The 102,044-nt window shown below is 52.5% G+C and overlaps 5 protein-coding genes across 14 annotated transcripts; 3 read left to right on the forward strand and 2 right to left on the reverse strand.

The window, feature by feature from the left end:
• Positions 1–18,134: 18,134 nt before the first annotated feature.
• Positions 18,135–31,255, forward strand: KCNG2 (potassium voltage-gated channel modifier subfamily G member 2; the record flags this gene model as incomplete). The annotated part of the gene is made up of 2 exons (XM_081148348.1): positions 18,135–18,773; positions 30,503–31,255. The coding sequence occupies 2 exons, from the start codon at positions 18,135–18,137 to the stop codon at positions 31,253–31,255; spliced, it is 1,392 nt and encodes a 463-aa protein (XP_081004474.1).
• Positions 31,256–33,297: 2,042 nt separating this feature from the next.
• SLC66A2 (solute carrier family 66 member 2) lies at positions 33,298–55,415 on the reverse strand. 3 transcript variants are annotated; one of them, XM_081148994.1, is made up of 6 exons: positions 55,343–55,415; positions 54,740–55,053; positions 50,351–50,484; positions 46,487–46,534; positions 40,168–40,384; positions 33,298–35,047 (listed from the first exon to the last, which is right to left on the reverse strand). In XM_081148994.1, exons 2-6 carry the CDS (start codon positions 54,940–54,942, stop codon positions 34,840–34,842), a joined length of 810 nt encoding a protein of 269 aa, XP_081005120.1. In that variant the 5' UTR covers positions 54,943–55,053; positions 55,343–55,415; the 3' UTR covers positions 33,298–34,839. The 3 variants fall into 3 exon arrangements, with proteins under 3 accessions (XP_081005120.1, XP_081005121.1, XP_081005119.1); XM_081148995.1 differs by lacking the exon at positions 46,487–46,534; XM_081148993.1 differs by having other exon boundaries at positions 54,740–55,398.
• Positions 55,416–64,721: 9,306 nt separating this feature from the next.
• TXNL4A (thioredoxin like 4A) lies at positions 64,722–75,299 on the reverse strand. 5 transcript variants are annotated; one of them, XR_013999770.1, is made up of 5 exons: positions 73,838–73,910; positions 73,530–73,702; positions 71,467–71,536; positions 66,406–66,509; positions 64,722–65,150 (listed from the first exon to the last, which is right to left on the reverse strand). XR_013999770.1 is itself a non-coding variant. In XM_081150189.1 (5 exons), exons 3-5 carry the CDS (start codon positions 73,680–73,682, stop codon positions 64,979–64,981), a joined length of 429 nt encoding a protein of 142 aa, XP_081006315.1. In that variant the 5' UTR covers positions 73,683–73,702; positions 73,838–74,121; positions 74,965–75,299; the 3' UTR covers positions 64,722–64,978. The 5 variants fall into 5 exon arrangements, 4 of the variants coding, with proteins under 4 accessions (XP_081006315.1, XP_081006318.1, XP_081006317.1 ...); XM_081150189.1 differs by lacking the exon at positions 71,467–71,536 and adding an exon at positions 74,965–75,299 and having other exon boundaries at positions 73,838–74,121; XM_081150192.1 differs by lacking the exons at positions 71,467–71,536; positions 73,530–73,702 and having other exon boundaries at positions 64,780–65,150; positions 73,838–73,872.
• Positions 75,300–75,759: 460 nt separating this feature from the next.
• On the forward strand, positions 75,760–89,768 carry LOC308562549 (putative 2-ketogluconate reductase). 4 transcript variants are annotated; one of them, XM_081148761.1, is made up of 6 exons: positions 75,760–75,910; positions 80,527–80,911; positions 82,135–82,306; positions 83,907–84,085; positions 84,889–84,985; positions 88,573–89,768. In XM_081148761.1, exons 2-6 carry the CDS (start codon positions 80,530–80,532, stop codon positions 88,727–88,729), a joined length of 987 nt encoding a protein of 328 aa, XP_081004887.1. In that variant the 5' UTR covers positions 75,760–75,910; positions 80,527–80,529; the 3' UTR covers positions 88,730–89,768. The 4 variants fall into 4 exon arrangements, with proteins under 4 accessions (XP_081004887.1, XP_081004888.1, XP_081004885.1 ...); XM_081148762.1 differs by having other exon boundaries at positions 75,769–75,910; positions 80,501–80,911; positions 88,573–89,762; XM_081148759.1 differs by having other exon boundaries at positions 75,781–75,910; positions 80,504–80,911; positions 88,573–89,762.
• Positions 89,769–90,548: 780 nt separating this feature from the next.
• Positions 90,549–101,819, forward strand: RBFA (ribosome binding factor A). The gene is made up of 7 exons (XM_081148763.1): positions 90,549–90,761; positions 93,295–93,337; positions 93,969–94,145; positions 94,751–94,863; positions 98,451–98,535; positions 99,903–99,976; positions 101,143–101,819. The coding sequence occupies exons 1-7, from the start codon at positions 90,601–90,603 to the stop codon at positions 101,534–101,536; spliced, it is 1,047 nt and encodes a 348-aa protein (XP_081004889.1). The 5' UTR covers positions 90,549–90,600; the 3' UTR covers positions 101,537–101,819.
• The last annotated feature ends 225 nt before the right edge of the window (positions 101,820–102,044 follow it).

Here is a 102,044-nt window from a genome sequence, read left to right on the forward strand (position 1 = left end):
AGCGGTGGCCTAGGATTTGCACCTGCCATGGCCAACAGGGGTACAGCTCGCTGTTTCAGAAAGAAAGGGGTATTAGTCCAGTGCTACAGAAAAGTGGCGTGAAAGACCGTGTTTGTTGTCCTTTTGTGGGGTAAAGGGGTATTGGGGCACTTACCAGTCCAGACGTCTGATTAGTTTATTCAGTTTCAGAAAGGCCTTTGTCTCCATGGACACCTCCCAAACAAACCGGAAAACGGGCAGAGACAGACCATCAAGTCCAAGGCAAGTTGATGGTTACTCAACACCAGACTGAGGAGAGCGCCGCTGGCCCAGGCGCTCCTTACCTCGGAGAATGTTGACTTTATGGACGACTTGGATTTACGGGTGTTCCAAAGGCTCAAGGTGAGAAGGCACTAAGAGGTTGCAGATTAAGATTCTGATACTCCTGACAGGCTCACCAAAAATGAGATGAAATTGAACAGGAATGAACTGTAATACACTGTACCTAGGGTTTAAAGAACCAAATAACTGAAAATAGTGGATCATGAAAAATCTAAAAACAGCTGCACAAGTAGAGATGGAGCGATTCATAGATTTTTGTTGACTAAAAAACCAGCGTTGGTGGAAAACGTGACGTGGTGCCAGAAAAGGCTGAATTAACAAAGGCATGGTCTTGGGAAAAGGGGGCGATGGACCCGTCCACTCTGCATGGCCACAGCAACCCAGGGACTCCATACAAGGTGCAGGGCCTGCAACAGGCAGCTGGGGTGGCCGTGGTCAGTGGGCTCACTGGCTAGAGCATCGGCCCACAGATCGAAGGGTAGAGAATTCGATTCCCGGTCAAGGGCACAGACCTGGGTTGCAGGTTCGATCCCCAGCCCCCAGTCTGGGCGCATGCGGGAGGCAACCAATCAATGTCTCTCCCCCTCCACCCTCCCTTCCACTCTCTAAAAATATATGGAAAAATATCCTCAGGTGAGGATTTAAAAAACACACACAAAAACCCCCAAGAGGCAGCTGGGGTGAAGCTGGGCCTGGAACAGTAAGGGACTGGGGAATATTTACCAAAAAACTCCTATATACTCAACCAATATAGATAAAACTACCAGCAGCTGGGCACCCACTGTGCCAGGCACAGCTGAGAGCTTTCCATGAAGCCTCTTGTTTGCTTCTCTGTGTCAGTGAGTTTCTCCCGGACGGTCGGCTTCTGTGCGAAGGGAATCTCTCCTGGCTCCCAGGCAGCACAGATGCCCACTGGGCAGTGCCTGCTACAGACACGGCCCAGAAACACTCCCGAAGGAGGTGGCCTTTCAAGGATGGGTGGCCAGGCCTCCCTGGCTCCAAATTCAATTAGTGTTTCTATGGAGAAAAAGCCTCTTTCCGGGCCTGGGTGTTGGGGCTCAGGCTGCAGACACTTCCTTCTGGTAACTGAAATCCTTTCCCAGACCGAGCCTGGTCCCTGGGGTCCGCTGGCCCCTCTGCCCCACAGCAGGCTCTGCTGGGGGCCTGCGAGCGTCTCCAGACCCCCAAGCGGCCCCCAGGGCCCTCGGCAGCGCCACGTGGAGAGCCCGCCGGTGCCCTGTACGGAGGGTGGCCTGCGGGGCGGGAGGGGCCCTGCCCCAGCCCCCGTGGGTGCGCACGAGCGTCTGCACGGTGGGGGCGCGGGGCGCAGGGCGGGTCCGGGGCTCGCGCGCGCGGGGGTTCGCTCCCAGTGGACGCCTGGCAGCCGCGCGGGGTCCGCTCGCCCTCGAGACCCACGGCCGGGCGCGAGGGGGCGCCGCGCACCGCAGCCAGGGGGCAGCCTGGGCCGGGCCGGGCCGGGCCGGGGGCGGTGCGCGGGGCGGTGCCGGGCTCCGCGGGCTGCGGGCTCGGGAGACGCCACGCTCCGCCCCCGGAGGCCGCCGGCCGGGCTAGTGGAGCCGCAGCGCGCGGAGTCCGGTCCGAGGTAAAGTTGCGCGCGAGATGGGGCCGGGGGTCTACACCGGAGGGTCCCGGGGCGGAGCAGGGACGGCGGGAGGGGCTACACCGGAGGGTCCCGGGGCGGAGCAGAGGAGGGGGCGTGGGGGCCTCAGGCACCTGTCCCGCCGCGGCTGGTCCAGCTCAGCGGCTCCGCCGGCCGCGCGGCGCGGTGCGGGAGGGACTGGGGAGAGACGTGGGAAGCGCCTTCCTTCCTCCTACCGCCCCTCCACCGGCCCCTGGAGCTGGGGTCCGGCCGTGCTGGGCGCCGCCCCCAAGCCCCCGCCCCGCCCGCCGGCGAGGCGCGGGCTCCGGCCACCCCGCCGCTTTCGCGGAGGTCCCGGCGGCTGCGGCTCGAGCCTGGTACCTGCCGCCGCCCCGTCGGTCCGCGTCGGATCGGCCAAGCCCAGGTAAGAGCAACGACAGGGGGGCAGAGCGGCGTCTGCGACACGGGGTAGAGGCTCTGGGTGGGAAGTCGGTGGGGGCACCGGAGCGGGCTCTCGGGGCTCGCGCCCTGGCTGGGTGGGTGGGCTCCCCAGCTCCGGGAACAGGGGGTGGAATGCGGGGGAGTCCTCCAGGCCCGGCCCCTTTCTCACCCCTTCCTGCCTCTCTCGTGGTAGTGAACGCTGCCCCCATGCGCGCGCTCACACACGCGGGCGCACAGATGCACACACGCGCACACACATGCACACGCGCGCGCACACGCGCACACACATGCACACACGCGCGCGCACATGCATACACATGCACACACGCGCGCACACATGCACACAAGCACACGCGCAGTGCCCTCTCCGCCTTCTCTGGCCAGGGCGCGGACCCTGCGCGGACCTGAACCTGGCAGAGGGGGCAGCAAATTCTGCAAACGCGGAGCCTGAGCTGCCCGAGCCCACGGAGGAGGAGCCGGGGGCTTGCACACTCGTCCGCAGAGCTCGGTGCTGGTGCTGGGGGCGCAGAGAGCAGATCAGGGTTGGGCAGTTGGCCCTGGGGCAAGGAAGGAGCAGGCGAGTTGGGCTCTCACTGCACCCCTGGAACTCCTCCAAGCCCGCAGGGGACCCTGTGGCTTCCCTACACCCCCTAAGTGTTTGTGCTCCAGTGGTTTGGGGGTAACTCATCCAGCCCCCTCCCAGCCCGCCTCAGTTCAGCAGGTTGGGTTTCTGGTTTCTGGCTCTTGGAGCAGGGCCACAGTTGTCGACTGTGACTTCCTCTGTCACCTCTCCCAAAGCCACAGCCGAGCCCTGTGTGGGCTGGGTGGGTCCCACTTGGCCTTTACAATCTCAGAAAACACTCTTCCCCCACCTGGAGCCTCCCTTTTCCTCCCTCTTTCCCAGGGCTTGGGCAGCATGTGCTCAAGGCCAGTGTTTGGAGTCGGTGGTTGTGAGATGGATTTTGACCCTGTTGGTGCATTGGGGTGAGGAGTCCCAAGTGCCCAGGCTGGCTGACTCCGCAGCCCTGCTCAGGGGCAGTCACTGAAAGACGGGGTATCGATTAGGTGAGCCCCCCAAAGTCATCCTATCCACCAGGCCATGGAAGCGCGGCAGACTAAGTTGAGAAGTTTTCATTTCTGCTGAGAAATGCAGGGCCAGTCCCATGGACCCCAGGAAGGTATAAGCAAAAGGAAGCCCCCTGCCCATCTCCAGGGTGTAAGGCTCCACTTCACTCATAACTCCCTTAGTCAATGGGATGGGATTGCTCTGGTTTCCCTTAAGCCGTGCATTTTGGAGGCATCATGACACACCACGGGGTGCAGTCCACTTGGCTGTGGGTGCTGGGTGCAGAGCAGCCACACACAGGCAGGATTAACAGTGTTGCCAAGGAAAGACTGTCATATCTGCACCTTAACTGGGGATACATTGTGACAACTTTCAGACTCTTTCCGAGGCTAGTGCCAAATAGTGTTCTGATTCCTCTTCAATTTATATATTCCACTTGGCGGTAGTTTTTTTTATACCTTGAGATTTCCATAATTTAAGAAAAAAATGGGTGTTTTTGTAGGCACAGAGGAAAAGAGGGAAGCAAGTGCTTAGCTGGGGGGGGTGCGGGAGGCTGTGCAGTTTTCTTCTCAACGCCTGGCACCGAGTCCCGGGCAAGCCAGATGCTCCGCAGAATATGTGCTGTGGATTAATTGAGTTATAACAAAGAGAGAGCCCTACCCAGTGTACGGTTGGTGCCGCATCACCCTAATTACAGGTATGTGTGCCATAATTAGTAGGTTGGGCAGGGCACACAGGCTGGTAGGAAATAAAATATTGGTTTTGCCAAGGCAGGTGCATCTCAGCCTCTCGGGTGGTTTGGCAGCCAGGGCCACGCAGCCCAGTCCTCCTGTCTCGGGTCTGGCTGCTCCTACGAGGAAGCTTCTCTTACTCAGGCACCAGGAGGGCAGGACGCGGAGCGCAGTGTGGTGGGAGGAGGGTGGGAGGGCGTTCTCGCTCGGATGCTGGGGGCGGCATGAACGGGAGCAGATGGGGCAGCGCCCGGGTGCGTGGGTGCTGGGGGTTGGGGTGAACCGAAGGGGCGCCTAGGGACTGCGATGAGGACGGTGGGGGTCCCCGGGGTCTGAGAAGAACGCACGTGTGTCTGGACAGCTGAACGTGTGTACTGATGGGCAGTTTCATGGGGGACGGGGGACAGTTTAGGGCTGGAGTCATGGAGGCCCACTGCCTGGAGGTCTCTCCTCGTCACAGAAGCGTTACCCGGTAGCCCCAGCCCAGGGCAGTGAGGGGAGCAGAGGGCAGCCAGCCCGGGGCACCGAGGCACAGCCTTCGGAGCCGGTCAGGGATGCGGGTGCTTGGCTGGCTGGCTGGCGGAACCTGCCTTTCAGCTGTGACCTGCTCATCACAGTGAGGGCCACTCAGGGTCCACTTGGGCCATGTCACCGTCGCCATCCGGCACTTTCCTGAGAAATTCGGTGGTTCTCTCAAGGTTAGCTGAAGGGAAGCAGAGGTTGACTCTGAGGCCCCCTCCTCTGGGGTCTCACCTGTGGACACCTGCAGCCTTTCCTGGGCTCCATTTACCCAGTTGGTTTGTTTGTAAGAACAAACCTAAATCGGAAAACTTTGAGGAGCAACCAAACCAAATATCAGGTGGAAATAGATGGCTGCAAGGAAGCCACAGGTCCATTCAGAGCCACAGGACTTCTGGGAGGAATTTTTAAACGGTCCAGCTCAGCTTCTCCATGTGACAGGTGGGGTCAGACTGACCAGTGATGCACAAACGGGTTCCTCAGGCTGTTGTTAATGGATCCTTGGAACCAGTGGACACATTCCTGCAAGGCAGGTGGTCCCCGTGAGACCTGGGCCCCCGTTAACTCCCATCCCGGAGCCCCCTGAGTCAGAGGAGGGCCGACCGCCTCGGCCCTCTGACTCAGAGAAGCCTTTGTCAAAGAAAGGAAGTCAGGGTACATTAGCTCTAAATGCAAACACCAAAGACTTACACTTGATTGTGTGTTTAGTGCAAATGGTACTGAAGACCTTCACGTCACTTTATTAAATCAATGAAGCAGGACCCTAACGGAATTCACAGAGCAAAGCTGCCCAGGGCAAGGGCCCTGGGCCCCGTCCAGTGCTCTGCGGGCCCAGGGTGGGCTGGGTGCCCTGTGCTCCGTGTCCTCGCCTCTCCCCCTGGAAACCAGGGCATCTCTTGCTTTAGGGACCCCTCGGCCAGCCTCACTTGCTTACCCTCCAGGCCACTCCTGCTCTGTTCCCACCTGGGCTCAGGCCCCAGGACCAGCCGGCTAAGTGAGGAAGGCAGGCTAGTGCAGGTGTGGCCCGAGCCCCAGGCTGTGATTCAAAGGGTGACCTTCCTGGATATTCTTAACCTTCTCAGATATTTAAACAGTGGCACTTAAGTCTTATCATAGTCTCGGGAGTGTTTGGGCGCAGGGAAATCAAAGGCTGGGACTGTGGGGCCCAGCAGAGCCTCAAAGCCCTCAGGCTAATCTGAACGTGGTGGCCGTTTCTACTGAGTTCTAGCTGGAGGAGCATTTATTTCTGTAAAGGAGTCATTCCTGGCTCCGTTCTTTCTGGCCTGGGAAGGGTGTGGGCGACAGAGGGTCTGCCTCCAGCTGGCCAGGCTCCCAGGGCCCGACTGTGTGTGCAGCAGCACCCGGATCTGCTTCCCTCTGACTTAACTTAGTGAGCTCCCACAGTTTCCAAGAGGACTTAGTGTTGCCCCCCAGCCCTGGCCTGTCCCCGGTGTGCTCTGCTGAGCCCCAGCCCTCCTGCCCAGCGGATTCTGGTCTCCCTGAATTTACAGGGGTCAAACACGGCTGGTAACAGCCAGGAAGAGGATTTCCCTCCTGTTTCCTTTCTTTCTTTCTTGGGGTTGGGGGAGGTGTCTCTGTAGATTAACAGGAAAAAAAGTGAATGACAAGTTTTATACCTGGATATTTTACTTAACGTGATAACAATAATGCAGTGGGCTGACATGCTTCAGTGAAATGAAATGCATGAAAATTGCTGCCTGTTGTGCAGACTGGCCGCTTAGTCACAGGACCAAACAGTCCTGCATGGGCCTCAGTGACGTGGGGATTGATGTCATGAGGAGGCAGAGCTCATCTTCCCATCTCCATTCTGGAGCATTTAGCTGGTTCACAGTTTCTTCAAGAAAATTACAGTTTCTGACTGTGAACAAATTTTCTTGAATATTTTTTCCACCAAAAGAAAAAATAGACATCTTTTACATGAGCAAAGATAGGAAGTATGTATCATTGACTTCTTTAATACCCTCCAAATTAGAAATAGAAAATTCTAGAGGGTCAGGAAGTGTAGGCATGTGGGAGCCAGCGGCCACACCCAGGATAGACACCTTGAGTTTCATCTCGGGAATCGTGACAGGTCGTTCTTCTGAGAAACCCATGATGATGGGGCTTCCTCAGGGCCGTCCCTGTGAGGAAACGAGGGCCCCTGTGGGGTCAGCAGGTGATGCCCGGCTGTGTGAGCTGCGAGGAGACTCACGCGGAGGGAAGGTGACATCAGAAAACAGCGCCTGGCCCAAGGTACAAGTGGAAAGACAATTTGTCATATTTTCCAGATGCAACAAATGTGACTTTAACCACCTGTTATAGCTTTTCCTCTGTATCAGAGAAGTACATTTGGTTATAGGAGACTTGGAAATATCAATTAAGGAAAAGCACACATTTAAAGAAAAATTGTATGTGTTGCCCTCTGCTGAGGTAATGGATCCTAATTTATTGCCGTATTTTCTTCTGTCTCCTTCAGTATTTGTTGTTGTTAATACTCACCCAAGGATGTTTTTCCCATTGACTTTTTTATAGAGAGTGGAAAGAAGGAGGGAGGTGGGGAGGAAACATCGATGTGAGAGAGACACACTGATGGGTTGCCTCCCGCACATGCCCTGCCTGGGGCCAGGGATTGACCCTGCAACCCAAGCTTGTGCCCTTGACCAGGAATCGAACCCGTGACCCTTCAGTGCTCCGGCTGATGCTCTAACCACTGAGCAGCGCCGACCAAGGTTCTTTCAGTGTTTAAATACGAATTACACACGGGTTCACACACATACACTCTAACGCCTCCATGCCCACTGTCCCCATCTGACCAGACAGCGCACACCCCAAGCTCTTCTCCTTGTAGGTCTTGCTAAGCCTGTTTTACTGTTGAGTTCATGGGAGGGAGAGGAGGGCAGGACTTTGGAAATGGAGACTGCGGGCGCTGAGCGTGACCCTGCCTGGGGCTGCTTCCCGCCTCTGTGATGTGGGTGTCCTCCCCCACCTGCCCTGTCCACTTCCCCTGCCCCGTGCCCCTTGCCCACCAATTCAAACTACACACGAGGCCAGCATCGGCGGTGGTGCCTATGGTGCCGGGATTAGAGGTATTTCTCCTTATGTTTTATTATACTCTGCAGCTTTCCGGTCTTCCCATGGGTTAGTTGTATCATTGGAACATTATTTTGTATGGCGATGAGTGTCTAAGACTCATTTAGGCAAATCAATGTAGAGAAGAAAAAGAAACATCCGAATATGCCCTTCTGAGGCCTCGCAGGGTCACCCCCTCCTGAGAGGCCCCTCCCCCGGCGCCCGGCGCACGGCGGTTTTTGCCGAATGGACAGGCGCAGACGTCCTCCATGGGTGGAGGCTGAATCTCAGGGGTTCATACGGTGATGTGTTTTGGCCGAATTAACCCACTAGTCTTGGCCCCGAAGACTCCTTTATTCGTTCAGCGTTTTGAGCCTGTGAAGGGCCTGGTTCCAGGGAGGTGGCAATGGGGGCAGGACGTCCGGTCCTCCCAGGAAAGAAGGTTGTGGGACAGAAGCAGGTCCCCACCTCACCTCCTTCCTGCGGCGCCTGCCCAGTGACCCTGCTGGCCACCCCCCCACAGGACAGACTAACCACGAGCCTGCCGGCGGGGAGGGCCGCCGGGCCAGGGACAGAGGCTCCGGGCCCGTCCCAGCAGGAAGCGAGTGGCTGCAAACAGTTTGCTCTCCCACCCGGGAGCCACGTGATGTCCACCCTGAAAGAGGACTTGACAACTGCTCCGTCATCCCCACGGAGGTGCAGGCGGAAACCGCACCCACGGGTGAGGACGCCACAGGGGTGGGGGTGCAGTGCGGCAGGAAGAGTGTCCTCCCCCACGAGATGCGGTCCTGGCGAGCGGCGAGGCTGCTGCTCCTGCCTCCCTCCTGCCTCCTCCCTCCTCAACATCCTGAGCCAGGTCTCCGCACTTTTCACGACAAATATGCATCTTAAGTGAGAAACTATTTGAAATGAAGAGAACATGTTCCTGAAACAAGAGATACAGCTATTTATTTTTGGAGCTCTGGCTGCTGAAGTCAAATTATATAAAAATTAAATGATTACCAGTTCGATCCAAGTGGATTGTCTCCCCGATGAACCGAAGTTCCTGCTGAGCTTCCAACAAACTTCACCTTATCTGAAGCTGCTCATTCCAGGCTGCGTTTCTTTCTGGCCCCAGGGATGTGATTGGTGAGAAGGGTCACATGGTCCCGGACCCTCTGCGTTCCCGAGGCCTGTGCTCCCACGCCAGCTGGCGTCTCCTGACAGGGCAGACTTGCGGACCTGCCTTCACCGGGACGTAACCGTAATGTTTTGTTGCCAGAGTGGAAGTGGTTTACGTTTGGTTCCTACGACTGTATGAAATGAATGATGGTTCTTCACAGGCTTGGTCTCACCTGTCCTCACACAGGGACACTGTTGTCTCACTACCTGATGTCACAGATTTTTAAAATTCCTTGTTTCAAAAGTTACATTTCTTTAATATAACCAAGTGGTTACAAAAAGGAAAAGGAAAACCTTTCAGTGACTGGAAGTCTCATCCTAGAATTCTGAGCCTTATTGTTTGCAAAGCAACATGTTACAGAGTATCGTCCACCCTGGTTTTCAAAGCTTGGCTGCTGTGCGGATACAAAAGTATCTCTCTGTCCGTCTGGGCTGCTGCGGAGAGAGGAAAGGGGTTAGTCCCCGGGAATCAGAGGCCCAGGCGGCCTCAGCCAACTCCCTGACTGCCGGCTGACATCAATTTGAGTCTTAGAGCTTAATCCTCAGGCTATTAAATGCCGATAAGGATTTAACACAGAGGCATACTGATCATACTGTTGTTTCACGGGACTTCAGTCTCACCATATAAAAATCTATACGATGTGATTTCCCCTCTAAAATTAGAATACTTTGATTTTTTTTCTAGATACTAAAATTACTTGTATCTTTTGTTTTTAAAAAAAAGCAGGAGAGAAAACATAACGAAAAAAAATGGAAATCACCTAAAATTTCATGGCCCACACCTACTCCATCGGGAAGTTTTTTACACACCTGCCCACGGAGAGCGACGGTGTGAACACACACACAGTCACACGCCTGTGCTGTGCTATAAACCAGCTTTTTCTGTGAAGCACCACATCACAGGCATCGTGCCCCAGACCTGAAGAGGACATGGGCAGAGAGAGAGATGCAGGCCCTGGAGGGAAGAGGTAGGTGTGTGAGGAAATCATCGGGAAGGTGGGTCTGCGCCAAGCCTGGCACGGAGTCGGGAGGGAGAGGCCCGCATGTCAGGTCAGGAACGTCAGGGGTTCTGTTCCGTGGTCAAGTCAAGCACCCTGAAGTCAAACCAAAGGACAGTTTCTGGAGCGGGTGGTCTTCAGTGCAGGTGGGTGCTTCAGACGTCGATGGAAGACTGACTTCTGCAGAAAGTCGGCGGCCCGGGTCTGCGGGATGTGCAGGGCTGGTCCCCGAGGAAGCCATGGCTGCTGTCGGGCTTCTCTGCTGCTCGTCCCACATCGGTGCTGGAGAGAGTGGAGAGATAACCTCCACTGTGTGTGCCCTTCACCTTGGAAGTCAGAGTGTGTGCCGTCCATGCTGGCCCTGAGGGACACTTGCGTCATAAAACTGATTTGAAAAGAAGTGACCAATTAGGAATTGTCGTGATTTCAAAGTAAAAACTCAGTATGGGGAACATCTGCTTTGGCTGACACGCACTCTGTTCGGGTGACTGAGAAGGCACTAACAGTGCCCTTGAGGAAGCCGGCCCTTCTCCCTGGGGTGGGAGGACATCTGTTGGTCTTTTAGGGGACACGATGGGAGTCTCCAACCCCTTCTGAGGACCATCCTGGGGACCCTCACATAAGGCTCAGGGAACCCTGGGTGGGGCTACTCCAGACTTCCCGCTCCTCAGTGCAGCCCCCCCTCAGGTGCCGGGACACGGGTCATATGGGGGCGCACCCCCTCCACCCCTTGCGTGATAGGCAGAGGACAGGAGGGTGACCCCTGGATCCACAAGAGTTTCAAACCAAGTCTCCTTCACGCTCCCCTATGATTCCAGTAGCCCAGTCCCTGTAAAAATGTATTCCCAGTGGTTGGCATCAGGGTTGGGTTGGACCAGAGCCACGACCTCTTGGGCAGGGCAGTCATCCAGGCCCAGCAAGGGCTCAGAGCCCCACACTGGGACAGGGCTGGGGAATCCAGGACAACGGCTCTCGAAGTTCTCAGTCTTAAGACCATTGAGGACATAAAGGAGCTGTTGTTGAGTATGTTGTATGTACAATCATGTTAGAAATGATGGGAGTAGGACAAACTGTTGAGGGCCCATGCCCTGGGGTCCCTCGACATGCCAAGGGTCCATCTACTGTCCCCAAGACAGCCTGAGAGGAGACATGCTCAGTATGGATTTGGGGGTTGCTAGAAGGAAAGCAGAACTCCCAGGAGTGTTAACCTTCCTTCTGGATCACGTCTCCTCCACGCTGCTGGTGGGCACACCAGTAAGGAGACAGGTGACTCCATCACCCACCAGCCGGGCCCACAGCTCGGAGCACGTGGTGGTGGGGGATGGAATCTCTGTTCTGGGCTCCAGAGGCAAAACTGCTCATGTAAGTAGCTACTTCAGACACAAACGGGTTTAACGGCACACCTGCAAACACGTACTAAGCATGTTTCTCTTACTTATACATTAAATCTGATTTAGCTGCTAGTGTCGTACTGGAACATAGCATTTTCCTTGCATGTCTCAGGGATTCAGGCACAAGAGGCACAGTGAACACCCGAGGGTTTGCATGTCGAGATTCTACGGACTCTCCCCACGGTGTGGAGACCCAGCGACTGTACCAGGGTCGTGTGTGAGGAGGCCAGTGAGATTGTTTTTGTAAATATAGACTAAACATTCTAAAGTTTATCTGTAGAGAAAGGAAAGGAACCGAGGAGTAAAACTGTTCTGAAAAGAGTAACGTCAGAGGATTCAGTCCACCCAGCTTTGGAACTTGCTGCATTTATCAAGACTGTGTCGCTGGTGGCGAGATGTCGACATAGGTCACTAGAAAAGAACAGAAAACCTAGACATGTATGCACAAACGTGCCCGGCTTATTTTTGACAAAGGTTGAAAGGTGACTCGGTGGAGGGAAGATAGTCTTTTCAAGATACGGTGCTGCAGCGATGAGACATTCATAGACCAAAAACCCTTGACCTCAGTCCCACGACTTATACAAAAACTAACTCAAAATGTAAAACTGTACATTTTAGAAGTAGAATTGTAGGGAACCTATGCACTGTCAGATTTGGCAAATTATTCTTGACACCAAGCGTAAGTGAGTAAAAGAGGAAATGATATATTGGACTTTATCAAAAATAAAAACCTTACACTTCACTGGGCACTTATCCCGGAGGAGAGAAAACCCTTTATGGAAGTGTTTGTAGCCGCTTTGTTCGTAATACCCCAGTCCTGGAAGTAGCCCAGCTGCCCTTCAGCTTTCGACGGCTCAGCAAGCCGGGCACATCCACACCCTGAGAGGTCACCCCTGGAGCGAGCGGTCGATACAGCAGCCGCCCGGGTGAACCTCCGAGATGTATGCTGAGAAAAGCCAGTCCCCAAAGGGTACATAACACGAGAGTCCATTTCTATACCGTTCTTGGAACGACAGAGGTTCCGAGATGGATTCGTGGTTTCAGGCTGGACAGCAGTGTCTGGACTGTGTCAGGGTGGCCTCCTGGCTGCAGCCTGCAGGCTCTCCTGTCGGGCCAGCTGGGTGAAGGGTCCAAGGATCTCTACAGTCTCAAAACAAAAAGTTTAATTTGAAAAATCTTTAGGGCTGCTATACGCAGCTGGGCTGTGTGCACCTTTCTTTGTGATTAAGAGTTATTAGTCACCAAATTTCTATGTCTTACAGACTTGGGGATTATACATGGTTCTTGTAAATTGTAATGGAAAAGAAATCATGGATTTCTGTCAACAACGTGGCTAAAAATAGATCTAATTAGCAAGTTTTCCATTCTGCTCATATATACACCCTGGAAGCCTTTTGTGATCTGTATAACTTTGACCTATAGAAAATAAATCCATTTCAAAACAAAATAATTGACCACAAATGAGTTTAACATCAGAAGGAAATTATAGAAATGACCCGAGTTCTCATCTTTATTTTAAGGCTCTGAAAACCTCCTAAAGAGTCACATTTTATTTAAAATTAGTTATTTACCTTGGGCTCTTTGTCTTTACCCCCTAGGCGACTTTATCTGTGATCCATGTGACGTTTGTCTTGGGAGGGCAGTAAGGAGGGAAGGCAGCAAGCAGAGCTGGGTGTGTCTGTCTTTCAGCCTCTCGCGTGGTCAGTGCCGGTGGCTTGTGGAAGAAAAGTGTCTCTTACCTAGATCGCGGTTTCCTTGTCGCCACCTGGCCTGCTGTCTGCGCTTGGTCTCGTGAGCCTGTGTCAGGTCAGGGGGTAAGCGTTTCGACTGCGACGCACAGTGAGCACCTGGAGGGAGACCATACCGGCGAGCAGGTTGGGGTGGGGCGTCGTCTCTGTCCCCCGGCCCCTTTCCCACCAACCAGGGTGGCTGATGGCGAGAGGCCGTGAGGGAAAAGGTAAATGAGTGCGACCAAGTCTACGAAGACTCGCAAAGCAAACAGAGGCAAGAACAGCTTGTCAAAGCTGTAAGTCCTGGCTTAGTGCTCTCGCCCATCTAGAGTGTGAGACATTTTACATCCGAGACAGGTGGCTTCTAAGCTGAGGGCAAACCACTCTGAGCTTCCTCCTCACGGCGACGTCCTCCCTGTGGCAGCCCGGTCGCCTCCTTCAGCTTGGGGCGACTGGCTCCCCAACAGCCTCGGGGTGACGACCGGACTCTAAGTTGATATCTAGCTTCTTGTCACTTCTTCCTTCAATGGCTTCTTTGATGAGTTGTTTACTCAGGAGACGGATGCCCTTGAACAGGTCACCTCGGCACACTGACCTGTGGCTGGATGACTCTATGGTGCGCGTCCTGTGCCCTCTGGGGTGCTGAGCAGCACCCCTGACCCGCCCACTCAGTGCCAGTAGCCCCCAGTCAGGACAAGCAGTGTCTGCAGATGGCTGGGTGCCCCAGTTGGCCAGAGCATTGTCTCCATGAGCCAAGGCTGTGGGTTCAGCCCCTGGTCGGGGCACATGCAAGAATCAACCAAAGATGTATCGATAGGTGGAACAACAAACTGATGGTTTTCTCTCTCTCTAAAATCAGTCAATAAATAAAGAACTTTAAATACATTCAGGAATATACATTTTTAAAAAGAAGACTCACCCAGTTTGGGGACAGTCATTCTTAAGAACAATTATTTATTATTATTATTATTATTATTATTATTATTATTATTATTATTATTAAGAACAATGGGCTGAGCCAAACCCCCTCACATAGTAACCGATCAGGCAAAAGTAGGTGAGGGCAGGTGCCTCGGCCGTATTCCGTCCTGGATTAATCTCCGTGAAGCGGCGGGGAAGGTAAACGGGGATGGGATCCCGGCTGTCACTGAGCAGTGTGCGGCTGGGGGGTTACCTAACCTCTCTGAGCCTCAGTTTACCAACCTGTAAGATGCAGCCAGCAGAAGCTGTCTCTCAGGGTCCTGTGTGTGTTACATGCTGTTGAGTTCACTCCTGGGGACCCTGTGATGAGTGACGTCCACAGTGTCCTGTCCTCACAGCCCTGCCCAGCCCCGTAGACTCAGCCTGAGACTTCTTTCGGGGAGTCCGTCCCTCTCATGTTTGGTCTCGTTTCCTGCCGCCTCCTGTTTTCCCAGCATTATTGTCTTTTCCAGATAATACTGCCTTCTCCTGATGTGTCCGAAGTAAGACAGCTTCAGTTTTGTCATTTTTGCCTCCAGAGATGTTTCAGCCTTGATTCTCTCTAGGACTCACCTGCGCATCTTTGTTGGTCCGGGTCTCTGTAGACTCTCCCCCAGCACCGCATTTCCAACGAGTCCATTCCTGCCTGTCAGCCTTCCCGCTGTCCACCTGTGGGCTCTGTACATAGTAACTGGAATACGGGGTGTGGATGGTCTTAGTCTCGGTCTTAATGACACATCTTTGCTCTTGGTGATCTCTCCTAAAAAATTCTTACATTTCTGCCTTGGGTTCATGTGCACATTAAGTGACAATGGATTCACGGAAGTCCTACCACTTGGCAGGCCCTAAAAGGTAACCGAAGCTACTGCTACTGTCCTTGGGCTCAGCTGCTTCATCTCAAAAGCAAGTCTGAGTGTGTGACCGGAGCTCCTCCGAGCCATCGCCACACCTCCCTCCTGCTCTGGCTGCCGGGCCTGCCCCGAAGGTTAGAAAGTCCAAGGCCCTGTGGGCAGGCTGCCTCTCCCCCCACCCCCTCCTCCACCCTACACTGCTCATCGGTAAGCTGGGTGGGGCCTCCAGGAACCCTCACTCCTCTCAGCCTCCTCTCTGGTCCTGAGGTCTGTGTGGTCTCTCCATAAGCTGCCTGGGCCAGCTGTCTGGAGATCAGGGGAGAAAGACACTTGAGCCCGAGGTGATGCCCCTAACCCTTTCCCGACGGCCCTCTGGGCTCTGCTCTGGTCTCCTGGGAGAGCACTTCACTGCTGCTGAAATCTGAAACCTCGTGGTCCACTACAGAGGTTTCAGTCCGTTCCCGTTCATGTTTTTCTTTTTGTAAAATATGTTTTTATTGATTTCAGAAAGAGGAAAGGAGAGGGAGAGAGAGAAACATCAATGATGAGAGAGTCATTGATCGGCTGCTTCCAGCACGTCCCCTACTGAGGATCAAGCCCGCAACCCGGGCATGTGCCCTGACCCGGAATCAGACCTCGAAACCCCAGCATGTGTGCTGACTGGGAATCAAACTGTGATCTCCTGATCCATGGGCCGATGCTCAGCCGCTGAGCCATGCCAGCTGGGCTCCAGGTCATGTTTTAAAGCCTAAATACAGAACAGGAAAGTTACGGAATAAGCACTTCCTCATGGCGGGCCAGGCTCTGGCATTTCAGACCCGGTTCCAGGTCCGGGTCCCCCTTTTCCCTTTCTCTCCTCTCACGTAGAGGAGGAAGCCCTGCGCACAGCTCAGCGCAGCTCACGCTCACAGGCGCAGCCAGCTCTGCCTCCGCAGCCCCCGGAGAGGCCGTCCCTCATGGGCGCCCCATCCTCCGTTTGTTTTCTCTGTTCTCTAGGAGCCTGCTGGTGCCGCAGGTGCTGGTTTCCTGCCAGGTGCTGGCTCCTTTAGGCTTGCGTGGGCAGTGGGCACAGCCGCTCCAGGGACTGGGTGGTGAGCCTGCCCAGGCAGGACTCCAGGATGGAAACAGCAGGGTGAGGGGAAGATGCCTCCCCTGGCCTCTGAGGGTGTTTGCCTCGGGAAGACGTGGCCCAGGCCTTCCTCGGTGAGCAGCTGAGCGTGTCCCAGGCCCAACTACCAAACGTTTTGGGGATTCGAGCTGGAAATAGCACAGCGGAGACAGCCAGGGGGTCCTGCCATTGCCGGCACTCAAGCAAGTCTTTCCTCAGAGTGAAAAAACAAAAGCTGTCTGATTTCCCAAGTTTAAAACCATCAGGTTCCACTGCATGTATTGATTATAGGGATTAAGGCTCTCTGGCTCCCCCGTAATGCACCAGGCGTGGAATTTTCCCCATCCTGTCTAGCATCATCCCTAACACCGGAAATTCTCAATCCCGATGGATCTCTTCCCTTGGTTGGCTATTGCCTGTTTTTCCAGGATTCCTGGTAAAGCAGATACGTTGCTTTATCCCCCGCATGTGTGGCCTCTCCGTGATGTTTGTCTCCTGTCGACTCCTTGTGGAGACCTGGGAGAGAGCGCCACCCAAGCCCAGCCTCGCCTCTGGACTGTGCCTCGTCTCTGGGCTGTATTTGTTCATTTCTAGAAACTTCGCCTGTTATTTAGATCTTCATTGTCTCTTTCATGATGTCTGCTTTCCTCTGTGCTTTTAATTCCTTCTGTCATGTCTTATTTTTGATAGTTCTATTACCTAAAGTTCCTAGGAGCCTAATCCCACTAGTCACATGTCTGCCAATATTTGCCCATGTGGGTCGTTGCCTTGAGTGTTTTATAATTTTGCTTTGTAAACTCATCTTAGTTGGGGCTTCGTCTGTGGGAATCCTGTGAGGCTTGAACTGAAAGCATGTCCCTCTAGACAGGAGCACTGTTGACATTTGGGCTTGGTCCCAGCCCTTTGTCCTGTACACTGTAGGTTTTAGCAGCACCCTGGTCTCTACCCAGGGTAGAAATAAGTATGTGCCCAGGCCTCACCAAATGCCTCTGGGGGAGTCACCCCGTTGAGCAGCACTGCTCCGGACTGAGTATGTGTTTGGTGCTGACAGGCCATAGAGATGCCACCCACCTAAGACTACTTTTTATGGGGATAATTTCTTAGCTCTGAGTTTCACAGACCAACATTCCAACCTTAGACCCATTGTGCAGGTAGGAATGAAACACATACTCTCATACACACTCTGGTCCTCTCTGACCTGGAACCAGGCAGAGACATCCTACCACCTTTCTGTACCAGAAGGTAACTTTCCCCTCGACACCCTTTCACTGAAGGTGCAGCCCGACAAGGCCCTGCTTCCCGTGGGGTTCGTTCAGACCCTCCTCCTCTTGCACGATTTGCTCTCTGTCGAAACCAATGCGTCTGAGAGACCCCACACCCTTGGTGCTTTCACCTGTAATACCTTTCGGGAATTCAAGATGTTTATTTTTGCTCTTATGAATGAAGTTGGGCATCTTTTCATATGTTTAAATGCTTTTTTTTCCCTTTACTGTTAACTTTGTGACAACTTGTCCATTTTCTCTATGGAGCTGTCAGTCTTTTTCTTCAAATCTTAAGAAGTAGCATATAATTTATGTTTATATTTGTAAATATATATTCTGGGGGAAGAAACTCTTTACAGCAGAGTTCCAGGTTTTGTTGGTTATTGAGTTCTCTTAATGATTATTTTAGTGATATTCCTACCTGTAGAGAATTCGGAGCACACGTTTGATTTGACTATGAAGGGAGTCCAGCAGCTTGTTCCACAATTCAGAGTGAGGCTCCGCCAGGACGTGAAAACTGGAGCCACAATCCCGGGCGCGGGGCAGGGGTGATGAAGCCTTTTACATTTAAAGCAGCCCTTTCCCCCTTGACCTTCGGTGGATGGCATCAGGTGCCCGGCTGGGTCGGGCCCTGGCCCAGGTCTCCTGAGGCAGCCTCTGCGGGGCGGACTTTCCTTGGCCGCCCCGTCAGCGAGTCTCTAGGAGGTAAACTGAGGCAGCCGGGCCTGCGGAGAGGCTGTGGTCCTGCGGGGCCGCCTGGAGATGGCAGGAGTGCGGGCAGGAAGAACCAAGCGGGCGGGCTGGAGCGAGCCCGCGGTTGCGCCTGGTCACCGGCCCAGGGCCACGCGGCGGGCGGCCGGTGCCCGAGTCTAACGCGACCCGTTCCTCCCGCAGGCCCGCCCGCCGCCGGCGCCGCGCCTGGGGCCATGGCCCTGCTCCCGCGGCCCGCGGAGCGCCCCGAGCCCGCCGAGCCCCCGCGCCGCCGGGGCCGCGCCCGGCACGTCATCATCAACGTGGGCGGCTGCCGGCTGCGCCTGGCCTGGGCCGCGCTGGCGCGCTGTCCGCTCGCGCGCCTGGAGCGCCTGCGCGCCTGCCGCGGCCGCGAGGAGCTGCTGCGCGTCTGCGACGACTACGACGCGAGCCGCGACGAGTTCTTCTTCGACCGCAGCCCGTGCGCCTTCCGCGCCATCGCCGCGCTGCTGCGCGCCGGGAAGCTGCGGCTGCTGCGCGGGCCGTGCGCGCTGGCCTTCCGCGAGGAGCTGGCCTACTGGGGCATCGACGAGGCGCGCCTGGAGCGCTGCTGTCTGCGCCGCCTGCGCCGCCGCGAGGAGGAGGCGGCCGAGGCGCGCGCGCCGCGCCCGGGCCCGCCGGGGAGCCCCGTGGGCGCGCGGCCGCCCCGCGGCCGGCTGGCTCGCGGCCGCCGGCGCCTGCGCGACGTGGTGGACAACCCGCACTCGGGGCTGGCGGGCAAGCTCTTCGCCTGCGTGTCCGTGGCCTTCGTGGCCGTCACGGCGGTCGGCCTCTGCCTGAGCACCATGCCGGACATCCGCGCCGAGGAGGAGCGGGTGAGCGGGGCGCGGGGCGGGCGCGGGGCGGGCGCGGGGCGGGCGCGGGGCGGGCGCGGGGCGGGCGCGGGGCGGGCGCGGGGCGGGCGGGGCCTGGCAGAGGGAGGGGCGGCGAGGCTGCGCCCGGTCTCCCGCAGGCCTGGGCGCTTCGTCCGCGCGGCGGGAACAGGCGGGAACATAAGGTCCAGAGGGTCCTGCGCTCAAGCGCGTGCATCCTGGACCCAAAGGATGTGGCTTCCACGTTCTTTGAGGGCGGGAGAGCCAGGGCTGGCTTTGTCCGGAAGGGGGAGTCGTTTCTGAGCATTGGGGGGACTCCGGGTCCCCCTCTGTCCTGTGAGACCCGCGGTGTCCGCGTCTGCGCACCCAGGGCCGCGGTGTTCAGGAGCCGGCCAGGGAGGCCTGCGGTGGTGTCTCCCAGCGGGTGGGTTAGGAGAAGAGGGTGCCCCAGGGCCGGAAGGACGTCGCTGGGTGTCACCCTGAAGGGCCTCCCTGCCTTCCCGATGGGGCGGGAGGCGTGGGCGCTGCTGCCCCTCTCCCGGGGCAGTTCCCGGCTCCCACCCGCCAGGAGCCACGACTCAGAACTGAGCCCCCCTCGGGCAGGGCGGCTGGTCGCCTGCGCGGCTGGGAGGCTGGGCCCGGGCTGCTCCGTGAGCCAGCTCCTTACAGGACCGTGGGGAGCTGGGGGAGACGCCCCACATCCTCCCGGAACATTAGCTGTTACCTGGCCTCGCCACAAGTGTGGCCACCCGCCTGCAGATTAAAGTTGAGTGTGAATTTCGGGAAATTGGTTTGGTGTCCTTCACTGTCTGCGTGTCTGGTTCCTGGGCTGTTCCCAGCTGTACTTACCAGGCCCAAGCTCTGGAATGTGCCGCTAAGCAGACACTTGACGCATTTTGGTTTTCGCAGCAGCAATTAGGCCGCACAGCGTGCAGGACAGAAGTTGCTCAGATAAGGGTCAGAGGACAGGAAGCGTTGGGGCCGCTTCAACCAGCGACGGCACCCGAGGCCACGCCGGCCTTGCAGGACCCTCTGGGCGGGCACCTGTGTCCAGACCGCCCACGGTTCTTGCCCGCCCCTCTCCTCCCACCCCCGAAGCACCGCGTCACGCGGTCCAGGGGCCCCCGCAGCCCGGCGTTGGTGAGCAAGGGCGCCCTCCGCCGCCCGCCGGGCCCTTGGAAGCACCTGGCCCGCTGCCCACGGGTGGCGCTGAGTCAGAGGCCGGCACTGTCACTGCTGCGGAAGGAAAGGCTGCATGTCTCATCGCGCGTGTAAAATGCACACAGCATTCACCATCGCAGCCCTTTGAGCGTGCTGTTGGGTGGCACTGAGCACGTTCAGTGTTGGACAGCTGTCCCCACCATCTGTCCCCGGAAACAACTCCGCAGTGTCCCTCCCCGGCCCCTGGCACCCACCGTCCACTTTCCGTCTCTGTGTGTTGACCGTCCAGGCGCCTCGCGTAACTGGCCCCTGTGGTACTGGCCCCGCCGTGACTGGTTGTGTCACCCAGCGGGACGTCCCCCAGGTGCAGCCAGGTAGCAGGTGTCAGCTTTTCCTCCCCTTGAAGGCTGGGTGACCTCCCGCGCACGGACCACGCTGGGCTCACCACGCGTCCGTGGTGGACACCGGCCGCTTCCTCCTCGTGGCTGCTGCGCATGTGCCGTTGTGAACGTGGGCACAGCCTGGGTAGGCCCTTGGGAGGGCCGCACGTCCATCATTCTGGCACCAGTGACTGTCACGTGATGTGCTGCTGCCTCCGTGACTTTCTGGGAAACTGGCAGCATGGAGGACATGGAGTGCTCTGGCCGCGTCCAGGAGGGCAGCCCCTGCAGCCAATTACGGGCACCCCTTCACCCGGCACCAAGCGCCCCAACCAGAAGAGGCTGGGGGGGACTGAGGGGCTGGAAGAGCCCCGCCCGCCCTGAGGGGGCCCTGCCCTCCACAGACAGCCCCCTACCTGGGTGCTGAGGACGTCCCTCCTAACGCTTGGCTCTCCCACAGCCGGACAGGATGAGCTCCTGGGGTCGGGGGAACTGAGATGCAGGAGTCGGCGGACTGGTTCCTGTGGAGGCTCCAGGGACAGTGCTCCATGCCCTTCCAGCTTGTCCCCAAGCCCCTCCTCCCTCCTCAGAGCCGTCACTCTGGTCCTTCCATGTCACTGCCTCCTACCCTCTAGCCTCCCCTCGTATAACCGCACTGGGACCCCCGCAGCCCAGGACTCCCCGCAACTCAGGGTCCTTTCCTTCATCCCACCTGCATTGCCCTCCTGCCACAGGAGGTGACAGCCATGGTCAGGGGACCAGGACATGAATGTCTTCTGGACTTACTGAGACGACCACGGCTGTGACGACAGGCAAGGGTGCAGTTTCTGTGCTTGTCCTCCAGCCCCATCTGGGACAGCAGCCCTGCCAACAGGACACCCTTGGTCACGGTGAACACCTGCTGCCCTGACAGCCCCGGGGTCGCTGCCCTCCCGCCCTGAGCTGCGCTCATGATCTCACACTAAGCAGATGTGAGATGTTCCTTCTTCCACCCGAGCCCCACCTCCTATTTGAGGGGCTCCAAGGGCGTGGAGACTTGGAGCAGAGACGCGGTGCTGGGACCTCAGAGTGGCTGCTGCGGGGTCTCTGGAAGGAACTGTGGCTTCACTGGGAGAGGAGGTACAGTGTCTGAGGAGCAAAGACCTGTTATCCACCCAACTATAACAGGAAGGCCCGGGAACCGTGCCCAGAAAACTCGCGGAACGCTCAATCCTAAATTATCTTTGAGCAAAACATTCGCCATGTGTCACCAACAGCTCTCGGAACCTAAGAACAAAGCCCCTTCAACAAAATTAATTGTACTTCCTCGCTGTGGGCACCTCAGGGCACCCCCAGCCCGGAGAGAGGAGAGCAAGGCCACCAACCCTGTCCCCACCACACCTGTGTGTCCCCAGCTGCATGTGACCCCAGGGCCGTGGCCTCCACCTGGGAGACCTGGAGTGTGTGAACCCAGGACCCACCCTGCCCTGTCCGAGAACGACCTGACCTCACAGTGTCGTGAGCAGGGTTCCCTCCTCAGGGCCAGTCCACGGTGGGACCATCCACACAGTGGCCACGGCATCTGAGGGTAGAAATACCAAAACCCTAAACATCCACAGGAAGTTCTGAATTTTCTGACCCAAAAATGTACATTCTAAACAACAAAAACCATGCCACGGGAGCCTTGCTTTCCTGTGGTTCTCGGGAGAAACCGTCACAGCAATGGTAACCCAGAGATGTCCCTGCCACCTTACTCCCAGGCTAGATTCCACAGACAGGTAGATGCCTTAATGCCACGTATTGGAGGCTGTGGAGTAAGGGTTGGAGCTGGAGGTGGTGTCGTCTGTCACCCTGTCACTGAGCAGAGACCACGCTCAGTGGGAAGGGGGTCCTCCAGGCTCTTGGACAGTGAAGCAGGGCTGACCCAAACCTCCCTGCTCCTGTCACTATGGAAACCCCAAACCAGAGGGGACGGTGAGACCCCCTCTTCCTGCTGCTTCTGCAGTGTCTCCAGTGGGTCTGTGGCCTTCATTTCTCTGCCTGCCTCAGGGCCTAGGCCAACACACCATGCTTGGGGCCTGGGCACCTTGATGGAGGCACCAGGTGAGCATGCATGTGTGACCAGAGCACCCCAACTGCTGCTGAATAATCTAGAAGCAGGTATTGATTCTCTGAGAATGTGTGTCTGGAGTGAAATTTATTGACAGGGGTGCAGTCACTGGGGCCGAGGAGAGGTGGAGGCCATGCCCAGGTGTGGGCAGTTGTGGATGATGCAGCTGACCCAGAGGAGGGGCCTTCAGACAGTGGAGGGGGATGGTGGAGGGATGGGCCGAAGCTGGTGGTGACCCAGCAGATAGCTCCAGGTTTCTGCTGTGTGGTGGTGGCCGGGGTGCTGCTTGGAGACAGAGCTGCGCTCCCACCGGGGTCTGGTGGGTGGCAGGGCAAGTGTGTACACCAGCCTACGGGAGACCCCGTCCCACAGCAGGGTCTGCGGGGGGCATGCTGCTTGGAAGCCATCTAGCCCTTTTCACTGGGCCGACGTCTGGCTCTGAGTCGATTTTCTTCCCTTAAACTCACGTGATTAAATCAAGACCTGCATAATTAGTGACAGATTTCAGGACTGGGACTTCAGCGATCAAATTCACAAGGAACATTTGGCAACAGTGTGGGGAGCTGGTGACAAAGTTTTTGCTGCCTGTGGGCACAGACCGCACTTTGCCAGCCTCTCCCTGGAATAAGGGCCTTGCTGCGCTGGGCCGTTAGTCCCAGAGAGTAGGGGTTCCCAGGGAACAGAGCCAGCGGGAGAGAAGTAGGCAGGGCGAGCAGAAGCAGGTTCACAGTTGCGAGTATGCGAAACAGTTTATTATTGTATTATTATTTATTGTATTATTTTCCATACGAACAACTGTAAGCCTACCTTTGCCCCACCCTGTATATTTACATTTTATAAAGAGCTGGCTGTGAACACCTGAGACCCGGGGTCGGTGGGCTGGAGACCCAGGAAGAGCCGAAGGAGGAGGCGTTCCAGCCCAGCCCGCAAGCTGGAGGCCCCACTTAAGGGAGGTCAGCCTTTCTGTTCTGCTCAGGCCTTCCACTGATTGGACGAGGCCCACCACACCAGCAGGACAATTGGTTTACTTGGAGTCCAGCAACTCAAAGGCTAATCTCACCCAGAGGCACCCTCACCAACAGACCCAGAATCATGTCTGACCAACATCCAGGCACCCGGGGCCCAGTCAAGTTAACATGTGAAATTAACCATCGCCCTCGCTGTCTCGTGGTCCATGTGTCTGCGGTTTGAGTGGGGAGTCCTGTTTACTGACACATCCTGCAAGGCCCAGCCCTGAGAAATGACAGATCCCGCTTCGGGATCTGTGGGGAACCCCTGAAGGGGCCTCCAGGGAGCCAAGCACGAAGACTCGTCACCCATCCCAAACTCTGGCCCAGGAAGAAGGGATGTGGGCCTGAGCCCTGGGTGGGCAGGGCCCCTACATTAGGGACTGATTTCTCAGGAAAGAGCAGGTACAGTGGACTGAATGTTATGTTCCCCCCAGTTCATACACTGAAACCTAACCCCGAATGCGATAGTGTTAGGAGGTGGGGCCTTTGGAAGGTGATTTGGTGATGAGGTGGGAGCCCCTGTGAGTGGGATTTTAAGTCCCATAAAAGAGCCCCCAGAGAGCTTGCTCCCCTCCCACCACGGCAGGACACAGAGAAGACAGTGTCTATGAGCCAGGAAGCAGCCTCATCGGCCCCTGAGTCTGAGGGCCCCAGGAGCTTGGATTTTCAGGACCGAGAGAACTAAATATTTGCTGGTTAAGCTGCCTTCTCGGTGGTGTCCTGTTATAGCTGCCCTGTTGGCAAAGCTCTGAGGCAGGAGTCAGCAAAATCCAGTGGCAACGTCGAGCCGTGGCCGGGCCTCGTCCGGAGCCAGACCTGTCTGAGCTCAGGTCCCGAAACCTCGCCTCTCTCGTCTTCTGCTGAGAGACGGGAGGCGAGCACGTAGCAGGGGCACCCACGTCCTCTGAGGCATCAGCCCCTCCCCTGATGCCCATGCCCCTGCCACGCTGCCTAGAATCATAGTCCAGGGCCCCAGACGGCCATCAGCGCCCACGTTTGAGCAAGCTCTGCCTGTTTTTATGGAGACCCCACTGTGGACTCTTGGAGGCCCTGGAAACAGCCGGATTGGCCAACAGATAAACATAAAGCTCAGGGCATTATGTTCCCTCTATTTTCTGCACAAATTTGGCATAAAAAAAATAGGGGATTTGAGTTTTGGATCTGTGCTTATCTGAAAAAAGACCTGTGCTCCAGTGCTTAGAGTAGAAACTACAAGATTCTTTTCTGTTTGTTTTTTTAAATATATTTTTTATTTTATCATTATTATTAAATATGTTTTTATTGATTTCATTGAGGAAGGGAGAGGGGGAGAGAGAGAAACATTAATGATGAGAGAGTCATTGATCGGCTGCCTCCTGCACACCCCCCATGGGGGATCGAGGAGCCCGCACCCCAGGCATGTGTCCTGACCAGGAATCAAACCTCAATCTCCTGGATCCTAGGTCGATGCTCAACCACTGAGCCACACCCGGCCGGGGTCTTTTCTGTTTTTTATCACTTTATTTTTTAGAGCAGTTTAGGTTCACAGCAGAATTGAGAGAAAGGCATTAAGATTTCCCATGCCCTCCTGCCCCCACCTGCACAGCCTCCCCATTACCCACGTCCCCCACCAGAGGGGACGTTTGTCACAGTGCGTGGACCTGAGCCAGGGTGGTGGACCTGGGACGGGGTGGCAGGTCCTCAGGCGGCTGCTGCGGCAGCTGCCACTGAGCAGGCGATTCCTGAGCAGACACTGAAAACGAGCAGAAATTTGGGACAGGCCATGGAGTTGCAGGCGGCTTCTGGTCGAGGGAGGGTCTTTGGTGACAGCGTGTTGCCCCAGACGCAGAGTCAGGGTGTGGAGCCCAGGATGGATGCTGATGGATGAAGAAAGATGTCAGGCCTGAGAATCACTCATGTGGAAGAGCTCTCCAGTAGGGAACACAAGAGCAGGTGGGACCCGAGCGCCCAGCGGTGATCTCGTGAGCCTCCCACGTGTGGCCGGTGGGATTGCAGGTGTCAGTCAGCATGGGTTCCACTTAGTCACTGCAGGCCACTTACCCGCTGCACATCCATTGTCCTCCCTGTGGTGACGTCCATGATACCGGATGACAGATGTAAGCACACAGCCTGGACCCGAGGCAGAGCTCATGGAGGGGGCACTGGCACAGAATTCTCCCCAGGGGAACGTGCAGTGGGGCAGTAGCAAGCCCGCTGTGTACTCGCTAACTGCCTGACTTTACAGGACTGGATTTGCTCAGGAACTTGACCTAAGGACATCCATTCAGAACTGGCCACGCTGTGGGTCCTTCAGAAAACCTGGCTCATCCTGTGGGTCTGCGGGCACTGGCTGGTGGGGTGCCGTTGGCCTCTGGCTGCCCAGTGCTCAATACAGTTGGAGAAAAGGTGCCGTTTGCCTGGAAAAAATAACTTCCTACTGAACCCAGTTGGAAAGTGGGACCCCAGCACAGAAGCTTGGGTGACAGGGCCCCTCCTGGCCAGCACCCTGGTGGTTTCATGCTGTGGTCGTGGAGGCTGGGGAAGCACCCAGCCTGGCTGAGCAGAGGGAGCCTGAGCACTGCAGTTACTGAATTCCTGGCTGGGCACCAAGCAGGGGACCCCACTGCCCTGGGTGTCTGTGCCCCATGGAGAAGCCACTACGGAAACCTCCAAAAGGCAAACGCTCAGCCCTGCGGGCAGGTAGGACTCAGGCCGTGGGGGAGAGGTGCGCATGCACTCATGGACTGATGGACAGTCTCGAGAACGGAAACGTGGCCAAAGTGAATGGACTAAATGAAGAGCAGTGGCTGCCAGTGTGCCACCATCTGCAACACAGAATTCAAATTCGTGGTTTGGAGCCGTCTCTCCTGAAATGGGCGCCCTCTTTGTGCATTCACCGGGTGCTGCCCTCTGTAATCGTCTTGTTCATCTGCGTCCGTAGTGGCTGGAGCTGGTCACTCCTGCGGGACAGACAGCCCAGTAGGGCCCGGGGTTTGCAGCCATGAGCACAAGGAAGATCGCAGGGCCTGAATTCCATGGTGCTGGTGGTCCCGGTTCCCTCCTGTCCTCAGGCCCAGATGTCGCCTGCAGGGCGAGCTCACTGGGCGATGGGAGACCAGGCTCGGTCAGCCGCGGGAGGCAGAGGTGCGATGCTTCCTAAGGCACCGGTATTTATTTCTTTATGGAGACAGCACAGAACCTCGGGGTGGTGACAGGAAAGCGATGACAGCCTCTTCAGTGCAGGTGACGGGAAATGAGCACATTCCTTACTTCTGTGGAAGTGGCTGGTTCTATTTTTAAACAACCAGTTCTCTAGGGTCGATTGAATAGTCTTGCTTTTCTGTTTGCACTACAAGAGCCTTTCCCATAGATAATTGGGAAAAATAAACCTCGATTCAGCTCAAAGTCAAGTTATTATAAATTCGTAGTTAGTGAAGTGAGTTAATAAATGTTTTCTTATGGGAGGTTAAACCCAGATGAGCCCAGTAACGATGGTAGGCGCAGGTGCTGCCGGTAGGATCTCCCTGCACAGCTAGCAGAGCGCGGCTACCCTGCTGGTCCATTTGCTGGCTACACAGCGTTTCTGATGGATTGATGGAGACGTGGGCGTCAGTGTCCAGAAAATACAGAGGCAGCAAAGGCATGTGAGCAGTTTGGGGATTAATTGTGCATGAGGTGAACAGGAGAGCCTGCAAGCCTCGGGGTCCTTGAGGAAACTCTCAGCCAGAACCTCGGGCCAGGCTGCAGCCCCGGGGAGCTCAGCTGGTGCCCTCACCAATTGGCTAACATAGTGGACCCCCCCCCACATGGGCCTCCCTCCACCTCCTGGTTTAACAGAACCGGCAGCATCCTTGGCAGGGCTCCCGCCACTGAATTTTTGATTCTCTGAAAGAGTAACAAAGCCGAGGATGGACGTGTGCTGGGGGCCAGGCCTCTCCCCAGAGTCAGACACTGACCGCCTATGGCCTCTGTTCCTGAAAAGACTTGGCCCTGAGCTTCCGTTTATTTTCCCTAGAAAATAAAAGCGGGGTCAGTGCCAAGTGAGCACCATGAGGAGTCCATACTTCCAGCAATGGTTTCCAAACACTTTTCCAAAGTTGGCTTGGATCGGCTGTTACTGTCCCTTGTGTTGGAGCCTGGCCTGCCCCCGGGACTCCTCTGCCTGGCGTGGACAGCCCCCTCCAGAGGTCTCCTGGGGCTCAGCCAGCCTACTTGCCCAGTTTGGATCCCCGAGCGTGGGCATGGAGGACAGTCTGAGATGTTTCGCTGTTTGGTGGGGTTTTGTAATTGTGGATGACACCATCCACATAAGGGTTAGGGATGCCCTCACATCTGCTGTTGGGCAGCAGCCTCCCACAGCCTCATAAGTGTGTCTGTAATTAGCTCAGACTTCTTACCTTCACTGTGCGGCTTCCTTAGGGGCAGCTGACTTTTGGTTCTTGTGCCACAAGTAGTTGGAGGAGGCCCAGTTCCGATCCTGGAAAGAAAACAAATGATAAGGAGAGGACCTGGGACCCAGAGCCTCGGGCTGAGGCACTAGGGTTATGTGTGCAGACTTTGCAGGTGGGCTCCCAGGTGCTTGGGGGTCACTTGTGAGGGCACAGTGTCTGTGGCCTTTCACCAAGCAAAGGAGTTTGCCCATGGGACCAAAGGTTCACAACAGGCCAGGGCCCAATGCCCCTGGGGACACGGCATTGGTTGGGAGTCTGGTGAGGGCCCTAGATCAGGTCTGGGAGCCAGGGGTCAGGTGGGATGAGAGTGGTGGCCATGCCCACAGCGTGGGAGCTGGCACCTGTAGGTGTCCAGTGCTTGGCGACCTCAGGCCCTGCCAGAAAAGCTGGTGAGGGTGGGAAGGTGATATGTCCCCCATGTTCCTGCAGACAGGAGGAGGCACCTCTGTTCTCACGTGGTGTGGGGGTGACAGACCCCACTCACTGAAAGAATGGAAATGAGGTCCTGCTACGGCCTTTGAGGCCCCAGGTTCCTTTACTCCAGAAGCATCTGCCGGAGTCTGTTTTCTCCAAACACCCAGGACCTGGGACCAGAGCCCTCCTAGCCCCTGAGGGCGGCTGGCCAGTCAGTAGTCAGCAGGACACCCCGTCCACCCAAGTGGTCAGTCGGATGGGAGCAGAGTGATCTGGGAGCAGAAACAGTGCTGAGCTGGCTGGGCAGGCGGCATTTCAAAGACAGCCAGCTGGGCAGGGCAGGGCCACCAGGGCTGGGAGGCTGCTGCACCTGGTGCACAAACCCATGATAAACTCATGAGGGCACCTGGCCTGAGACCTGATTCACAAAAGCCCTGAATGTCTATGAAACACAAGCAAAAGCCAGAAGAGTAAACGGGGGAGACTGGGGGGGGGGGGGGGGGAAGGGGCTTCAAAACAAGGTGAGCCAGCTGAAGGCAGACTTATTTTTGACCTGGTTTTGGGCAAATAGGCCAGATGTGTCAAAGTATAATAAATTGGGGTCTGTTTTCTGGGTTAAAAGTTCCAGAAATAGCTCCCTCCAATTAACCTGCACAGCTGGTCTTAAAGGAAAGGGCCAGGGGGAGGGGGCGTTGGGGGCTCCCACAGGCCCATCTCCTCCTGGATCCACCAGGCTGGATCTGGCTGCAGGTTGGCACAAGAGGTCACTCCTGCATGGACTCAGGGTCTGCACCCTCCTCTCCCCAAACACAGTGGCTGAAGCTCCCCCCATGGAGGCTCACACTGCACCTGGCTGGGCACCTGTGCAGAGACATGGGGCAGGACCTGCAGTCAGCCCAGCACGGGGGTGTTGTCTGGGTTGTGTCTGGGGCTCTGTGTCATGGGACCACCACAGGTTCCTTGGGCTGAGGTCATGAGGCTCCTGATCAGGTGGAGCCGGACAGAGATGCCTCACTGCCCTGACCTGGTGTGGAGCTGACTATACTCACTCTCCCCCGGTCACCCACCGTCACTGAGGATGGTGGCTTCCCTCCTGAGCCCTTCCTCAGGGCAGAGGTGGGTATCTACCAGATCTGTCCCAGTACCCATGGGCCCCAGCTGTCTCTTGACTGCAAATTTGTGGCTCTGGGTTTCCCTCGAATCCAGTTACTGGCCCAGGTCCAGCAGAAAGCCCCTCCTGCTCTCTCTGGAACAACCTTTAACCTCTCAGAGCTTACACCCAACTGGACACAGTGGCTTGACAAAGTCAGGCCCCCGCCCCAGGGAAAGGTGTCCCCCAGGTTCAAGGTTGGGATTCAGAGCCCCCCACCCCCTGCCCTGCTGCCCCATGAGGCTCAGGGCTGGACTCAGAGCCTTGCCACTGGCCCAGGCAGTGTGGGGTGACCAGCGCTAAGTCTCACATAAGACTTTACCGCCCTCAGGGGATGAACAAGCAGAAATTGCTGGAACAAAACCCTCCCCAAACCTAGAAGCAACAAGCTGCAATGCGTCTCAGGTGGCTGTGAGCTCCAGTGGGTGTGTTGCAGGTGTGGGGAGATACCCCTCCCTGTGGGCATGGGAACCGAGTCTCCTCTCTGGGGGTGGGGGAGGGGGTCTTGGTTCAAATAGCAGATTCCTTCCTTCCTTCATAAATTTTCATAGATTTTCTTGAATACGTGTTGTTGCATTTGCTGCTTGCCCTTAGGACCATTTTCGGGGGCTTTAAACGGCTGTTTTTTAAAGGACTTTCACCAGTTTTGCTGGGGAGCAGGTCAGCTGAGCTCATGCCGGAAGCCAATCTCCAATTAAACCATTTCTGTTTTGTTTTGTTTTTGCTAACCCTCACCCAAGGCTATGTTTTCCATTGATTTTTAGAGAGAATGGAAGGGAGGGAGGGCGAGAGAAACATCGATGTGAGAGAGAATTGGAGAGGCTTGGTTGCTGGGCACACGAGCCCCAAGGAAGGGGGGCGTGGAACCTGCAACCCAGGTAGTGCCCTTGGCCAGGAATGCAACCCGCGACCCTTGGCGAGGGTCCGCCCCAGTTCAATCTTTTTTGCACAGGTATTGGGCGTTTCCGTGGCTAGCCCTGGCCCCGCGGCGGCATGTTTGCATGGGCTGGGTCAGGGGTCAGGGGTCAGGGCGGCCGGGGGCCATCCGCCGCCCGGACCGAGGCCTGGGCCCCCCAACACGCGTCCTCTCCTCCCCAGGGCGAGTGCTCCCACAAGTGCCGCAGCCTCTTCGTGATGGAGACCGTGTGCGTGGCCTGGTTCTCCTTCGAGCTGCTGCTGCGCTCGCTGCAGGCCGAGAGCAAGTGCGCCTTCCTGCGGACGCCGCTCAACGTGGTCGACCTGCTGGCGCTGCTGCCCTTCTACGTGTCGCTGCTCGCGGGGCTGGCGGCGGGCGCGCGCGCGGGCGGCAACAAGCTGCTGGAGCGCGCGGGGCTGGGGCTGCGGCTGCTGCGCGCGCTGCGCGTGCTCTACGTGATGCGCCTGGCGCGCCACTCGCTCGGCCTGCGCTCGCTCGGCCTGACCGTGCGCCGCTGCGCGCGCGAGTTCGGGCTGCTGCTGCTCTTCCTCTGCGTGGCCATGGCCCTGTTCGCGCCGCTCGTGCACCTGGCCGAGCGCGAGCTGGGCGCGCGCCGCGACTTCACCAGCGTGCCGGCCAGCTACTGGTGGGCCGTCATCTCCATGACCACCGTGGGCTACGGCGACATGGTGCCGCGCAGCGTGCCCGGGCAGGTGGTGGCGCTCAGCAGCATCCTCAGCGGCATCCTGCTCATGGCCTTCCCGGTCACGTCCATCTTCCACACCTTCTCGCGCTCCTACTCGGAGCTCAAGGAGCAGCAGCAGCGCGCCGCCGGCCCGGAGCCGGCCCCGCCCGAGGACAGCTCGCGCTCCGACGGCTCCGGCCCGGCCGCGGACCCGGGGGGCCTCGCGTGGGTGCGCGCGGGGCCGGCCTGACCGGGCGGGACCCTGCGCCCGGAGGCTGCCCCCGCGAGCTTAGGAGCAGGACCCCGGGAGGGACGGGAGCGGCCTGAGGGGCAGCGGCTCCCCGAGCCCTCAGGGGTCTCGCTCCTGTTGGCGGTACCCGGTCCACGTGCATGTTGCTGCGGCCGGTGAGGCCCCAGAACCGGCCCAGGCTGACCCGCCCCACTCGGAGGTAGAAAACCAACCTGCGCTTTGAGCTGATTTCCTCGAGGGCACCCCAGCCTGTCTCCTTCCTTGTGTTTGCCTTTGAAGCTCTGACTCCAAAAATAAACTCAAGGAGTCCCAGCCTGTAGCAATACCAGAAGGTCACACTGTCCCCAGGCCTCAGCCTAACCCTTCCTGGCTCTTCAGCCCGAAGGCCCTGCCTGGGAGCAGTGGGGGACGCGGGAGCACAGTGGGCCACAGTCCTGGAGGAGCAGTCTGGGAAAGGAGTTCCCAGGGGTGGGGGGACAGCCCCTTCCTGCTCCTGCCATGTCACCCAGGTGGTCTGTGCCCTATGAGAGGAAGGCCTTTCCTATGCTTCCAGCTCTGCAAAGCCCACACCCCTGCGAAGTGGCAGGCAGGTCTCACATGGTTGCTCATAGCCCCCCAGTTCCTTTGGGGGTCCAGCCCTAACCTCTCACCTCCTGTCCCCCTATCCCGCAGGGATCTTCCTGGGTCACCTCGTCCCAGTTCTCCCCTAAACGCCTCCACCCTCTCAGCTGCCTGGGGTCCAGGTACACGTTCTGGTGGTCCAGCCCTGAGGTGGTTCAGGGAGGAGCTGGGGGATGGGCCTGGGCGAGCAGTTGCTGGAAGTGTGTTGTCGCATCACCGAGGTATGAGCCTCTCCTCTAGAGACAGTGGAACTTGCCGGCTGTGGTGCTGTGCACTTCTCATGTTAATGAGCTGAGCCATGACACCTGGGACGTTGCTGCCACAGACTGTCTGGAGGGGCACCTGCATCGCTCGGCCCCACTGATGCAGGGCACTCACCCACCACCATACCTCCCAGCTTTTGGCAAGGCCCCTGGTGGGGGGACCAGAGCTGGGGGAGGCGGAGAGCAGGAGCAGGGCCAGGGTGGGGCCTCTTGCAGAATTTTCCTGCAATCGCTACTACAGCTAATGAAAGTGCCACCTCTCCTGCACAGCTTCCTCTCAGGCACCACTAGCATCCTCCCCAGAGCACAGGGGCTAGTGGCTAAGGGTGTCCAGAGGTCACAGGGAGTCAGGACCTACAGAGTGTGGGGCCCTTTACCTGGACAGTGGCCCTGCACGCACAGCCCGGCGTGTCACTCCAGTCCCAAGTACCCCTAGCCTCTCACTGGCCCTGCTCCGCTCAGGATGGGGCTGAGTGTTCCAGGGGACTGGCCAGAGACAGACACCAGGGTAGGAACAGGTGGCAAGTCCATGCTAAGTATGGGCTCTGCAGGGGCAGGCAGGCTGGGCCACTACAAGGAGCCTCAAGTTCCCTGTTGTCTTCACTCCCAGCCACACGTTAGCAGGCACAAGAACACCTGGGTTCTACCTGTTGTCTGTCAGTGTCAGGTGGACAGGGGGCCAGGGAAACAACTTGGTCTTCCCGGCGACCAAGAAACGTTCCAGGGTTCAGACAAGGATCCATAAGCACAGGAAGGTGAAGCCCGTCTCCCACTGTTTGCTTTCTCAAGGGTGCTCACGTCAGCTCATATCAGGTGGGGAAATGGATTCGTCCAGGGTTGACCAGGTGTACCCAACACCTGCCCTGACACCTGTTGCCCTGCCTGTGTGCACAGCTGGGCTAGTCAGGCATCTATCCTGGTTCCTGCAGTCACTGTCCTGGGGCTGGTCTGTTCCAGGGGAGCCTGGCTCACAGGATAGGGGCCAGAGTTGTGCCCCAGGAGGGGGTGTCAGTCCAGCCCAAGGGACATGGACACTCAGCCCAGGGGCAGAGGCCGGTGCCTGAGGCTGCACCTCCCCTGGAGACCCCTGAGGTGAAATAAGCACACAGGAACAATTGTTCGCTGTGCCCTGAGCCCCACACGACTCCATCCACGAGGTCACAGTCCTTGAGCAGTTTATTGATTTAAAATCTCTGTATGGACAGAACCCTGAGCATCCCCACACACGGGCACATTCGGTCACCACTACAGTCACTAATATTTTAATTTAGAGGCAATTACTGCTACAGACATCTCCCTTTATTTTTAAAAATAAATGTTTTCAAAGCATCTTACAGGCCAAAGAACTAAGCAGGATCCTCGCTCAGACATTCAGGAGGAGGAAACAGCTTCCAACACTTCTCACTGGCCACCACAGACACTCGAGAGCTTCAGCGCCGGCCACAGACAGTACGGACAATGCACAGGGAGCCACTCCTCCACCCAGCAGAAGGGAAACGCTGCCTGCGGGAGCCACTCGTAAGCATCTGGAGCACTTGGCCTCTGGGGTCTGGGAGCTGGTGCAGGGCTGGCCCAGCTGAGATGCTCGTGTAATACTGACAGGGAAACAAATGTGGGTGACTAGTGTCAGACCAGTGGCCCCACCACAGCCACACGCAGTGAATGAGAACCATGTGGATGGGAGATGATGGGCAGGGATGCCCATGCCAGGCCACCCCCCACCCTGGAAGGTCACTTCAGGCCCACGAGCTCAGAGCGTGGGGTGTGGGGCTGCTCAGGGGTCCCCATCCTGGAAGATGGACATCACAGGCTGTGTGCTGCAACTGCGCGCACTTCCCAGGAGAAAGGGAAAAAGCCGCATGCGGCCCGCTCGGCACTGGGCCTTCAGGGAGCCCACATGGGCCACTCACACCCTGCCATGCCCTCCAGGATCATGGAGAACTCCAGGCTCTGGTCCAGACACCCGTGAGGTTTCTCTGGCTAGTGCCCAGCTGGCACGGATATGGGCTTGTCCCCTTGCCCCCAGTGGGAGGAGGCTCATTAGCAACAGGGCCTCTGGGCCCCCTACCCAGCCGAGGGCAAAGGCTGAGTCCCAGTCCCATGAGGCGGCCACACTGAAGGTGGCCCAGGCAAGGCCACTCCAGGAACATGACCAGGACATATGTCATATGCGTTGGTGTGCCTTCCCTTCCACGTGGACACAGGACCCAGGTCACGTGCTCTGTGCCCAGCCCACCCTTCCCTGCGTGTCCTCGCCGCATGTCGCCCAGCAGTGCATCCATTCTCGGCCGTTCTGACCATGGGCCTGCGTGCTGGGGCCCAAGCTCTCCGAATGCTGCTTCTCATTCTGAGCCCTGCCTGGGTTTACAGGATGCATCCAGGCTGAGGCCACTGGCTGGGCTGAGACATGGAGAAGCCTCCAGGCCTAGCCTGCTCCGCCTGTTCCCAGGTTTGTGAGCATCTCCCAGCTTCTGCAGGTGCTCTGAAAGCAAGTGGGAGCAAGACCTGCTTTTCCATCACCCTGAAAACAACCACAGTCCCACCCATGAGGTGACGCCTGCCTCACCATTCTCCACTGAGTGAGCACAGACACGGCGTCTGGGCCCCCACCTGTCCACCACCCCAGGGGCCCACGTGGAGGACAGGTGGCCAGCCGGTGCCAGCAGCCAGCAGTCACATGTCCTTGTCCTCCAGGCCACCTCAGAGGGCCTTGGCACTGGCAGGGTGCACCGTGTGGGGGGTGGGCTTCAGGGGATGGCGGGAGAATGCGTAGGCCTGTGCCAGGATGGCCAGGTCCACCAGCACCTGCAGCAGGCCGCACACGGAGAACTGCAGGGGGGCACCGTTCAGCAGGAAGTAGGCCGTCTTGAAGGTGTCGCCACTTGTCCACATGAGTACCATCTTGATGCTGTGGAGACCAAAGCCAGGGTCAGGGGGCATGCCAAGGTCAGGGGAAACCTGGACCCCAGCCTGTCCCTCCCCAACCCTCCTGTCCTTGCTGTGAGGTCACCGCATGTGCAGGCACAGGACAGGAAGTCCCTTCAGCTGGGACCCTCAGCCTTTGGGCAGGGACTGGGCCACACAGGGCAGGCCCACAACCTCAGTTTGTCCCTCCTGGCTGCAGATGCACCTGGAGTGGGCCCCTTGGGAGAGGGGGGAGGGAAGACCACCACCTGCTCTAGGGGCCAGCCTGGCAGGGGCAGCAGCCACCCGAGAACTTTGGGAGAGCAGCCCTCGGCCACAGGGACCCACAGGACTGGCACTGGACATTGTGGCTCCAGCGTGGCTGTGCCTTGTGAACTGCAGGAGGAGCCTGGCCAGGAGGGAGTGGCCCTCTCACCCTGAGCTCTTCTACCCTGGCAGATGGAGCTCACAGCCTGCACTTGGTCCACAGCTGCGGCAGGAAGTGCATGGAATTATCCAAGTTACAGCATCAGACACCCCAGGAGGAACCTGCCCAGCAGCTGCCCACCCGCCTCACATCTGCTTTGTCCACACTGAAGTGAGGACTCAGCACTGCACCCAGTCTGTACCTCAAGCTATTATCGCAGGACTTTCCTCCATGCAAACAACCCCCATTTAGCAACTCAGACACTCTGTTAAGCCCACTCCACAATCTGCAGGTGTGCGGACCTCTGTACTCACAGGTACCATACTCAGTATTATGGGAGGTGCGCTCGGAAAACATCAACCCAAAGACACGTCTGCATTTATCTCTCCTCAGGTCCCCAGCTGAATCCGGCTCATAACTCCTTTCCCAAAGTTGGGGTCACACTGGGGCCACTCAGATGCTGGGGCACTGCGGGGGAGGGGCAGGAGAGCTCATCCCACCAATGTACACAGAAGCAAGTGCTGGGCTTTCAGCTCCCTCTTGCAGCCCTGGTCAGGCAGTCAGGGGCCATAAAGGGGATCTGACAGGTGCAGCTTGGGGCCTGGTTTGCTGACAACTAGATCGAGGCTCCCATGGAAAAGGCAGCCACCCCACCACCAGCACTCTCACAGGTGTGCTGAGTGCTGCCCTGAAACAAGATGGGGTGGGCTGCCTTTTCGCAGAGGAAGAAACTGAGGCACAGACAGGTTTAGTGACACACCCAAGGGGCAGGAGGGGCAGAGATGGTAGAGCACAAAGCTGGAGGGGTCCCGGGACCACCTGTCACTATCCAGGGGCCGCCTGCCTGGTGCCTGCCTTCCTGGTGCCCAGCTGCCCCTGGGCCCTCAACGCACAGGTGCACTCCTCACTTGGGCAAGTGCAGACATGAGGTCATCACTGGAGCTGGATTCCGCCTGACGTGCAGGGACGTTTTTAGCTGCGCAGATGCCTCACCTGGCCTCGGCCCTCAGTCAGCTACAGCATGAGGTCAGGAAGCCAAAAGCCTTGCTGAGGCCCCACAGTCAGCTGCCTGCGTGCGGGCTCAGGGAGGACAGGAGCACAGCAGCCAGTCAGATATTAACAAAGTTCCTCCTGCTGCGGTCCCTAAGGATCTGTTCAATAGAGGGACTATGAATAAGCCATGGATTCCGCTCTGAATCGGGCACTATGTAACCCTTACCCTCAGCGATGGTGTGGATGGATGGGTGGATGGGTAGGTGGGTGGGTAGAATGGGTAAATGGATGGGTGGGTGGATGGGTGTGTGGGTGGGTGGATGGATGGACGGATGAGCGAGCACTCCTCAGAGGCCCTATCACTGCTTCGAATGCCAGGGATGTCCTAACAAACACTAAGTCCAGAACTTGGCCATTGCGAGTGGCTGGGCCTAGCCTCATCCTGGGAGTAAGAGTCCTACCCAAGGAAGTGCCCCGAGGGAGGAAGCTCAGCCAGCACAGGGTTCTGATGGTGTGGGATGCCTACGCAGGACACAGAGGATCCTGAAGATGCGCCAGTTTGAGTGATGGGGAAACTGCCACCTCCCAGACCCCAGGCTGTGTTCTCCCAGCTCAGGCTGGTGACCTGGGAGCTGCACGCCCTCCTCTGGTTCCCCTCATGCTGTCCCCAACTCCAGCTGCTGAGTCCTGCACCTGACTCTCCCCTCCTCCACCCACCCAACCATTTTAATCCCGGCGCCCATGACCTCACCCTTGGCTCCAGCATTTTGCCTCCCAACTGGGCTGCCGGATCACTATTCCTAAAATACCTCTTGCCTCATCCATGGCCTGTTGAGCAGCCAGGAAAGCCCCTCCCAGACCAGTGCCCAGGAGACGAAGTCCAGACGCCTGCACCTGCCCCAGCTTCACTGCAGGAGTCCACAGCTCACCCATTTCACAGGGCCTAGGCCTTCCCCTCCTTCCAACCCATCCAGATGAAAATCCACCCAACACCCCCCCCCAAAGGAGGTCTTTATGACCCTGGGTTAGACAATGGGCGCTCGGGTTAAAACCTTTTGTGTCGCAAAGGAAAACATCAAGAAAGTGCAAAGACGATCTTCAGAATGGGAGAAAATACTAAAACCCATTAAATTGTACACTTTAAGTGGGAGATTGTATGGTGAGTTATAGCTCAATAAAGTTATTTTTTAAAGAGGTCCAGGGCTTTTGTTGAACTCTAAACACATGGAAATTATACAACATACTTCTAAATGACCTACAGGTCAAAGGGAGTCTTGAAATAAACATATGCAGTGTTATGAATGAAAATAAAACATCACACACAGCTAAAGCAGCACTGAGATGGTATTTACAGCATTAAATTCTTATATTAGGAAAAAGAAAAAGTTTTATATTAATAATTTAAATAAAGAGCAAATATTCATGAAATGTGAAACAGAAAATCAACAGAACAAGGAGCTGATTCTTTGAAAAGATCAACAAAATTGACAAATTTCTAGAAAGAAAGAATATATGCAGGGGTGGGCAGAAGTAGGTCTACAAATAATAAATAGTAATACGAGAATAAACTCTGTGTTTTGCGTACTCACAACTGTAAGCCTACTTTTGCCCACCCCTGTAAACGACCAGTAGCGGGAAAGGAGGGTCCCTGCAAACATCACGCCGACAGGAAGAGAACAGGACGAACAGCTTGACCACAGATTAAATGTGCCAGTTCCTCAACTAGCCCAAACTACCACAGCTCAGCCAATATGAAATAGATAATTTGAATAACCCTATAACTATTTAAAAAATTGAATCTGCCCGGCCGGTGTGGCTCAGCAGATGAGCATCGACCTAGGATCCAGGAGATCCCAGTTTGATTCCTGGTCAGGGCACAGGCCCGGGCTGCGGGCTCCTCGATCCCCAGCAGGGGGCGTGCAGGCGGCAGCCGATCCGTGACCCTCTCATCCTCGATGTTTCTCTCTCTCCTGCTCCCTTCCTCTCTCTGAAATCAATAAAAACATATTTAAAAAAAATTAAAATCCATAATTTAAACCCTCCCAAAAAAGAAATATCCAGGTCATGATGGTTTCATTGGAGAATTCTAGTAAATGCTTAAAAAGAATTAACACCAGTTCTGCACTATTTCTTCCAGAAAATAGAAGACTTGCCAATTCATTTTATGAAGACAGTGTTACCTAAATACCAAAGCCAAAAGAAGAAAACAAAAACTGAATATACAGAAATTCCTGAAGTACTAGCAAGTAGAATTCAGCAACGTATTTATTTCTGTTTGTTTGTACATCATGACTAAGTGAGCTTTATTCCAGGGATACAAGACTAGTTCGATATTTGAAAATCATCAGTGTAACTACCGTCAGCTAAAGAAGAAAAATCACATGATCACATAAATCATTGCAGAAAAAGCATTTAACGAAATTCAACACTCATTTAATATAAAAGCTTTCAGAAAAACAGGAACAGAGAATTTTCTATACCTAACATTATACCTAGTGGTGAAACACTGAATGCTTTCTCCTCATGACCAGAAAACCACCTCACCCACTATCCCTGCTTATTAAACACGGGCTGGATGTTCCAGTTAGTGCAATAAAGCAAGAAAAGGAAATAAAAGGCACACAGACCGGAAAGGAAGATATAAAAATGTCCTTATTTATACATAATTGTTTACATAGAAAATCCAGCCCGGCCAGGCGTGGTGCAGCGGTTGAGGGTGGACCTAGGATCCAGGCGATCCGGGTTCGATTCCTGGTCAGGGCACATGCCCGGGTTGTGGGCTTGATCAATGACTCTCTCATCATTGATGTTTCTGTCTCTCTCTCTCTTCCTCTCCCTTCCTCTCTCTGAAGTCAATAAAGATATATTAAAAAAAAAAAAAAAAAAGAAAATCCAGGATCCACAAGAAAATTCCTAAAATGAATGACCTCGGCCCTGGCTGGGTGGCTCAGTTGGTTGGAGCATCATCTCATACAGCAAAAGGTTGCAGGTTCAATCCCCGGTGAGGGAGTGTACTGGAGACAACTGATTGATGTTTCTCTCTCATATCAATGTGTTTCTCTGTGTCTCTCCCTGTTCCTCTCTCTCTAAAATCAACAAGCATGTCCTTAAGTCAGGAATTAAATAAAAATAAATAAATAAATAAATAAATAAATAAAATTAGTTCAGCAGGGTGACTGGATACAAGAGAAACATACAAATTAATTGTATTCCTATATACTAGCAAACGGAAATTGAAATTTAAAATGCAATACCAATTACAATTGCACAAAAGCAAATGAAATGCTTTGGTATAAATTTAATGCAACATGTTCTGGACTTGTATCCTGAGAGTGCATCTCGTGACACCCCACCCAGAGCTGTACACCTGTGCCACTGTGAGCAGAGCCTGCTCCCCTCGGTCCCCCACCCACACTCAGCACCTCCCTCCCATGCCGAAGCGTCACGCTTAACAGCGCAGGGGTAGCTCTCGGTCCCGGGCCTGTTACCTGCTCACAGGCTTCTCCCCACCTGTCACACACAAGCACGATGCTCACGCATCAAGAGATCGATGGACAGCTGTGTTCAAACATAACTGCTCTCTAACTGGCTGCCCACAAATGTAATCGAAAGTAAAGCAGCCAGATTTGTACCCATTTGACTCTTACTGAACATGTGTGCACCTGGTGCCAAGGAGACAGCAACAGGGCCACGTGCCTACCCACCTCATGCCCTCCGTGGACTGGCAGAGGTGGTTGCGGTACAGCTGCGGCACGCCCAGCATGGCCTCGGTCAGCACGGCCAGGAAGCCCAGGGTCTCCACGTACACGGCCGAGTCGATGGACAGGTATGTGACGTAGCCGGCAACGCCCGTGAAGGCCAGGACACACTGTAGGTAGTCTGCGAAGCTGCTCCAGTGCCAGAAGTGGTGAGGGTCGAAGTCTAGGGCGAGAGGGAGAGAGACCTGAACTAGGCATCGGGTCAAGGTCAATGTGAGGTGAGGCATGTGAACTGGGTACAAAGTCAAGGTAGTGGGAGGAGAGAGACATGAACTGGGTGAGGTCAAGGTCAGCGCGAGGAAGGGGATGTAAGCTGTGAGACTCCAAGTGTTCTTGGTGGGAGACTTCATACAGATATTAGCTCAGCATAAAGGATGCCGAACCTTTCAACTCATCCTAAAACAGCCCTGACAACCAGCCCAGTGCAGGATCACTCCAGAACCTCTGGAATCTCTTTCCTGAGTTAGAACATCCGCTCCCCCCCCCCCCCCCCCCGAGCTTTAGATTAACCACGAGTCTCCATTTCTCTACACAGGTGGTCTGGGGATGAGACACCTGGTTCCTGGGGGCCACGGTGAATCCCTCACGGGCCCTAACCCCATGCCAGCATTGGGTAGGCTGCTCCCATGCCCATAGGGTAGGGATGCCCCTTTAACAGAGGGATAGTGGGGGACTCGAGGTCAGGCAATAGGCCTCCACACCCCAGGGTGCCATCTGGGGTCATCACTGACCACCTTTTCTCTAAATGGAAGGAGAGGCCGCACCGTGGGGCTGGTCCGACCAGACGTCCCTTGGGGGCTGAGACCCAGGATGGGATGGGAAAGGGGCACATCTGGGGATCATTCCTTCCTGAGCGCGGGGCCCCGCCTCCCTAGCTGAGCCATCGGGTGTCTCCACCCGAGCTGACAGAGCAACAGAGCCCCGGCTGCTCCAATGGGAGCACAAGAAAGCCCCGTCCAGCAGGAGCCCCTGGCTTCACAGGTGGTTTCCAGGGGCTCATCATTAGGACTCCAGGCGCCCCCCACTGATAGACAGGTTATGCAACCCTGGGCTCCATACCAGGCAGCCCGCCAGCACCCCCGTGTGGCCTGTGCCTGTCAGTTCAGGTGAAGTCCTTCCAGTTCCCAAAGCAGCAAGAGGACACCCCTCCACTGGTCCAGCCCCTTGTCACTGACTAGGAGGGTGGTTCCCCAACAGTGGCAGCTCTCGGTGGCCATGGCAACGGTAAAAACCCGCTGGAGACAGTGGCGTGAACCCCGTGGCAACCACACGAACAGCCATGAGGCCTCCACATACCCCACCCTCAGGTGTCCTTGTTCTCACAAGACCCCACGTACCCCTAGAGACACCGAGAGTGCGGAGGGCTCACTCTCCTCTCACAGAAGCTGCCTATGGACCCCAAGGTCCTGTGCCCTCCCAGCCCAGTTGGCCCCCAGACGCCCGGAACCAGGGGGAAGTTGTGAATGCCGAGACTGTCCTGAAAGGCCACCCAGGGAGGGGCTTGCACACCATGGTCCATGGCACAAAGCTGCCTCTCAGGATTGGGACCAATAATTAGGGCAGGACAGCCGGTAGCCACATGGCCAGCAGCTCCTCCTTAACCAGGGTCACACCCCAGGGAGGAGGAGAGGGCCGGGTTCCAGGAGGGCCGCCCATAACTGCCACAGCGACCTCATGCCTCGGGTGGTGGCTGTGACGCTCACAGCTGGGATGTGAGATAAGAGGAAAGAGGAAACCCTGTGCCAGAGCAGGAGCTGGCCGCCTCCTGGAGCCCACACCTTGTCTGTGAGTCTGGGGGTGGGGGGGAGCTCGCTACAAAAACTTGTCAGCCCTGAGAGCCTGGACCCACCCATCCAGAGGCGAGCTCAGCTCCCGGGCCCCGGGGGCTCCCACACCCACCCAAACCTACACACCCGCCCACCATGCAAGCCACCCATGGGAGCTACCTCCAGACCCCAATAAAAACCATGGGGAATTCCAGGTGGTGAGGTGCGAGCAGCAAAATTAACCCATGTCCACTTCTCTGGGGAATCCCAATGGAACACACAGGAGGGAAGTGGGGACTGGAAAGGTCAGAGTGTCAGGGACAGGGAGGAGGGAGCCACATCACACTGCAGGGGTCAGGGCCCTCATGACGCCCGGGACCGCAGACCCCAAGTAACTCACCCCTTCTAGGCAGCTGGCAACTGCAAAGGATTCCCACATTCCCTTCTTCTGTGTGTTCAAACCAACAGGGAGAGACGGGTGAACCTCCTAATGAGGCAGCTCAGCGACCGCAGCAAGAGGACACTGGCGGTCTTGGCAAAGGGTCACCACAGCTGCAGAAATTAACTACACTGAGAAAAAGGTGGGGCCAGCAGGGGAAGGGACCCTGGAGACCTGAAAAATCACCATCCAAAGCAACAGCCAGGCAAAGTGTCCCTGTCAGAAACTAAGGGGAAAACCACATGAGTCCAAACCCCGAGGCCTGGTTCAGACGTGCCTCTGACAGCCGCCTGCCGCCCCCTCGCTCGGGGACTCAGCTTGCAGGGCTGCAGGGGGGCTGACCCATGACGGGCACTGAGAGCTGAACAAGGCACTTGGCACACGTGCTCTGAGTGCAGAACACACCCCTGACCTCAAAGACCTGATGCAGAAATAGAACAGAAAATACCCTGTTAATAATTGTTAGAGTGGTTACAGGATCACGTTAACATGTTTTGGTGAAAAGCAGATTAACAATAATTTCACCGTTTCTTTCCAGTTTTCTAACATGCTGTCAGGAAACTACGCACATGGCCAGCTTCCTGGCTGGCACTGCACTTCCACAGGGTGGTGCTGTCCAGAATTAATAAGGTGCCGGCTGGCCCAGCCAGGGTTCTGCCCAGGTCATCCAGAATTTCAGGGCCTGTAAATACATCCCCACCCACCCTGTTGCCCTGAGGGAAATCCCTGGTGTTTCCCAGGCTGTGGCAGATGCACAAACAACGCTGCAGCTTCAGGAAAAGCCACTGTGGCAGCAGAGGTGGGAGCCTCCCTCCCTCGTGGGAAGCCACGTGCCCCACCTGCAGGCTGGTGGCCCCGCCTGCCTCCTCGCTCCATGTGCAGGCCACAAGCTTCATGCTGCCAGGTTCTGTGTGCAGCAGGGGAGGAGACAATGCTCCCTGGTCAGGCCAGGCCCTGGCGCCAGTGAGGGGTCGACCAGGACAACAGGAGGCACAGCCACCCCCTTGGGTCCCTGATGGAGCCGGGAAGGGGCACAATTGGCAGAACAGCCAGGCAGTATTGCCGTCCAGGCAGAGTAGGGGGCACGGTCTGTGCCCATGGTGAGAGCCCATCCCAAGGAAGTGGCAGGGCTCTCGAGGGTGGACAGTGAGTCACAGGCTGGCATTAACCAGGCTCTGGGGCCCCAGCTGACCATTTACTGCTGTGTGGCTGCCTGCCTATGACCCAACCTCTCTGTGCCTCAGTTTCCTCAACCACAAAGCAGGGAAAATCACAGTCCTCTCATGCAAGAAATGAATTGGCAATTTCAAATAGAAGACAAAACAGTGCCTAAAATGTACATACTGAGTGGTCGACGTCAGCTATATTTAAAAACAAAGTCCACGAGACTGGGGCCACCTCAGTCTCTTTCCCACCCCAGGGCTGGACTCCCCCAGCTGCAGCTCCATTGGTAACAGTGATGTTTCACTGGGGTGAGATGGTCACCAACTCTCTCGGTCCCACAGCGAGGCACCTGCATCAGCACCAGTTTACGGAGAATGTAACCAAACCCAGTGAGACCTGGGGACCTACTGGCACTGGCCCTGCCCTCCACGTGGCCTTAGCCACACAAGTCACCTCCCACCTGGCAGGCCCCAGGCTCCATCCTGGTCACTATCCTGGCCTCCCAAGCTGCCATCATGCCTCCTCCCAGGGGAAGGGGCAGTGTCCTGGGCCAGGCAGTGGCTGCTCCAGATGTCTGTACATTTTCGAGGTGGCAGGACACGGAGACCCACCTGCAAGCCAACCAGACGTCCTTGCTGCTAACACTGAACAGGGGAATGTCGCAAAAACCTGAGGAGAACAGGGCTGTACATCCTTTCAAAGTGCTGCCCAGGAACAGTGCTTCCCAGGAGGAGTAACCTCCCAGAGGTGGGAGCTGGAGGCCGCACCCAGGACGCCCTGGCAGAGGCGCTAGGAACAGAAAGCGGCCCAGGAACCCAGGACCACTGGCCTGGAATTGACCCTTGGAAGCCTGGGTCAGGGCCCTACTGCTGAAAACAAGGAAGTGCAAGGGCAGGTCTGGCCAGACCCTTCCCTACACAGGAGGAGACACAACACCTGCTGGGGTCACGGCGGCCACGGGTCAGCTGCTCTGGTTGGCATTCAGTGTGGTTACGGAGTGCAAGCCCCTGATTTTAGGAAACAGACACTAAGCATTTGCTGTCATCAGCGTCGAGTCAGAACAGAAAACCAACAGAGAAGATCAACAACAATAAAGCTGGTTCTTTGGAAAAAACTCAGTAAAATTGACAAATATGTATCTAGAATGACCGAAAGAAAAAGGAGAGCGAGAGGAGACTCCAATTACTAAAGTAACAGCGAGAGGGACCATCACGGCCAACCTCACAGAAATAAAAAGAATTACAAGGGAACACTAAGAACAACTGTAACCCAACAAGTTAGGTAACTTAGGTTAAACGGACAAATTCCAAGAAAAAACTATAAACATTAACTTGGGAAGAAATTGAAATACTGAATAGACAGATAATAAGGAAAGAGGCTGCATTAGTAATTTAAATGCTTCCCACGAAGAAAAGCCCAGGCCCAGGAGGCTTCATTGGGCACATCCACCAAACATTTAAAGAACTGATAAACTTGCAAAGAGCAGTAAACAAGCCCGGGAGATACAATGTACAGTGCAGGAAACACAGCCAGCAACACTGCATTATAACCATCAAGCTCGCTTAGACACTAAAAGTGTTCCAACCACAAAAAGAAATTATGCAACTCGATAGAGGTGCTGATTCACTACGATGACAATCACAATGCGACGCATAAATGAACAAAATTAACATGTAACCTTAAATTTACACAATGCTGTACGTATGTCAATTAAAAATTTTTAAATTAATAAAGAATTGATACAAATCTTTCACAAATTCTTCAAAAAAAATAGGAGTGGAGGGAATGCGAACCACTCGTAAAACCTGTCATCCCACGGGAACAGAGACCAGTGTCTCTTATGAACATGGCACAAAAGTCCTCAGCACGTTACTAGCAAACAGAGTCTAGCAATTTATAAAAAGGATTATGCATCTTGATCTGGTGGGATTTATCCCAAAACTGCAAGGTTGGTAAAACATACAAAAATTAATCAATGTTACACAGAATAATAATGAAATAAAGGGGAAAACCACGTGGTCATCTCAACAGACACAGGAAGCACTTGACAAACGTCAACACCCTTTTATGACAAAAACACTCAACAAACTCAGTGCAGAGGGTGTTTGCTTAGCCTAAAAAAAGGCATCTGTGTAAAATCTGTCCTGCTCAACGGAGAAAGAGCAACCGCCTTCTCACGACGGCCAGGAGCGAGACAAGCCTGCCCCGCCCCCCCATCACCGCTGGCCAGGGCCACTCGGCAAGGAAAGGAAATGAAAAGCAGCCAGACTGGAATGGAAAATGAAAAGCACAGGGTGTCCCAAAAAACATAAACACACTTTGATAGCTGGTAACTCACTCAATTTTGAAAATGAACTGTATGTTAATAAACACTGACTCTGCAGTCATTCGAAGTATGTACACGTTTTTTGGGGCCACCCTATACTAGCAGATGATACGACCTCGTATATAGAAAATCCTCAAGTGTCCACTGAAAAGCTACGACACCTAACAAGCGATTTCATCAAAGTGGCAGGATACAAGGTCACTGTGCAAAGGTAAATTTTATTTCCACGCAGTAGCAATCAATCCCAAATGAGGTCAAGAAAACAAACCCGTAGCATCAGAGAATTAAATATTGAGAATAAATTTAACGTAAGAATTCCAGAACTTGTACCCAGATCATCTCCTTGCTTCCTTCTCTAAGACCCACTCGCAGAAACGGGCAGGCGCCTGGGGACTCCTTCATGCTTGGGAACAGCAGCGACGGCGGGTTAGTCGGCGGGAGCTGTGGCCACACTGGGCGGAATGAGCCGCATGCATGGTCAGGGTGCAACGCGGGTGATGGGGTGACAGGGGGACAAAGCAGCCGCGAGATGAAGCACGAGCGGGCGGCCTCATGCGGGGTGGTACCTACCCAGACACGGGCGCCGGGGAGGGGCTCTGACTTCCCCATCCTCATTACCTGCAGCCACATTTAGAGAGACAGAAAGGAAGACAAAACAGACGATTTAACACAGATGAGCAGCGTGACTCAGCCCTTCTGCATTTCTTTTTAAAAAACGGTCGGGACAGGAAGACCACAGACTCTGGTGTCTGCATCAGGAAACCCACCTTTAAACTCTGTTTCTCCAAACCTGCCCCCTTTCCAAATAAGTGCTTAGAATACAGGGAGGAAATTGGGGGCCAAAAATGAGAAGCCACCACATCTTCATCTGACTGCTAAGGTCAGAGGTGGCATCTGCTGTCACCAGAGTCTGCTTCTGCTCCCCCGGACGCTGGTCTGTGTGCAGGGCTGGCTGCCACTCAGCCCCAGGGCTGCTTGGTCAAGCTGTTTCCAGAGGACACTCCCCCCCAGCTGGTTCAATACATGAGGGTGAGAAACGGGCAGACAGTGCTGTATCCCACCAAGGTGGCCCAGCCCAGCAGCGCCTGTCAGGGGTGATGATTGAATTCCAAGGCGCCCTGCTCCCGTCCCTCGCCCACCAGCAGCCCACCCCAGCTGAGACCTCCTGACTGCACTGCCCAGGACAGCAGACCAAGACCCTGGCAGACACGGCTGGCGCAGAGCCTGCAGGTGGGGTCCCTGCAGGTGGGAGGTGGTGAAACAGAAGAGTGAGACTCCAGTGAGCCGCTCTGATCACAAAGCAGAGGTGGGATCAAAGGTTGTGTCATCTGCCCCAGGCAGTGGACTCACCTAAAAATGGAAATTGGCAAGTGAACAGCTAAAAGCAAACACCAGACCAGCTTTTTTTTATTTAGACCAATTTCACCTTTCATTGGCACCCTGTCTAAAGATAAAGGTCCCAGATGGGGGGGGGGGGGGGAGAAGGGAGCTGCAGGCGAGAATTCAACTTAGCTCCTGTGAAGTTCAGACGCAAACAGCCTTTTTCTTTCTCATGTCCAGGCCGGATCAGCCGAAGCTGACAAGCTCCGCATGCTGAACAGCAGGGTGCAGCAGCGGAGGCCTGCGAGGGGCACATGGCAGGTACCCGGGCCCGAGGAGCGCGAGGTTCAGGGTGGGAAGAGGCCCAGCCGCCTCGGACCCCTCCCTGCTACCTAAGGTTTCCCGGCTGGAAAGCAACACCATCTGACCTGTGTTTTAGAAAAACCTTTTTGTGTGGGACTGGAGGAGACAGACGTTAGACATGTTCTCAACAACACTGTCCTTCCACAGATCTGCCCCAAACACGCTCCAGGCCAGGCCCACATTCTCCACCGACCTCACCGCTCCCCCTAGGATTGTGGGGGGCGTGTGGCCACACCCTTGCAGAAGGGAAGCTGCATGATTTCCAAGACTAAATCTTTAAAAAGATGCAGTATCCACCCAGTTCTCTCAAACAAGCCCCTTGAAACCTGGGCCATGTTGTGTGGATGCCCAGGCCACATGAAGAGGCCATGTGTGGATGTTCCAGGAGAGAACCCACTGATGTCCCAGTGAAGGCCAGCACCAACCTCAGGCATGTGAGCAAGGGGTGAATGAGGGAGAGGGAGAGAGAGGGAGAGGGGGGAGGGGAGGGGAGGGGAGGGGGAGAGGGAGAGGGAGAGGGAGAGGGAGAGGGAGAGGGAGAGGGAGAGGGAGAGGGAGAGGGAGAGGGAGAGGGAGAGGGAGAATACCAAGGCCATCCCTGCCAGGCTCTGCCCAGATGGCAGATTCCTGAGAACCCGGTGCCACTCATTCAACTTGCTGGCAAAATGTGGTTCCTCGTGGCTGGAGGACTGGGCTCCTGTCCCTACTGGCTGCAAGATGAAGGCCAGTCCCATGGAGAACACGCCCCTCCCCTACCTTTAAAGCCAGCAAGAGTCAAGTCCTCTGTCCATCTGTCCATCTCCACCAGGCCTTCCCCTTTCCTCTCTCACTCTCAGGGCCCTGTGACACCATCCAGCCCACTCGATAACCCAGAGAATCCCACTCGAGGCCCCACCTTGATGACATCTGCAAAGCCCCTTGGCCACAGAGGTGACACATCGCAGGTTCCCATCTGCTTACCAGAGGAGGTCACTTGTTACTGTTCAGACTCCAGCCCTGCCCCTGAAAACTGAGATTCACTATTTTAACTCAAATCCAGATAACAGAATAGAAATACTGCTTTTGGAAGAATTTACCTAGAACACTGGAAACGGAGAGAAATGATCAGATGTCCACCATCCCACTCACCTCATCAAGAACCCTCTCCTAAGGGAGGTCCCCTGAGGAGGGACATCGTCCTGCTCACGGTGCCCACTGCCCTCACCTGTGCCAACCTGAAGACCTGCTGGCAAAGCCCGAGGGATGGGGAGCGTGGATGGCTGAGGAGGCACTCCTGCATCTCAGCAAGGTCACTCAAAGGCAAATCTCAAATGCCACGTGGCCTGGAGGCACCCACAAGTGCTCTATCTGGCAGCCTAGATTTCACGCTCCTTCAGACAAGGTCACAAACCTGCTCTTGGGTTTCACAGCCAGAGGCAGAGGCGCACAGAGCCCTCCCAGTGGCCTCTCCTCTCTCCTGGTGAGGATGGGAGGCACTGAGACGCCCCCCACTCTGCCCCGGTGCAGTCGGCCAAGCGGTCGGTGCCAAAGTAAAGACGAGGTTCCAAAGGGCACAGATCACAGTGAGAAGGGGCAGGAGCCGTGGGAGCAAAACGCCTTTGTCCCAGAGAGATTCAGAGCCCGGTGCGTGTCCTCGTGAGGGTCCTGCTCACAGCAACACAGTCAGCACCAGCTAGGGGTGATTCCCAAGTTATGACAAGGGCTTGGGGACAGATCCGCTGAGGAGAGAATGGCGTCCACGGGGAGAAAGAACACGGCAGCCAGGAACAGGGTGGTCGCCTCAGACTTTAAGTGACATTGATTGGTCCAGGCCACGCTTCAGAGCGGGAGGCTGACCTACTTTCCACCAAGATGGAAATGAGCAGACGTTTCTCTCACTCCAAAGACAGGAGACACACAGGGGAGGGAGGGGTCGCAGGGGAGATGAGCCTCAGGGACAAAGCACAGACACGACCTCACGTCCGCAGGCGTCCCAAACAACACTCTGAGAAAATGCTTCTCTAAGCAACATCTGGGACTAAACACAAACACAGCTGCACACAAAGTCAAAGTGACAGCTGTCGTCATCTAATAATTAGAAAAACCAGAAGCAAGGCATTGACCCTCCTGCGCACGAGAAGCCCACCGCCTGCTGTTCACGCGGAGGCCAGCTCAGAAGGTGCGTCTCCAGGGGAAAAGGCAGAGACAGAAGAAGCCTCTCTAGTCCGCGAGCCAAAAAGAGCCCAGTGGCAGCGTGGGCTGGGCCTGTAGTTCCTACCGCCCAAGTCCACACACCCAGGTGGCAGGGGCCCCACCTGCACCCACAAAGTCCCGGTTTTGGGAGCATTTTTCACGAAGCATGTGAGAAAGGACCAGTGAACTCGGCTGCAAGGAACCAGTTTTATGTACAAGCCTCACAGAAAGCCAAAGATAAAACTGCCTTTTCACCAATGTCCTGACCTGGTCCAGTCAGAGAGAAGCTCAGCTGACGGTGACTCCTGTCAGACTCAGACTCTGACTGCAGGCAAGATCCCAATGAGAAATAAAACATTAGGATCAGGTATAGCTCACCCAGATCCAGGGAAGAAGCTGTTATCTTGGATTGTTTCACACTATAAAATGTTTAAGTCATGTCTTAGACTGAAAACACGAACATCAGTCACAGGTAACAGTGCCTGGCAGTGATGCTGGGCTGAGGGGCTCTCATTCCACCCCAGACAAGACAAGCTTTGTTGTTTTAGTGGCTTTATCCCAGAGTTGCCAGTCACCCACCTGTGAAGAACCGGCGCTTGACATTGAGCTCATTGGCCACACGGACTTCGGTGCACAGCTTCAGCATCAGCAGCATGGTCACGATCATGACGACACTCTGCCAGAGCAGCGGGGACTCGAAGTGCCTCCCGAACCTGGAGGCAAGACCACAGCATCAGGGGGGGCGCCAAGCCAGGGGTCACCCACGCCAGCGGCCATCCATGCCAGCGGCCATCCATGCCAGAGGACACCCATCCATACCAGGGGGTGCCCACACTAGGAGGACACCACACCAGGGGCATCCACACCAGGGGCTGCCCTCACCAGGGGCCTCATCTGCACTCTGGGCCCAGGGCTGACCAGGCGGGACAGCCACATCCACCGTGGCTGTGGCTGTGGCTGTGACTGCCAGGCTCTAGACTCCACAGTGGAATGGAGCTCGATGCAGAGCACCTGAGGCATCTGGCATAGCAGGATACCACCCCCTCACCCCCACTGACAGGGTGGGACAAGCAAGGCTGCTGAGCCAGGCCTGAGTGAGGAGAAGATGCTGCGGAAAGAGGGGTAGTGCCCGGGGCTTTCTCAGCCAGAAGCACAGACATGGGTGGGGGGTCTGCCAGGGGCTGGCTCCTGCTTACCACAGCTCCCAGTTCCTCTGGCCCCCTGGACCCATGGCCTCAAGCTGTCTTTTCTATAAATTGCTGGTATAACCCCTAAGGCTGTTTGAGAACATTTCTAGTCATTTCTAAGAACTGGACCCTACTGGCTACCTAGTTGATCCAGGGGGTCAACTGACCCATAGGTGAAGGTAATAGGAGGGACAGTGAAGGTTCCATGTCAGGCAAGCAGCCGGCATCAAAATAAAATAAGTCAGATTAGGGAACCCTCCCACCAAGGTCATTCCCAGCTATAAGGCTGACAGTGAGCAATTTGGGCCATGATGTGGAAAAGGCCAGTTTCGTTTTCTAGATGTTCAACAGAAACAATAAGTAACTAGAGCAACGGTGGGGAAAATATCAAGTTCACGCTTTTCCTTACACAATACACCAAGAATCAAATCTAGACAAACTTGATGTTCACAGTAAAAATAATACCATTTAACATGAGTGACAGGGAGCACAGGTGAGTGCTTAATTGATTTTAGGATGAAGGCTGGCTGAGAAAGACACAAAACTTCAAAAAGCACAACTTTCCACGAACAATACACAAGGAACAAAATAAATATGAAACAAAGTTCAACATCATTAATAATTTTTTAAAGCTAAATAAAATAGAAAGATACCATTTTTTACTTATGAAATTAAACTTTTTTTCTTCCTTAAATAGTCTGTGCTGGCAGGTATGTCATGACAGCACTTCCTCTCCTGTCCGAGAATGTGGTTGGCACAGCCTCTTCTATTACAGAGAAGCCAGTCGAAGCAAGTTCTCCCCTGGTTGCAGCATACCTTTGTCTCACCCCTAGGAAAATACACATTGCAGAGGACGTGCAATGTTCTACCAAGCTGAAGCAAAAGTTTCTATAGGGGACACCTCCTCTACCTTTCAAAGTAACAGAAAAAAATCTCAAGTGGAAAAGAAGTTTTGTTTCCACTTCTCTCTGCGGCCTGAGTGTCATGATCATTAGTAGCAGAATGTTACCACATCTCTGATACAATGTTACTAAATCTTCAGTACAGTGTTACCAGACCTCCCATACAGTGTTGCTGCATTTTCAAAACAATGTTACTGCATCTCTGATACAGTGTTTTCATCCAATAGGGATGGGGCTTGGAATTACCTCCATGAATGCATGAGGCTCTGCAGCACCATCTATGCACCCTGGCCCCCTCCCTCCCCTTCATTTCTACAAAATCACAAGCCTGAAAATATTAGGTATGAGGTATCACTTAGCTCTTGTCCCAGCTTCTAATACCACAAAGGCCAAATCCTGTACATTAGCATTTTATGGAGTATGATCTGCTGAATGCTAGTTTTACAAAAGGTTGGTAAGAAATCAGAGCATAGGCAAGCGTTCCCCAAGTTTCAGAAACCTGGGTTTGCATAGTGTGGTCAGCCCCTCCTGCAGAGCCACTCATAACCTGGCACCACAAATCTCTCACAGGGCTTCCCAGTAGGACTGGAGCTCTGAGGACTGTGGTCCCAATCAGCTTTGGGAAATGTGCTCTCCAGTGATCCTAATTGTAGCACTGTTCTGGTGTGGACCCAGTTTCCGCCTCTCCTGGAGCCTGTCACAGCCCCTGACCTGTGTTCTCCCTTCCCATCACCCACAATCTATGTGTATACAGTAAACTCTACACAGTGCTTTCACTAAAGTGTAAACCGAAGCATCTAGCCCAGTGTCTGGCACATGGGAAACCCTAAAAAAAATCTAGATCAAATGGACTGCTCACCCATGAATCCTGGAGAGACACGGGGTGAGAGGATATGAGAGAGCATCTGTTTTGCCCTCAGAGCAGAGGGGTCTCAGCACCAGGTGGGGAGAGATGTGCACATCAGGACAAGTTGTAAATGGAGGTCTGCCCTTCTGCTGCTGTGAAATGAAGGAAAGTGCACCCCCAGGCCAGTGTACCCTGTCCTAAAGGAGGGACCAGCACCTCTGCCAGCCCTCCCTTCACCCCACACATTTCCGAAGCTGTCTGGAATGCTGGCTAAAGGCAGCTCTGTGTGCTCACATGGTAGCCAGTGACCCAGGTTCCCTGAAGTGACCCAGAACAGTTCAGAATGCTGACTCTATGGCAAAAGGACCAATCAATGTGCAGAAATAGACTTGCCAGTGGACCCAGGTTAGAATCCCACAAAGGCTGCCCTGTGCTGCATTAGGAGAGAGCTCAAGACTTTCTCAAAGGCTCAGGCCCTGCAGTGGAGAGAGAGCATGGAGTCCAAAAGCATCAAATGCCAGTTAAATCCAGAGGCACTGATGAGAAGATGGTTTAACTTCTGACTTCTCTAAACCAGGTACTAAGATATAGATTAGAAATTCTATTTTCCTTTTGCAGTTTAGAATGACAAGCATAACAAGGGGAAAGCACTCTAAATGGAACTGTTTTCCCATAAGGTAATCCAACCCCAGGAGTTCCCGCCACTGTTGGAGAGAACTAATCCCACAATAAAGGGCACGCAGCCCCCACCCGACACAGGGCCTGGGCGCGGCTCCCAAAACCCCGTCCAATGTCTTCAGTCAACAACAGTGTCAGACAATACATTTCACCTGCTCCTGTTCAAGCTTAGACTTCAGGCCATTTTAGCAAGGGAAGCAAGGTGTTTCGCCTCGCAGGACCCTCAGCCAAAGGGAAAGGAGGAATCTTCAAAACTCTGTTTCAACTTGTGCTAAACAAAATAATCCCTGCTTACCCCTCCCCGGAAAGTGGGCTCCTCGTGTGACTGATTCACCAGTTCACCTTTAAAAAACCCCCAACAGCAGCAAAACTAACACCCAGGGGAAGGGAATCAGGGTGGACTGAGGCCTGGGATGGACAGATGCACAGAGCAGACAGAACTTCTGGGCTTGGGAAATTCATATCTTGACTATGATGGTGATTACGGGGTGGGGGGAGGAGTGTTCCTCAGAACTCATCAAACTATCCATGTGAAACAGGTGATTTTATTTAATGAAAATCATACCTCAATAAGATTGACTTAAAACCAATCAGCAAAAATGCATCACCAAAAGTCACAAGAGGGAGCCTGAAGGCCTTCTCCCGCCTGGGCACCAGGACTCCCCTCAGCAAGCTTCCTGACGGGTCTGGGACCACCCCATGGAAGGGAAGTTCCAGGTCTGGAGGCCTCAGGATGAGCTGAGACCTTGTCTCATTTCCTCTGAACATTCACCCTCCCAACCACGTCTGGCTTCAGCAACTGTTAAAATTCATTTCAAGTTCCTCACTGGAATGCAAACGATAAAAGGAGGAAGCTGGGCGGGGAGGAAGGAAGCAGCAGTCTTTTAAGTACCCAGAAAGTGGGCTTCCTATCAAAAATAAACAAACCGGGCGCGGGGAAGCTGAAGGGGCCCCTCCCGCCACCCCCAGTGCCGCCCGACGGGCTAGCTGCCCTCCTGAGGGGCTCCACTGGCCAGCGGAATGTCCTGCCTACTGGCCACTGCGCTTTGTTCCTCACATTCATCTACTCAGTTGTTTTCTCTCCCCTGGTCGTCCTGCAAATGCCCTGCGTCAGGGACCCCATCCTGGGGGGCAGCGTCTGACAGACACCTGAGTGCCACGAGTGGGGACTGAGACCTGCGACCACCAGAGAGGTTCTCCACTGGATCCCACCATTTTCTCTGGGAAATAATCTCACCCGTGTCATCAGCTCCTTCTCAGAAGTACAGACATCTCCACCCCCGGGGCTCGCTCGAAAACCCCAAAATGGGGAAGCCATTCTCTGGGAGCCCACAGCAACAGGGCCCTGACGTACCAGAAGAGTATCCGCAAAATGTTGGCCATCAGGAGCACCAGGCACACGTAGGTGGAGAAGCCCTCGGCGTTCTGCGTCCTCCGGATGTCCCGGTACTGCGGGATGTAGGGCACCACCCCGCCGAAGACAATGGCCCCCGCCGCCCCCCAGGAAACCAGCTGCTGCAGCGGGACCAGAAGCCAATCCAAGCCCTGCGCGTCCATCGCGGACACCTGTGCCCCGGCCAGCGGGCTGGCGACCACCCGGCCGAGCCCCTCCGCTTCCACGGGCTCCTGGAACGCGCGCTGTCAGCCCCACATGGCCGCCACCCGAGCCTGGCGAGAGAGACGTGGAGAGCTGGGGCCGGGGCCTCCAGCAGGGAGGCGGCGCTCCGCTGGACACCGCGAGGCGCGCGGGGCTCCCGGCTGGGGCGCGACCCCCCCGGACACGCGCGGTCGGTGCGCCCTGGGCGCGCGCAGCGGCGTCGCTGGGGGTCAGGGCGCGGACGCGCGGCCCTGGGGATGGCGGAGTCGGTCCGGGGAACTCGGTCCTGGCGACCGGTCCAGTGACGCGCGCCCCGCGCCCCGCGCCCACGCGCCCCGCGGATTCCGCGCGGGCCCTCACCAGCCGCGCCGGCTCCGCGCGTCCGGCAGCGTCCGTCTGTCCGCCGTCCGAGCCCCAAGCCCCGCCTCGGCGTGACGTCACAATGCCCGGCCCCGCCCGCGGGAGGGCCGGGCGCCGGCGGGTCCTAGAGCGCGAGGCCGGCCGGGCAGGTGGGGACCCGGCGCCGAGCCGCCTGCCCGCGGGGCCGCCTTTTCGGGGCCAGGTGCCGCGTGCACGGTCCTCGCATGTCCCCGGGGGCCGTGTAGACCCGGCGCTCGGCCACCGGGGGCGGAGGGCGGGGCCCTGTCGTCGCCGGCGGTCGGCGCGCGGCCTGGGGCCCCTCCGGCGGGGGCGGGGAGGGCGTGGGCAGGGGCGCCACCCCGCGTGGGGTCCGGGGAGCGGGCCCAGGTGACTCCAGGGGTCCCCCCGCGCGGTCATTCTCTGGCGGAGCCGGGGCCCCATCCTGAGCTAGGGGACACCCCGGAGCAGGATTCAGAAGTTCGGGAGTTTGCCGGGGTGGGGCGGCGGCTCTTCTGGGGACGGAGCCGGCCCGCAGCCCGCAGCCGCCGCGGGTCCTCCGGCCTGAGCACGCGTGTCAGAGGCGCCGTGACCGCTCCCGCCGGGCCGCGGCTCTGAGGTGGCCAGCGGCGCCCCTGCACAGCGACAGGAAATGGGAATTTCTGAGCCCCGCTGACCCGGCGACCCCGGCCCGGGACGCAGATGCGGGGGCTGGGAGCGGGGCCCCGGTGGGCTGCGGGGCCGGGAGGGGGCCCCGGTGACGCCGGCCAGCCCTGGGCCTGACCCCGTGCAGCTGGCGCTCAGAACCCCCGGAATTCTGTCTGCAGAGGAGCCCCGCTCAGGGCACCCCGAACTAGGGCAGGGCGGAAGCACCCCAAGAGGGAAGGCCTGTGGCCGCGGGCACACACCTGGCCCCGGCTCGCCCCCACTCAGGCTGCCAGCTTCCCACCCGGTGGGCTTTGTGGGCAATCACGACAGTCACAGCCTGGCCGAGAGCAGCGCCCCAAGGAGCGCGGGGCGACGGGCGTCGGCGCTGGAAGAACACGGGGTGTCACTCCGCCGAGGCAGCTTCAAGTTTTTCTGGGTTCTCGCGATTTTTTATTTAAATCCTTGCCGGAGGCTGTTTTTTCCACCGCTTTTCAGAGAGCAGAGGGAGAGGGAGAAGCGTGGGTGTGAGAGAACCACGTGGATGGGCCGCCTCCCCCGGGAGCCCCCGCGGGGATCACGCCTGCAGCTGAGCGCGCCCCGGGCCGAAGCGACACGGGGCCCTTGGGTCGGGGGCCCACGCTCTAACCACTGAGTGAACTGGCCAGGGCCGGGCTGTCACAGCCAGAGTGTCGACCAGACATGACGGAGAACAGCCGGGGCTTGAACAGGAAAAACCCAGCGCAGAAGGAAGCAGGACAGGGCTGGGGAGGCGGAGGCGGCCGCTGAGCGCCTCCTGCCCCTTCTGGAGGTCGGAGCAAGGGCACCGGCTGCCCTTCTGGCGCTGCATCTGGGGCAGCTGCTGGCCCTGTTTTCCTGGCACATGTGGGCAAATTGGTGGCCAGCCCACAGCCACCTGCTACTCTGGGCCCGTGGGGCGGGGGGGCACCCACACCAGGGCGCACCTCCAGGGCCCACTGAAGTCTGGGCAGCCTTGGAAGCCTCTGGGGTAGCCAGGTTGCAGTCACTGTTTTAAGATCCACACCCAATACAGGAAGTCCTCAGGACTCAGAATAATTTGCTTCCAGGAAAATGGCCACTTACTTTCAGTGCAGCCAGAATTGCATTGTAAATAATAAGTTTAAAAATAGTCGATAAGCCCTGGTCAGTGTGACTCGGTTGGAGACTCCTCCCCTGCACCAAAAGGTGGTGGCTTCTATTCCCGTCAGGGCACATACCCAGCCTGTGGGTTCAATCCCCAGTCAGGGCAACTGATCCCAATGTCTGTCTGTCTCTTTTTTTCTCTCTCTCCCTTCCTTCCTCTCACTAAAAAAACTAAAAATAAATAAAAATTTAAAATATAGTTGATATTACGTTAAAAAAGGAAAGCTAAAATTATGAAAATATTGCAACTATTTAAAAATAAAAAGCAAAAAACCTATACTAGTCTGTTACCCACATCTGCACCCCCAAAGAGCCCCTTTTACAGAATGTTTGAGAATTTGCAAACATGCAGAAGTAGAGGTAGCAAAGAACCCCGTGTCCATCACCAGCATCAGTAACTAGAAAAGACCTCTTTTAATGAATATAGAATAAAAATTGAACGCGTTAGTCTAATTGAAAGAATTTCTCCCTTTCTCAGTCGTAACAGTGCCTCTTAGAGTCAACAGCATCTTAGATCAAAGGCCTTAGAAACGAGACCATCACATCCACTCCGGTGTCGGGTGGTCCCCTGACATTTACTCTTCACAGGACAGGATTTCCTCTTACCTTTCGTCACTCTATGATGGTCTCATCTATCAAAATTAAAATGTTAGTTTTCTAATTTAAACTTTAGTCTCCTGTTTTGCCTCTGCTATTATGTGTCTTTTTCAGACTCTTTTCTTCCCCATGAGCATCCTGCACCAGTGAATCCGTTTGCTTTCTGGGGCTTCATAGCACGCCTTAACATTCCCACCCTGTAATTCCCAAGGTCGGTGGCATTAGAGGATTTCGCCCCGAACCCGTTCCTGAAATGTAATGTTCTTAACAAAATGGGTTTCTGTTGAGTGATTCTTGCTTCCATATTAATGAGTTTGCTGCCCACAGATGCAGGACTAAGAATTTGATCCCTAACTAGGCAGCGTAGGTGAAAACCCATACAGATGCTCGGTGTAAAATGACAGATCCTATTTCTCCAGTAGAGATTGGTTCTCAGGGTCATCAGAATTTCTGAGGAGGTTCCCATTTGGCCAGAGATTACAGTTGAGAAATATATTTAAAAACACAAAGGGAGAGGGAGAGAGAATCAAGGATCCTGGAGTTCTTAGCCTACAGTTTGGAGAGTTAGCTGGGAAGATGTACTTTTAGAAAGATACATTGTAGTAAAATATACATTACCTCATATTTACCATCCTAACCATTTTTAAATGCACCCATCAGTAGCATTAAGTATATCCATATGGTTGTGCAGCCATCACCACCATCACCTCCAGGATGTTTTCATCTCTCCATACAAGCTCTGCACCCATTAAACACGAACTCCCCATTTCTCCCCCAGCCCCGGCACCCACCGTCTACTTTCATTATGCATTTGATGATTCTAGGTACCTCATATAGTGGAATCATACAGTACTGACCCCACTTGTGACTGGTATATTTCACTCAGCATCACGTCTTCAAGGTTCATCTGTGTTGTAGCAAGTGTCAGAACTTCCTTTTCTAACTGAGTGATACCCCCTTGTATGGACAGACCACATTGTTTCTTCATCTGTTGGACACCCGGTTGTTTCCTTCTGCCTTTTGACCACTGTTAATACTGCTATAAGCATTTGTGTACATGTTTTTGTGTGGACACAACACATTTTGTCATTCCTCTTGGGTCGATACCTAAAGGTGGAATTGAGGTTTTATGGACCAGCAGGCTATGTGCTCACTGGCTGTGCCATTTCCCATTCCCACAGCAATTTCGAGGCTCCAGATTTACCCCCTCCCGCCAACACCTGGTATTGTCTGCATTTGACTGTAGCCACCGTGGGTGTGAACTGGGATCTCAGTATGCTTTTGATTTGTATTCTCCTGATTACTAACATGTGACCGTGTTTCACAAACACATTCAGCATCCAGGTGTCCATGTGCTGTGACTCAGCTAGACACCTGGGACACTGGGGTGACTCAGACAGACACAGCCCTGCCCCACAGAGCTTCAAGTTTAAAGGGGTACAAAACAGGTCACCACCCACAAACTGATCCAACAGCTCCCACCCAGACAGGCCTTAAGCACACCAGGAGGGAGTGGGGGAGGGGTTCCTTCCAGATATTTGTAAAACCCAAATCCAGATGCAAGTGTTGGTGGTGTGTTGGGAATCGGTCACAGAGCATGAGATTTTTAGCCTTGAAGTCACCCACAGATGTGGCAGAGATTCAGAGTTGACAGTCTCCAGGATGGGTGATTACAGGGCCCAGTCCCCAGGGCCTCCGTGACCCCCCCATTCAGAGAAGTGACATGGATGGAAAATGAAGGCAGTAGACAGTGGGTGCCAGGGCCTGGGGGAGGGTGAGTGAGTGTTTAATGGGACAGTGGTTCGGTTTGGGCAGATGAAAGCATTGTGTGGGTAGACCGTGGTGAATGTGCCTAATGCCACTGGGCTGTGCACTTAAAAGTGGCTAAGATGGTACATTTTATGTTGTGTATATTTTATAATAATACGAAGAGGACAAGCAGGAGGAGGGGGCTTGCCAGCTCTGTGGCTACCTTTTTCTTCTCCAAAGTGATGAAAAAAGCAAAGCAGAGCTGTGACCCTAAGACCAGAGGCCTTGTCCCTGCACAGGGTCCCAGATCCCGCCCCAGGGATGGTGACAATGACCTTCAGGATGGAGCCGCCACCCTCACCTGGCCCTCACCTCCCAGGCCTTTTCCCAAGACCTGCGGGGCAGCTTCTGCGTCTCCCCACTTGGGCAGCCCCGCCCCGCCCAGGAATTCACCCTGGCACCTAAGTTGCTGGGCGGCTGCAGCACCTCCAGACTCTCAGGTGTTCCCTCTGCAGCCGAAGCGCTGCCCGCGACCAACGCTGCCGGGACCAGAGAGGGTCACTGCCGCACTGACACGCCAGGGCCACCCGGACCCACCCGGACTGGGGCCCACCCCACGCGCCCTGGGTCCACACGGACGCGCAGGGACGCGAAGACCCCGGGGGCGCGCTGCGGCCGCGGCGAGTGGGGGCCCCGCCCCCTCCTTGCCTCCACCTGGCCCTCTGGGGGCTCGACCCCCTCCCGCTGGGGAAGGGGGCTGGGGCGGGGCAGAGACCGCCCGCGGCGCCCCCACCCACCTCCTGCAGGCAGAGCGGACGGCTAGTGACCGCGAAGCACCATTTAGGGCCGATTCTCAGTCTGTTGAAAAGAACTTGTCAGATGTTGTAGGTACTTAAACCTACATTTTCCTGACGAAGGTAAAGCCGCCGACAGGAGGAAACAGTGCTGACCGCGGGCCGCTCTTCACGCGGAAACGCAGGTTCCAGACCCGCCCCCGCGCCCCCGCTTCTGGAGATGGGCTTGTGTGAGGAGAGAATTACACCCCAACAGCGCGCGGCTGCACTTCTAAGCTACGAGGCAACAAGCAAAGGTGTCAGCGAGGCGCCCAGCTAATGAGCCCAGGGGCCGAGGGCCGAGTCCTGCGCAGCGCCCCGAGAAGGCCCGGAGCCAGCGTGGCTCAGGCGGTTCCTGCCGTCGCCTGGACGCCGCGGCCCCCCCCCCCGCGGGTGCAGGGGCGCGTGGGGGTCGCCTGGACGCCGCGGCCCGAACCCCCCCCGCGGGTGCAGGGGCGCGTGGGGGTCGCCTGGACGCCGCGGCCCGAACCCCCCCCCCCGCGGGTGCAGGGGCGCGTGGGGGTCACCTGGACGCCGCGGCCCCCCCCCCGCGGGTGCAGGGGCGCGTCGGGGTCGCCTGGACGCCGCGGCCGGAACCCCCTCCCCCCCGCGGGTGCAGGGGCGCGTCGGGGTCGCCTGGACGCTGCGGCCCGGCCCCCCCCCCGCGGGTGCAGGGGCGCGTGGGGGTCGCCTGGACGCCGCGGCCCGAACCCCCTCCCCCCCGCGGGTGCAGGGGCGCGTGGGGGTCGCCTGGACGCCGCGGGCCCCCCCCCCCGCGGGTGCAGGGGCGCGTCGGGGTCGCTCTGCGCGCGGCGCGAGGCTGGCGCTGGCCTCCGGCAACTCTGCCCCTGGCTCTGTCCCCGCGCTCCGGGTTGAAGACTTTCCTCGTCAAAAACAACTACACATGTGGATGGTTCGTATCGAGTAAGTTATATTCAGTTGCCTTATGATTCATTTTTGTCAGGCAGAAAATCTATTTCATGAACTTCAAGAACATTTTTCAAGTTCTGACGGCAACATTACACCTCAGAAATACCCTTTCCCACCTTATAGCAAATACTGATACTTTGACCTGTTAAATTATCGTGGAATATTTTTAAGGGGATAATTGTTGACCTAGGATTTCCTGGTGTTTTTTTAAATTGATGTTGAGGGAGAGAGAAACATTATCAGTTACCTTCCAAACATGCCCTGCCCAGAGACTGAACCCATAGCCTGCGTATGTGCCCTGCCCTGGCATCAACCCACCGCCTTTCAGCGTGTGGCATGATGTCCAACTGGGCCACACCAGCCAGGGCAAGACTGCACTTCTTGATGCACACGAGAGAAGGTCAGGTATCTAAGCTTGTTCAAAGCTGCTGATGTCTTTTACATTGAAAGAGAGGCCTAAATAAATTCAAAACTGCCTGGTTAAATGTGTTGTGTGGGTGGCATTAGGTCAGGGCTTGTGCCCACGTTTCAGGGTAACCTGCAAACCCCTAAACTTGTGTTCCCGTTGGGAGGAGTGACTGGAGGAGAGTCCGTGACCCCCAGTGTTAAAACTACTGTTCTACCTTCTGAAAGATCTCTTTGTCCGTTCCCGCTTTGAATGTAACCCTTTCCCGTGTTCACTTCGACACAGACAGGAGGGAGCTCCCTGGACACCTGTGGCCCCGGTGATGGAATCTCAGCCCCGAGCGATGGGAAACACCTTGTTTACTCACCTTGATGGTGAGTCCACGTTGGCTCCATTCAACTGAAACAAGGTACTTAACATTCCATTTTTCTATGTAATGAATTTTTCCTATACAAATGTTCTAGTAATTACGGGAATTAAGGTACACTCGCTGAAAGCTTGGGTTCGGCTTATTTAACTGCGCATTAATTCATATGTAAGTAAATCTTTACCTCTTTCTTTTTTCTTACATCTGCACTTACACTTGAAACTGTGATAAAAATGAAAACTGTACTTTGAGTTATAATCTATGTAACTCAAGTTCTGATTTTTAGTCCTTAAGAAACCATTTGAGTAAAATTAAAGATTAAAAAAACAAAGGCAAGGTGGTAAGAACGTAATTCCGAAGGTAACTGACCACTTCCCAAAAGATATTTGCCGAATGGCAGAGCACGTCTTCACAGACACATTTACTTGTAAACCACACAAGAGAAGCGTAAACTGTATGTCGTCAATTTTTTTCTCAATTAAATTCTACACAGATCTTTTTTAAAAGTATCGTAAGCAGTGTTCTGGTAGAAGGTGCTTTTTGAACAGCTGCACCACTCAACACTTCCAGTCACAGCATCTTGGGAAGACGCATTTTAATCTGTCCAGTCCAGACAGGTTCTGATAGCGACACTCTCCAAACCAAACCAGGTGAAAACCGAGAAGGCAGGTGAGCCGGGAGTGCTGCTAATTCCCAAGGTCACCCTTACCCTCACTGCCCCCCCCCCCCCCCCCCCGGAGGCAGTGAGCAGTTAGATCTTTTCAGGGTATGTAGAAACACTTTCAAATAATTATCCAATTCCCCTCTCTCCAGGCCAGAGTGAAATAACCCTGATCACCCCAAAAAGGCTAGATGTAGTTTCCCATTGTAAAATATAAATTATCCCTGCAAATGAAATGTCATGTTCATTCAAAAGTCAGAATCAACCACAATTTAGCCGCCAATGTTTTTTCACCCATTTTATATAGTTGATCGTATTGTTTGTTATCTAATATCCTGACCTCTTTTCATATAAACACTTTTTTCTAATGAAAATGTCATACACTCTTTTTTTGGTTACTCATCCCCCCAGGATACTTTTTCCATTGATTTTTAGAGAGTGGGAGGGAGGTAAGGGAGGGAAAGAGAGAGAGAAAAACATCGATGTGAGAGACACACGACTGGCTGCCTCCCACACAGGCCCAACCAGGGCTGGATCGAACCTGCAATCCAAGTATTGCCCTTAACTGGGAATCAAACCTGCCACCCTTAGGTGCGAGGGCTGACACTCTATCCACTGAGCCACACCAGCCAGGGCTATGGCTGATTGATAGTCTATGGTCTTGGATACTGAGGTTATATCCCACTTTCTTGCTATTATAAATGATCTACAATGAGACTCTTACCCAGGAATCCCCTGCCAGAAACAGACCCGGTCCTTCCTGGGCATGAAGTCAAAACCACCAGCATCAGGGTGAGACAGAAGACAAACAGGACCATATCCTGGATGAGTTGGTGGGCAGTTACACATTGGGGGGAAGACGTAAATTGTTCTGAGAGAATTCTCATTAGCCACAGATAAGGGGGGAAGGAAAAGGTGAGCCCAGGGCAGTTCTATGACAGGTGCCACCACCTTTGATTGGTTAGTCCTGAAATCACGCATGTGCAGGATGCAGTGGTCCAGTGTTGCTAACAGAAGCCTAGGGTTGAATTCAAAGCTCCAGTACACTCAGGACTGTGAGCAGCCTTTTGTCAGCTGGCCCACAGCTATTAACTGGTTAATTGCTCGTCTCCCTCTCTGGCCTGTAATTTAATTTAGAACATCTCATACCTTTTCTCCAGTCACTAGCATCCCCTTCACTCCAGAGCAGGACTTCCAGGACTTGAGCCACTTGCTCAAGGTTCTCAGTAAGTGGCAGAACCAGGCTGTGAAACCACGGGGGCTCCAGGTGTGTCCCCCCACCAATGCTCCCCTTGCTACACACACACACACACACACACACACACACACACACACACACACACGACACACGTTCAGAATGATCCCAATCAATCACTACCATGCTCCTGGGAGGGAATTATAAGAGAAACTTGAGACTGATAAGGAAGCTATGGGATTGAAGGGCCATGGCTCAGGGACTCCACAGAGAATGCAGCATGTTCAAGTACATTAGATATACTCTCAGGGGAAATAAGCAGCAGCTTCCTTTTTATATTCAAAAGGAAGGCCCCCTCCTCCCCCCAAGTTAGGTTATTGCACTGTTATTATAACCCGAAGCATAAGGTACATTTTTACTAAGTGTGTATCCTTTCTGAACTCAGGCTGTTAGATTCTGTTGTGGGTTGACTTGTGCCCCCCCATCTCCCCAGGATCTCAGAATGACCTTATGTGAAGATGGAACTGTTGCAGATGTAATTAGTAAGATGAGATCATGCTGGAGCCCAGCAGCCCTGAGCCAATGACCGGTGTCCTATCAAAACGGGACATGTGGACACAGATGCCACTCAGGAAAGGACGAAGGCTGAGACCAGGGTGGGCCGGGGCGGGTGGGGAAGAGGCACTTGGCCCTCAGACGTCCTGTCTCCAGGTGAGACACATTCTGCTACGTGCCCCGGGATGTGGTCTGTTCCAGCAGCCACGGGACACTCAGAGCTTCCACTGCCAAGGGTGCAAAACAGTGGCCCACAGACCCCTGAACTTCACTTCAAAGGTAAAGAACTAAGTTTTTACTCCCCAAACCAGTGATCTATACAAGAACTAAACCACAGGGATGTCCCCATCCTCGTGTATTTGTTCACTTCAGCTAGATATTTACAGGTACTTGAAAATATAAAAGTCCAGCAGCAGGGCCAACTCCGAGTGAGTCTGAGCAGCCTTCCGTCCTTCCCCAGACTCAAGGCCTCAGAGTCCACAGCATCTCCAGGTGAAAGTGATGCCCGCAAACCCACCCCCTGCACCAGTGACGGGCTCAGTATCGGTACTTGGTGGAGTAGTCCTTCGGGGACACGACCAGGCCCCGGCCTTTGCGGGCGCCCCGGTACACGGTCTCAATGATGTCGATCATCTCCTGCTTGTCCTCCATGGCCCAGTTGATCTTGTTGTTGTTGCCGGTGCCCAGATCGATCATGATGTGCTTGTTCCTAGGGGGGGACATGGGATGCTCATTAGAGCCTCCAGAAGGGCCCTGGCCAGGGAGCTCGGCAGGGTAGAGCACTGTCCACGGACACCAAGGCTGGGGGTTTCGATCCCTGGTCAGTGCACATGCATGAGTAAGTGGAAGAAATCAACGATTCTCTCTCTCTCTCACACACCCTCTCTCTCTAAAAATCAATAAACAAAAAAAAGCCTCTAGAAGGGATCCCATGAAAAGTGCCTGTTTCCCTGTTACAGTTCTGGTTACTTGGCTCAGACTTGACTCCGATGTGTGGCAGCCATCAGGGTGAGTCACGTGGATTCTCCCCTGAATGCCCTCGTGAGACCCCAAGGGACACATGGAGCCTGCCTGGACTTGGACCTGCAGAAACCAAGCTCACAAGTGGTGTTTTCAGCCACAAAGTTTGTGCTAACTTGTTACACAGAACATGAAGCTAATACACACCCTGGACAGTCCACTGGACCTGTGGATACCAACTTACCTGAGGCAATTAGGGAAATTCTATTCTTCATGCCAGTAACCCACTGACTAGAGTCCACAACAGAATGTTTTAGCTGATAAAATGATCTTGTGCTTATAAGCAAAGAAATTAAGTAGACGTTTTCCTCTTAGGCACCATAAGGGACATTAAACAGTCACTGGCATATTTTAAAAGTGAGTTATTTTAAGATGGACATTTTCCATCCTGGCTGGTGTGGCTCAGTGGTTAGAATGTTGGCCCATGGTCTGAAAGGTCTTGGGTTCAATTCCAGCCAAGGGCACATAACGTACCTCGGGTGCAGGCTTGACCCCAGCCCCAGTCTGGGCGCATGCAGGAGGCAACCAATTGATGTCTCCCTCTCACGTCGACTGGAATAAATACCCTCGGGCAAGGATTAAAAAAATAATAAAAAAATAAAATGGGCATTTTTAATCAACAGTTTACTTAAACATATCTTAAATGTTAATGAGAATGTCTTTCATTCAATTACACTTCACCTAGGTTTCTGGGCAAGGTTATTTCAGAAGGGCGATTTGTCACTGAGTAAATGCCAGAACGGGAACTGTCGCTTCAAAAATTACTCAGAAGACCATGCTGATTGCCTGGTGGTACAGTCTGTACCTGACATGGCCACACAGCCGACTTCCCTCTGAATAAAAGACTCTGAAGGCATCTTGATCACATTAAACCCCAGACCAACAACTTTAGTTTAAACACTTTAGGAAGACAACTTAAACAACAGATTTGAGAGAGGACGCACCTGAAGAAAAACATGACCGTGCACGGATCATACAGCTCATACATCTTGTTGAAGTCAGGTACTTCTGTAATATCCACAAGATAAATAACTGCAAAATTTTTTACCTAAAAGTAAAGAAGATTGAAACAAAACCTAAAATAAGAAATCAAATTTTTATTCTGTAAAAGCACATTAAAAACAAAAACAACTATCTGTGTATAATAGAACATTTTCAAGCGACCTCTCCAACATCTTCCCAGGAGAGTTAACACAGAAAAACAATTCCACAAGCTCGGACACTGAGCAATTCACTGACCATTTACACCTCCCTTAACGTTTTTCAGGTCAGCGAGTTACAAGAACCTGCAGGAAACGTCCACAGGTATATTATTCACGCTGATCTAGCAATAATCTATGCAAAGTTCTCCAAACTTGGACTTTCACGAACACTTAATCACGTGCACTGAATGACTGCTTTACATATCTGTAGAATTAAGCCACACACTCCCCACGTACTTGGGTCTGAACTCTTGTAAATACTAATAAACTAGTACACCAAATAATAGCATATATAACAAATTTTCTTTAGTTGCATCATCAGAGAAGATTTAGAAAACCCAGAAAACTAAAAATAAAATCACCTTCAATGCCAACAAAAAGTTAACTGCTGCGAAGGGATTTTCAGTATATTCATTCCCATCTTTCCTCCAACTGAGCCACCAAGCCAAGGCTCCTTGTGTAAGTACGTAAATAAAAATCTGTTCATACTGTTTTAACAAAATGTGATCATACAGTGATCATGCTATATTTAGTGCCTGCTTTAATTACAAGCATTCTCTTATATACTTTACAAAAACACAACTTTTATGGCTCCGTTAAATAATTAGTTCATCAAATGTCTACGCCATTACTTTACCATTTTTCTGTAACCTTCTAATTTTTCATGAAATAATTCACTTTCATTAATATCATTCTAACCCTTAATTTTGTACACACGCTTCATTATTTCTAAAGATAAATTCCTAAAATACAATCTCTAGAAGAACATGACATTTTAAAGGCTTCTTATAAATAGTTCTGTCTCAATGCCTTCTAGAAAGCTTATATGAATTACTATGTTGTGGGGGTTGAATTGTGCCCTTTCCCCAACCCTCCTGCAAAATATGTACAGTATATGAAATCCTAATCCCCAGTACTCAGAATGTGGCCTCATATGGAACTAGGGTCCCTGCAGGTGTAATCAGGTAAGACGAGGTCATGCTGGCGCTGGGTGGGCCCTTACCTAACCCAACCTGACTGGTGTCCTTTAGGGGAACTTGAACATGTTTATTTCACCAGATGGGTTTCATGAACAACTGAGAACCCACTCTGGGCAAGACACTCCTCATTAATTCTAACTCGTTCAACACACCTAAATAGAGACATATTAAGCCAAGGCCCAACCTCTACATGAGAATCCTACCCAAGGCCTGAAGGGACCCGCCTGCCCAGAGGGGTGGGCCCGTGGGGTGGGGACTCGTCAGGCTAAGAGCGCGGCACCGTAATGTAACATAACATAATGGCAGAAGAGAGAACTGGCAGATGCGGAGGCAGCACCTGGACAGGGGGTCAGAGGTGGGAGGGTGAGCTTGGAAATGCAGGCAGGGGCCTTCCCAGCTTCAGAAGTCTGGGTATTTATTTACAAGTAAGGTGGGGAAGAGCTGAGTTCTGTACCGGCAGGTCATCGGTGCCAGCTCAAAAGCGCAAGATAGCACGGGGCTGCAATAGTGGCCAAGAGGGGCTCGGCTATGAAAAGAGAGGCAAGAGGCTGACGAACTCAGAGGCTGAGGCAGGAAGAACTGGGTCCCCTAGCCATCCCCCTCCCTCTCCTGGTGACAGAGAAGGTGTCTGTGGAATGAAGAGAACTGAGTTAAAGAATGTGAGCTGAGCACCAAACATTCAAACAGCCTCTGCTGAGTGTGACTCTGGGTCACTGTGGCCACTCAGACAGGGCTGGGTGAAGGCAGCCACAGGCTCCTCTCCACACTGTCTCCTGGAGAAAGTTACCAGCTAGTCTTTGAGGTGCTGCCTCCATGTAAAGCTCACTAAGCACAGGTACTGTCTTAAGAAAAGCATTTTCTTGCTTTATTACTTCCCACATAATAAAAGTTGTTATTTAAAATGACAGATGTTAATATTACAATATAAAAACACACACCTATCTCCTGAATGGAGCACAAGCTGCTGATCCAATGAAAGCCCAAGAGGCCTTTCAGACAGCTAGGCTTTTAGAAACAGGCTTATTTCCCTTTGCCTTCAATGGTAAGAAAACTGTAGCTCACTCAAAAGTAAAATAAACCCCAATTAAGTGACCCCACAGAACTTGGTTTGACCCTCAAAATAAATCACATTCGGATTCTTCAGATCAATCTGAAGCCCCACAAGGCTGGGAACCACGTCTGTGGTCTTTACTGATGTGTCCTCAGAGCCAAACACCTGCCACGTTCAAGGCACTAGTAAATATTTGCTAAATAAAAGAACTTTAACAATAAACTTCTATTTAAAACTCAAGAAACCTATTTTTGTCACTAAGAACTGTGGTTCTGGACAGTATGGACTTCACTCTATCATCCTGAGATCAGATCTGCCTTACGAGGTGTCAAGTCCACCCCCTTCCTCAGAGGCGAGACCCCACAGAAGACTCTCCACAGCCACAGTTCTGGCAGGAAGGAAGGGGCCACGCCATGTGGCTCACCCAGGTGGGCAGCTATGTGAGCATACTGCCCCCCACTCTGAACCCCCCATTTCTCCTCTGGAAAAGCTCCCTTCTGTCAAAGCTTCTCCTCACGTGGGTTTGGGTGGCCTGTATTTTTGCGACGCCTTCCACATGGTCCGAACCACAACATCAAACAGTTCACATCCATTCATGAGTCTGCAGGTAACTAAAATCCTGTGTGTATTTTTTTAATATAAAACTGAAATTAAGCTAAGTGTCTATCTTTTCTCCATTTAAAAAAAATGTTCATTTGGGCCCGGCCGGGCATGGCTTAGCAGTTGAGCGTCGACCTAGGATCCAGGCGTTCGGGGTTCGATTCCCACTCAGGGCACATGCCCAGGTTGCGGGCTCGATCAATGACTCTCTCATCATTGATGTTTCTGCCTCTCTCTCTCCCTCTCCTTTCCTCTCTCTGAAATCAATAAAGATATATTTAAAAAAAAAAAAGTTCATTTGGAAAATAGAGAAATGAAATGGAAAATTTGCTCTTTTGTATCCAGCCCAGTATTTTTCAAACAAGTTATATAATTTAAAGAACATAAGACAGTCATAATAAACCAACAGCACATGAATGTTTTAAAGTGAAAAGTAAGTGTGCCCTTCCCGACCCAATTCTTGCTGATGAGGGCGCCTTCTACAATCTGCTTCTCTCCAGCTGACATCACTGCTTCCCCACCGTATTAAATAGAGCCTGTAGAAAATCGTTTTTTATGGCCAAATAATATTCCACCCAGTAGGGTGGACGTTCCCAGTTTAAATCCCAATTTCCAAGCCTGGACAGGTGACTGCTAGCACCTGCTCAGGAGCTGTCAGTTTCCTGCCTGCACTGTGCCTGGCCTAAGTGGTCTGCCATCTCTGGACACTGTGCTTGTTTCCACTTTTGCTACAAATGACAGCACTGGTCTCACAGAGCACAAAGCCTTGTCTCCTGGAGGGTCAGTTACTGAAAACGGTGGGACCGTCCGCTCGTCAGGCTTCTTGTACAAAGCCAGCCGCACTCCTCAGGGTGACTGCAGTGCTACCACCTGAACACCACGGCTTCCAGCACACCCCACACACCAACTCCTTTTTACCATTTTGTCTCTGACATACCCAAAAAATGACAGTGCACTGTTTTAATGTGTGTTTCTTTGAAGTTTACTTAACCACGGGAATTTCTTTTTTTTTCAAGTTCTTTTCCCATTTACCCATGAGACCATCTTTTTAAATGGTGCTGTAAACGTATTTGCATCCTATTAAAATACATTTTGCCTACTATATCTGTAGTAATCTTAACTGGTTGTTGATTAGTATTTTTTAAAACCAAAAACCATATGTACAAGTTTCATTTCTATTATCAACTTATTTTTTTATACACATATTCTTTTGATCATGTTCTGGGCTGTCAATTGACTAATTATTACATTGTTAGGTAATTCATTTCAAGTCCATCAAAAAAATTATATGGTAACTTAATTTTCTAAAACTAAGTACCCTGATTAGCTCTACTCACAATAACTGTTGCAAATTTTGTGATGTGAGAGAGACATAATAACGGTAGCTAACGATTACGGAACATACTACCTGCTATGTGACAGGAAGTGTCTTGGGAGACTTTATGTTAACTCTGCCTGCAACCACTTATGAGTCAGGCACTGGTACCCACTTTCCTACATATCATACAGGCAGTAAGTGGCAGAACCCAGCTCGGTCTGGACCCTTAACCATCGCTCAATCCTGCTTCTCACAGAGGCTTGCTGCAAGGTGGTTCTATGCAGAGACACAAATCCACAGCAAACACAAACACACACCTTCTGTCGGTTCTATCAATTCCTCATTGACCGAGCACCAACTTCTACTAGTTCACTTACTTTACGTGATGTGATGCCTCAGGAAGACCCCATAGTCATTCCTAAAGAGTTCCACGAATATCTCTGCCTTACATACAATTTCATCTAGAATGTATGATCACAAGGCAGTCTCACTGAGGTGCTGCATACTTTAAACTCTATTTGTATGGGCTTTTAAACACAAAAGTTAAACATCTGTTTCTTCTTATCCATTGTGGGATTTAGGTAACAGCGAGCTGTGCAAACTGTTCCTACAGAAAGGCAGACAGCTCAGAGGGGCATGAAGCAGTTTCTCTTCAAAGCTGTGCATAAAATCAACTACCAAACAGGAAACTTTGTTATCCTCACTCTACCAACTTCCAGACAGCTGTGAAATGGGTAAGCATATCTCTGCTTCAGTACAGCTCAGAACTAACCCAGCATGAGGAGGGGCTGGCACCGTCAGAGCATCAAGTCAACACACCCCATTCCAGCCTGAACCCGGGAACTTTTACTCACTTTAAAACAGCTGGGGTATCCAAACAGGGCTCGTAACAAGATGAGGAAGATCCCCCATTATCTGCCATTTCTGCAGAGGGAGATTTTTAAATAGAGTTAAATTGTTATTTATACTAAAACCTTAAATCTCAAAAATTCCTGTTGAGCTTCCCCAAAAGAACTTCCAGAGTTATAAACTCATATTTTGCCCTTATACTAAGACAATAAAACATTAATTGCCTTATAATGCATTTCAAGTTTGCATTTAGAATAGCTACATTATAATACAATATTGAAAGTTTACTAAAATAAACCCACATTTTTGGACAAAAGAAGAAGGGTAACTTAAAAGACCAAAGGAAAATACTCAAAGTGGCCTAATTAAAACTGTCCTTATGAACAGGTTCAATACAAGAAGAGTGTGTCCACTACTGACACGAAGGCATTAGAAAAGAACCACTCTGGCAAAAGTCCCTAAAAACTTACATTAATGCATAAAATCTCTCTCCTGGGTAAGAGCATCTTGCTGAGTTTTGCTCAGACAGGAAGAGCCAACCAACCCTGACATCTCTAGCCCTCCTAGCCTGGTGCTGAGGGCAGCAGGATCTGGACATCACCTGGTGGTTATGCCACCACCTGCAAGGTAGAATCCAGAACACACACCCTAGGCTATTTCAAAGTCAACACACTAATGATCTGCTTATCAGAAAGGTGCTTGGTAGAGTCTTCACTGAATTCAGCAGGATCTGCCTGACAACTACAGCTTAAACAATGAATAAATGATTCCCTGGCACCACCTCACCTGACTCAAAGCTCTCCTCAGTTCCCTAGTCACCTCCCCAAGCTCCTCAGTGTCTTGGGAATAGCTAACAAGCCCCGCACCTGTACTTGAACCCAGACCTCTGTTGAGGGGTTTTGGAAAGTCGCATCACAATTCCCAGGGGAGGTTCTCAAAGAAGCTGTTTCTGGACCTCACCCCAAGCCCATGGAACCGGAATCTCTACCATGCACTTGTTAAGTATTCCAAGTGGTACTTATGATGACTGACATGGAAGAACGGTCCCCAACGTCCATAATGCCACCAACCCTACATCTCTCTGCCTCTCCTACCAAATAGGAGACAGTAAAAATCAGCTTTCCTTTCCTAAATACAAAGTATATCTTTACATCTGTTACTATTTACTCAAAGGTGTTATTTTAACCCAGTTTATATTAGCATCTCCTATTACCATGAAAGATGGCTTCAATGTTTCCACTTTTACTCTTCATTCAAATGACCTTTCTAATCATTCATAAAATAGTAGTAAGTTAATTATTTCACTAACACTGTAATATACGTACCTTTTGCCCTATTGATGCAATTGCAAAAATCCAAATTAAAGTGATCTTAAAATCCTCATAAGGAAATTTTTAAAAAGAATTAAGGCTCTGGTTACACAGAAACACCCTACAACCTGCACTCTGACTGTTGGCAAACAAGTGCCACAGACACCGGTGTCTGACCTTAACCATCAGGAAAACCATATCTAACAAAGCCCAATTCTGTTTCCACCGACTGTTCCTGCATTTAAATCTCCGATGTAAATTAAAAATAAATAAGAAAAATAAAAAACGACAAAACGAGCAGGATTTCCCATGCTACTAACATAAATGCTCTGCTTTATTAATAAAACAAATAAACACGGTACCAAAAAAAAGAAAATCCTTTTAAACTAAGCTATTTAAAGGGAGCTCCAACACTCCTGCCAAAGTCGGCAAAATTGTTGTGTTCCTGCTCCTACAGATGCAAATTTTGAAAAACACCCTATCACTAGGAATTAAGTTATTTACCTAGGGAAAGGGGTCATGAACTTTTCTGTAATGACTGGAAACTTCTCCCCCCAAAAAACATAACCTACTGGTTGCAATTTCGGGGAGCTGGTCCTCACACGAGGTCAACCCTACGTCTTCTCTTCCTTTGCCGCACATTAAAATTTAAGGCTTGAACAGAGCGAATGGATGCAGCTTTTAAACCTCCCGCCGACCGGCCGAGCGAGAGAGGGCGACTCGGCGGCGCGGGGCGGGCGGCGCGGCGGGCTCGGTACCTTCTCCGCTATGCTGTACAGGACTTCGTCCATTTTCATGCACGTAGGGTCCCAGTCGTGCCCGAACCGAATGACGACCACCCGGTCTTCCTCCGAAAGGATGGCCTGGTCCACCTGCCAGCCGTTGTGCAAGTGCGGGAGCATGTACGACATGCTGGCGACTCGACCGGCCTCTGCGGAAGAGGGACTCACTGCACCCGCGCCTTCCGGCTCAGCCCGCGACCCCCGCCCCCTCCCGGGCCCAGCCCCGGCCCCGCCCGCCCCCCGCTCCCTCCCGGGACACCCCCCAGGCCCCGGCCCGCACCGACCTCCGACAGCACCAAGCCTCCCGCGAAGAGGCCGCTCCCGGCATGCAATGCACCGACGTGTGCGTGCGTGCGTGCGTGCGTACGCGCTCGCGCTCGCCGCTGGTGCGTCCGCCGTGCGCGCGCGTCGGCGCCCGGGCTTGGAGCCTGGTGGGTGGTCTCAGGTGGTGGCCTGGAGTCTGGTTGCTTGGGGGAGGCGCCGCCGTGCGGGAGGGGCTTGTTAGCTCGCTCCACCAAGGCTCCAAATGAATCATTCTGGCCGCCCACGTGGAGGGGGAGATTCACGTCTGTGATGGAAGAGTCACTGATTGGCTGCCTCCTGCACACCCCTCCCTGGGGATCGAGCCTGAAACCTGGGCCTGCGCCCGGAATCCAACCTACATCTCCCGGGTCGTGCTCAGCGCTCTGCGCCGAGTAACGCCAGCCCGGCTTCGATTGACTTTAAATGCAAGGATTTCTGTAGTGTCGATTCAACGACACTGATCTTTATGTGTAGCGTATGTCAGTCTGTCTTGATTCATGAAGCTTTGTAGTCTTTTTTTTAATCCTCACCTGAGGACATTTTTTCCCATTGCTTTTCAGATAGAGTGGAAGGGGGAGAGAGAGGGAGAGAGACACATCGACTGGTTGCCTCCCGCAGGTGCCCCGACTGGGGCCGGGGATGGAGCCGGCAAACCCAGGTGCATGCCCTGGACCGGGGTCAGACCCGGACCCTTCAGTCCACAGGCCGGCTCTCAGCGCTGAGACAAACCAGCTGGGGCAGCAGTCAGCCTTGACATCAGGGAGGTCTCCAATCTGGCCCTTCTGAGTCCTTGCACTCCATATGAGTATTGGGGTTAGTTTGTCAGTTTTGAATAAAAGGCAGCTGTGGTTTTGGTAAGGATTGTGTTGACTCTATACACCAATTTAGGACGTATTGCATCTTAACAAGATTAAGTCTTCCAATCGATGCATGTGGGATTCTTTCCATTTAGATCTTTAATTTCTATGGCTTAGATTCCAGTGTCCACTTCTTGCACTTACATTTTTTTCCTAAATATTTTATTCTTTTTGATGCTATTTAAGTGGGTTATTTTTAATATTTTCAGATTATTCATAACTAGGTCTAGAAATATCTTTTGTATACTGACCTTGTGTTGTGCAACCTTGCAGCGCGGTAGGTGGGCCCCCGGTGTGTCACCACTGTTAGGGAAAACGAACTCCGCAGGGCGTCCCAGACTTTCTGGTGGAAGCGCCGCCGCAGCCCGGGGCTCTCCAGGCCTCACGAGCTCCCGGGATCTGCGGCCGGCACGTCCCCTCGCCACCGCGGCTGCTCCACGTTCTCGTGGATGAGCTCCCCGCCCCCCAGCAGCCCGGCTGCTGCTTACCTCGGACAACAGATGTAACGTGACTGACTTTATTCTCACCCCAAAGGTACGTTTTAGTCTTTGTCGTAATCAAGTGCAGTGAAACCACTTCACGTGACACAAACGTGGATTTGAAATCACAGCAAACCTGCGCACAACGTTAACCCCCAAATTCCTAGCCCAGAGGCGTGCAGTCCCGCCCGCAACTCTCCCCCCGCGCAGGCCCCTGTCCCGCCCAGCGGCTTCCACGAGGGTCGGGAAAGAGCCAGCCTCCCAAGGCCGGGCCCCACCCACCGCCGCCAGCTCGCCTTAGGAGCCACCGTACGCACGCGCGCAAGTGCACTTCCGGTGCGCTCCGCTACGACTTCCGCTGCCTTCCGGATGGAAGCTAAAATAGGGGGCGTGGCCAGACCCGAGGGGCAGGAAGAGGGCGGGCCTAGTCGGGGAGGGGAGCGGAGGACTCGGGGCGGGGCCCGGAGTCGGGGCGGAGGGCGGGGTCTGCTGGTCCCTGCAGGGGCGGGGCGCAGTGGGCGGGGCGCAGTGGGCGGGGCCCGGGCAGAGGGTGGGATCTCCTGGTCCGGGAGAGGCGGGGCCGGGCCCGGGGCAGGTAGGGTGTGTTAGGCAGGTAGGAGGTCGCCGTGCTCTCTTACTCTCGCTCTTCTCCGTAAGGAACCTACCTTGAGGCTGGTTTCCGCCAGTGTGTCCCTGAAATCTAGGGTGCTTTGAAAAGGTAAGTGTGCCCCTAGTATGTCGTGGCGAGGGCGGAAGTCTGCAGAATGGGCGTGGCTGTGACCCCAAATCTCACCTAGGACAGAGGGGCGGCATTTCAATCCTAAGACCCATCCTGACCTGCATAGAAGGACCCTAAAGGATTTAACTGGGGAAATGCAACGTTGCCTCATTTGAGAGAGGATGAGGCGGCTTCAGGGACTGCCAGGATTTAAAGGTTAATTTGGACAGGTGTTTATTATTTTTCTAAGCTGTAGGCAAAGGCCCATTAAGCTTTAAATGGGTAAAATTCGTGTACCCACATCAGATTTTAGTTCATAGTTTACTCCCTTACATGAATCCAGTTTTTTAGGAGCCGAGCACCTGTTTTTGCTGAGACATATTGTAATAGTACTGGTTTTAAGTTATATTGGATTTGTTGATACCTGGTGACTCAAGAAACCTCACATTAAAGATGCAAGCAGTGCAGTTTTCATTAATCGTGAACTAGCAAACAGATTGTCAAAGAATCTGTAAACCCTTTGGCATATCTTTTAAAATTTTTTTTATCTTTATTGTTGAAAGTATTACAGATCTCCCCTTTTCCCCCCATTGGTCCCCTCCACCCTGCATCCCTCCATCCTTAGGTCTTCACCACACTAGTCTGTGTCCATGGGTTATGCATATGTGCATATAAGTTCTTTGATTAATCTCTCCCCACCTACTCCCCCACCCCCATCTTCTCTCTGAGATTCATCAGTCTGCTCCATGCTTCTATGTCTCTGGATATGTTTTGTTCATCAGTTTATTTTGTTCATTAGATTCCACATGTGAGTGAGATCATGTAAAACTGAATCAGGGAGAAAACCTGAATAGGCCAATAACAACTGATAAAATCAAAGCAAACTCCCAGCAAACAAAAGCCCTGGTCCAGACGGCCTCACAGGGGACCTTTACCAAGTGTTCTACTTCTAATTACAGCAGTCCCTTTAACATTTCCTGCAATGCTGGTTTGGGGGTAATAAACTCCTTTAGCCTTTTTTTTCTTTTCTTTTCTTCTTTTTTTTTTTTTTTTTTTGGTCTGGGAAGCTCTTTTATTTCACCATGTATTTTGAATGATAGCCTTGCTAGATAGAGTAGTCTTGGTTTCAGATCCTTGCTTTGCATTACCTTGAATACTTCATGCCATTCCTTTCTGGCATGTCGAGTTTCTGATGAGAAGTCAGCTGACAGTCTTATGGGAGCTCCTTTGTAGGTAACAAATTGCTTTTCTCTTGCTGCCTTTAAGATTCTCTCTTGTCTTTAATTTTTGGCACTTTAATTATGATGTGTCTGGGCATGGGCCTCTTTGGGTTCTTCTTGCTTGGGACTCTCTATCCCTCCTGAACTTGTGTGACTTTCCCCTTCACCACGTTAGAGAAGTTTTCTGCCATTATTTCTTCAAACAGGTTCTCTAACCCTTGTTTACTTTCTACACCTTCTGGTACTCCTATGATGTGAATATTGTTATGTTTCATGCTGTCCCACAGCTCCCTTAGACTGTTCTGTTTTTTAATTATTGTTTCTTTTTGGGTTTCTGATTGAGTGATTTTTTTCTACCCTGTCTTCTAATTCGCTGATCCGGTCCTCAGCTTCCCCTAATCTACTGTTTATTCCTTCCAGTGTATTCTTTATTTCTGCTGTGTTATTCTTAATTTCCTTCAAAGTTTCCATATCTTTTCTCATGATGTTGAGCATTCTTACAATCATTATTCTGAACTTTATATCTGGGGGGTTGCTTATCACTGTTTCATTTATCTCTTCTTTTGCAGAATTCTCTTGTTCTTTCATTTGGGCCTTTTTTTTTTTTTTTTTTGGTCTCCTCATTTTGGTTGCCTGTTTGGGTTTATTTCTATGTGTTAGGTAGATCTTTTAGGACTCCCAGTCTTTTTGGAGGGTTTCTGGTGCAGTATAATGTCAGATGCTGTTTGTGACCAGCCTTGGGTACCCTGTTTGGAGCTGTCAGTGGTCCACAGCTTGTGGCTCCTCTGCTGGGGCTGGATGCATTTGGGTAGGACCAAGATGTCCACCAACATCTGCTTTTCCAAGCCCCATGTCCAGAAGCAGATCAGGCAAAGACTCAAAACATCCAGAGGTCAGCTTCTGGCTGCAGGCTGATTGTTATTCTCAGTCTCTTAATGAGCCTCAGGCTGTAGACCACAGCAAGATATAATCTTCACAGATTGGCCCAATAGGTGAGGCAATTGCTTCCCTCCCAGGCAAAAGCCACCTGGATGATAAAGGTCTGCCTGAGAAATGTGTCCTCTGCAGTATTGGGGAGTGACTCAGTACAGGAATCCACATGGGTGCCCTCTGAGCTCTATCCCTAGAGCTGCATCTCTGGATTCTCCTCACACAGTTCTAGTCCACTCTGCCTTCCCTCCACTGGAGCCCAAGGTGAGTGGCTGCACATCAGACTTTGTGTGTTGGCTCTTTAAGAGGGTGCCTATATATCCAGCTGTCTTTCCCTGGCAGGTAGACACACCGCTGCTTGTCATAGTTGATGTTGTGTGGGCACCTTGCTCAGATCTGGTGCCATGGGCTGGGGAGCCCAGGTTGGGGTTAGGCCCCAGAGTCCTCAGTGGGAACCCCCCACAACTGAGATCTCCCTCCAAACCTTCAGCTGCCAGCCTCTTGCACCTCTGCACCAGTCTCTATGTGGTCTCCCCTTTAGGTCCTTGGTGATGAGGGTGCTTGCCAACTAGTCTTCAGTTGACTATTCAGGTTGTTTTTTTCTATATTTTAGTTGTAATTCAGTTTGGGCCTGGGAGAGTGTCAGTGTAGCTTCCATTTAATCTGCCACCACCTTGGAATCACTGCCTCTGGCATATCTTAATCTTCTAGGTCCTCATATCTATATGTGTACTGATCAGATAATTGTCTATCGAATCAAATGTCTCATGCTCCTTTGCTGGACTCTGGCCCTTGATTGGAGATGGTCAAAGTCCAGTGTGAGAGAACAAGATCAAGAAAGGAGAGCCCTGCATCTGCCCAGTGCTCCCATCACTGTTACTTCCATTTCTCCCAACTGGGAATCTCACAGCCTCTTTTTTTGTTGTTGTGAATCCTCTCCCTCCCAGGATATTTTTTCCATTGCTTTTTAGAGAGGGCAGAAGGGAGGGAGGAAGGGAGGGAGGGAGGGAGGGAGGGAGGGGGAGAGAGAGAGAGAGAGAGAGAGAGAGAGAGAGAGAGAGGGAGGAAAAGAAAGAGGGAGAACGATATCAATTGGTTGCCTCCCCACATGCCCCAACAGGGTGAGGATGAGCCTGCAACCCAGGTATGTGCCTTTAACTGGGAATCGAATCTGTGGCCCTTGGATGGCCAGAAAGACACTCTAACAACACTGGCCAGGGCTCACAACCTCTTATTATTTGGAGCAGCCATGAGTCACTTGGAGAATCTTGGACCTTTTCCACATAAAACCACTGACAATAATGGTGTGATGGGTGGATGTCATTGCTCTTTAACCAAAGCTAATGGAAAGCCAAATACAAAGCTATCAGGATTCAGATATCCTCTCTGCAAAAATAAACTAAAAATCTTCTCATCTTGAAGTTGCCCCCCCTCTAATTTTTTTAAACCAATTGCACTCTCAGCTTTGAACAAATGTTAAACATTTTTAGCTAAGGCATGACCCAAAGATGCATATATAAGGGTTTTTATTATTATTATTATTATTTTAAACATATCTTTATTGATTTCAGAGAGAGGAAAGGAGAGGGAGAGAAAGATAGAAACATCAATGATGAGAGAGTCATTGATCGGCTGGCTCCTGCACGCCCCCAAATGGGGATTGAGCCCGCAACCCGGGCATGTGCTCTGACCGGGAATTAAACCCCGATCGCCTGGATCCTAGGTCAACGCTCAACCACTGAGCCATGCCTGGCCCTGCTGGACAGGGTTTTGTAAGGCAAAGATAAACCTTTTACTAAAAAAGCTATGTGCCTGCACATGACTACCGCAGTGATCTTCCCAGTTAAGATTTATGACCTGATCACGGTATGAGGTTACTTTCTGTAGAACCCCTTTTTTGTCCATAGTCAATTTTATTAGTTATTGCTGCATACATAACAAATTATCCTAAATTTCAGTGGCTGGATAACAAACATCTGTACCTCCCAATTGCTCAGGTCAGGAATCCAGGAGTAGCTTATCTGAGTGGTTCTGGTTCAGGGTCTCTCATGAAACTTTAAACAAGGTATTGACCAGGGATGCAGTCATAACAAGGCTCACCTGGTTGTTGGCAGGCCTCTTAGACCTTCCAAGCTCAGTCCTGGTCTCTGCAAAGGCTGTCTCCCAGCGTAGGGAGAGCGTGGGCAAGCAGTGATCTCCCAACACATCACTGTGCCATCTTCACTAGAAGCACACTCCAGGGTTGGGCGTCACACCAATGGGGGATTACCAGGATGGTGTCATTGGAGGCAGCTCGGAGGGTGTGATGGAGACACTGGGGTCTTCAGAGCTCTGGATCTATTGACTTTCAGAATGAATTCCAGCCTTGCTGTAATTTAGTGAATCTGAAGAGTAGCAGGAGAACACACAGGTTGTTCTCTTACAGACTCTATTTTGACAGCAGAAATCACAGCTGCCTTTCTGCAGGCCATGGGGGATCAGGACAGACCAGGAGTTTTGGTGTCTGGATTTGAAGGACCATCTGGGATTTGTAAAGATCATGTTGGAGAGCTGCAGAAACACTTTCATCTCATCACCATGCAAGAACTTCTGGAAAATAAAACACAATTGGGTCCAAAGATCCAGGCTGTATATATATGGGACAGGAAGCCAGCTATTACTCTGGAGCTCCTGCAGAGCCTGCCCGCCTTAAAGATTGTTGCCAGCCCAGGATCCGGCCTAGACCACCTGGACCTGAAGCTCATCGCCAGCTTTGGTGTGAAGGTGGCCAACACACCACAGGCTGTTTCCAGTCCCACGGCTGACATGGGGATGGCCTTACTGCTGGCAGCAGCCCGGAGAGTAGTGGAAGGTAAACCATGTTGGAGATGCTGGTTTTCCCAAGAGATCAGATGGCAGACACTTATTAATACATAACAAATATAACTTTACCTTCAAACTTCAAATCTTTTTCTGGCCCTGATTTCTTTATACTGTGTCCAGGACTCGGTGGCACTTGGGGTTGGAGCCCCCTCATGCTCATTTGCAGTCCACTTAGTGCCCAATTCCAGCCCCAGGAACAAGTGGTTCAGCAGTCTGTCTGAGGGCAGCCGTTTTCTGCCCCACCAAATGCCACCCACTCACGCCAGGCGGAAAGTATGTGTGTGATCATTTCAGCACCACTGTGGAAATGCTGGTCAGGAACAAGTAGGTAGTCAGAATCCCACCTGTCCACGCACTGGACATCTCTGGGGGCATCCCCAGGAAAGGCAGTGTAGCAGCTCAGCACTTACCAGCCTCCTAACGGAGCTTTGGTGTGAAGGGGCTGGAGAGAGAGAAGCAAGATGTAGGCTCTTTCTGTTTCTGATTGTGGTTCACACACATACACATGCAGTCACCCACATGTACACACAGTTACACACACATACATCCACATGCACATACAGCCACACATGTACATACAGCCACACACAGCCACACATGTAGTCACACACATACACACATGTACACTCACACACATATACACAGCCACACATGTACACATAGCCACCCATATATACACAGTCACACACATACAGCCACATGTGTACAGCCACACACATACACACATGTACAGTCACAGCCACACACATACACACAGCCACACATGTACACACAGCCACACATGTACATACAGCCATACATGTACACACAATCACATACATACAGCCACACAGTCACATACACATATTCAGTCATACATATACACAATCATGCACACAGAGTCACACACATACTCACAGTCACATACCCACAGACACATACACACAGACACACCCCAAACCAATTTTAACCAGAAATCCTTCCTTAATGTGAAAGGAGTTGTTCGTGTAACGCTTTCCACCAGGAAGTGCTGGCTTTGCTATGAGGACGCTGCCGTCTGTCCCTTTGTTTCCCTTGCAGAAACATTTGTTTGCTGTCACACAGAAGTGCATGACAACTGTGGTCTGCCACCAGCATCCTATACCCTTGTGACCTTGGCTAAAGGTGCCAAGAAGGGGTGTGAGTTTCTGTCTGGTGCCATCTCCACTCCCACTGTCTTCTCACGTATCTTAGGTCACCAGATGGCCATCTCACCAGACACAGAGAAATTTTCCCGAAACTGGCTGGGTCAGGAAGTGACGGGGTCCACCCTGGGGATCGTAGGCATGGGCAGCATTGGCTACAAGGTCGCCCAGCGGGCCAGGGCGTTTGACATGAGGATTCTGTACCACAACAGGAAACGCAGGTGAGAGTCAGAGTGGACTTGAAGTGAACTGAGCGGCGTTTAAGCCATTGCAGCCTTGAATGGGGCTTGGGTGTGTGATCTCTTCATTTTTCATCAGACGCCTTACTCTTCCAGAAAGTGGGATGGATGGTCCAGAAAGGGATCGTGGTATTGTTACAATTACCATTAAGTAAGTTGTTTCCATTAAGAAATTTCACCAGAAAGAGATTTTAACTCACCTATAATTGTTTTTCTTTTTATTTCTCAAGTGATTTTTTATCATGGGAGATGCCATCCACACCCACTGAGCCATTTGGTTCCTTTACTATTGAGCTATATGCTCACCATTTCCTTTCATATGTAATTCAGCTCAACACCCTGTCCTATTGATTCTGTCTCCAAACAACCCTCCAACCTGCCTGTTGTCTCTCACTTCATCTACACGTTCCCTGAGGGGCTGATGGCCTGCTCTTGGATGCCCAGTCCGCTCTGCCAATCAGCCAGAGGACAGCCATCGCTCAGCCCCTTGCAGTGGCTTCCCGTGGCACGTGGAATGGAATTCTGGCTATGAGATATTCGTGGCCTGGTGATCCAGGAGGTATTATGTCAGAGCCCATCCTCTTTCTCTTTTCTTTTTTAAGGAGTTGATGTTATTTAATTATTTTAAAATATTTGTATTGATATTTTTTAGAGAGAGGGGGAGAGAGAGAAACATCAATGAGAGAGAGAAACATTGACCCACTGCCTCCTGCACACCCCCTACTGGGGACTGAGCCCACAACCCCAGGCGTATGCCCTGACCAGGGATCAAACTGACAACCTCTCGGTGCCTGGGGTGATGCCAACCAACTGAGCCACACCATCCCCTTTTTCAATCACTGTTTGCATGATGGATAGTGGAGACAAGTCTCAGTGTGATGAGAGGGCAAAGGCAGAGCTCTCCAGGACAGGTAAGGGATGCGGACAGGGCGTTGAGGAGGGAGCTGGGCATGCCCGCCATCCGTCTTTCCTCCAGGCATCCCTGGCCAAGAAAGGTTAGGACAAGTTTGTATAATTTTGTATTCTGTGTGTGTATAGCAGTGGTGGCTACCTGGGATGCTGTGACCTCCTGGAGCTTGGAATTTCCATTGAGTAATCAGCTGTGTGGGGTGGCTGGAGCAGGAATTCAGATTGGATCAAAACTAAAACACAATCCTGACCACATCTGACCCTTGGGTTCTCGCTTCTTCCTCGCTTCTGTTTAGCAGTCAGCACTCCCAGGCCCTCTCCTGTTTTGTTTTGTTCTGCTTTCTGGGAACTGCAATGTGTTTGCCCACATTCAGTGATGCTCTGACACGACTAAAATTATGTCCCACGTGATCAGGCTTGTGCCAGACTCCTGGGTTCAGAGATGGGTGAGAGGAAGGTCTTGGTCTCAGGGAACTGTGGGTCTGGTGTGAATCCCTGCAGACACTAGGGCTCGGCTCCGAGAACCCAGGTGCCCAGGGATTTCCAGGGCCCAGTCCTGGACCCATGTTGGGGATAGACCGAGTCCCTGGCTCCCCTCAGAAAGTCCTTCCTGGAACAACTTGATGAATTCCTGTCTAGAGAATGTGATTCTTTTTTCTTGATCTCCACATAGGGAATCAGAGGAGGAGGAAGCTGTTGGGGCCACTTACTGTGAGAGGCTGGAGGACCTGCTTCAGCAGTCAGACTTCGTGATGCTGGCCCTGAGCCTGACATCCCAGACGCAGGGGCTGATTGGGAGGAAGGAGCTGAGGCTGATGAAACCCACCGCCATCCTCGTGAACATCGGTAGAGGTACCAGCCGCTGTGTGTGCGGCTAGGAAACCAGATGGGAGGAAAGCCACTGGCCAGCTCTTTGCATTTCTGCCTTTCCCCTGAGTGGCTGAAGAGCCACCTAGACTGGTGGGGTGAGCTTCTACCCAGAAACATTCCTGATTTTTGTCTTCACATCTTGTTGAACTTCAAATTAGTATAAAAAGGAATGAGAACACTGCAACATGGGTTTTCAAATCCAGGTTCGGGCATCTACTCAGGGTAGGAGCATCACAGTTTCATCTTCTAGGTGTGATTAAGCAAAATGTATGGGGATGAATCTTCTGAGCCTTCACTTTAAAAAACAACATAGTGTTAGTGTGGTATTTGACATTTACATAGCGCTGTATGTGTTTGTATACAAGAGGTGGTGGGCCCTGCGACATAACCAAATACTGGGGGAGGGAGGGGGGAGTGGCATTTATAAAGAGAGCCAGAGTCCTCGAGACACTGGCCGTGACAGCACACCTGAGGGTCAGTGCTAACGCCAAGCATCTGGGCTGCTGGCCTTTGCAGGGTTGGCAGCTCAGGATGTAGACCCGGGGTTGCCAGCGCCACCCACGCGTTCTCTGTGAACAAGGGCAACAGCTCCTGCCCTGCAGCTTCACAGGGCCGAGCTAACACGCTGAATCTTCTCAGAAAACTCAGACCCTCTAGATGGGTACTACATGCTTTCAGGAATGTCAGAGGCCAATGACCTTGGAAAGTAGCTAATGTGACCAGAGTGTCTTTCCAGTGCACTGCCTCACTGTGGTGACCACAGAGGACTTGTCTCGTTGACTCAGGTCTGTTAGTCGATCAGGACGCCCTGGTGGAAGCTCTTCAGACTGGGGTCATTAGAGCAGCTGCACTGGACGTGTCGCACCCAGAGCCCTTGCCCAGGTAAGGAAGCTAGGCAGTATCCAGTCCTTTCCAAACTGGGGGGTGGAGAGGTAAAGGGGTGGGGGGCTCAGAAATCACTGCTCTGGCTTTTGCAGCTGTGTTGACACAGAATTGTTGAGTTCTTGGCCAGGAGGGGCCTGTAGGCCTCTGGGGACCTGTCCAGTTCTGCAGACAGTCTGGCCTCTGCTTCCACACCTCCACGGACAGGAGCTCAGGATGCTTGGGCAGCTGGCCCCATGGATAGACATGCACCAAGCCGTCTTCCTCCTGTTGAACCAGGAGTCCTCCCCAAACCCCTGACCCTGGGTCACCCTGTGCAGCATTGAAGGGTAACAGGTTTTCTTCTTTACAAACCCTCATGTGTTTTAAGACAACTAATTTGTTTTATCTTAGTCTTTCTTTGAGGCTAAATATCTTCATATCCTTTCATTGTAGCCTAAGCAATGGCATTTCGGGACACCTTGTCATTACTATTGTCTTGCAGCGCTTTTGTTTGGAAATGTGCTCTGGAGAACTGAACACAATGTTTTTGTGGCAGCCTAACCACTGCAGAAAAGTTACACAAAGTTTTTGTTGGCAGCACACCCTTACTCATTAACTATTTAGTCAGCTAAAATGGAAATTGTTATTCCCTCCACTGGTTTTGAAGCATATGCGTGGAATTTTACATTTATTTCTGTATAATTTCATTTTCTCTTGTGTTTTGACCTAAAGGTCCAGGCTGTTAGGGCTACTGTCATTCTTTAAACTAGTGTTGATTCCTCCAGCTTTGATTTCTGTCCAGTAAGCAAGTTCCTGTCAGCTGAATGACATTACAGAGTTTCTGAAAAGGTGGTCTGGACACCCATTTAGGGGTCCATGAAGTCAAAACTATATTTATGATACTGTCAGGTGTGATTTACTTTCCACTCATATTTTCTCACAAGTGTGCTGATTAATGACACATGGTGACACTCTGACAGCGAAAGGAATGTGTGCTTCCGAATCATTGTATTAATGTTTTCCAGTTTTAGTTTATAATACAGTAAATGTTGATAGACCCCCACATAAACAAATGTTCTTTGGGGTTTTCAATTTCTAAAAGTGTAAAGAGGTCCTGAGAACAAGTGTTTATGCACTACTAATCTAGAACAAAAAATAATTTCAATATAAATTAAGAAGCATGAACATTTTAGACATTTGTCCACTTTCTCAAAAACCTAGAAGCCATGTGATCCCCGTATTGTCTAGTCTGCTAAAATGAGCTTTTTATTAGAGTTACTATCAAGTCACAGGGCAAATACCAGGGTTATATCCCAAAGCTCAGTTTATTCCAATATGTGGTGCTTGCAGTGTCCCATGTGAAATGGTTTTTGTGGCCAAGAGATTCAGCCATTATTTAATGAATAACTTAATATTTACATATCCATAGTAATTTCTAATCTCTGTATTATCTTTATAAGACATACTTCAGTTTTCATCTTGATTTTTGAGGAGACATTTTTGAGGATATTTGGGATTATTTAGTCACACTATATAAGTATTCTTTGCCTTACACAAGGATTTACTACAAGATTATTTTAAAAAGAAAAAATTCATTTGCCAATAGTGTAAGGAGTCCCCAAGATTATCTTCAGGCTTAGTGATTTGGTAGAAAGACTCACAGAATTCAGAAAAGCTTTTGTACTCACACTTACCGTTTATTACAGTGAGAGGATACAGATGAAATCCAGCAAAGGTAAACAGGTGTGGGTAGAGTCCAGGAGAAAGAGGTATAAGCTCCCAGTTGCCCTCTCTCAGCCGTGTGGATAGCAGTCACTGCTCCAGGGATGGGGTTTGACAGCACACAAGAGGTATTTCTAACCAGGCAGTGCACCCAAGCCTTGGGACCAAGGGGTCACCTAGGCACTGCCCACATGTCTGACATTAGCTACTTAGTCTCCAGACTCTCCACAATGACATAGAGTGGGCCAGGGTTCCAGGTGAGCAAAAACAGGCATTCACCACAAATTCCACTGTTAGCATCAGCTGTCTGGCTATGCTCAAGTTCCCAAAGACAAGATGACACTCTTATAGGTAGTATAGCTCAAGGGCTCAGAGGTTATCTCCCAGAGGCCTATCTTTGGAACGTGCAGGGTTTGAGCACTCCAAGCCTGCCTGCTCAGTTCATCCTTTGCTACATGGGCCACTCCCTGACCCTTGACCTAGGCTGTCTTACAGTAAAATGATCATATTTATTGGAGCATCTACCTTTATTATAGTTTTTATATGACAGATACAGCCATAGTATCAGGATGAGTATGCCTAACATTTGGAAGAGCCAGTGTGGGGCAGGGATTGATTTAAGCAACAACTAACCCATCCTATAAGGCCATTACATGCATTTTTGTATTTTGTACTAATTTGATTGTTTGCCCATTGATCTACCACTATTTGTACCTTATGATGAACTTATGCAGTACTGTTAGTGTATAAATTACCTGCTATTTAGCTAAATCTAGTTGGTTCTCAAGCCAGCCATTTCCCATTGGTACAATATTCTGAGGACGTTTTAACTCAATCTCCCCATACAATTGATCGTCAATATCAGTATTATATGACTTTTTTACATGAGGTAGTTAAATTCTACCAAGAATGCTAGTGTTACACCATATCGCAATATGGTCACAGCAAATCAATAACAATTACAGAGGTATTTGCTGTGCTTTCTCAACAAAATTGGCTCTGGCCTCTACCTCAGATATTATTATGGACAGGTGTTACAATTGGTCATGATTCAGGTATCTTTGGGTTCCAAGTTAGTTGGGACAAAGCCTGTGTTTTCCAGTGTATGCTGTCAGACAGCAGGGCCCACTGCTGCCTGCGGGGAAGACAAGTGTTTTCAGGAGAGTTCTTATCCCTGCCAGCTGTACTACAGGATATGCCCTAAGTGGACTAGTCCTGGGCACTTGGGCAGTCATAGTGACAAGGGCCCCCAGAGAACCTCCATAGGTTTTGGGGTCCATAAGATCCCAAAGCTGTGCCCCTTGAGCCTCAATAGCTCGGATGGTCACATGGCTACTTTGGCCTCTATCTGCATTAAAATAGTCAGGAGGCCCTGGTGGGTCAGGTTACAGCCCTTTTCCAATGCTGGGTTCTAGTGTTATCCATCATGTTTAATCTGCCTGACCCACTTCACTGAAAACCTCATCATTCCAGGCTGACTCCCATCCTTCGCCTTCTTCCTGGAAGAGAAGTCCCTCTAACCTGCTAATCCTAGTGAATAGATCTTTTCCCTCCGAATGCATCTCCCCATCAAAGGCTCATTCTGCTTTGTCCTATGGTCCTGGACCAGCACCTATGTCCCCGAATGCCCTATTCTGTCTTGTGGGCCAGTGTTTAACCCACCGTGCACGTTGTGGCATTGTGTGCTAACGGCCTGGATGCAGTTAGGATATGTGTTTTGTACCCAAAAATGTAAGGTCCCTCATACCAGGGTTAGAGTGGTGGTCATGCCTAGGTGTAATGGGAGTGTGTTACGCATTTCAGGGTGGGGATGTGAAACCAGAATATGAAGTTCACGAGACAAACAGCTCTGCATGGTTTTCCTCAATTAATCTGCATTTCAGAGATCACCCTTTGCTGAAGTTGGAGAACGTCACTCTGACACCTCATGTTGGAAGTGCAACTTATCGAGCCAGGCAGCAGATGATGGAAAATTTGATTGACAGCATCCTGGCTTGTCTCAGTGGGCTTCACATTCCTAACGAAGTGCCATTTAAATGAGCTTTGTAGGCGGAGGATTCAGGGGGATGGATTATGGCAGATTAAATGGGAAATACTATTTTATATGTCGTATTTATGCTAAAGTCCAAGATATAGATTGGCTTACTATCATTTTATCTGAAAAACTAAGAATAGTGACAACACTGACCAATTACTGAGACCTGCTAAGTGCCTTACTTCCGTCCTCACTTCCTCCTGAAAGGCAGCGCCGTGAGCGAAGTTACTGCCGTTCATAACGAGACTGAGCACAATTACTGGTCTAACGTCCAGAAGTTGTAAATATGTGAATTTGAATTAAAACCCTGAGCTAGGTCTGTGGGTTTTCCAGTGGGCTGTTGGTTTCCATTTTGTTAAATTCCCATAGCTTCTTAGATTAGGTAGCTTTCCTCACACTCTAATCACTGTTCATTTGTTTCTTTCAATCATTCAAGCAGTGACTATTTGTGGTAGGCAGACAGGAGCAGAGCAAGGCCGATGGCCAGGACAGAAGGTCAGAAGGTCACCAGAGCTGAAAGCCCTGGGTGCCTCACAAAGGACAATTGTAGGATGGGACCTGGTCCCCAAAGTGACCTCTCCTACCCTAGCATATCACTGGTCATGGGTTTGGACCCCTGACCTTTCCTCCCTAGAGATAGCATCTAGGCCTCAGTCGTATTTCAGCTCCAGGCCCAGAAAAGCAGCAAAACCAGACAAATGACCCCATGGCTGACCTCAGGACCGGCTGAATTGACTAATGATCCCCTGCCCAGGTGCCAACCAATCAATCAGTGGAGACAGGAACCCTGAAAAGACACACCCTGGAAGCTGTTGAATATTGAGATCTTCCCCTGGGACCTCCCCTAAAAACTCCACCCTTAAAACCTTAGGAGGGCAGATCCAGTGTGCTCTCCCTCTGGGGAGGACATGCTCGCCCCCCCAGTCACCTTTACCTTCCTCACGTCTCAGCTCCAAGGGCTCTTCCTTTACCTCCTAAAATTATTTCTTCTACAAATTACTTCCACCTCTGTGGTTTTCCAAATAAATGTTCTTTTATAGTTTGAGCCTTGGCTCTGAATTCTTTCCTAGCCAGAACTCAAGTACCCAGGTTGCTAAACCCAGGTCAGGTCTGACCCCACTGGTCAGACACCTGGTGCTGGTCTTCTTGCAGCCTTACACCCTATTGAGCACCTTCTAGGTGCCATACCTGTTCTAAGCACAGGGGCTGCGGTAGGTCACTGTCCTGGGTTTACTGACTAGTGGGGGACAAGACCAAGGGATGCAGCATCTCTGTGGGCCTGTGAGGAGCGAGGGGGAGACAGGGAGGTCAGAGTGCCTGGTCTGCTGCAGTTTTCAGGGGTGCCGGTGACGACGGGCTGGGGAGGAGTGTGCCCCTTCCGGAGGAGTTTTGAACCTGGTAAGGTGGTGGTACAGGGCGAAAACACTCCACAAGAGCAAAGGACCTGGCAGTGCAAACAGGCAGACACAGGAGGGCTCCACCGCAGGACGCCCCAAACCACAAGCAAACCTGCCCCCTGTCTTCTTCCCTGGCGGTTTTGGGGCAGGGGAGCTGCAGGAGGCCTCGCTCGGCAGGTTCGTGCGTCCGCGTGACCCTACTCCCGCCCGCACGGCAGCCCCAGGGGGTGCGGGGCCCGAGGCCAACCTTACGGCCCTGGGGACCCCCTCCCGTTCACGCCCCGCCCCCGCCTCCAGGCCCCGCCCCGCCCGTCCTCCAGGCCCCGCCCCGCCCGTCCTCCAGGCCCCGCCCCGCGTCGCCCCGCGTCGCCCCCCCGCCCCCGTATCCCCGCCCCGCCTCCCGTATTCCCCGCCCCGCTCCGCCCGTGCGTCGCCCCGCCCCGCGTCGCCCCGCGTCGCCCCAGGGCTCTCTCGCCGCGATGTGGGTGGCGGCCCCCCGGCTGCTGGGACCCCCCGCGGGGTTTCGGGCGCTGCTCTGCGGCCGCCAGGCCGGGCTGCTTCCCCGGGGTGCCCGGGGCCTGCGCGGCTCGCCGGTGCCCTGCGGCAAGAACCTGCTCAAGAAATTTGCTTCGAAAACCAAGTACGGCGCCCGGGGCGCGGGGTCGGGGCGGGGTCGGCGCGCTCCGGGTGCGGGCGGGTGGGGGCGGGCGTGGGGCCCGCGGGGCTGGTTCCTCGGACGGCGGGCCCGCGGGGCGGGCGTGGGGCCCCCGCGCTTCCGAGGCGCAGCCCCGGCCCGCGGGCCGAGCGGCCGCTGGAAGAGCCCCGGCAGCCCCGCGCTCGGCGTTTGCGGGTTTCCTGCGCAGCCTTTCCTCGGGCCCTTGACAGCTTCGGTGACAGTGCTAAGTCCCCTGAAACCCACCGGCGCTCCACGGACGCGCGAAGCCAGAGGAGCGGACGTTCCTGTTCGCTGTCGTGGCCGGTCGCGCCTTTCAGGGGAGCGGCTTCATCGGACGGGGAAGGAAGGTGGAAAACCATGAAACATTTTCTTCCCGCGTCAGTGCTTTCCACGTGGATGGGCTTAATTTGAGGAATAAATTTGAAAGCTTGTCAGGATAGATTTTTATGGTAAGAGGTAAATATAATGAAATATGTTAATTTCCATACCGCTTTTGTGGATCTACATGGTAGGTTGTTTTTTTTTCTTTAATAGACTTTTTGTTGTTCATTGTCACCTGAGGACACACTTTCACTGCTTTTCACAGAGGGGGGCACTGATGAATCAGCTGGTCGCCTCCGGCACCCACCCCTCCTGGGGGTGGGGAGCGAACCTGCAACCCAGGCAGGTGCCCTTGACCAGGAATCAAACCCAGAACCTTTGGTGGGCAGGCCAGTGCTCTAACCACTGGGCCAGGGCAATGGAAGGTTTTTAAAAACAGTTTTAGCCCAGCTGCCTGGCTCAGTGGTTGAGCCCCCTGTGCACCAGGAGATCGGGGTTGGATTCCCAGTCAGGGCATATGCCCCGATTTTGGCGGGTCCCCAGTAGGGGGCGAGCAGGAGGCAGCCCATCAGTGACTCTCCTCATTGATGTTTCTGTCTCTCGGTACCCCTGTCCTTCTCTCTGAAGTCAATTAAATAACAATAAAAATAAAAACAGTTTTAGGTTTATGGAAAAATTGGCAAAGACAGTACAGTTTCCATAAAGCCTGTTTTAACATCTTACATTAGTCTGGTGCATTTGTTCTAATTAATGAACCAATATTGACATGTTATCATTAACTGAAGTCCATGCTTTATTTACTTTTCCTTAGGTTTTACTTAATGTCTTTTTCTGTTCCAGGATCCTATTTGGGGACCACATAACATAGTCATCTTCTTTTTAGGCTCTTTTTGACTGTGTCAGTTTTTCATACTGCTCCTGTTTGTGAAGACCTTGACAGTGTTAAGGGATACCAGTTAGATGTTTGTAGGATGCCTCTCCACTGTGGTTTGTGTGACGTTTTCCTCATGATTGTACTGGGTGTATAGGTTCTTGGGAGGAAGACCATAGAGGTTAAATGCCATTTTCATCGCGTCCTGCCTGGGGCACATGCTGTCAACCTGGTTTATCACTTGATGTCAGCCTTGATCCTCGACTGAGCTCGTTCTATCAGGTTTATCCACTGTAAAGCTACCTGCCACCCATCCTATGCTGCTGTCTCTGGGGAGAAGTCTCCTTGTGCAGCCCACACATAAGGAGTGGGGGAGTTAGGCTCATGAATTATTTGGAATTCTGCATGGGTGATGTGTCTCTTCCCCGTTTATGAACCCTGTTAGTATGGTCTTGGGTTACAGTCCAGCACTACTTTGTTTTGTTCAACTTGTTCTAGTTTGACCATGGGAGCTCTTTCAGTTGGCTCCTGTATGCTCTGACATACCCATCATTATGGGGTTTGTGGTGCTTTTACATTTTTTATTTTTATATTTTAGCACTTCCTTACTTTGTGGTGCTACACGATGCCTCAGTTCTAGAACCAGCCATTTCTCCAAGTAGCTTTGGTTCCCCTTGTTGGAGAATAGCTTTAGAATCCATGATCTGAGAGCTGATTATGTGCATTGCTACTGGGATTGCTGTCTTTTAGGCCCTTTCAGCTGACAAAGCAAAAAATAGGAGTTTATGTTAACTCCTGTATATACACTTATTTCTTTCATTTCTGTATGTAATCATCTGTATCTGTCATAAGTGAAACTTAAGTTCATACAAATCTCCAACTGTAATCCACTACTGCACGGACCATTCTAGCTTCCTTTCCTTGCTCACCTGGAACCTCCCCCTGCACCAGTTTACTTAGTTGTTCAGCCCCAGTCATTCATCTACACCCCCTGGAGACAGCTTTACCAGGTAGAGTGCAATGTTCAGGTGCAGTTAGGTAGGTGTATTTTTAAGATCCTCTTTCTCTACCTTTGGGACTAGAAGTAGACTTTGAGTAAAAATTATGAGGTTGGATTAAAACCATCTTCTGTCTCTCCCCCACAGCCTACATTGTTGTTAGTTAGGTAGATTCCTAGTCTCATAATATCAGTGCCCAAGTTTAGCTCCTAAGAAACAGTTGTGGTATCATAAGCTCTAGTTAGCTTATGTAACTTTTTAAAAATTGTTATTGGTATCCAACATAATTCTTATTTTCTCACCATAGAAAGAAGTTTTGGTACGAAGGCCCTTCCCTGGGCTCTCACTTGGTAAGTAGAGTGGCAGCAATGAGCCACTTCACAGCCTCGATGGGCACGAGGTTCCAAAAGTTGGCAAAGCTCTAGCCTGGCAGCCTTTCATTTCCTTATTGGAGAGGCAGGGTCTGTAGGGGTGGAATTGGATGAATTGGTAACATGGAATTTTCACCTTTAAAAAAAATTACCAACACTAAAATTTTCCAGAATGTCATATTTATTATCAAATTCTGACATAGTAATGTCCATTCAGTTTATGTGTGTATAACACACACAGATGTATAGATACATTGTAGAAGTTTATGTAATTAATGGCTCTGGTTAGCAAAATACTCTATGTATACTAAAAACCACTGAATTGTATGTTTCAAGAGGGAGAATTTTACAATGTGTGAATTATATTTCAGTAAAAATTTTTCTTGAAAAATATGTACTGGCAGTAATTTTTATCTTGGAGGAATGCTAGTTAAAATCTGGAAGGATCCAGCTCTGTAAAATAAAATATCTTAAAGCTGAGGTGGTGGAGCATAACATTGTTTCTTGTTCATCAAGCTGTTCAAGTTCTTCCTAGCTGCCTTTTTTGTAAGTTAGTGCAAGTTTAATGTACAGGCTAGTGTTGACTTTCTGTCTGTCCTTCTTCATGCAGACTTACAAGCCATCCCAGTTGGAATTCCTAACAAAGGGCACCTCAAAGAAAACCAGGAAGGAAGACCACGTGCGCCTGAGGGCCCTGAACGGCCTCCTCTACAAAGCCCTCAGCGATTTACTGTGCACCCCTGAAGTGAGCCAAGAGATCTACGACCTGAATGTGGAGCTCTCCAAGGTACAGTGCTGGGGCCACGCTGGGAAGAAATGGGGCTGAGAACTGCTGGCCTATCGGTTAAGAAAAAGGCACCAGGTCACTCACAGCGTCTTTATTTGGGTTGCAGAAGTGATGCTAAGTGTGGCCATTTAAGTACTGAAGATGGAGGGGACGCGTGTGGTGGGAAAGCAGGGGAGGGAGGTGTCCCTGACCAGACAGCACCAAGTGTGTGGTTAGATGCCCCATAAGTGTGGTGACATGGAGCATTCAGAGACCTGCAGGCCGGGCGAGAAGTGGATTTGTCTGCCTTTGTCTTGAAGTAGAGACAAAGGAGGTGACATCCTGCCATCTGTCCGCTTAGAGTGAGTTGAGCCAGAGGGAAGTAATGAGAGTAGTGGCAGTTCAGGTGTTTGCAGTTAGTGCTGTGGGGTGGGGGTCGGGGAGGTGAGGGTTTGGTTTCTGGCTCCGCTTCAGCAGCTGAGTGTGTGCAGGAGATGGTGGCCTGTGAGTCCAGCCGGAGCACAAGCCCAGGTGGTGGCTGCTGTCACTTTAATTTTCATCTCCTGTGCATTGTTTGCCAAAAACCCACTTAAGCTGAAAGGGATTTGCTGGGGGGGCGGTGTCAGGTGTCTCTGACCTCAGACTTCTCTGCCTGTCGCGTGTACTGGAGGACGACTGTCTCCGCCGAGCAGAACAAGCACACCCAGGCCGTCCTGCAGAGATGCGCAGCACATATGAGGTAAGGAGGCTTTGCTTTTTCAGCACCTGGAATTTCCCAGCCTGTTTTGTGACATATTTTTGCTTTCGAGGAAAATTTTGGATGCTTTTTTTTTTTCTTTTAATTTTTTTTCTTACCCGAGGATATGTTAGTGTTTTTTTATTGACGATTGATTGGTTTTACAGAGAGGAAGGGAGAGAGAGAAACATGGATTAGTTGCCTCCTGTACACTCCCCAACCGGGGACTAAACCTGCAACCTAAGGGTGTGTCCTGACCGGGAATTGAACGCATGACCCTTTGGTGTACGGGACAATGCTCCAGCCAGCTGAGCCACCCAAGCAGGGCTGCAAGCATTGCCTTGAATTTCAGAGTATAATTTACATTTTTATGTAAGCCATAATCTAGATAAGTGTTTCTCAAAGTGTGGTCCTGGACCCCTAGGGGATCCTGAGATCTTTTTAGGGGTTCATGAGGTTAAAGGTGTTTTCACAGTATGGTGTTATTTTCTTTTCTCACAGTGTGGACATTTGCACTGAAGCCACAGTAGGCAGAACTGCTGGCCCACAGGTCCTGTGGTCACAGCTTCATGCCACATACAGTAAAAACAAGGCCAGTTTGCTCGGCCGTCATGACTCAGCGGTTGAGCGTCGACCTGGGATCCAGGAGATCAAGGTTCGATTCCCGGTCAGGGCACGTGCCCGGGTTTTGGGCTCTATCCCCAGTCGGAGGCGTGCAGGAGGCAGCTGATCAATGACTCTCTCATCATTGATGTTTCTATCTTTCCCTCTCCCTTCTCTCTAAAATCAATATAGATATATAAAAGAAATTTTTTTAAAAATTCTATTAAAAAAACCAAAACGGCCAGTTTAAGAATATTCTTGATGGATAAGCAAGTTACTAATTTATTAAATTTTGACTCTTGGATACATCTCTTTAGCATTGTGTGTGGTGGGAAGTGTGTGTGGAGCCCCTGCTGGGCTGAGGTAGGGTAGCTATCCTTGGGAATGACGCTGTGTGTGCTGAAATAGACCCTTTTTTACCGGAAGGAGCGAGAGAACCAACTACAGTTTTTCAAATTTGGGTATTTGACAGACACTTGCAACTGGGCCAAGTGAACCTGTCACTTCAGGGAAATCAACTGACCATACTTGTTGCCAGTGATGAAATTCAGACTTTCAAGTAAAAATCAGAATTTTAGAAAGTATATCTACCACTGTGAGTTTGACTGCTTTCCAAGACTTACAGCCTCCTGATGAGATGGTGGTAATGCTAACAAATGTGGTGTTATGTGGTGAAATTTGTCAGTCAGCCTTCTGAAAGTCTATCACTTGCTGACCTAGTGTTTGCAGATGACCAGTGCGTGAGGTTACAGAGTCACGCATAGGTAAAGGTCAAAGTGCAAGAGTTTAGTGTGACAGTGAGATGTTCATTGGTCTGGTTTCAAATGTGTTTTTTTTAAAGAGAGAGGAAGGGAGAAGGAGAGATAGAAACATTGATGAGAGCCCATCATTGATCAGCTGCTTCCTGCATGCTCCCCTGCCGGGGATCGAGCCAGCAACCCAGACATGTGCCCTGACCAGGGACTGAACCCCTGACCTCTTAGTTCGTGGGTCGGCACTCAACCACTGAGCCACACCGGCTGGGTCATTGGTCTGGTTTCAGATTCCACATTGCAGGTAACCTTTAAAAAACTACCATGTGTTGAGTTTTTGTTTAGTATCACAAAGATGCACATTTTTCTTAAGGATGTTCATATAACCCTCCATCTCTCCATTTTCCAGTCACAGATCTGTGTGGGGCCAGATTTTCTTATATTTCAACCAACATAACATGAGAACAGATTGAATGTAGATGCAAACATGAGAATCTAGCTGTCTTTCATTAAGCAGAGCATTAAAGAAGTTTGCAACTCTATATGTAGTGCCACTTTTTTCAATAATTGTTTTTGGGAAATACAGTTCTTTTTCCATTAAAAATATCTATGTGAATGTTTAGGGGTTTATTTTTTACTTATTTATTGCTCTTGAGAGAGAGAGAGAGAGAGAGAGACATTGCTTTGTTTTTCCACTTTCTGTGCATTCTTTAGTTTTTTGGTTTTTTTTAACCCTCACTCGAGGATATTTTTTCCGTTGCTTTTCAGAGAGAGAGGGAGGGAAAGGGAGGGAGAGACAGACATCAGTGTGAGAGAGACATCGATTGGTTTCCTTCCGCATGCGCCCCGACCAGGGCCAGGGATTGAGCCTGCAACTGAGGTACCTGCCCTTGGCCTGAATAAAACCTGGGGCCCTTCAGTCCACTGGCCGATGCTCTAACCATTGAGCCCAACCAGCCAGCGCCATTGGTTGATTCTTGTCTGTGCCCTGACCGGGGATGGAACCTGCAACCTTGGCTTATTGGGATGACACTCTAACCTACTGAGCTACCCAGACACGGCCTAGAGGGTTTATTTTAAATGAATTAATAAATACATATTTTTAAAATTTTTAGTTTTAATTTCTCGTGTGATAAATATTGATGAATATAACCCACATAAACAAAAGATCTTTGGGGTCCTCTAATTTTTTTAGTGTAAAGGGATCCTGAGGTTTTGAGACCTGCTGAGCTGGGTGATAGTAAAGTTATTCAGTTTTCTCCTCAGGCTTAAAAAATCCAGAAACCCTAACCAACCAGCACTCAGAATTGGAATCTCTCCTTCCTGCTTCCCTCTGCTTTCTCTGTCGCTCTCACCTCTCCCCTTATAACATCCTGAATTGTCAGGAGGAGGGGGCAGATGTTGGGAAGTCAGAGTCGTACAAGGAGCTGGTATTTTACATTGTCTGCATAGCTCTCCTGCATGGTGATCATTGACACCTGTCACAGTGATCCCTAGGTGTCTGTAAAGGTATGTACTAGAGAATGGTTTGTTAGTTTAATTTTTACATTTAACAGAAACAAAATGAGAGATTTCCAACAAGTGTCGAGAGATAACAGTATTGTCCTCTGGTTAATTTTTAGGTGGTTAGATAGTTAAGTTAAACAGAATGTCTCTTTTCCCATCTCTTCTGATCAACCAGGGTTTAGTGTAAAGGTTTTTCCATAACTATGTACCAGGGTCGTCTGTCACTGAGCCATACACTGCACGCCACAGCCACATTTCCCCTGGGTACTTGCACCCAGATTTACCTTTATCTGCTTGTTATGATTGAATAATGCAGAGATCACTTCTGTGACATCTGGGTGGTTGGGGACTGTGTCGCATGCTGGTGGTGTCATTGCCGATGCATGTCCATTGGATCGAGGCTGGGTGGTTAGTGACCAGCTGTGGAGCCCAAGGCCACTGAGATGCGCAGGAGGGCATCTAGTTTAGATCAGATTATTTACGGGCTCTCAAAAGTTGCATTTAGAGAATTACAAGCTGTTGTGGTGACGATGCATTTCTTACGCCCGTTGGGATGTGCGGTCAGCTAAAGACTTCTGTGGGCTAACATTTTCATCTTTGGAGAGTGGATAAGCAAATCTTATTTATTATGTCTCTGTGAGATTATCACATATTTTTGTTTCTGGCCCTGTCCCACCTCTCCTGTAAGTGTCACCTGTCACAGCGCTAATCTGTGTTGTCTCTCTCCAGGCACCTTTTGATGGCCCAGCAGACTCTGAGGAATATGCCGCCAATAGTGTTTGTTCAGGACAAAGAACATGCAGCGCTAGCCGAGGTGAGGCCTTTAAATCGCAGACTTTATGACGTAAAGTTTAAAGTGAGATTTCTAGAATGATAATACTTAGAGTTTACACAAGTAACACTTGAAAGGCTTCAAATGAAAAGACCAAACTCCCATGCTCGTTCCCATCCCGAGTCACCAGACATCACCCCTTTCTCTGGCTCTAATTGTTTTTCAATCCTCACCCCGGCATATGGTTTCACTGATTTCAGAGAGGGGGTTGGAGGGAGAAAAAAAGTCTTTGCGAGAGAAACATCGATCGGTTGTCTCCAGTACGCGTCCCGACTGGGAATCGAATCCGCATCCCTTTGGTATATGGGGTGATGCTCCAACCAGCTGCACCACCCAGCCAGGGCTTTTAAGTTCCTAATGCTTATCTCTAACTCTTAACTAGCGAGCCAGAGCTCCAGTTCCTAATTTATAAACGTAAGGCAGCCAGAGCTACCCTCTGTGCTTACGACTCCTCTCACTCCCCGAATTTCAATCCGCCTCTGGTTGTTATTCTCATTTCTAATCCTTACCCAAGGATATGTTCTTACTGACTTCAGAGAGAGAAGAAGGGAGAGGGAGGGAGAGAGAGGAAGGTTGACTGGTTGCTTTCTGTACGTACCCTGGCTGGGGATTGAACCTGAAACCTGCATGTGCCCTGACTGGGAATTGAACCGGTGACCTTTTGGTGCATGGGATGCCTCAACCAACTGAGCCACACCGGCCAGGGCCAATCCTGCTGTTTTTATTTCTGCTTATTGTTGGGTTGTGCAAACTCCTTATGTGTCTGGTCCAAGTCCCTTGTCAGAGTGTGTGTTACAAGTCTTTTCTCCCAGTTTGTCCTTGCTATGTCAGTCCTGTTTCTGGTGTTTTCTGTGCACTGATTTAACTCCCAGTTCTGCCTCTTTGCACATTTGTAATTTTTATCAGCGCCTGTGGGTGACACTGCTTTCTGTTGCTGCAGAGTGATGGGCTGTCTGGGCTCTCACTGGAGTGGGCACTGCCCTGGGAGCTGATGGGTCCCCGTCAGCCTTCTTCCAAACACAAATCCTGTGGCAAAACAAGCATTTGACAAAACAGTAAATGTTACTTAGGTAATTCCACTAACAGCTAAATGTTGTTTCATACATTTGACTAACATTTACAAATGTAAATGTTTTTTAAAAACTTTTCATTTTCAAACAGGTGTTTGAAAGCACGGGCTATTGAATGGTCTCGTCATCTGGAAAGTGTTGCTGCAGGAGAGACCTAAAGTGGTGCCCGGAAGGCCCGTGGCACAGTGCAGGGCGCACGACGCTTGTTACGCTTGTTATGTCAGCTCTGGTGAAGTGCTGAGGGCGTGGCTTGCTGAACTGCCCTCTGTTCCTTCCCAGGTGGATCGGTTACTGGCCGTCGCTGATCTTGGACCCCCCGATGAAAAAGAAGACCTTACACAAAGTGACTTCAGGTGATACAAGTGGACATGTGCTCGGTTCTTGGGCGGATGTGCAGGTGTGGGATTGCGTCTCCCACTGTGTCCCTGCCGTCTGTGTGCCCTGTGGCCCAGCCCCACGAGGCCTGCATCAGGTTCGGGGGTCGCCTGGTGACAGTACCCTGTGGCTCACTGAGGCTGTGGGAGGTCCACCCAGCAGTTCTGGGGCCTCTGGTGGCTGTGGTCGCTCCAGAGACTTGTCAGGGCAGGACTGTGTTTCTCCCTCTTCCTCATTTGCTGTGTGTTTCCATCACGTGCTAACTGCATTCCCAGCCCTGTTCTAGCATTTAGGGATGTCCCTGAGCAGAGCAGAGGGCAGTGGCTTGGGAGCTTGTGTTTTACTAGGGGAGGCCGACAGGAAGTAGTAGACATCACAGATAAGTACTCTGGGTGAGGCCACATTGTAGGGCGAGCTTCAGAAAAGGTGGTGAGGATTCGAGAGGTATATGTGGAGGGGCCGATCCAGGCAGGGAAACAGTGGTGGCAGGCTCTTGGCCTGTGCTCCTAGGTGGCTGCATCTGCCTTACGTGGGCACTGTCGGAACTTTGGGGGACCCACAGGACCCAGCCTGCCAGGCAATGGGTGCTGCACTCAGGGACTGCTGAGCTAGAGCACAGGCTGCACTAAGCTGCGGTGAGTCCATGTGTCCCAGACCAGCGAGGAGCCAGGTGGGCAGCCAAACCTGTGGGCATAGAGCCTTTCAGAAGGGAGAGTTGGAGGGCTCAGCTGTGTGACATGGCCAGATTTCGGTTTTGAAAGGATCCTTTCATTTTGCTCTCAGAATAGACTCTTCTCTTTCACTTTGTTTCATCAGGTAGCCCTATCCAAAATTCTGTTTAACTGGCCTAGTGTGCTGGCCATATTTAAATGGGGGGAAAAATTGAAAATGTGTCCAGTGACCATGCAGATGGCTGCATTAGAACTGTCAAGGCGTGTGCCACATGCAGGCACCAGGAGTGCTAACTGAGTGGTCCTGGGCTGGAGAGAGCCAAAACCAACCCCAGTGTCCTGTCCTCCACGGTGTCTACTAGGCAGACCTCAGGGTGGTTCATAGGCAGTGGGTGTGGGAAGGTGAAGTGCTGGCCCAGGGGCTCCCGCGCGGTTGCTCTGGTGCTCGCTCCATCTGTGCTTCTCCCCTCCAGGGACCCAGGTGCCCCATCGCCGCCTGACACTCTGGGCTCTGCTGTGCACTCGAGCCTGTGTGGGATTGATCACGAGGCGCTCAACAAGCAGATCATGGAGTACAAGAGGAGGAAAGAGAAGGGACGCGGGGGCGAGAGCCCAGTACGGCTGGCGCCAGAGCAGGTGGCTGAGCTGACAAGGCAAACGAAAAGGAGAAAGAAAGCCAAGCCTCGCGCGGATGACGACCTCTCCCCCAAGAACTACCCATGGGGATTGGTGAGTGAAGACGCCCTGGACGATGGCAGGGCCCTGCGCGAGGAGCTCGCCCTGGGACACGAGTGGGAGCTCCGAGACGCAGAGCAGGAACCGGAAGCAGAGAGAGGCGATGACAGGAAGGACCGAGGTGATGGTTAAGGATCATGAAGGGCATGGGCTGTGAGGCTCCAGCGCTGCACCTGGTGGGAACTCTGCTTTGGGGAGGCACAGTCATCTCGGTGCTTCACAGGAAAGCCGTGTAGGATGTGCAGCCATGTTACTCCAGTTACCTCTCAGCCCTGCTACTACTGGTACTGTGCAAAGTCAGATGGCCTGTGGAAAGTGCATAAAAACCTGTAGATTGATGACAATAAGGCTGATCCTCATTATTTGCAGACTCTATTTGCAGGTTAGCCTACTCAGTAAAATTTCTTTTTTTTAAGATTTTTTTATTGATTTTTGGATTGAGAGGAAGGGAGAGGGAGAGAGAAACATTGATGTGAGAGTGCAACATCAATTGGCTTGGCTGCCTCCTGCACACCCCATACCGGGGATCTAGCCTGCAGTCCTGCGTATGTGCCCCGACCAGGTATCCAATTGGGAACCTTTCAGTGCACTGGACGGCACACAACTGGTCAGCTGCACCAGCCAGGGCTCACTAAAATTT

Source organism: Miniopterus schreibersii (assembly GCF_964146895.1).
Source record: "Miniopterus schreibersii genome assembly, chromosome: 10".
NCBI classification, from domain to species: Eukaryota; Metazoa; Chordata; class Mammalia; order Chiroptera; family Miniopteridae; genus Miniopterus; species Miniopterus schreibersii.

Excerpts from the sequence above, each read along its gene's own strand:
- SLC66A2 (XM_081148994.1), bottom strand. The coding sequence starts at position 54,942 with ATGGACGCGCAGGGCTTGGATTGGCTTCTGGTCCCGCTGCAGCAGCTG. Across the intron at positions 46,535-50,350 it reads CAAGCGCCGGTTCTTCACAG|GTAATGAGGATGGGGAAGTC; the intron begins GTGGGTGACTGG and ends ATGTGGCTGCAG. Across the intron at positions 40,385-46,486 it reads TCCCCGGCGCCCGTGTCTGG|ACTTCGACCCTCACCACTTC; the intron begins GTAGGTACCACC and ends CTCTCGCCCTAG.
- TXNL4A (XM_081150189.1), bottom strand. The coding sequence starts at position 73,682 with ATGTCGTACATGCTCCCGCACTTGCACAACGGCTGGCAGGTGGACCAG. Across the intron at positions 66,510-73,529 it reads TGTACAGCATAGCGGAGAAG|GTAAAAAATTTTGCAGTTAT; the intron begins GTACCGAGCCCG and ends CTTTACTTTTAG. Across the intron at positions 65,151-66,405 it reads ACGGTCATGTTTTTCTTCAG|GAACAAGCACATCATGATCG; the intron begins GTGCGTCCTCTC and ends GTCCCCCCCTAG.
- LOC308562549 (XM_081148761.1), top strand. The coding sequence starts at position 80,530 with ATGGGGGATCAGGACAGACCAGGAGTTTTGGTGTCTGGATTTGAAGGA. Across the intron at positions 80,912-82,134 it reads AGCCCGGAGAGTAGTGGAAG|GTCACCAGATGGCCATCTCA; the intron begins GTAAACCATGTT and ends CACGTATCTTAG. Across the intron at positions 82,307-83,906 it reads TACCACAACAGGAAACGCAG|GGAATCAGAGGAGGAGGAAG; the intron begins GTGAGAGTCAGA and ends ATCTCCACATAG.
- RBFA (XM_081148763.1), top strand. The coding sequence starts at position 90,601 with ATGTGGGTGGCGGCCCCCCGGCTGCTGGGACCCCCCGCGGGGTTTCGG. Across the intron at positions 93,338-93,968 it reads CTTCCCTGGGCTCTCACTTG|ACTTACAAGCCATCCCAGTT; the intron begins GTAAGTAGAGTG and ends TTCTTCATGCAG. Across the intron at positions 94,146-94,750 it reads TGAATGTGGAGCTCTCCAAG|GTGTCTCTGACCTCAGACTT; the intron begins GTACAGTGCTGG and ends GGGCGGTGTCAG.